The sequence below is a fragment of the Carcharodon carcharias genome, chromosome 34 (genome assembly GCF_017639515.1).
Source record: "Carcharodon carcharias isolate sCarCar2 chromosome 34, sCarCar2.pri, whole genome shotgun sequence".
Classification (NCBI taxonomy): domain Eukaryota; kingdom Metazoa; phylum Chordata; class Chondrichthyes; order Lamniformes; family Lamnidae; genus Carcharodon; species Carcharodon carcharias.
This window is the reverse complement of record NC_054500.1, coordinates 14,414,990-14,535,880: the sequence shown is the minus strand read 5'-3', so window position 1 is coordinate 14,535,880 and position 120,891 is coordinate 14,414,990. Positions and strand designations below refer to the sequence as shown.

Genomic DNA, 120,891 nt, shown 5'->3' with positions numbered 1-120,891 from the left:
CCAGGGCCTAGTCGACATTCCAGGCTCGGCTCGAGAGAAAGGCCATTTAAACAGGTCTAAGGGCCGTGGGATCCAGAGAACCACACAGCACGGTTGAGAATCAGATGGTTCAGGAGGGGGAGGAGATTGGAGGGGAGGCATCATTATCCAGGCTCCCAAAACAGAGCTCCATTAGCAAAAAACACACACAAAAAGAAGAGAGCTCAAAGCCCCAGCTTACCATATTCTCCCTTGGTACCACCCCTATCTCCCCCAAGTCCCACCCCTATCGGCCCCCTGTTGACACTATCTGCCCCATGCCTGCCCCTATTCTTTTTATTCATGGGATGTGGACATCACTGCTTAGGCCAGCATTTACTGCCCATCCTAAATTGCCCCCTTGTTCAGGAAGTATTTAAGAGTCATCACGTTGCTGTGGTCTGGAGTCACATGTAGCCAGACCCAGTAAGGACAGCAGATTCCCTCCCTAAAGGGCCTTAGGAAGTGGATAGGTTTCATGGTGACAAGACTTTAAATTCCAGATTTTTATTGGATTTAAATTTCACCACCTGCCCCATGGTGGGATTTGAGACCCTGTCCCCGGGGTATTAACACCTGGTCTCTAGGATGCTAGCCCAGTGACAATACCATTACAGCACCGCCTCCCAGTGCCTCATGCCACCTCCTGCTTCTGACAGGCACTGACTGCCGCAGTCCGACCCTCCGATCCCCCCCCTCCTCCGATCCAGATCCCACCCACCCGAGCCCACCGCTCCCGATGGCGTGACAGTGAGCGAGGAGGATTGAGCAGCAGCTTGGATTACGCAGGAGCAGGTAGAAACAGGCCTGGACGCTGTACAGGCAGAGATGGGGGGAGGGGTGGTGCCCGAGGCTATTTGCAGCGACGAGCATAGCTGACGCTCATGATGTCAGCGAGACAGCACACGACAGGCTTCCTGCAATCAAACTGGCAACAGGCGGACTCGTCTTTGACAGTCAGCAGAGGGGCTCCTCCTCAGCCCGAGAACACTGCAAACTCAGCAGCAAACATCAGAGGACACTGAGCAATCTGATGTAATTGAATGGAAGCCTCCTTTTTCCATCCTAGTTGCCGCTATTGTCAGCGGGCAGCACTCTGAATCAAAAGCTTTCAGGCCTTCAGCAAAGGCTTAAGCACAACACTCAAGGCTGACACTCCCAGTCAGTACCGAGGAGCGCTGCACTGTCGGAGGCGCCCTTTTAAACTGAGTGCCCGACACTCCAGGCTCTCGTGGCTGACCTCACCATCTTCCGTCCACCATAAACCCATCCAAGCTCTGTCCAAACAGCCACAAGTCCCGTCCCACTGTGCTCACTGACCTACGCTGGCTCCCACCTCAAGCAACGGCTCAATTCTAATGTTTCTCGTCCTTGTTTTCACATCCCCTCCATGATCCTGTCCCCTCCCAATACCCCCCAACCCCGAACCTCTATAACCTTCTCTAGCGCCACCCCACCCGCCCCCCCGACCCCCCCTCCCAAAGTCTCCGGCTCCACAAACTCTGGCCTCTTGCCCATCCCTGATTTCCTTCACTCCACCATTGGTGCCCATGTCTTCAGCTGCCAAGGCTCTAAGATATAGGAGGTGACCTCCTGAAACTAAAGTTGGTGACATTTTGTAGCTGAGGGGGGAAAACAGCATCAGTGGGGTAGGGGGTGGTGTAGTGGTAATGTCACTGGACTGTGGTTTAGAGGCTAATGCTCTGGGACCACAGGTTCAAATCCCACTATGGAAATAAAATTCACTTCATAAAATCTGAGTTGAAAGCTAGACTCAGTCATGATGACTTTGAAACCATCATCATCTGCTGTTTAAAGACCCATCTGTTCACAACATACCCCTTAGGGAGGGAAAATCTGCTGTCCTTACCCAGTCTGGCTACACATGACTCCAGACCCACAGCAAGCTGGTGACTCTTAAAACTGCCACCCTGAAATGGCCAAGCAAGACACTGAGTTCAAGGGCAATAGGAGGTGGGCAACAACACTGGCCTTGCCAGCAATGCCCACATCCCATGGATAAATAAAAAGGTATCAGGCCACCAATGAGATGAGGGTGCAGTGGGGGTTGGGGGGAGGTTACAAACCAGGAGCTTGACCCAGAGTAAATCACCCTCCCACCATTTTGAAAGCAACCATTAAAGTGCGAACCAGAGGGACGTGGTTTAATTTTTTTACTGAGTGGACCGAGCGTCATTCACTCCGAGGGGGTGACAGCCTCCATTTGGAAACAGTGCCTGAACATTTTCTGTAAAATGCTCAAAGTCGAAGTAGGACAGAACTGCAGAGCAAAGGGGACAATATAATTGGGCAAGGCAGAATCGGCAAAATAAGTAACTTGTAGTAAATTGTGTCCGCCTAAGACACAGCTCGTTTTGTTGTCCAGTCACTGGGCTGCCATTGTGAGCACAGCAAGATTCCACAAGTAGCCCTTATTTTGGCAGGGGGGTAGCGGGTGACACTGGGACTAGAACCATTACAGGGCGAGTGCCCTCAAGTATAAAAGCCAACCGATAGCTGCTTACAGTGACATCAAGCAAAGCATCAATTCGTAACTCGATTAGGGGTATAAGTTGCTGACCTAATGCCCCTTCGGTGCCCGGGTCTCAGGGAGAAGCAGGTGTTACTGGTGGCCCCACAGCCTGCCTCTCTAGGGCCGACAGGCCATGATAGAGGGGCAGGCCGTCAGAGTGGACCCCTGCTCATATGGATCTGCAAGCGGCATTGGAATAAGTGACCAGTCAACATGGATCGGGCAAGGCAGTGGAATTGAGATAGAGCGTACGGCCATAGGGAACAGGAGCAGTAGGCCATTCGGCCCCCTCGAACCTGCTCCACCGTTCAAGGAGATCTTCTACCTTAACTCTCCTTCCTGCACCATCTCCATGTCCCTCGATCCCCCTTTTCGCTCCCTATCTGAAAATCTACCAGCCTCTTTCCTGAATCTAACCCAACAGACCCGAGAATCCACAGTCCCCAGGGAACAGTGACCACTGCGATTAAATGTATCAAACACAGAAAATGCCTGGACGAACTCAGCGATCTCTGTGGAGAGAGAAAAACAAAGTTAACGTTTTGAGTCCATCTGACCTGTCTTCAGCTTGGTTTGATTAATTGATGGTGGCGTAGTGGTGACGTCTGGTAATCCAGAAGCTTGGGCTAAATCTCTGGGATACGTGAGTTCAAATCCTGCAACAGCACTGGCTAAATTTAAATTCCAAGTAATTTTTTTTTTAAAATGTGGAATCGAAAGCTAGTCTCAGTCATGGGAACCCTAAGCTATCATCGTTTGTTCTTAAAAAAACCCCATCTGGTTCACTAATACCCCTTTAGGGGAGGGAAATCTGCCACCCTTACCCGGTCTGGCCTACATGTGACTCAGACCCACAGCTATGTGGCTGTCTCTTAACTACCCTCTGAAATGGCCGAGCAAGGCACTCAGTTCAAGGGCAATTAGGGATGGGCAACAATGCTGCCCTTGGCAGGGATGCCCACATCCCTCATGAAACAATAAAAATAAATTGAACTTTAAGCTCATCAGCGGTCATGAAGAAATTTGAAAACTCATATCCCTACAACGTTTGAACAAAGCTTCTGGATTACCAGTGCAGTAACATAACCACTGCCCAGCGGATAAGGAATGATAAGATAAGGAACAAAAGCCTGTTGTAATTAGCAAACAGGCAGCAAGGGCATCTGGGAATTATTATGTCAGTTGCTTGCTGTGGTTAGCACCTGAAATATGAGAAGTTTGGCAAAATGTTTTATTATTATAGAACAATCTAGTTCTTAGTCCACAGTGGTTCAAGCTGCGTGATATATGTGATTGGATCTGCGGCACTCTGTGTGTGTTCATGATGGGTTTTATTCCCAAGGGCCCACACACTCATCCTGAGGCTGGACCAGACTGATACAGATGGTCCGTCCACCTGTTGGTAATATTCAGAAATTGTGTCCTGAAAAAGCCGGCTACTAAAGCGCAATACTCGCCTCCTCAAAGAGTAATTAGAGACAGGCAATAAATGCTGGCCCAGCCAGTGTCGCACACTGCCCCCTGCCCCCGTCACAGTGAAAGAATAACTTTTAAAAATGCTGACACCTTTTTTGCGCAGAACTCGCTACAAGGCAAAATGGTTCGCAGGAATGGTTAGAAACTGCGCCTGGTTCTCCCACTCCCTTCTATCTCCTGCACTCAGCCTATAGAACATCAGTGATAATTAACTCCTCCAGCTTGTTCCACTGCCATTCAATGAGATTATGGGTGACCTCCCATCTATGAACTGTGATCTATACTCCACCTTTGAACCGAGGCCCACCTTTGACCCATAACCCTAATGCCTTTACTTTTTTTTATTTTTTCACAGGTTGTTGGCTTTGCTGGCTGGCCCAGCATTTACTGCCTGTTCCTATTGCCCCTTGAGAAGTGGTGTGAGCTGCCTTCTTAGAGCCGCTCAGTCCATATGGTGTAGGTACACACCCACCGTGCTGTTAGGGAGGGAGTTCAGGTTTTGACCTGCGACAGTGAAGGAACGGCCGATATATTTCCAAGTCCTATGGTGAGTGCTGGGAGGGGAACCTGCAGGTGGTGGTGTTCCCATCTGTCTCTACCCTTGTCCTTCTAGATGGTATGTCGTGGTTTTGGAAGGTGCTGTCTGAGGAGCCTTGGTGAGTTATTGCAGCGCATCTTGTAGATGGTACACACTGTTGCTACTGCGCATCGTGGTGGAGGGAGTGAATGTGGATGGGGTGCCCAATCAAGCGGGCTGCTTTGTCCCTGGATGGTGTTGAGCTTCTTGAGTGTTGTTAGAGCTGTACCATCCAGGCAAGTGGGGAGTATTCCATCACACTCACTCCGACTTGTGCCTTGTAAGATGGGGACAGGCTTTGGGAGTCAGAGGTGAGTTACACGCTGCAGCATTCCCAGCCTCTTTAGTTGACAGAAAGACTTATCAACATCAGCTTTAAAATGAACAAGTACAGCATCAATTGCCTTTATGGGAGACAGTTCCAAACATCCACCATCCTTTGCGTGATTTCCTGAAAGGCATGGCTGTAATTTTAAGACAATGCCACCTAGTACTGGATTTTCCAAGCCAGCGGAAATGGTTCTTCTCCATTTACCCCTATCAATTCACCTCAATAGCTAATAACTTCGATCAACCACCCATAACCACCTTAATTTCAAGGATTACAACCCTAGCTAAGGTGATCTTGAGCCTTTTCTGGCTCCATCAACAGCAGCAGAGAAAAGAAAATCAAGGAGAGCATTTTTTTAGCGACTAAAACTCACAGTCCGAATTCGCCAATGATACAAAGAGTTAAAAAAAAAACAAAAAAGCGAGCAACATTATGAAAAAACTAGGTAAATTGAAAGTTAAACAGATATTTAACAGTTTGAGCTGTGCGTGGTTGTTGTGTTTGTGAACAAATCCGTGGGTGTGGGTGGGGGACAACAAAGGCAACAGATTAACTCACACGTAACGCAGAAACCCAAAGTTAAAATAAACCACCGCAAGCGATTTACTGTTCGCAATTGAAAAGGAGAAAGGGCGGAGCGGAACGAGGCGGTCTTACCCAAAGACGTACAACATGTGCCAAATATTTGTTTCTAAGCAACAAGAATATCCTGCTGAATGACAGCCTGTTTTAAAGTGGCGTCTATCCAGGCTCCCCATCTCTTCCGTGAACTGTGGAAAGTTGGCCCTAACTCAGGCTGTGCTGCATTGATTCTCTCCAGCTCAGGCCTCTCTACTGTACACTGTGTAAAGACAAAAATTGTACAGAGAGCTCTCAGCTTTTATACTGCAGATAAGTGTCATTTGTACAGGGAGTTCAACTGCAATGGGCCTTTTCATTGATCTTTATAGTGGAGATATCAATATGAATTTAGTCTTTCTGTGCCCAAATATCTCCATCACCCTCACACACAGCCTGTCCCACTCTCAGATACCACTCCTCCATCACTAACACACACACACAGCCTGTCCCCACTCTCAGATACCAGCTCCTCCATCACCCTCACACACACACACAGCCTGTCCCACTCTCAGATACCAGCTCCTCCATCACCCTCACACACACACAGCCTGTCCCACTCTCAGATACCAGCTCCTCCAGCACTAACACACACACAGCCTGCCCCACTCTTAGATACCAGCTCCTCCATCACTAACACACACACAGCCTGCCCCACTCTCAGATACCAGCTCCTGCATCACCCTCACACACACACAGCCTTCCCACTCTCAGATACCAGCTCCCCATCACCCTCACACACACACAGCCTGTCCCACTCTCAGATACCAGCTCCCTCCATCACCCTCACACACACACAGCCTGTCCCACTCTCAGATACCAGCTCCTCCATCACCCTCACACACACACAGCCTGTCCCACTCTCAGATACCAGCTCCTCCATCACTAACCCACACACACAGCCTGTCCCACTCTCAGATACCAGCTCTTCCATCACTAACACACACACACAGCCTGTCCCACTCTCAGATGCCAGCTCCTCCATCACTAACACACACACACAGCCTGTCCCACTCTCAGATACCAGCTCCTCCATCACCTCACACACACACAGCCTGTCCCACTCTCAGATACCAGCTCCTCCATCACAACACACACACACAGCCTGTCCCACTCTCAGATACCAGCTCCTCCATCATCAACCCACACACAGCCTGTCCCACTCTCAGATACCAGCTCCTCCATCACCCTCACACACACAGCCTGTCCCACTCTCAGATACCAGCTCCTCCATCACCCTCACACACACACAGCCTGTCCCACTCTCAGATACCAGCTCCTCCATCACCCTCACACACACACAGCCTGTCCCACTCTCAGATACCAGCTCCTCCATCACTAACACACACACAGCCTGCCCCACTCTCAGATACCAGCTCCTCCATCACTAACACACACAGCCTGTCCCACTCTCAGATACCAGCTCCTCCATCACTAACACACACACACAGCCTGTCCCACTCTCAGATACCAGCTCCTCCATCACTAACACACACACACAGCCTGTCCCACTCTCAGATACCAGCTCCTCCATCACCCTCACACACACAGCCTGTCCCACTCTCAGATACCAGCTCCTCCATCACCCTCACACACACACAGCCTGTCCCACTCTCAGATACCAGCTCCTCCATCACTAACACACACACACAGCCTGTCCCACTCTCAGATACCAGCTCCTCCATCACTAACACACACACACAGCCTGTCCCACTCTCAGATACCAGCTCCTCCATCACCCTCACACACACACAGCCTCCCACTCTCAGATACCAGCTCCTCCATCACCCTCACAAACACACAGCCTGTCCCACTCTCAGATACCAGCTCCTCCATCACCCTCACACACACACAGCCTGTCCCACTCTCAGATACCAGCTCCTCCATCACCCCCACACACACACAGCCTGTCCCACTCTCAGATACCATCTCCTCCATCACTAACACACACACACAGCCTGTCCCACTCTCAGATACCAGCTCCTCCATCACTAACACACACACACAGCCTGTCCCACTCTCAGATACCAGCTCCTCCATCACTAACACACACACACAGCCTGTCCCACTCTCAGATACCAGCTCCTCCATCACCCTCAACAACACACACAGCCTGTCCACTCTCAGATACCAGCTCCTCCATCACTAACACACACACACAGCCTGTCCCACTCTCAGATACCAGCTCCTCCATCACCCTCACACACAGCCTGTCCCACTCTCCAGATACCAGCTCCTCCATCACCCTCACACACACACAGCCTGTCCCACTCTCAGATACCAGCTCCTCCATCACCTCACACAACACAGCCTGTCCCACTCTCAGATACCAGCTCCTCCATCACCCTCACACACACACAGCCTGTCCCACTCTCAGATACCAGCTCCTCCATCACTAACACACACACACAGCCTGTCCCACTCTCAGATACCAGCTCCTCCATCACTAACACACACACACAGCCTGTCCCACTCTCAGATACCAGCTCCTCCATCACAAACACACACACACAGCCTGTCCCACTCTCAGATACCAGCTCCTCCATCACCCTCACACACACACAGCTGCCCCACTCTCAGATACCAGCTCCTCCATCACCCTCACACACACACAGCCTGTCCCACTCTCAGATACCAGCTCCTCCATCACTAACACACACACACAGCCTGTCCCACTCTCAGATACCAGCTCCTCCATCACTAACACACACACACAGCCTGTCCCACTCTCAGATACCAGCTCCTCCATCACCCTCACACACAGCCTGTCCCACTCTCAGATACCAGCTCCTCCATCACTCACACACACACACAGCCTGTCCCACTCTCAGATACCAGCTCCTCCATCACTAACACACACACACAGCCTGTCCCACTCTCAGATACCAGCTCCTCCATCACTAACACACACACACAGCCTGTCCCACTCTCAGATACCAGCTCCTCCATCACCACTACACACACACACAGCCTGTCCACTCTCAGATACCAGCTCCTCCATCACCCTCACACACACACAGCCTGTCCCACTCTCAGATACCAGCTCCTCCATCACCTCACACACACACAGCCTGTCCCACTCTCAGATACCAGCTCCTCCATCACTAACACACACACACAGCCTGTCCCACTCTCAGATACCAGCTCCTCCATCACTAACACACACACACAGCCTGTCCCACTCTCAGATACCAGCTCCTCCATCACTAACACACACACACAGCCTGTCCCACTCTCAGATACCAGCTCCTCCATCACTAACACACACACACAGCCTGTCCCACTCTCAGATACCAGCTCCTCCATCACTAACACACACACAGCCTGTCCCACTCTCAGATACCAGCTCCTCCATCACTAACACACACACACAGCCTGTCCCACTCTCAGATACCAGCTCCTCCATCACTAACACACACACACAGCCTGTCCCACTCTCAGATACCAGCTCCTCCTTCACCCTCACACACACACAGCCTGTCCCACTCTCAGATACCAGCTCCTCCATCACTAACACACACAGCCTGTCCCACTCTCAGATACCAGCTCCTCCATCACCCTCAAACACACACAGCCTGTCCCACTCTCAGATACCAGCTCCTCCATCACTAACACACACACACAGCCTGTCCCACTCTCAGATACCAGCTCCTCCATCACCCTCACACACACACACACAGCCCCCACTCTCAGATACCAGCTCCTCCATCACTAACACACACACACCCCTGTCCCACTCTCAGATACCAGCTCCTCCATCACTAACACACACACACAGCCTGTCCCACTCTCAGATACCAGCTCCTCCATCACCCTCACACACACACAGCCTGTCCCACTCTCAGATACCAGCTCCCTCCATCACCCTCACAACACACAGCCTGTCCCACTCTCAGATACCAGCTCCTCCATCACCCTCACAACACACAGCCTGTCCCACTCTCAGATACCAGCTCCTCCATCACTCTCACACACACACACGCCTGTCCCACTCTCAGATACCAGCTCCTCCATCACCCACACACACACAGCCTGTCCCACTCTCAGATACCAGCTCCTCCATCACCCTCACACACACACAGCCTGTCCCACTCTCAGATACCAGCTCCTCCATCACCCTCACACACACACAGCCTGTCCCACTCTCAGATACCAGCTCCTCCATCACTACACACACACACAGCCTGTCCCACTCTCAGATACCAGCTCCTCCATCACCCTCACACACACACAGCCTGTCCCACTCTCAGATACCAGCTCCTCCATCACCCTCACACACACACAGCCTGTCCCACTCTCAGATACCAGCTCCTCCATCACCCTCACACACACAGCCTGTCCCACTCTCAGATACCAGCTCCTCCATCACCCCACACACACAGCCTGTCCCACTCTCAGATACCAGCTCCTCCATCACCCTCACACACACAGCCTGTCCCACTCTCAGATACCAGCTCCTCCATCACTAACACACACACACAGCCTGTCCCACTCTCAGATACCAGCTCCTCCATCACTAACACACACACACAGCCTGTCCCACTCTCAGATACCAGCTCCTCCATCACCCTCACACACACAGCCTGTCCCACTCTCAGATACCAGCTCCTCCATCATCCTCACAACACACAGCCTGTCCCACTCTCAGATACCAGCTCCTCCATCACTAACACACACACACAGCCTGTCCCACTCTCAGATACCAGCTCCTCCATCACTAACACACACACACAGCCTGTCCACTCTCAGATACCAGCTCCTCCATCACCCTCACACACACACAGCCTGTCCTGTCCCACTCTCAGATACCAGCTCCTCCATCACCATCACACACAGCCTGTCCCACTCTCAGATACCAGCTCCTCCATCATCCTCACACACACACAGCCTGTCCCACTCTCAGATACCAGCTCCTCCATCACTAACACACACACACAGCCTGTCCCACTCTCAGATACCAGCTCCTCCATCACTAACACACACACAGCCTGCCCCACTCTCAGATACCAGCTCCTCCATCACTAACACACACACACAGCCTGTCCCACTCTCAGATACCAGCTCCTCCATCACCCTCACACACACACAGCCTGTCCCACTCTCAGATACCAGCTCCTCCATCACTACACAACACACAGCCTGTCCCACTCTCAGATACCAGCTCCTCCATCACCTCACACACACACACAGCCTGTCCCACTCTCAGATACCAGCTCCTCCATCACCCTCACACACACACAGCCTGTCCCACTCTCAGATACCAGCTCCTCCATCACTAACACACACACACAGCCTGTCCCAGTCTCAGATACCAGCTCCTCCATCACTAACACACACACACAGCCTGTCCCAGCCTCAGATACCAGCTCCTCCATCACTAACACACACACACAGCCTGTCCCACTCTCAGATACCAGCTCCTCCATCACTAACACACACACAGCCTGTCCCACTCTCAGATACCAGCTCCTCCATCACTAACACACACACAGCCTGTCCCACTCTCAGATACCAGCTCCTCCATCACTAACACACACACACAGCCTGTCCCACTCTCAGATACCAGCTCCTCCATCACCCTCACACACACACAGCCTGTCCCACTCTCAGATACCAGCTCCTCCATCACTAACACACACACACAGCCTGTCCCACTCTCAGATACCAGCTCCTCCATCACCCTCACACACACACAGCCTGTCCCACTCTCAGATACCAGCTCCTCCATCACCCTCACACACACACAGCCTGTCCCACTCTCAGATACCAGCTCCTCCATCACTAACACACACACAGCCTGTCCCACTCTCAGATACCAGCTCCTCCATCACTAACACACACACAGCCTGTCCCACTCTCAGATACCAGCTCCTCCATCACCCTCACACACACACAGCCTGTCCCACTCTCAGATACCAGCTCCTCCATCACTAACACACACACAGCCTGTCCCACTCTCAGATACCAGCTCCTCCATCACTAACACACACACACAGCCTGTCCCACTCTCAGATACCAGCTCCTCCATCACCCTCACACACACAGCCTGTCCCACTCTCAGATACCAGCTCCTCCATCACCTCACACACACACAGCCTGCCCCACTCTCAGATACCAGCTCCTCCATCACTAACACACACACACAGCCTGTCCCACTCTCAGATACCAGCTCCTCCATCACTAACACACACACACAGCCTGTCCCCTCTCTGATACCAGCTCCTCCATCACCCTCACACACACACACAGCCTGTCCCACTCTCAGATACCAGCTCCTCCATCACCCTCACACACACACACAGCCTGTCCCACTCTCAGATACCAGCTCCTCCATCACCCTCACACACAGCCTGTCCCACTCTCAGATACCAGCTCCTCCATCAACTCACACACACACACAGCCTGTCCCACTCTCAGATACCAGCTCCTCCATCACCCTCACACACACAGCCTGTCCCACTATCAGATACCAGCTCCTCCATCACGCTCACACACACACAGCCAGTCCCACTCTCAGATACCAGCTCCTCCATCACTAACACACAGCCTGTCCCACTCTCAGATACCAGCTCCTCCATCACCCTCACACACACAGCCTGTCCCACTCTCAGATACCAGCTCCTCCATCACTAACACACACACACAGCCTGTCCCACTCTCAGATACCAGCTCCTCCATCACTAACACACACAGCCTGTCCCACTCTCAGATACCAGCTCCTCCATCATCCTCACACACACACAGCCTGTCCCACTCTCAGATACCAGCTCCTCCATCACTAACACACACACACAGCCTGTCCCACTCTCAGATACCAGCTCCTCCATCACTAACACACACACACACAGCCTGCCCCACTCTCAGATACCAGCTCCTCCATCACCCTCACACACACACAGCCTGTCCCACTCTCAGATACCAGCTCCTCCATCACTAACACACACACACAGCCTGTCCCACTCTCAGATACCAGCTCCTCCATCACTAACACACACACACAGCCTGTCCCACTCTCAGATACCAGCTCCTCCATCACTCACACACACACACAGCCTGTCCCACTCTCAGATACCAGCTCCTCCATCACTAACACACACACACAGCCTGTCCCACTCTCAGATACCAGCTCCTCCATCACTAACACACACACACAGCCTGTCCCACTCTCAGATACCAGCTCCTCCATCACTAACACACACACAGCCTGTCCCACTCTCAGATACCAGCTCCTCCATCACTAACACACACACACAGCCTGTCCCACTCTCAGATACCAGCTCCTCCATCACCCTCACACACACACAGCCTGTCCCACTCTCAGATACCAGCTCCTCCATCAATAACACACACACACAGCCTGTCCCACTCTCAGATACCAGCTCCTCCATCACTAACACACACACAAAGCCTGTCCCACTCTCAGATACCAGCTCCTCCATCACCCTCACACACACACAGCCTGTCCCACTTCAGATACCAGCTCCTCCATCACTAACACACACACAGCCTGTCCCACTCTCAGATACCAGCTCCTCCATCACTAACACACACACAGCCTGTCCCACTCTCAGATACCAGCTCCTCCATCACACTCACACACACACAGCCTGTCCCACTCTCAGATACCAGCTCCTCCATCACTAACACACACACAGCCTGTCCCACTCTCAGATACCAGCTCCTCCATCACTAACACACACACACAGCCTGTCCCACTCTCAGATACCAGCTCCTCCATCACCCTCACACACACAGCCTGTCCCACTCTCAGATACCAGCTCCTCCATCATCCTCACAACACACACAGCCTGTCCCACTCTCAGATACCAGCTCCTCCATCACTAACACACACACACAGCCTGTCCCACTCTCAGATACCAGCTCCTCCATCACTAACACACACACACAGCCTGTCCCACTCTCAGATACCAGCTCCTCCATCACCCTCACACACACACAGCCTGTCCCACTCTCAGATACCAGCTCCTCCATCACCCTCACACACACACACAGCCTGTCCCACTCTCAGATACCAGCTCCTCCAACATCCTCACACACACACAGCCTGTCCCACTCTCAGATACCAGCTCCTCCATCATCCTCACACACACACAGCCTGTCCCACTCTCAGATACCAGCTCCTCCATCACTAACACACACACACAGCCTGTCCCACTCTCAGATACCAGCTCCTCCATCACCCTCACACACACACAGCCTGTCCCACTCTCAGATACCAGCTCCTCCATCACTAACACACACACACAGCCTGTCCCACTCTCAGATACCAGCTCCTCCATCACCAACACACACACACGCCTTGTCCCACTCTCAGATACCAGCTCCTCCCTCACTAACACACAGCCTGTCCCACTCTCAGATACCAGCTCCTCCATCACAAACACACAACAGCCTGTCCCACTCTCAGATACCAGCTCCTCCATCACTAACACAACACACACAGCCTGTCCCACTCTCAGACACCAGCTCCTCCATCACTAATACACACACACAGCCTGTCCCACTCGCAGATACCAGCTCCTCCATCACTAAACCACACACACACAGCCTGTCCCACTCTCAGATACCAGCTCCTCCATCATCCACCACACACACAACAGCCTGTCCCACTCTCAGATACCAGCTCCTCCATCACTAACACACCACACACAGCCTGCCCCACTCTCAGATACCAGCTCCTCCATCACCCTCACACACAAACAGGCTGTCCCACTCTCAGATACCAGCTCCCACCTCACCCTAACACACACACACAGCCCTGTCCCCACCTCTCAGATACCAGCTCCTCCATCACTAACTCACACAACAGCCTGTCCCACTCAGATACCAGCTCCTCCATCACTAACACACACACACAGCCTGTCCCCACTCTCAGATACCAGCTCCTCCATCACTAACACACACACACAGCCTGTCCACGCTCAGATACCAGATCCTCCATCACTAACACACCACACAGCCCTGTCCCCACTCTCAGATACCAGCTCCTCCATCAACTAACACCACACACACAGCCTGCACCACTCTCAGATACCAGATCCTCCATCACCCTCACACACACACAGCCTGTCCCACTCTCAGATACCAGCTCCTCCATCACTAACACACACACAGCCTGCCCCACTCTCGTATACCAGCTCCTCCATCACCCTCACACACACAGCCTGCCCCACTCTCAGATACCAGCTGCCTCCATCACCCCACACACACAGCCTGTCCCACTCTCAGATACCAGCTCCTCCATCACCCTCACACACAGCCTTCCCACTCTCAGATACCAGCTCCTCCATCACCTCACACACAGCCTGTCCCACTCTCAGATACCAGGCTCCTCCATCACTAACACACACACAGCCTGTCCCACTCTCAGATACCAGCTCCTCCATCACTCTCCACACACACACAGACCTGTCCCACTCTCAGATACCAGCTCCTCGCATCACTAACACACACACACAGCCTGTCCCACTCTCAGATACCAGCTCCTCCATCACTAACACACACACACAGCCTGTCCCACTCTCAGATACCAGCTCCTCCATCACTAACACACACACACACAGCCTGTCCCACTCTCAGATACCAGCTCCTCCATCACTAACACACACACACACAGCCTGTCCCACTCTCAGATACCAGCTCCTACAACATCCTCACACACAGCCTGTCCCACTCTCAGATACCAGCTCCTCCATCACTAACACACACACACACAGCCTGTCCCACTCTCAGATACCAGCTCCTCCATCACTAACACACACACACAGCCTGTCCCACTCTCAGATACCAGCTCCTCCATCACTAACACACACAGCCTGTCCCACTCTCAGATACCAGCTCCTCCATCACCCTCACACACACACAGCCTGTCCCACTCTCAGATACCAGCTCCTCCATCACTAACACACACACACAGCCTGTCCCACTCTCAGATACCAGCTCCTCCATCACTAACACACACACACAGCCTGTCCCCACTCTCAGATACCAGCTCCTCCATCACCCCTCACAAACACACAGTCTGTCCCCACTCTCAGATACCAGCTCCTCCATCACTAACACACACACACAGCCTGTCCCACTCTCAGATACCAGCTCCTCCATCACTAACACACACACACAGCCTGTCCCACTCTCAGATACCAGCTCCTCCATCACCCACACACAGCCTGTCCCACTCTCAGATACCAGCTCCTCCATCACCCTCACACACAGCCTGTCCCACTCTCAGATACCAACTCCTCCATCACTAACACACACACACAGCCTGTCCCACTCTCAGATACCAGCTCCTCCATCACTACACACACACACAGCCTGTCCCACTCTCAGATACCAGCTCCTCCATCACTAACACACACACACAGCCTGCCCCACTCTCAGATACCAGCTCCTCCATCACCCTCACACACACACAGCCTGTCCCACTCTCAGATACCAGCTCCTCCATCACTCACACACACACACAGCCTGTCCCACTCTCAGATACCAGCTCCTCCATCACCCTCACACACACACAGCCTGTCCCACTCTCAGATACCAGCTCCTCCATCACCTCACACACACACAGCCTGTCCCACTCTCAGATACCAGCTCCTCCATCACTAACACACACACAGCCTGTCCCACTCTCAGATACCAGCTCCTCCATCACCCTCACACACACACAGCCTGTCCCACTCTCAGATACCAGCTCCTCCATCACTAACACACACACACAGCCTGTCCCACTCTCAGATACCAGCTCCTCCATCACCCTCACACACACACAGCCTGTCCCACTCTCAGATACCAGCTCCTCCCTCACTAACACACACACTGTCCCACTCTCAGATACCAGCTCCTCCATCACTAACACACACACCGAGCCTGTCCCACTCTCAGATACCAGCTCCTCCATCACTAACACACACACAGCCTGTCCCACTCTCAGATACCAGCTCCTCCATCACTAACACACACACACAGCCTGTCCCACTCTCAGATACCAGCTCCTCCATCACTAACACACACACAGCCTGTCCCACTCTCAGATACCAGCTCCTCCATCATCCTCACACACACACAGCCTGTCCCACTCTCAGATACCAGCTCCTCCATCACTAACACACACACAGCCTGTCCCACTCTCAGATACCAGCTCCTCCATCACTAACACACACACACAGCCTGTCCCACTCTCAGATACCAGCTCCTCCATCACCCTCACACACACACAGCCTGTCCCACTCTCAGATACCAGCTCCTCCATCACTAACACACACACAGCCTGTCCCACTCTCAGATACCAGCTCCTCCATCACTAACACACACACACAGCCTGTCCCACTCTCAGATACCAGCTCCTCCATCACTAACACACACACAGCCTGTCCCACTCTCAGATACCAGCTCCTCCATCACTAACACACACACAGCCTGTCCCACTCTCAGATACCAGCTCCTCCATCACCCTCACACACACACAGCCTGTCCCACTCTCAGATACCAGCTCCTCCATCACTAACACACACACACAGCCTGTCCCACTCTCAGATACCAGCTCCTCCATCACTCACACACACACACACAGCCTGTCCCACTCTCAGATACCAGCTCCTCCATCACCCTCACACACACACAGCCTGTCCCACTCTCAGATACCAGCTCCTCCATCACTAACACACACACACAGCCTGTCCCACTCTCAGATACCAGCTCCTCCATCACTAACACACACACACAGCCTGTCCCACTCTCAGATACCAGCTCCTCCATCACTAACACACACACACAGCCTGTCCCACTCTCAGATACCAGCTCCTCCATCACCCACACACACAGCCTGTCCCACTCTCAGATACCAGCTCCTCCATCACCCTCACACACACAGCCTGTCCCACTCTCAGATACCAGCTCCTCCATCACTAACACACACACACAGCCTGTCCCACTCTCAGATACCAGCTCCTCCATCACTAACAAACACACACAGCCTGTCCCACTCTCAGATACCAGCTCCTCCATCACTAACACACACACACAGCCTGCCCCACTCTCAGATACCAGCTCCTCCATCACACCACACACACACAGCCTGTCCCACTCTCAGATACCAGCTCCTCTATCACCCTCACACACAGCCTGTCCCACTCTCAGATGCCAGCTCCTCCATCACCCTCACACACACAGCCTGTCCCACTCTCAGATACAAGCTCCTCCATCATCCTCACACACACACAGCCTGTCCACTCTCAGATACCAGCTTCCTCCCATCACTAACACACACACACAGCCTGTCCCACTCTCCAGATACCAGCTCCTCCATCACCCTCACACACACCACAGCCTGCCCCACTCTCAGATACCAGCTCCTCATCACTAACGCAACACACACAGCCTGTCCCAATCTCAGATACCAGCTCCTCCATCCATCAACCTCACACACACACAGCCTGTCCCACTCTCAGATACCAGCTCCTCCATCACCCTCACACACACACACAGCCTGTCCCACTCTCAGATACCAGCTCCTCCATCACTAACACACACACAGCCTGTCCCACTCTCAGATACCAGCTCCTCCATCACTAACACACACACAGCCTGTCCCACTCTCAGATACCAGCTCCTCCATCACTAACACACACACACAGCCTGTCCCACTCTCAGATACCAGCTCCTCCATCACCCTCACACACACACAGCCTGTCCCACTCTCAGATACCAGCTCCTCCATCACTAACACACACAGCCTGTCCCACTCTCAGATACCAGCTCCTCCATCACTAACACACACACAGCCTGTCCCACTCTCAGATACCAGCTCCTCCATCACTAACACACACACACAGCCTGTCCCACTCTCAGATACCAGCTCCTCCATCACTAACACACACACACAGCCTGTCCCACTCTCAGATACCAGCTCCTCCATCACTAACACACACACACAGCCTGTCCCACTCTCAGATACCAGCTCCTCCATCACCTCACACACACACAGCCTGTCCCACTCTCAGATACCAGCTCCTCCATCACTAACACACACACACAGCCTGTCCCACTCTCAGATACCAGCTCCTCCATCACTAACACACACACACAGCCTGTCCCACTCTCAGATACCAGCTCCTCCATCACCCTCACACACACACAGCCTGTCCGACTCTCAGATACCAGCTCCTCCATCACTACACACACACACAGCCTGTCCCACTCTCAGATACCAGCTCCTCCATCACTAACACACACACAGCCTGTCCCACTCTCAGATACCAGCTCCTCCATCACTAACACACACACACAGCCTGTCCCACTCTCAGATACCAGCTCCTCCATCACTAACTCACACACACACAGCCTGTCCCACTCTCAGATACCAGCTCCTCCATCACTAACACACACACACAGCCTGTCCCACTCTCAGATACGAGCTCCTCCATCACTATCTCACACACACACAGACTGTCCCACTCTCAGATACCAGCTCCTCCATCACTAACACACACACACAGCCTGTCCCCACTCTCAGATACCAGCTCCTCCATCACTAACACACACACACAGCCAGTCCCACTCTCAGATACCCAGGCTCCTCCATCACCCTCACACACACACAGCCTGTCCCACTCTCAGATACCAGCTCCTCCATCACTATCACACACACACAGCCTGTCCCACTCTCAGATACATCTCCCTCCATCACCTAACTCACACACACAGCCTTGTCCCACTCTCAGATACCATGCTCCTCCATCACTAACACACACACACAGCTGTCCCACTCTCAGATACCAGCTCCTCCATCACTAACACACACACACAGCCTGTCCCACTCTCAGATACCAGATCCTCCATCACTAACACACACCCACAGCCTGTCCCACTCTCAGATACCAGCTCCTCCATCACTAACACACACACACAGCCTGCACCACTCTCAGTATACCAGCTCCTACCATGACCCTCACACACACACAGCCTGTCCCACTCTCAGATACCAGCTCCTCCATCACTAACACACACACAGCCTGTCCCACTCTCAGATACCAGCTCCTCCATCACCCTCACACACACACAGCCTGTCCCACTCTCAGATACCAGCTCCTCCATCACTAACACACACACACAGCCTGTCCCACTCTCAGATACCAGCTCCTCCATCACTAACACACACACAGCCTGTCCCACTCTCAGATACCAGCTCCTCCATCACTAACACACACACACAGCCTGTCCCACTCTCAGATACCAGCTCCTCCATCACTAACACACACACACAGCCTGTCCCACTCTCAGATACCAGCTCCTCCATCACTAACACACACACACACAGCCTGTCCCACTCTCAGATACCAGCTCCTCCATCACTAACACACACACACAGCCTGTCCCACTCTCAGATACCAGCTCCTCCATCACTAACACACACACACAGCCTGTCCCACTCTCAGATACCAGCTCCTCCATCACCCTCACACACACACAGCCTGTCCCACTCTCAGATACCAGCTCCTCCATCACCCTCACACACACACAGATCCTGTCCCACTCTCAGATACCAGCTCCTCCATCACTAACACACACACACACCCTGTCGAACTCTCAGATACCAGCTCCTCCATCACTACACACACACACCAGCCTGTCCCACTCTCAGATACCAGCCCCTCCATCACCCTCACACACAGCCTGTCCCACTCTCAGATACCAGCTCCTCCATCACCCTCACACACAGCCTGTCCCACTCTCAGATACCAGCTCCTCCATCACTAACACACACACACAGCTGTCCAATCTCAGATACCAGCCTCCTCCATCACTTACACACACACACAGCCTGTCCCACTCTCAGATACCAGCTCCTCCATCACTAACACACACACACAGCCTGCCCTCCACTCTCGGATACCAGCTCCTCCATCACCCTCACACCACACACAGCCTGTCCCACTCTCAGATACCAGCTCCTCCATCACCCTCACACACACACACAGCCTGTCCCACTCTCAGATACCAGCTCCTCCATCACCCTCACACACACAGCCTGTCCCACTCTCAGATACCAAGATCCTCCATCATCCTCACACACACACAGCCTGTCCCACTCTCAGATACCAGCTCCTCCATCACTAACACACACACACAGCCTGTCCCAACTTCAGATACCAGCTCCTCCTGCACCCTCACACACACACAGCCTGTCCCACTCTCAGATACCAGCTCCTCCATCACTAACACACACACACAGCCTGTCCCACTCTCAGATACCAGCTCCTCCATCACTAACATACAGCCTGTCCGACTGTCAGATGCCAGCTCCTCCATGACTAACACAGCCTGTCCCACTCTCAGATACCAGCTCCTCCATCACTAACATACACACAGCCTGTCCCACTTCTCAGATAACCAGCTCCTCCATCACTAACACACACACACAGCCCTGTCCCACTCTCAGATACCAGCTCCTCTCTTCACTCAACTCACACACACACAGCCTGTCCACTCGCAGATAACCAGCTCCTCCAGCACTAACACACACACACAGCCTGTCCCACTCTCAGATACCAGCTCCTCCATCATCCTCCACACACACACAGCCTGTCCACTCTCAGATACCAGCTCCTCATCACTAACACACACACACAGCCTGTCCCACTCTCAGATACCAGCTCCTCCATCACTAACACACACACACAGCCTGCCCCACTCTCAGATACCAGCTCCTCCATCACCCTCACACACACACAGCCTGTCCCCACTCTCAGATACCAGCTCCTCCATCACTAACACACACACACAGCCTGTCCCCACTCTCAGATACCAGCTCCTCCATCACTAACACACACACACACAGCCTGCCCCACTCTCAGATACCAGCTCCTCCATCACTACCACACACCAGCCTGTCACACTCTCAGATACCAGCTCCTCCATCACTACCACACACCACAGCCTGTCCCACTCTCAGATACCAGCTCCTCCATCATCCCTCCACACCACAGCCCTGTCCCACTCTCAGATACCAGATCCTCCATCACTAACAACACACACATCCTGTCCCACTCTCAGATACCAGCTCCTCATCACCCTCACACACACCACAGCCTGTCCCACTCTCAGATACCAGCTCCTCCATCATCCTCACACACACACAGCCTGTCCCACTCTCAGATACCAGCTCCTCCATTCACTACACCACACACACAGCCTGTCCCCACTCTCAGATACCAGCTCCTCCATCACTAACACACACACCACAGCCTGTCCCACTTCCAGATACCAGCTCCTCCATCACCCTCACACACAGCCTGTCCCACTCTCAGATACCAGCTCCTCTATCACCCTCACACACAGCCTGTCCCACTCTCAGATACCAGCTCCTCCATCACTACACACACACACAGCTGTCCCACTCTCACATACCAGCTCCTCCATCACTAACACACACACACAGCCTGTCCCACTCTCAGATACCAGCTCCTCCATCACTAACACACACACACAGCCCTGCCCCACTCTCAGATACCAGATCCTCCATCACTAACACACACACACAGCCTGTCCTACTCTCAGATAACAGCTCCTCCATCACCCTCACACACACACACAGCCTGTCCCACTCTCAGATACCAGCTCCTCCATCACCCTCACACACAGCCTGTCCCACTCTCAGATACAAGCTCCTCCATCATCCCCACACACACACAGCCTGTCCCCACTCTCAGATACCCAGCTCCTCCATCACTAACACACACACACAGCCTGTCCCACTCTCAGATACCAGCTCCTCCATCACTAACACACACAACAGCGTGCCCCACTCTCAGATACCAGCTCCTCCATCCACCCCTCACTACACACACAGCCTGTCCCACTCTCAGATACCAGCTCCTCATCACTAACACACACACACAGCCTGTCCCACTCTCAGATACCAGCTCCTCCATCACCTCACACACACACAGCCTGTCCCACTCTCAGATACCAGCTCCTCCATCACTAACACACACACACAGCCTGTCCCACTCTCAGATACCAGCTCCTCCATCACCCTCACACACACACAGCCTGTCCCACTCTCAGATACCAGCTCCATCCTCAATAACACACACACACAGCCTGTCCCCACTCTCAGATACCAGCTCCTCCATCACCCTCACACACACACACAGCCTGTCCCACTCTCAGATACCAGCTCCTCCATCACCCTCACACACACAGCCTGTCCACTCTCAGATACCAGCTCCTCCATCACTAACACACACACACAGCCTGTCCCACTCTCAGATACCAGCTCCTCCATCACCCTCACACACACACAGCCTGTCCCACTCTCAGATACCAGCTCCTCCATCACTACACACACACACAGCCTGTCCCACTCTCAGATACCAGCTCCTCCATCACCCTCACTTACACACAGCCTGTCCCACTCTCAGATACCAGCTCCTCCCTCACTAACACAAAGTCTTTCCCACTCTCAGATACCAGCTCCTCCCTGAAAAAACACACAGCCTGTCCCACTCTCAGATACCAGCTCCTCCATCACTAACACACACACACAGCCTGTCCCACTCTCAGATACCAGCTCCTCCATCACTAACACACACACACAGCCTGTCCCACTCTCAGATACCAGCTCCTCCATCACTAACACACACACACAGCCTGTCCCACTCTCAGATACCAGCTCCTCCATCACCTCACACACACACAGCCTGTCCCACTCTCAGATACCAGCTCCTCCTCACTAACACACACACACAGCCTGTCCCACTCTCAGATACCAGCTCCTCCATCACTAACACACACCCACAGCCTGTCCCACTCTCAGATACCAGCTCCTCCATCACCCTCACACACACACAGCCTGTCCCACTCTCAGATACCAGCTCTCCATCACTAACACACACACACGCCTGTCCCACTCTCAGATACCCTGCTCCTCATCACTAACACACACACACAGCCTGTCCCACTCTCAGATACCAGCTCCTCCATCACCCTAACACACACCAGCCAGTCCCACTCTCAGATACCAGCTCCTCCATCACTAACACACACACAGCCTGTCCCACTCTCAGATACCAACTCCTCCATCAACCTCACACACACACAGCCTGTCCCACTCTCAGATACCAGATCCTCCATCACTAACACACACACACAGCCTGTCCCACTCTCAGATACAGCTCCTCCATCACCCTCACACACACAGCCTGTCCCACTCTCAGATACCAGCTCCTCCATCACCCTAACACACACACACAGCCTGTCCCACTCTCAGATACCAGCTCCTCCATCACCCTCACACACACACAGCCTGTCCCACTCTCAGATACCAGCTCCTCCATCACCCTCACACACAGCCTGTCCCCACTCTCAGATACCAGCTCCTCTATCACCCTCACACACACAGCCTGTCCCACTCTCAGATACCAGCTCCTCCATCACTAACACACACACACAAGCCTGTCCCACTCTCAATACCAGCTCTCCTTCACTAACACACCACACGCAGCCTGTCCCACTCTCAGATACCAGCTCCCTCATCACGACACACACACCACAGCCTGCCCCACTCTCAGATACCAGCTCCTCCATCACCCTCACACCACACAAGCCTGTCCCACTCTCATATACCAGCTCCTCCATCACCCTCACAACACACACAGCCCTGTCCCACTCTCAGATACCAGCTCCTCCATCACCCTCCACACACAGCCTGTCCCACTCTCAGATACAAGCTCCTCCATCACCTCACACACACACAGCCTGTCCCACTCTCAGATACCAGCTCCTCCATCTCACCACACACACACAGCCTGTCCCCACTCTCAGATACCAGCTCCTCCATCACCCTCACACACACACAGCCTGTCCCCACTCTCAGATACCAGCTCCTCCATCACTAACACACACACACAGCCTGTCTCACTCTCAGATACCAGCTCCTCCCTCACTAACACACAGTCTTTCCCACTCTCAGATACCAGCTCCTCCAGCACTACCACACAGTCTGTTCAAAACTCAGATTCCAGCTCCTCCATCACTAACATAGCCTGTCCCACTCTCAGATACCAGTTCCTCCCTCACTAACACACAGACACAGCCTGTCCTAATCTCAGATACCAGCTCCTCCATCACTCACACACACACACAGCCTGTCCCACTCGCAGATACCAGCTCCTCCATCACTACACACACAACACAGCGCTGTCCCACTCTCAGATACCAGCTCCTCCATCATCCTCACACACACACAGCTGTCCCACTCTCAGATACCAGCTCCTCCATCACTAACACAAACACACAGCCTGTCCCCCTTTCAGATATCAGCTCCCTCCATCACCTAACACACACACACAGCCTGCCCCACTCTCAGATGCCAGCTCCTTCCATCACCCTCACACAACACACAGCCTGTGCCTACTCTCAGATACCAGCTCCTCCATCACTAACACACACACACAGCCTGTCCCCACTCTCAGATACCAGCTCCTCCATCACTAACACACACACACAGCCTGTTCCACCTCTCAGATACCAGATCCTCCATCACTAACACACACACCAGCCTGTCCCCACTCTCAGATACCCAGCTCCTCATCACTAACACACCACACACAGCCTGCACCACTCTCAGATACCAGCTTCTCCATCACCCTCACACACACACAGCCTGTCCCCCCACTCTCAGATACCAGCTCCTCCATCACTAACACACACACAGCCTGCCCCACTCTCAGATACCAGCTCCTCCATCACCCTCCCACACACAGTCTGCCCCACTCTCAGATACCAGCTGCTCCACACTCCCACACACACACAGCCCTGTCCCACTCTCAGATACCAGCCTCCTCATCAAACCCTCACACACAGCCTGTCCCACTCTCAGATACCAGCTCCTCCATCAATCCTCACACACAGCCTGTCCCACTCTCAGATACCAGCTCCTCCATCACTAACACACACACACAGCCTGTCCCCACTCTCAGATACCAGCTCCTCCATCACTCTCACACACCACAGCAGCCCTGTCCCACTCTCAGATACCAGCTCCTCCATCACTCAACACACACACACAGCCTGTCCCACTCTCAGATACCAGCTCCTCCATCACTAACACACACACACAGCCCTGTCCCACTCTCAGATACCAGCTCCTCCATCACTAACACACACACACACAGCCTGTCCCACTCTCAGATACCAGCCTCCTCCATCACTAACACACACACACAGCCTGTCCCCCTCTCAGATACCAGCTCCCTCCATCCCCCTCACACACACACCAGCCTGTCCCACTCTCAGATACCAGCTCCTCCATCACTAACACAAACACACAGCATTTCCCACTCTCAGAAAACAGCTCCTCCATCACTAACACACACACTCAGCCTGTCCCACTCTCAGATACCAGCTCCTCCATCACCCTCACACACACACAGCCTGTCCCACTCTCAGATACCAGCTCCTCCATCACTAACACACACAGCCTGTCCCACTCTCAGATACCAGCTCCTCCATCACTAACACACACACAGCCTGTCCCACTCTCAGATACCAGCTCCTCCATCACTAACACACACACACAGCCTGTCCCACTCTCAGATACCAGCTCCTCCATCACTAACACACACACACAGCCTGTCCCACTCTCAGATACCAGCTCCTCCATCACTAACACACACACACAGCCTGTCCCACTCTCAGATACCAGCTCCTCCATCACCTCACACACACACAGCCTGTCCCACTCTCAGATACCAGCTCCTCCATCACTAACACACACACACAGCCTGTCCCACTCTCAGATACCAGCTCCTCCATCACTAACACACACACACAGCCTGTCCCACTCTCAGATACCAGCTCCTCCATCACTAACACACACACAGCCTGTCCCACTCTCAGATACCAGCTCCTCCATCACTAACACACACACACAGCCTGTCCCACTCTCAGATACCAGCTCCTCCATCACCCTCACACACACACACAGCCTGCCCCACTCTCAGATACCAGCTCCTCCAACACCCTCACACACACACAGCCTGTCCCACTCTCAGATACCAGCTCCTCCATCACTAAAACACACACACAGCCTGTCCCACTCTCAGATACCAGCTCCTCCATCACACTCACACACACACAGCCTGTCCCACTCTCAGATACCAGCTCCTCCATCACCCTCACACACACAGCCTGCCCCTTCTCAGATACCAGCTCCTCCATCACCCTCACACACAGCCTGTCCCACTCTCAGATACCAGCTCCTCCATCACTAACACACACACACAGCCTGCCCCACTCTCAGATACCAGCTCCTCCATCACCCCTCACACACACACACAGCCTGTCCCACTCTCAGATACCAGCTCCTCCATCACTAACACACACACACAGCCTGCCCCACTCTCAGATACCAGCTCCTCCATCACCCTCACACACACACACACAGCCTGTCCCACTGTCAGATACCATCTCCCTCCATCACTAACACACACACACAGCCTGTCCCACTCTCAGATACAGCTCCTTCCATCACTAACACACACGCAGCCTGTCCCACTCTCAGATACCAGCTCCTCCATCACCCTCACACACACACAGCCTGTCCCACTCTCAGATACAGCTCCTCCATCACCCTCACACACACACAGCCCTGTCCCACTCTCAGATTCCAGCTCCTCCATCACCTCACACACACACCAGCCTGTCCCACTCTCAGATACCAGCTCCTCATCACCATCACCCCACACAAGCCTGCCCCACTCTCAGATACCAGCTCCTCCATCACCCTCACACACACACAGCCTGTCCCCACTCTCAGATACCAGCTCCTCCATCACCCTCACCACACAGCCTGCCCCACTCTCAGATACCAGCTCCTCATCACCTAACACACACACAGCCTGCCCCACTCTCAGATACCAGCTCCTCCATCAATAACACACGCACACAGCCCTGTCCCACTCTCAGATTACCAGCTCCTCCATCATCCTCACACACACACAGCCTGTCCCACTCTCAGATACCAGCTCCTCCATCTCCCACCTCACTCACACAGAGCCTGTCACACTCTCAGATACCAGCTCCTCCTTCACCTCACACACAGCCCTGTCCCACTCTCAGATACCAGATCCTCCAACACCCCTCACACACACACACAACCTGCCCCACACTCTCAGATACCAGCTCCTCCATCACCCTCACACACAGCCTGTCCCACTCTCAGATACCAGATCCTCCATCACCCTCACACAACACAGAGCCTGCCCCACTCTCAGATACCAGCTCCTCCATCACTAACACACACACACAGCCTGTCCCACTCTCAGATACCAGCTCCTCCATCACCCTCACACACACACAGCCTGTCCACTCTCAGATACCAGCTCCTCCATCACCCTCACACACACACAGCCTGTCCACCTCTCAGATACCAGCTCCTCCATCATCCCTCACACACACACACAGCCTGTGCCACTCTCAGATACCAGCTCCTCAATCACTAACACTCACACACAGCCTGTCCCACTTTCAGATACCAGCTCCTCCATCACTAACACACACACACAGCCTGTCCCACTCTCAGATACCAGCTCCTCCATCACTAACACACACACAGCCTGTCCCACTCTCAGTTACCAGCTCCTCCATCACTAACACACACACACAGCCTGTCCACTCTCAGATACCAGCTCCTCCATCACCCTCACACACACACAGCCTGTCCCACTCTCAGATACCAGCTCCTCCATCACCCTCACACACACACAGCCTGTCCCACTCCAGATACCAGCTCCTCCATCACCCTCACACACAGCCTGTCCCACTCTCAGATACCCAGATCCTCCAACACCCTCACACACACACACAGCCTGCCCCACTCTCAGATACCAGCTCCTCCATCACCCTCACACACAGCCTGCCCCACTCTCAGATACCAGATCCTCCATCACCCTCACACACACACAGCCTGCCCCACTCTCAGATACCAGCTCCTCCATCACTAACACACACACACAGCCTGTCCCACTCTCAGATACCAGCTCCTCCATCACCCTCACACACACACAGCCTGTCCCACTCTCAGATACCAGCTCCTCCATCACCCTCACACACACACAGCCTGTCCCACTCTCAGATACCAGCTCCTCCATCATCCTCACACACACACACAGCCTGTGCCACTCTCAGATACCAGCTCCTCCATCACTAACACTCACACACAGCCTGTCCCACTTTCAGATACCAGCTCCTCCATCACTAACACACACACACAGCCTGTCCCACTCTCAGATACCAGCTCCTCCCTCACTCACACACACACAGCCTGTCCCACTCTCAGTTACCAGCTCCTCCATTACCCTCACACACACACAGCCTGTCCCACTCTCAGATACCAGCTCCTCCATCACCCTCACACACACACAGCCTGTCCCACTCTCAGATTCCAGCTCCTCCATCACCCTCACACACACACAGCCTGTCCCACTCTCAGATACCAGCTCCTCCATCACCCTCACACACAGCCTGCCCCACTCTCAGATACCAGCTCCTCCATCACCCTCACACACACACAGCCTGTCCCACTCTCAGATACCAGCTCCTCCATCACCCTCACACACAGCCTGCCCCACTCTCAGATACCAGCTCCTCCATCACTAACACACACACAGCCTGCCCCACTCTCAGATACCAGCTCCTCCATCACTAACACACGCACACAGCCTGTCCCACTCTCAGATACCAGCTCCTCCATCATCCTCACACACACACAGCCTGTCCCACTCTCAGATACCAGCTCCTCCATCACCCTCACACACACACAGCCTGTCCCACTCTCAGATACCAGCTCCTCCATCACCCTCACACACAGCCTGTCCCACTCTCAGATACCAGATCCTCCAACACCCTCACACACACACACAGCCTGCCCCACTCTCAGATACCAGCTCCTCCATCACCCTCACACACACACAGCCTGTCCCACTCTCAGATACCAGCTCCTCCATCACTAAAACACACACACAGCCTGTCCCACTCTCAGATACCAGCTCCTCCATCACCCTCACACACACAGCCTGCCCCACTCTCAGATACCAGCTGCTCCATCACCCTCACACACAGCCTGTCCCACTCTCAGATACCAGCTCCTCCATCACTAACACACACACACAGCCTGTCCCACTCTCAGATACTAGCTCCTCCATCACCCTCACACACACACGCAGCCTGTCCCACTCTCAGATACCACCTCCTCCATCACTAACACACACACACAGCCTGCCCCACTGTCAGATACCAGCTCCTCCCTCACAAATACACAGCCTGTCCCAATCTCAGATACCAGCTGCTCCCTCACTAACCCACAGCCTGTCCACTCTCAGATACCATCTCCTACCTCACTATCACGCAGCCTGTCCCACTCAGACACCAGCTCCACCATCACCCTCACACACACACAGCCTGTCCCACTTCTCAGATCCAGCTCCTCCATCACCCTCACACACACACAGCCTGTCCCACTCTCAGATACCAGCTCCTCCATCACCCTACACACACAGCCTGCCCCACTCTCAGATACCAGCTGCCTCCATCACCTCACACACACACAGCCTGTCCCACTCTCAGATACCAGCTCCTCCATCACCCTCACACACACACAGCCTGTCCCACTCTCAGATACCAGCCTCCTCCATCACTAACACACACACACAGCCTGTCCCCACTCTCAGATACCAGCTCCTCCATCACCCTCACTAACACACAGCCTCTCCAAACTTCAGATACCATCTCCTCCATCACCCTAACACACACACAGCCTGTCCCACTCTCAGATACCAGCTCTCCATCACTAACACACACACAGCCTGTCCCACTCTCAGATACCAGCTCCTCCATCACCCTCACACACACACAGCCTGTCCCACTATCAGATTCCAGCTCCTCCATCACCCTCACACACACACAGCCTGTCCCACTCTCAGATACCAGCTCCTCCATCACCCTCACACACAGCCTGCCCCACTCTCAGATACCAGCTCCTCCATCACCCTCACACACACACAGCCTGTCCCACTCTCAGATACCAGCTCCTCCATCAAACTCACACACAGCCTGTCCCACTCTCAGATACCAGCTCCTCCATCACTAGCACACACACACAGCCTGTCCCACTCTCAGATACCAGCTCCTCCATCACTAACACACACACACAGCCTGTCCCACTCTCAGATACCAGCTCCTCCATCACTAACAAACACACACAGCCTGTCCCACTCTCAGATACCAGCTCCTCAGTCATTAACACACACACACAGCCTGCCCCACTCTCAGATACCAGCTCCTCCATCACCCTCACACACACACAGCCTGCCCCAATCACAGATACCAGCTCCTCCATCACCCTCACACACAAACAGCCTGTCCCACTCTCAGATACCAGCTCCTCCATCACCCTCACACAAACACACAGCCTATCCCACTCTCAGATACCAGCTCCTCCATCACCCTCACACACACACAGCCTGTCCCACTCTCAGATACCAGCTCCTCCATCACTAACACACACACACAGCCTGTCCCACTCTCAGATACCAGCTCCTCCATCACCCTCACACACACACAGCCTGTCCCACTCTCAGATACCAGCTCCTCCATCACTAATACACACACACAGTCTGTCCCACTCTCAGATACCAGCTCCTCCATCACTAACACACACACACAGCCTGTCCCACTCTCAGATACCAGCTCCTCCATCACTAACACACACACACAGCCTGTCCCACTCTCAAATACCAGCTCCTCCATCACTAACACACACACACAGCCTGTCCCACTCTCAGATACTAGCTCCTCCATCACTAACACACACACACACAGCCTGTCCCACTCTCAGATACCAGCTCCTCCATCACCCTCACACACACACAGCCTGTCCCACTCTCAGATACCAGCTCCTCCATCACCCTCACACACACACAGCCTGTCCCAATCTCAGATACCAGCTCCTCCATCACCCTCACACACACACAGCCTGTCCCACTCTCAGATACCAGCTCCTCCATCACCCTCACACACACACAGCCTGTCCCACTCTCAGATACCAGCTCCTCCATCACTAACACACACACAGCCTGTCCCACTCTCAGATACCAGCTCCTCCATCACCCTCACACACAGCCTGTCCCACTCTCAGATACCAGCTCCTCCATCACTAACACACACACACAGCCTGCCCCACGCTCAGATACCAGCTCCTCCATCACCCTCACACACACACAGCCTGCCCCACTCTCAGATACCAGCTCCTCCATCACCCTCACACACACACAGCCTGTCCCACTCTAAGATACCAGCTCCTCCATCCCTAACACACACACACAGCCTGTCCCACTCTCAGATACCAGCTCCTCCATCACTAACACACACACACAGCCTGTCCCACTCTCAGATAACAGATCCTCCATCACCCTCACACACACACAGCCTGTCCCACTCTCAGATACCAGCTCCTCCATCACCCTCACACACACACACAGCCTGCCCCACTCTCAGATACCAGCTCCTCCATCACCCTCACACACACACAGCCTGTCCCACTCTCAGATACCAGCTCCTCCATCACTAAAACACACACACAGCCTGTCCCACTCTCAGATACCAGCTCCTCCATCACCCTCACACACACAGCCTGCCCCACTCTCAGATACCAGCTCCTCCATCACCCTCAAACACAGCCTGTCCCACTCTCAGATACCAGCTCCTCCATCACTAACACACACACACAGCCTGCCCCACTCTCAGATACCAGCTCCTCCATCACCCTCACACACACACACAGCCTGTCCCACTCTCAGATACCAGCTCCTCCATCACTAACACACACACACAGCCTGCCCCACTCTCAGATACCAACTCCTCCATCACCCTCACACACACACACAGCCTGTCCCACTGTCAGATACCATCTCCTCCATCACTAACACACACACACAGCCTGTCCCACTCTCAGATACCAGCTCCTCCATCACTAACACACACGCAGCCTGTCCCACTCTCAGATACCAGCTCCTCCATCACCCTCACACACACACAGCCTGTCCCACTCTCAGATACCAGCTCCTCCATCACCCTCACACACACACAGCCTGTCCCACTCTCAGATACCAGCTCCTCCATCACTAACACACACACACAGCCTGTCCCACTCTCAGATTCCAGCTCCTCCATCACCCTCACACACACACAGCCTGTCCCACTCTCAGATACCAGCTCCTCCATCACCCTCACACACACACAGCCTGCCCCAATCACAGATACCAGCTCCTCCATCACCCTCACACACACACAGCCTGTCCCACTCTCAGATACCAGCTCCTCCATCACCCTCACACAAACACACAGCCTATCCCACTCTCAGATACCAGCTCCTCCATCACCCTCACACACACACAGCCTGTCCCACTCTCAGATACCAGCTCCTCCATCACTAACACACACACACAGCCTGTCCCACTCTCAGATACCAGCTCCTCCATCACGCTCACACACACACAGCCTGTCCCACTCTCAGATACCAGCTCCTCCATCACTAACACACACACACAGTCTGTCCCACTCTCAGATACCAGCTCCTCCATCACTAACACACACACACAGCCTGTCCCACTCTCAGATACCAGCTCCTCCATCACTAACATACAGCCTGTCCCACTCTCAGATACCAGCTCCTCCATCACTAACACACACACACAGCCTGTCCCACTCTCAGATACCAGCTCCTCCATCACTAACACACACACACACAGCCTTTCCCACTCTCAGATACCAGCTCCTCCATCACCCTCACACACACACAGCCTGTCCCACTCTCAGATACCAGCTCCTCCATCACCCTCACACACACACAGCCTGTCCCAATCTCAGATACCAGCTCCTCCATCACCCTCACACACACACAGCCTGTCCCACTCTCAGATACCAGCTCCTCCATCACCCTCACACACACACAGCCTGTCCCACTCTCAGATACCAGCTCCTCCATCACTAACACACACACAGCCTGTCCCACTCTCAGATACCAGCTCCTCCATCACCCTCACACACAGCCTGTCCCACTCTCAGATACCAGCTCCTCCATCACTAACACACACACACAGCCTGCCCCACGCTCAGATACCAGCTCCTCCATCACCCTCACACACACACAGCCTGCCCCACTCTCAGATACCAGCTCCTCCATCACCCTCACACACACACAGCCTGTCCCACTCTCAGATACCAGCTCCTCCATCCCTAACACACACACACAGCCTGTCCCACTCTCAGATACCAGCTCCTCCATCACTAACACACACACACAGCCTGTCCCACTCTCAGATAACAGATCCTCCATCACCCTCACACACACACAGCCTGTCCCACTCTCAGATACCAGCTCCTCCATCACCCTCACACACACACACAGCCTGCCCCACTCTCAGATACCAGCTCCTCCATCACCCTCACACACACACAGCCTGTCCCACTCTCAGATACCAGCTCCTCCATCACTAAAACACACACACAGCCTGTCCCACTCTCAGATACCAGCTCCTCCATCACCCTCACACACACAGCCTGCCCCACTCTCAGATACCAGCTCCTCCATCACCCTCAAACACAGCCTGTCCCACTCTCAGATACCAGCTCCTCCATCACTAACACACACACACAGCCTGCCCCACTCTCAGATACCAGCTCCTCCATCACCCTCACACACACACACAGCCTGTCCCACTCTCAGATACCAGCTCCTCCATCACTAACACACACACACAGCCTGCCCCACTCTCAGATACCAGCTCCTCCATCACCCTCACACACACACACAGCCTGTCCCACTGTCAGATACCATCTCCTCCATCACTAACACACACACACAGCCTGTCCCACTCTCAGATACCAGCTCCTCCATCACTAACACACACGCAGCCTGTCCCACTCTCAGATACCAGCTCCTCCATCACCCTCACACACACACAGCCTGTCCCACTCTCAGATACCAGCTCCTCCATCACCCTCACACACACACAGCCTGTCCCACTCTCAGATACCAGCTCCTCCATCACTAACACACACACACAGCCTGTCCCACTCTCAGATTCCAGCTCCTCCATCACCCTCACACACACACAGCCTGTCCCACTCTCAGATACCAGCTCCTCCATCACCCTCACACACAGCCTGCCCCACTCTCAGATACCAGCTCCTCCATCACCCTCACACACACACAGCCTGTCCCACTCTCAGATACCAGCTCCTCCATCACCCTCACACACAGCCTGCCCCACTCTCAGATACCAGCTCCTCCATCACTAACACACACACAGCCTGCCCCACTCTCAGATACCAGCTCCTCCATCACTAACACACGCACACAGCCTGTCCCACTCTCAGATACCAGCTCCTCCATCATCCTCACACACACACAGCCTGTCCCACTCTCAGATACCAGCTCCTCCATCACCCTCACACACACACAGCCTGTCCCACTCTCAGATACCAGCTCCTCCATCACCCTCACACACAGCCTGTCCCACTCTCAGATACCAGATCCTCCAACACCCTCACACACACACACAGCCTGCCCCACTCTCAGATACCAGCTCCTCCATCACCCTCACACACAGCCTGCCCCAATCTCAGATACCAGATCCTCCATCACCCTCACACACACACAGCCTGCCCCACTCTCAGATACCAGCTCCTCCATCACTAACACACACACACAGCCTGTCCCACTCTCAGATACCAGCTCCTCCATCACCCTCAAACACACACAGCCTGTCCCACTCTCAGATACCAGCTCCTCCATCACCCTCACACACACACAGCCTGTCCCACTCTCAGATACCAGCTCCTCCATCATCCTCACACACACACACAGCCTGTGCCACTCTCAGATACCAGCTCCTCCATCACTAACACTCACACACAGCCTGTCCCACTTTCAGATACCAGCTCCTCCATCACTAACACACACACACAGCCTGTCCCACTCTCAGATACCAGCTCCTCCATCACCCTCACACACACACAGCCTGTCCCACTCTCAGATACCAGCTCCTCCATCACTAACACACAGCCTGTCCCACTCTCAAATACCAGCTCCTCCATCACTAACACACACACACAGCCTGTCCCACTCTCAGATACCAGCTCCTCCATCACTAACACACACACACAGCCTGTCCCACTCTCAGATACCAGCTCCTCCATCACCCTCACACACACACAGCCTGTCCCACTCTCAGATACCAGCTCCTCCATCACCCTCACACACACACAGCCTGTCCCAATCTCAGATACCAGCTCCTCCATCACCCTCACACACACACAGCCTGTCCCACTCTCAGATACCAGCTCCTCCATCACCCTCACACACACACAGCCTGTCCCACTCTCAGATACCAGCTCCTCCCTCACTAACACACACACAGCCTGTCCCACTCTCAGATACCAGCTCCTCCATCACCCTCACACACAGCCTGTCCCACTCTCAGATACCAGCTCCTCCATCACTAACACACACACACAGCCTGCCCCACGCTCAGATACCAGCTCCTCCATCACCCTCACACACACACAGCCTGCCCCACTCTCAGATACCAGCTCCTCCATCACCCTCACACACACACAGCCTGTCCCACTCTCAGATACCAGCTCCTCCATCCCTAACACACACACACAGCCTGTCCCACTCTCAGATACCAGCTCCTCCATCACTAACACACACACACAGCCTGTCCCACTCTCAGATAACAGATCCTCCATCACCCTCACACACACACAGCCTGTCCCACTCTCAGATACCAGCTCCTCCATCACCCTCACACACACACACAGCCTGCCCCACTCTCAGATACCAGCTCCTCCATCACCCTCACACACACACAGCCTGTCCCACTCTCAGATACCAGCTCCTCCATCACTAAAACACACACACAGCCTGTCCCACTCTCAGATACCAGCTCCTCCATCACCCTCACACACACAGCCTGCCCCACTCTCAGATACCAGCTCCTCCATCACCCTCAAACACAGCCTGTCCCACTCTCAGATACCAGCTCCTCCATCACTAACACACACACACAGCCTGCCCCACTCTCAGATACCAGCTCCTCCATCACCCTCACACACACACACAGCCTGTCCCACTCTCAGATACCAGCTCCTCCATCACTAACACACACACACAGCCTGCCCCACTCTCAGATACCAGCTCCTCCATCACCCTCACACACACACACAGCCTGTCCCACTGTCAGATACCATCTCCTCCATCACTAACACACACACACAGCCTGTCCCACTCTCAGATACCAGCTCCTCCATCACTAACACACACGCAGCCTGTCCCACTCTCAGATACCAGCTCCTCCATCACCCTCACACACACACAGCCTGTCCCACTCTCAGATACCAGCTCCTCCATCACCCTCACACACACACAGCCTGTCCCACTCTCAGATACCAGCTCCTCCATCACTAACACACACACACAGCCTGTCCCACTCTCAGATTCCAGCTCCTCCATCACCCTCACACACACACAGCCTGTCCCACTCTCAGATACCAGCTCCTCCATCACCCTCACACACAGCCTGCCCCACTCTCAGATACCAGCTCCTCCATCACCCTCACACACACACAGCCTGTCCTACTCTCAGATACCAGCTCCTCCATCACCCTCACACACAGCCTGCCCCACTCTCAGATACCAGCTCCTCCATCACTAACACACACACAGCCTGCCCCACTCTCAGATACCAGCTCCTCCATCACTAACACACGCACACAGCCTGTCCCACTCTCAGATACCAGCTCCTCCATCATCCTCACACACACACAGCCTGTCCCACTCTCAGATACCAGCTCCTCCATCACCCTCACACACACACAGCCTGTCCCACTCTCAGATACCAGCTCCTCCATCACCCTCACACACAGCCTGTCCCACTCTCAGATACCAGATCCTCCAACACCCTCACACACACACACAGCCTGCCCCACTCTCAGATACCAGCTCCTCCATCACCCTCACACACAGCCTGCCCCAATCTCAGATACCAGATCCTCCATCACCCTCACACACACACAGCCTGCCCCACTCTCAGATACCAGCTCCTCCATCACTAACACACACACACAGCCTGTCCCACTCTCAGATACCAGCTCCTCCATCACCCTCACACACACACAGCCTGTCCCACTCTCAGATACCAGCTCCTCCATCACCCTCACACACACACAGCCTGTCCCACTCTCAGATACCAGCTCCTCCATCATCCTCACACACACACACAGCCTGTGCCACTCTCAGATACCAGCTCCTCCATCACTAACACTCACACACAGCCTGTCCCACTTTCAGATACCAGCTCCTCCATCACTAACACACACACACAGCCTGTCCCACTCTCAGATACCAGCTCCTCCATCACTAACACACACACAGCCTGTCCCACTCTCAGATACCAGCTCCTCCATCACCCTCATACACACACAGCCTGTCCCACTCTCAGATACCAGCTCCTCCATTACCCTCACACACACACAGCCTGTCCCACTCTCAGATTCCAGCTCCTCCATCACCCTCACACACACACAGCCTGTCCCACTCTCAGATACCAGCTCCTCCATCACCCTCACACACAGCCTGCCCCACTCTCAGATACCAGCTCCTCCATCACTAACACACACACAGCCTGCCCCACTCTCAGATACCAGCTCCTCCATCACTAACACACGCACACAGCCTGTCCCACTCTCAGATACCAGCTCCTCCATCATCCTCACACACACACAGCTTGTCCCACTCTCAGATACCAGCTCCTCCATCACCCTCACACACACACAGCCTGTCCCACTCTCAGATACCAGCTCCTCCATCACCCTCACACACAGCCTGTCCCACTCTCAGATACCAGATCCTCCATCACCCTCACACACACACAGCCTGTCCCACTCTCAGATACCAGCTCCTCCATCACTAACACACACACACAGCCTGTCCCACTCTCAGATACCAGCTCCTCCATCACCCTCACACACACAGCCTGTCCCACTCTCAGATACCAGCTCCTCCATCACCCTCACACACACAGCCTGTCCCACTCTCAGATACCAGCTCCTCCATCACCCTCACACACACACAGCCTGTCCCACTCTCAGATACCAGCTCCTCCATCACCCTCACACTCACACAGCCTGTCCCACTCTCAGATACCAGCTCCTCCATCACCCTCACACACAAACAGCCTGTCCCACTCTCAGATACCAGCTCCTCCATCACTAACACACACACACAGCCTGTCCCACTCTCAGATACCAGCTCCTCCATCACTAACACACACACACAGCCTGTCCCACTCTCAGATACCAGCTCCTCCATCACTAACACACACACACAGCCTGTCCCACTCTCAGATACCAGCTCCTCCATCACTAACACACATACACAGCCTGTCCCACTCTCAGATACCAGCTCCTCCATCACCCTCACACACACACAGCCTGTCCCACTCTCAGATACCAGCTCCTCCATCACTAACACACACACACAGCCTGTCCCACTCTCAGATACCAACTCCTCCATCACCCTCACACACAGCCTGTCCCACTCTCAGATACCAGCTCCTCCATCACCCTCACACACACACAGCCTGTCCCACTCTCAGATAGCAGCTCCTCCATCACCCTCACACACACACAGCCTGTCCCACTCTCAGATACCAGCTCCTCCATCACCCTCACACACACACAGCCTGTCCCACTCTCAGATACCAGCTCCTCCATCACTAACACACACACAGCCTGCCCCACTCTCAGATACAAGCTCCTCCATCACTAACACACACACACAGCCTGTCCCACTCTCAGATACCAGCTCCTCCATCACTAACACACACACACAGCCTGTCCCACTCTCAGATACCAGCTCCTCCATCACTAACACACACACACAGCCTGTCCCACTCTCAGATACCAGCTCCTCCATCACTAACACACACACACAGCCTGTCCCACTCTCAGATACCAGCTCCTCCATCACCCTCACACACACACAGCCTGTCCCACTCTCAGATACCAGCTCCTCCATCACCCTCACACACACACAGCCTGTCCCACTCTCAGATACCAGCTCCTCCATCACTAACACACACACACAGCCTGTCCCACTCTCAGATACCAGCTCCTCCATCACCCTCACACAGAGCCTGTCCCACTCTCAGATACCAGCTCCTCCATCATCCTCACACACACACACAGCCTGCCCCACTCTCAGATACCAGCTCCTCCATCACTAACACACACACACAGCCTGCCCCACTCTCAGATACCAGCTCCTCCATCACTAACACACACACACAGCCTGTCCCACTCTCAGATACCAGCTCCTCCATCACTAACACACACACACAGCCTGTCCCACTCTCAGATACCAGCTCCTCCATCACCCTCACACACACACAGCCTGTCCCACTCTCAGATACCAGCTCCTCCATCATCCTCACACACACACAGCCTGTCCCACTGTCAGATACCAGCTTCTCCATCACTAACACACACACACAGCCTGTCCCACTCTCAGATACCAGCTCCTCCATCACTAACACACACACACAGCCTGTCCCACTCTCAGATACCAGCTCCTCCATCACTAACACACACACACAGCCTGTCCCACTCTCAGATACCAGCTCCTCCATCACTAACACACACACACAGCCTGTCCCACTCTCAGATACCAGCTCCTCCATCACTAACACACACACAGCCTGTCCCACTCTCAGATACCAGCTCCTCCATCACTAACACACACACACAGCCTGTCCCACTCTCAGATATCAGCTCCTCCATCACCCTCACACACACACAGCCTGTCCCACTCTCAGATACCAGCTCCTCCATCACTAACACACACACACAGCCTGTCCCACTCTCAGATACCAGCTCCTCCATCACCCTCACACACACAGCCTGTCCCACTCTCAGATACCAGCTCCTCCATCACTAACACACACACAGCCTGTCCCACTCTCAGATACCAGCTCCTCCATCACCCTCACACACACACAGCCTGTCCCACTCTCAGATACCAGCTCCTCCATCACCCTCACACACACACAGCCTGTCCCACTCTCAGATACCAGCTCCTCCATCACCCTCACACACACAGCCTGCCCCACTCTCAGATACCAGCTCCTCCATCACCCTCACACACAGCCTGTCCCACACTCAGATACCAGCTCCTCCATCACTAACACACAGACACAGCCTGTCCCACTCTCAAATACCAGCGCATCCATCACCCTCACACACACAGCCTGTCCCACTCTCAGATACCAGCTCCTCCATCATCCTCACACACACAGCCTGCCCCACTCTCAGATACCAGCTCCTCCATCACTAACACACACACACAGCCTGTCCCACTCTCAGATACCAGCTCCTCCATCACTAACACACACACACAGCCTGTCCCACTCTCAGATACCAGCTCCTCCATCACCCTCACACACACACAGCCTGTCCCACTCTCAGATACCAGCTCCTCCATCACCATCACACACAGCCTGTCCCACTCTCAGATACCAGCTCCTCCATCATCCTCACACACACACAGCCTGTCCCACTCTCAGATACCAGCTCCTCCATCACTAACACACACACACAGCCTGTCCCACACTCAGATACCAGCTCCTCCATCACTAACACACACACAGCCTGTCCCACTCTCAGATACGAGCTCCTCCATCACCCTCACACACACAGCCTGTCCCACTCTCAGATACCAGCTCCTCCATCACCCTCACACACACACAGCCTGTCCCACTCTCAGATACCAGCTCCTCCATCACCCTCACACACAAACAGCCTGTCCCACTCTCAGATACCAGCTCCTCCATCACCCTCACACACACACAGCCTGTCCCACTCTCAGATACCAGCTCCTCCATCACTAACACACACACACAGCCTGTCCCACTCTCAGATACCAGCTCCTCCATCACTAACACACACACACAGCCTGTCCCACTCTCAGATACCAGCTCCTCCATCACTAACACACACACACAGCCTGTCCCACTCTCAGATACCAGCTCCTCCATCACCCTCACACACACACAGCCTGTCCCACTCTCAGATACCAGCTCCTCCATCACTAACACACACACACAGCCTGTCCCACTCTCAGATACCAACTCCTCCATCACCCTCACACACAGCCTGTCCCACTCTCAGATACCAGCTCCTCCATCACCCTCACACACACACAGCCTGTCCCACTCTCAGATAGCAGCTCCTCCATCACCCTCACACACACACAGCCTGTCCCACTCTCAGATACCAGCTCCTCCATCACCCTCACACACACACAGCCTGTCCCACTCTCAGATACCAGCTCCACCATCACTAACACACACACAGCCTGCCCCACTCTCAGATACAAGCTCCTCCATCACTAACACACACACACAGCCTGTCCCACTCTCAGATACCAGCTCCTCCATCACTAACACACACACACAGCCTGTCCCACTCTCAGATACCAGCTCCTCCATCACTAACACACACACACAGCCTGTCCCACTCTCAGATACCAGCTCCTCCATCACTAACACACACACACAGCCTGTCCCACTCTCAGATACCAGCTCCTCCATCACCCTCACACACACACAGCCTGTCCCACTCTCAGATACCAGCTCCTCCATCACCCTCACACACACACAGCCTGTCCCACTCTCAGATACCAGCTCCTCCATCACTAACACACACACACAGCCTGTCCCACTCTCAGATACCAGCTCCTCCATCACTAACACACACACACAGCCTGTCCCACTCTCAGATACCAGCTCCTCCATCACTAACACACACACACAGCCTGTCCCACTCTCAGATACCAGCTCCTCCATCACCCTCACACAGAGCCTGTCCCACTCTCAGATACCAGCTCCTCCATCATCCTCACACACACACACAGCCTGCCCCACTCTCAGATACCAGCTCCTCCATCACTAACACACACACACAGCCTGCCCCACTCTCAGATACCAGCTCCTCCATCACTAACACACACACACAGCCTGTCCCACTCTCAGATACCAGCTCCTACATCACTAACACACACACACAGCCTGTCCCACTCTCAGATACCAGCTCCTCCATCACCCTCACACACACACAGCCTGTCCCACTCTCAGATACCAGCTCCTCCATCATCCTCAAACACACACAGCCTGTCCCACTGTCAGATACCAGCTCCTCCATCACTAACACACACACACAGCCTGTCCCACTCTCAGATACCAGCTCCTCCATCACTAACACACACACACAGCCTGTCCCACTCTCAGATACCAGCTCCTCCATCACTAACACACACACACAGCCTGTCCCACTATCAGATACCAGCTCCTCCATCACTAACACACACACACAGCCTGTCCCACTCTCAGATACCAGCTCCTCCATCACTAACACACACACAGCCTGTCCCACTCTCAGATACCAGCTCCTCCATCACTAACACACACACACAGCCTGTCCCACTCTCAGATATCAGCTCCTCTATCACCCTCACACACACACAGCCTGTCCCACTCTCAGATACCAGCTCCTCCATCACTAACACACACACACAGCCTGTCCCACTCTCAGATACCAGCTCCTCCATCACCCTCACACACACAGCCTGTCCCACTCTCAGATACCAGCTCCTCCATCACTAACACACACACACAGCCTGTCCCACTCTCAGATACCAGCTCCTCCATCACCCTCACACACACAGCCTGTCCCACTCTCAGATACCAGCTCCTCCATCACCCTCACACACAGCCTGTCCCACTCTCAGATACCAGCTCCTCCATCACTAACACACACACACAGCCTGTCCCACTCTCAGATACCAGCTCCTCCATCACTAACACACACACAGCCTGTCCCACTCTCAGATACCAGCTCCTCCATCACTAACACACACACACAGCCTGTCCCACTCTCAGATATCAGCTCCTCTATCACCCTCACACACACACAGCCTGTCCCACTCTCAGATACCAGCTCCTCCATCACTAACACACACACACAGCCTGTCCCACTCTCAGATACCAGCTCCTCCATCACCCTCACACACACAGCCTGTCCCACTCTCAGATACCAGCTCCTCCATCACTAACACACACACACAGCCTGTCCCACTCTCAGATACCAGCTCCTCCATCACCCTCACACACACAGCCTGTCCCACTCTCAGATACCAGCTCCTCCATCACCCTCACACACAGCCTGTCCCACACTCAGATACCAGCTCCTCCATCACTAACACACACACACAGCCTGTCCCACTCTCAGATACCAGCTCCTCCATCACCCTCACACACACAGCCTGTCCCACTCTCAGATACCAGCTCCTCCATCATCCTCACACACACAGCCTGCCCCACTCTCAGTTACCAGCTCCTCCATCACTAACACACACACACAGCCTGTCCAACTCTCAGATACCAGCTCCTCCATCACTAACACACACACACAGCCTGTCCCACTCTCAGATACCAGCTCCTCCATCACCCTCACACACACACAGCCTGTCCCACTCTCAGATACCAGCTCCTCCATCACCATCACACACAGCCTGTCCCACTCTCAGATACCAGCTCCTCCATCATCCTCACACACACACAGCATGTCCCACTCTCAGATACCAGCTCCTCCATCACTAACACACACACACAGCCTGTCCCACACTCAGATACCAGCTCCTCCATCACTAACACACACACACAGCCTGTCCCACTCTCAGATACCAGCTCCTCCATCACTAACACACACACACAGCCTGTCCCACTCTCAGATACCAGCTCCTCCATCACCCTCACACACACACAGCCTGTCCCACTCTCAGATACCAGCTCCTCCATCACTAACACACACACACAGCCTGTCCCACTCTCAGATACCAGCTCCTCCATCATCCTCACACACACACACAGCCTGCCCCACTCTCAGATACCAGCTCCTCCATCACCCTCACACACACACAGCCTGTCCCACTGTCAGATACCAGCTCCTCCATCACTAACACACACACACAGCCTGTCCCACTCTCAGATACCAGCTCCTCCATCACTAACACACACACACAGCCTGTCCCACTCTCAGATACCAGCTCCTCCATCACTAACACACACACACAGCCTGTCCCACTCTCAGATACCAGCTCCTCCATCACTAACAGACACACACAGCCTGTCCCACTCTCAGATACCAGCTCCTCCATCACTAACACACACACAGCCTGTCCCACTCTCAGATACCAGCTCCTCCATCACTAACACACACACACAGCCTGTCCCACTCTCAGATACCAGCTCCTCCATCACCCTCACACACACACAGCCTGTCCCACTCTCAGATACCAGCTCCTCCATCACTAACACACACACACAGCCTGTCCCACTCTCAGATACCAGCTCCTCCATCACCCTCACACACACAAAGCCTGTCCCACTCTCAGATACCAGCTCCTCCATCACCCTCACACACACACAGCCTGCCCCACTCTCAGATACCAGCTCCTCCATCACTAACACACACACAGCCAGTCCCACTCTCAGATACCAGCTCCTCCATCACTAACACACACACAGCCTGTCCCACTCTCAGATACCAGCTCCTCCATCACCCTCACACACACACAGCCTGTCCCACTCTCAGATACCAGCTCCTCCATCACTAACACACACACAGCCTGTCCCACTCTCAGATACCAGCTCCTCCATCACTAACACACACACACAGCCTGCCCCACTCTCAGATACCAGCTCCTCCATCACCCTCACACACACAGCCTGTCCCACTCTCAGATACCAGCTCCTCCATCATCCTCACACACACACAGCCTGCCCCACTCTCAGATACCAGCTCCTCCATCACTAACACACACACACAGCCTGTCCCACTCTCAGATACCAGCTCCTCCATCACTAACACACACACACAGCCTGCCCCACTCTCAGATACCAGCTCCTCCATCACCCTCACACACACACAGCCTGTCCCACTCTCAGATACCAGCTCCTCCATCACCCTCACACACACACACAGCCTGTCCCACTCTCAGATACCAGCTCCTCCATCACCCTCACACACAAAGCCTGTCGCACTCTCAGATACCAGCTCCTCCATCATCCTCACACACACACACAGCCTGTCCCACTCTCAGATACCAGCTCCTCCATCACTAACACACACACACAGCCTCTCCCACTCTCAGATACCAGCTCCTCCATCACCCTCACACACACACAGCCTGTCCCACTCTCAGATACCAGCTCCTCCATCACTAACACACACACACAGCCTGTCCCACTCTCAGATACCAGCTCCTCCATCACCCTCACACACACACAGCCTGTCCCACTGTCAGATACCAGCTCCTCCATCACTAACACACACACACACAGCCTGTCCCACTCTCAGATACCAGCTCCTCCATCACTAACACACACACAGCCTGTCCCACTCTCAGATACCAGCTCCTCCATCACTAACACACACACAGCCTGTCCCACTCTCAGATACCAGCTCCTCCATCACCCTCACACACACACAGCCTGTCCCACTCTCAGATACCAGATCCTCCATCACTAACAAACACACACAGCCTGTCCCACTCTCAGATACCAGCTCCTCCATCACCCTCACACACACACAGCCTGTCCCACTCTCAGATACCAGCTCCTCCATCACCCTCACACACACACAGTCTGTCCCACTCTCAGATAAAAGCTCCTCCATCACTAACACACACACACAGCCTGTCCCACTCTCAGATACCAGCTCCTCCATCACTAACACAGACACACAGCCTGTCCCACTCTCAGATACCAGCTCCTCCATCACCCTCACACACAGCCTGTCCCACTCTCAGATACCAGCTCCTCCATCACCCTCACACACAGCCTGTCCCACTCTCAGATACCAGCTCCTCCATCACTAACACACACACACAGCTGGTCCCACTCTAAGATACCAGCTCCTCCATCACTCTCACACACACACAGCCTGTCCCACTCTCAGATACCAGATCCTCCATCACCCTCACACACACACAGCCTGCCCCACTCTCAGATACCAGCTCCTCCATCACCCTCACACACAGCCTGTCCCACTCTCAGATACCAGCTCCTCCATCACTAACACACACACAGCCTGTCCCACTCTCAGATACCAGCTCCTCCATCACTAACACACACACACAGCCTGTCCCACTCTCAGATACCAGCTCCTCCATCAATAACACACACAGCCTGTCCCACTCTCAGATACCAGCTCCTCCATCAATAACACACACAGCCTGTCCCACTCTCATATACCAGCTCCTCCATCACTAACACACACACACAGCCTGTCCCAGTCTCAGATACCAGCTCCTCCATCACTAACACACACACACAGCCTGTCCCAGTCTCAGATACCAGCTCCTCCATCACTAACACACACAGCTTGTCCCACTCTCAGATACCAGCTCCTCCATCACTAACACACACACACAGCCTGTCCCACTCTCAGATACCAGCTCCTCCATCACTAACACACACAGCCTGTCCCACTCTCAGATACCAGCTCCTCCATCACCCTCACACACACACAGCCTGTCCCACTCTCAGATACCAGCTCCTCCATCACCCTCACACACACACAGCCTGCCCCACTCTCAGATACCAGCTCCTCCATCACTAACACACACACACAGCCTGTCCCACTCTCAGATACCAGATCCTCCATCACCCTCACACACACACAGCCTGTCCCACTCTCAGATACCAGCTCCTCCATCACCCTCACACACACACAGCCTGCCCCACTCTCAGATACCAGCTCCTCCATCACTAACACACACACACAGCCTGTCCCACTCTCAGATACCATCTCCTCCATCACTAACACACACACACAGCCTGTCCCACTCTCAGATACCAGCTCCTCCATCACCATCACACACACACAGCCTGCCCCACTCTCAGATACCAGCTCCTCCATCACTAACACACACACACAGCCTGTCCCACTCTCAGATACCAGCTCCTCCATCACTAACACACACACAGCCTGCCCCACTCTCAGATACAAGCTCCTCCATCACCCTCACACACACACACACAGCCTGTCCCACTCTCAGACACCAGCTCCTCCATCACCCTCACACACACACAGCCTGTCCCACTCTCAGATACCAGCTCCTCCATCACCCTCACACACACACAGCCTGCCCCACTCTCAGATACCAGCTCCTCCATCACTAACACACACACAGCCTGTCCCACTCTCAGATACCAACTCCTCCATCACTAATACACACACACAGCCTGTCCCACTCTCAGATACCAACTCCTCCATCAATAACTCACACACACAGCCTGTCCCACTCTCAGATACCAGCTCCTCCATCACCCTCACACACACACAGCCTGTCCCACTCTCAGATACCAGCTCCTCCATCACCCTCACTCACACAAAGCCTGTCCCACTCTCAGATACCAGCTCCTCCATCATCCTCACACACACACACAGCCTGTCCCACTCTCAGATACCAGCTCCTCCCTCACTAACACACACACACAGCCTGTCCCACTCTCAGATACCAGCTCCTCCATCACCCTCACACACACACAGCCTGTCCCACTCTCAGATACCAGCTCCTCCATCACCCTCACACACACACAGCCTGTCCCACTCTCAGATACCAGCTCCTCCCTCACTAACACACACACACAGCCTGTCCCACTCTCAGATACCAGCTCCTCCATCACTAACACACACACAGCCTGTCCCACTCTCAGATAGCAGCTCCTCCATCACTAACACACACACAGCCTGTTCCACTCTCAGATACCAGCTCCTCCATCACCCTCACACACACACAGCCTGTTCCACTCTCAGATACCAGCACATCCATCACTAACACACACACACAGCCTGTCCCACTCTCAGATAGCAGCTCCTCCATCACTAACACACACACAGCCTGTTCCACTCTCAGATACCAGCTCCTCCATCACCCTCACACACACACAGCCTGTTCCACTCTCAGATACCAGCACATCCATCACTAACACACACACACAGCCTCTCCCACTCTCAGATACCAGCTCCTCCATCACTAACACACACACACAGCCTGTCCCACTCTCAGATACCAGCTCCTCCATCACTAACACACACACACAGCCTGTCCCACTCTCAGATACCAGCTCCTCCATCACGAACACACACAAACAGCCTGTCCCACTCTCAGATACCAGCTCCTCCATCTCTAACACACACACACAGCCTGCCCCACTCTCAGATACCAGCTCCTCCATCACCCTCACACACAGCCTGTCCCACTCTCAGATACCAGCTCCTCCATCACCCTCACACACACACAGCCTGTCCCACTCTCAGATACCAGCTCCTCCATCATCCTCACACACACAGCCTGCCCCACTCTCAGATACCAGCTCCTCCATCACCCTCACACACAGCCTGTCCCACTCTCAGATACCAGCTCCTCCATCACTACCACACACACACAGCCTGTCCCACTCTCAGATTCCAGCTCCTCCATCACTAACACACACACACAGCCTGTCCCACTCTCAGATACCAGCTCCTCCATCACCCTCACACAGACACACAGCCTGTCCCACTCTCAGATGCCAGCTCCTCCATCACCCTCACACACACACAGCCTGTCCCACTCTCAGATACCAGCTCCTCCATCACCCTCACACACACACAGCCTGTCCCACTCTCAGATACCAGCTCCTCCATCACCCTCACACACAGCCTGTCCCACTCTCAGATACCAGCTCCTCCATCACTAACACACACACAGCCTGTCCCACTCTCAGATACCTGCTCCTCCATCACTAACACACACACACAGCCTGTCCCACTCTCAGATACCAGCTCCTCCATCACTAACACACACACAGCCTGCCCCACTCTCAGATACCAGCTCCTCCATCACCCTCACACACAGCCTGTCCCACTCTCAGATACCAGCTCCTCCATCACCCTCACACACAGCCTGTCCCACTCTCAGATACCAGCTCCCCCATCACTAACACACACACAGCCTGTCCCACTCTCAGATACCAGCTCCTCCATCACCCTCACACACACACACAGCCTGTCCCACTCTCAGATACCAGATCCTCCATCACTAACACACACACACAGCCTGTCCCACTCTCAGATACCAGCTCCTCCATCACTAACACACACACACAGCCTGTCCCACTCTCAGATACCAGCTCCTCCATCACCCTCACACACACACAGCCTGTCCCACTCTCAGATACCAGCTCCTCCATCATCCTCACACACACACAGCCTGTCCCACTCTCAGATACCAGCTCCTCCATCACCCTCACACACACACAGCCTGTCCCACTCTCAGATACCAGCTCCTCCATCATCCTCACACACAGCCTGTCCCACTCTCAGATACCAGCTCCTCCATCACCCTCACACACAGCCTGTCCCACTCTCAGATACCAGCTCCTCCATCACTAACACACACACACAGCTGGTCCCACTCTAAGATACCAGCTCCTCCATCACTCTCACACACACACAGCCTGTCCCACTCTCAGATACCAGATCCTCCATCACCCTCACACACACACAGCCTGCCCCACTCTCAGATACCAGCTCCTCCATCACACTCACACACAGCCTGTCCCACTCTCAGATACCAGCTCCTCCATCACTAACACACACACAGCCTGTCCCACTCTCAGATACCAGCTCCTCCATCACTAACACACACACACAGCCTGTCCCACTCTCAGATACCAGCTCCTCCATCAATAACACACACAGCCTGTCCCACTCTCAGATACCAGCTCCTCCATCAATAACACACACAGCCTGTCCCACTCTCATATACCAGCTCCTCCATCACCCTCACACACACACAGCCTGTCCCACTCTCAGATACCAGCTCCTCCATCACTAACACACACACACAGCCTATCCCACTCTCAGATACCAGCTCCTCCATCACTAACACACACAGCCTGTCCCACTCTCAGATACCAGCTCCTCCATCACTAACACACACACACAGCCTGTCCCACTCTCAGATACCAGCTCCTCCATCACTAACACACACACACAGCCTGTCCCACTCTCAGATACCAGCTCCTCCATCACCCTCACACACACACAGCCTGTCCCACTCTCAGATACCAGCTCCTCCATCACCCTCACACACACACAGCCTGCCCCACTCTCAGATACCAGCTCCTCCATCACTAACACACACACACAGCCTGTCCCACTCTCAGATACCAGATCCTCCATCACCCTCACACACACACAGCCTGTCCCACTCTCAGATACCAGCTCCTCCATCACCCTCACACACACACAGCCTGCCCCACTCTCAGATACCAGCTCCTCCATCACTAACACACACACACAGCCTGTCCCACTCTCAGATACCATCTCCTCCATCACTAACACACACACACAGCCTGTCCCACTCTCAGATACCAGCTCCTCCATCACCATCACACACACACAGCCTGCCCCACTCTCAGATACCAGCTCCTCCATCACTAACACACACACACAGCCTGTCCCACTCTCAGATACCAGCTCCTCCATCACTAACACACACACAGCCTGCCCCACTCTCAGATACAAGCTCCTCCATCACCCTCACACACACACACACAGCCTGTCCCACTCTCAGACACCAGCTCCTCCATCACCCTCACACACACACAGCCTGTCCCACTCTCAGATACCAGCTCCTCCATCACCCTCACACACACACAGCCTGCCCCACTCTCAGATACCAGCTCCTCCATCACTAACACACACACAGCCTGTCCCACTCTCAGATACCAACTCCTCCATCACTAATACACACACACAGCCTGTCCCACTCTCAGATACCAACTCCTCCATCAATAACTCACACACACAGCCTGTCCCACTCTCAGATACCAGCTCCTCCATCACCCTCACACACACACAGCCTGTCCCACTCTCAGATACCAGCTCCTCCATCACCCTCACTCACACAAAGCCTGTCCCACTCTCAGATACCAGCTCCTCCATCATCCTCACACACACACACAGCCTGTCCCACTCTCAGATACCAGCTCCTCCCTCACTAACACACACACACAGCCTGTCCCACTCTCAGATACCAGCTCCTCCATCACCCTCACACACACACAGCCTGTCCCACTCTCAGATACCAGCTCCTCCATCACTAACACACACACAGCCTGTCCCACTCTCAGATACCAGCTCCTCCATCACCCTCACACACACACAGCCTGTCCCACTCTCAGATACCAGCTCCTCCCTCACTAACACACACACACAGCCTGTCCCACTCTCAGATACCAGCTCCTCCATCACTAACACACACACAGCCTGTCCCACTCTCAGATAGCAGCTCCTCCATCACTAACACACACACAGCCTGTTCCACTCTCAGATACCAGCTCCTCCATCACCCTCACACACACACAGCCTGTTCCACTCTCAGATACCAGCACATCCATCACTAACACACACACACAGCCTCTCCCACTCTCAGATACCAGCTCCTCCATCACTAACACACACACACAGCCTGTCCCACTCTCAGATACCAGCTCCTCCATCACTAACACACACACACAGCCTGTCCCACTCTCAGATACCAGCTCCTCCATCACTAACACACACAAACAGCCTGTCCCACTCTCAGATACCAGCTCCTCCATCACTAACACACACACACAGCCTGCCCCACTCTCAGATACCAGCTCCTCCATCACCCTCACACACAGCCTGTCCCACTCTCAGATACCAGCTCCTCCATCACTAACACACACAAACAGCCTGTCCCACTCTCAGATACCAGCTCCTCCATCACTAACACACACACACAGCCTGCCCCACTCTCAGATACCAGCTCCTCCATCACCCTCACACACAGCCTGTCCCACTCTCAGATACCAGCTCCTCCATCACCCTCACACACACACAGCCTGTCCCACTCTCAGATACCAGCTCCTCCATCATCCTCACACACACAGCCTGCCCCACTCTCAGATACCAGCTCCTCCATCACCCTCACACACAGCCTGTCCCACTCTCAGATACCAGCTCCTCCATCACTACCACACACACACAGCCTGTCCCACTCTCAGATTCCAGCTCCTCCATCACTAACACACACACACAGCCTGTCCCACTCTCAGATACCAGCTCCTCCATCACCCTCACACACACACACAGCCTGTCCCACTCTCAGATGCCAGCTCCTCCATCACCCTCACACACACACAGCCTGTCCCACTCTCAGATACCAGCTCCTCCATCACCCTCACACACACACAGCCTGTCCCACTCTCAGATACCAGCTCCTCCATCACCCTCACACACAGCCTGTCCCACTCTCAGATACCAGCTCCTCCATCACTAACACACACACAGCCTGTCCCACTCTCAGATACCAGCTCCTCCATCACTAACACACACACACAGCCTGTCCCACTCTCAGATACCAGCTCCTCCATCACTAACACACACACAGCCTGCCCCACTCTCAGATACCAGCTCCTCCATCACCCTCACACACAGCCTGTCCCACTCTCAGATACCAGCTCCTCCATCACCCTCACACACAGCCTGTCCCACTCTCAGATACCAGCTCCCCCATCACTAACACACACACAGCCTGTCCCACTCTCAGATACCAGCTCCTCCATCACCCTCACACACACACACAGCCTGTCCCACTCTCAGATACCAGATCCTCCATCACTAACACACACACACAGCCTGTCCCACTCTCAGATACCAGCTCCTCCATCACTAACACACACACACAGCCTGTCCCACTCTCAGATACCAGCTCCTCCATCACCCTCACACACACACAGCCTGTCCCACTCTCAGATACCAGCTCCTCCATCATCCTCACACACACACAGCCTGTCCCACTCTCAGATACCAGCTCCTCCATCACCCTCACACACACACAGCCTGTCCCACTCTCAGATACCAGCTCCTCCATCATCCTCACACACAGCCTGTCCCACTCTCAGATACCAGCTCCTCCATCACCCTCACACACACAGCCTGTCCCACTCTCAGATACCAGCTCCTCCATCACTAACACACACACAGCCTGTCCCACTCTCAGATACCAGCTCCTCCATCACCCTCACACACACACACAGCCTGTCCCACTCTCAGATACCAGCTCCTCCATCACCCTCACACACACACACAGCCTGTCCCACTCTCAGATACCAGCTCCTCCATCACTAACACACACACAGCCTGTCCCACTCTCAGATACCAGCTCCTCCATCATCCTCACACACAGCCTGTCCCACTCTCAGATACCAGCTCCTCCATCACCCTCACACACACACAGCCTGTCCCACTCTCAGATACCAGCTCCTCCATCACTAACACACACACAGCCTGTCCCACTCTCAGATACCAGCTCCTCCATCACTAACACACACACACAGCCTGTCCCACTCTCAGATACCAGCTCCTCCATCACTAACACACACACACAGCCTGTCCCACTCTCAGATACCAGCTCCTCCATCACTAACACACACACACAGCCTGTCCCACTCTCAGATACCAGCTCCTCCATCACCCTCACACACACACAGCCTGTCCCACTCTCAGATACCAGCTCCTCCATCACTAACACACACACAGCCTGTCCCACTCTCAGATACCAGCTCCTCCATCATCCTCACACACACACACAGCCTGTCCCACTCTCAGATACCAGCTCCTCCATCACTAACACACACACACAGCCTGTCCCACTCTCAGATACCAGCTCCTCCATTACTAACACAAATACACACACACACACACACACACACACACACACACACACACACACACACACACACACACAGTCCCATTCTCAGATACCAGCCCCTCCATTAGTTCCAGTTAGTAGCTTGGTTGTCGAGCTGTTAAACCCCAATTGTTAAGCCGTGCAATACTGCACAGGGTCTTCACTGCAGGAGGGAGCACACAGTCCAGGCTCCAGGAATCTGAGGGTCTGCCTGTGTGTGGTTCAGCTGAACGATAAATGTCCCATGAAACTACCTGAAGAGCAAGGAGCTCCCCTGGTGCCCTTTGCAGCAGTCCCCACCCCCACCCCACCCCCTCAACCAGCACCATCATCCCATTTGCTGTACCCGGGATCTTGCTGAGCATCATATGGCACCCGCATTTGCCTACAAAACACAATGGGTTTAAGCTGTTTTGGGCTTTTATTTCCAGGCTTTCATCCAGTTCTTGTCTCTCTTTCGCTGACACAGCTTATCCTGAAGCACACCCTGTCCAGCTCTCCTCCTCCCAAACTCTTGCCAAGTTAGTCCACACAGTCACCAATGTGGGTGGCCCTCACCGTCCAATAGGCCAGTCCAGGAACCAAGGGATGAATTTTTGGGAGTTGGAGGTGGATGGAATCAGCAAATTATGAGACCCGACGGCGGGTCAGTTTCCAAACCTGCCCCCAGGGTTGGCCATTCTGGCTAATACGGGTTTGGGGCACAGCAAGATCCCCAGGTAGACGGGCAGCCAATTGGACTCATTAAGGACCTTGTTAAAGGACCTGGTTAAAGACCTCGGAGGGGTCGACTAGGACTCACCAGTTGGCCCCCAGATTCCTGATGCGATGGTGGTGGTGGGGGGGGTTGGGGAGGGAGGGAGGGGAGGTGGGGTGGGGGGGGAGGGGTGGGTGCAGTGGGTGGTGGTTGGGCACCAATCAGAGGCCGGCAGCTCTTTTGCTCAGCAGCACCACGGGGAGGCGGTGGCTGCTGCCGGAATGACACCCACACAGAGCGTCCGGCAGTGGGTATCCAGCGACAGGCCAAGCGAGCACTCCTGGTGGGGTCAACCGGCCCTCCCTGCCTGCCTGGGGTCTGGTCCAAAGACCACCCAGTAGAAGGAAGTGGTGGCCCTGGCTGTGTGGGGGTTTTTTTTTTGTCACGTTTAATCAAAATTTTGGAAGTGTCGGTGAGGGGTCACCTCCATGTTGACGCACCCTCTCGGTTACTTAGCACTCGGTGCAGCCGGGAGCTCCCCTGAAGCTGGGAGCTGCTTGGCCCTCCAGCTCTCGGAGCCCACCCAACCACCCCAAGTTAGACAGCGAAAGCCTCTCCGTGCTAATTAAAGGGGGCACCCCGGTTAAGATTCCAACCGGGGGCCGTTTCCCCCTTCCCTCTCCCCGCCCCCCCCGCTCCCCTCCCCCACCGCCCACAACCCCCTGGTCAGGGGACAGGTTCGGGACTCGGAAACCGTCCCGACTCCTGTTCCCCACCCGCAGGTCGGAAAAACTCACCCCCAAAGTGGCTGGCTCAAGAATTCACTTTGAGGACCCTTCCATTTGGAAGCAGGAGTGGAGAACGCACACGGGCACACAAATAGGGCCGGATTTTATCCTCCCTCCTCCTCACGCCCCACCCCCCAACGCTGCTCCCCGCCGGTGGCAGGTTTTTGGTGGCATTCAATCGGGCAGAGGATGGCATGCGGGAACCAACCACCTCCCTACTTCCACCTTGATTAAGCCTGGGGTGGGCAGGCCCGAGAGCAGCTGTTCCCACCCCTCTGCCCACTTAAGGGCCTCTTCCCAATGCCGTTGGTGTTAACCCAGTGACAGGTGGGCCTGTCTCCTCTCAGGAGCCTGACATGCGAGTCCCTGGGGGTTGCCTTGCCTGTCCCAGTTGCAGGGTTGTGAGGGTTGGGGGAAACCCTTCTTCAAAGGCCTGATCAAGGGACCCAACAGAAAGGCGGGGGCCACGCTGATAGACAAACCCCACCCCCCCCCCCTCTTGTCCTTGCTGCCAACCATCCGCCCACTCCCCGCACCGCCCTCCCGCCATCGCTCACCTCCGGCCCCGGTCACTCCGCAATCCGGGTCTTGCGCGAGTGTCATTCTGGCGGCAGCCACCACCTCCCTGTGGCGCTGCTGAGCCAAAGGGCCGCCGGCCTCTGATTGGTCAGCTGCTCTTGGCGGATGTGGGATTTCCCACCAACCACCCCCCCCCCACCCCCTCCACCCCAACCCTGCGCCCTGGGGTCCTGACACCATGGATGGCCACTTAGCTGCCCGACTGGCACACGTAATTCTGGTGGGCCTTCCAGTAGGAAGCTGAGGCCCACGCCGATTCCATAAATACCCCCCCTATGGTGTTCACAAGCTCCACATGTCTGCACCTCCCACCCCCGGACACACGTGGTACACACGGGACATACACATGGTGTACATCTGGGCTGGACATGGCATCACACGGCGGATACATAGGGCAGGCACCGATAAACATGGGCCGCGTATGGGAGCACACCAGGGCTTACAGACAATGTTCAACCAGAGCGAGGTGCCCTGGTGTACATTAAGGAAGCTGATACTGAGGCGCACCCACTCTTTGTAACCAACTTGTTTTTAATTTCATTTGCTTTAAACCGTTCATGGGGATGCCGGTGTCACTAGCTGGGCCAGGCCGGTGCCTATAGCCCTAGTTGCCCCTGTTCAGAGGGTATTTTAAGAGTCAACCACGTCGCTGTGGGTCTGGAGTCACATGTAGGCCAGACCGGGTAAGGACGGCAGATTTCCCTCCCTAAAGGGGCATTAGTGACCCAGATGGGTTTTTTTACAGCCGCCGGCAATGGTTTCATGGTCATCATTAGGCTTTTAATTCCAGGTTTTCTTTTACTGAATTCAAATTCCACCACCTGCCATGGTGGGATTCGAACCCGGGTCCGCAGAGCGTTACCCTGGGTCTCTGGACTAATCGGTCCAGTGACAATACCGCTGTGCGTGCGAGCTTAGCGAGAATTCAAATTGCCCTAGTTGCCCCTGTTCAGAGGGTATTTTAAGAGTCAACCACGTCGCTGTGGGTCTGGAGTCACATGTAGGCCAGACCGGGTAAGGACGGCAGATTTCCCTCCCTAAAGGGGCATTAGTGACCCAGATGGGTTTTTTTACAGCCGCCGGCAATGGTTTCATGGTCATCATTAGGCTTTTAATTCCAGGTTTTCTTTTACTGAATTCAAATTCCACCACCTGCCATGGTGGGATTCGAACCCGGGTCCGCAGAGCGTTACCCTGGGTCTCTGGACTAATCGGTCCAGTGACAATACCGCTGTGCATGCGAGCTTAGCGAGAATTCAAATTGCACAGAGCTCAGCAGATAGATTTGATGGTTAAGGTTAGGTGGAGGGAGCAGACAGTAACACAGAAGGAGAAACCACGATGCACTTCAGTCCCATCACCGTTTCCAGCACTCCAGCCTGGCTCCATTTAGTTGGACCAACACCAAGAAACTCAGTTACCCCTTTGGTTGGGCTGGGGGGTGGGGGGGGTGGGGTGTGTGCACGGGAGGCGGGGCAGGGGACACAGTGGTGGGGGAGCGGGGGCTTCCTTTAACCTGCTTACACTTTCGTCTGAGGACAAGTTCGAAATCTGACGAGGCAAATGAGAAACCAACATGCGAGTTAGGAGCGGGATTAGGCCACTCGGCCCCTCCAGCCTGCTCCGCCATTCAATAGGATCACGGCCGATCGGACTGTGGCCTCCACTCCACTTTCCAAGATGACCTTTGACTCCCTGGCTCGTCAGGAACCTGCCTACCTCTGCCTTAAAAATAATCATCAAGTCATAATGAAAAATGATAAAAAAAAACAATTCATCGTACAAATCCAATTGCCCCTGAGAAAGTGGGGATGGGCTGCCTTCTTGAACCGCGCTTTGAGACTGACAAAGTCCACTCCTGAGGGCAGTTAAAAGTCAGCCATGTTGGGGTGTGGGACTGGAGTCACATATGGACTAAGACTTGGCAAGGACGGTAAGTTTCCCAAGGGACGTTAGTGAACTGACAATGGCTGTTTAACCAGACCCAGAGACCGCGTGCCCACTGAACACACAGTGTATCTTGTAAAAAAATGAAATTCGACTGTGGGGGCATCGCACCGTCACCCAAAGTCCACAGGAAAAGTACTTTCCAGTGGAGCCACTTTGGGATGTCTTGGGGTTGTAAAAGGTGCTTTGCAAGCGTAAGTTTGATCGATGGTTCGCCCTTGCTGAATACAGCTGTTCAGCGCAGACCAGAGGTCGAATAGCACATCTCGCTGGTCTGCACATTGTAGTCATTCTTCTTGTTCATGACAACATGCAGCCACAGTGACCAAAGCAAGGCATTAAGACGCACTGTGGTGTGGGGTGTATCCATACAAATCCTTCTGCCGATCCTGGAAACACCTGAGAAACAGCCATGGTTCTCTGGCAGAACACAGACGCATTGACCCGCCTAACCCCCCCACCCCTCACACTGTTGATTCACGTTAATTTCATCTCCCCAGTCTCTCACTACTGATATGCTGCTAAAGCTCGGGTAAATCAGTGGGAATGCCCAAGTGACCCTGTTGGGAATGTCGAGGTAAATGTCCAGAAGTCCCTGTTCAGGATAGTTCTGTGTAGGATCCGAACCAGTTGTCAAAGCCGAAACAAAAACCACAGAGCTTTTCTTTATTGAGAAAGTTTACTGACTTCATCAGTCTCACAGCTCTACTTCCACTCAACCCAGTGTCCCAGGTGTCCCCTATTTATACTTTTAGTCAAACAAAAATCAATAAATTAAATGAAAATCAATAAATGAGAGGGGATGGCAGTCCCTAGTGGGGCATTGTAACAAAAATCAAAATGTCAAAGGATAGTTAACTAACTAAACCGAAATATAATTTGCAGCAGCACCATCGAATGTGGAAATCCTCTAGCATACTGATGGACAAGGTATGCTCCCTCTCCAGGGCCACCTCTCAATAAATGAAACAAAAAACAATAAATGAGGGGCCCTGGTGGGGCACAGCAACAAAAAAGCAAAATTTCGAAAGGAAACTTACAAAATCAAATCAAAACATCATTTCTGGGGTTGTTGATGCACCCCTGCACCCCCACCCCACCCCACTCCCACCCCACCCCACCCCACCCCATCCTATCCCGCAGCACCCACCAGCCGCTGAAGGCCTGTAGAGCACCGGGGGACACCGTGTGCTCCGTCTTCAGGGCCACCCGGCCATGTTCCCTATTTATACATGCTCAAAGACAATTAATACCCATCACCTGTTCCTCTTAACCTCAACAATGTAATTGACATTAACAGGCCTTAACAATATAATCGACAAGGCATTCATATTGCAGGCAGACAGGCAGGAATTTGCCTTTAGCAGGCATGGGACAGAATATAAGAGCTGGAAGGTTATGCTGGAATTGTACGAAACACTAGTTAGGCCACAACTGGTGTATTGTGTGCAGTTCTGGTCAACGCACTATAAGAAGGATGTGATTACACTAGAGAGAGTACAGAGGGGTTTTATGAGCATGTTGCCTAGACTGGAGAATTTTAGATATGAGGAAAGATTGGACAGGGTGGTGGGGATTCTTTCCTTTGGAACAGAGGTCGGTCTAAATGAAGTTTATTAGATTATGAGAGTGATTAGGAAGGCCCTATTAGCGTTGGTTGAGAGGTCCATAACCAGGGGCCATAGATTTAGAGTCAAAGTTAAAGAGGAATTGAGGGCTGTGTGGTCAGGATTTGGAAGTCACCGCTTGAAAGAGTGGTAGAAGCAGAAATGCTCATAACATTTAACAAGCACTTCAATATGCACTTGAAGTGCCGTAACCTACAAGCTGTGGACTTAAGGAGCTGGAGAGTGAGATTAGGCTGGAGGGATACTTGTCAGCCAGCACAGGCATGATGGGTTGAATGGCCTCCTTCCATGCCGTACATTTCTATGACTCGACAACCGTGGTCCTAAGCCAAAGTCTGCCTATTATCGGGCAGGAGATGTGGGATGAATAGGCGGACAGTGCCCTTCTCCATGGCTCCCCAGAAACTCCTGCAGGAACCTGGGTTAAGAAAGGATCGGGCTGGGCTGTGGTGCCTTCTCTGGTTGGCAATCCTGTTGCCATGGATGTGGATAATAGTCCCGTTAAATTTTAAAGACATTGCAGGGACAGAGAGACCTGTCGGGGGGGATTGTTGTGGGGGGGGGGGTGGGGGGTGGGGGGTAAGGACGGAGGACGGAGGGATGTGTGCACAAGTTGCAGGTAGTAGGATATGTCAATGTAAATAGAGGGTCAGAGTGCAAAAACAAGGAAGTTATGTCAATCACAAAAGGCTAGTATACAAGTACAGCAAACCATTAAGAAAGTTATTAGAATGTTATCGTTTATTGTGTGGAGAATTGAATACAAAAGTAGGGAAGTTATGCTTCAGTTGTACAGGGCACTGGTGAGACTACATCTGGAGTACTGTGTACAGTACTGTTCTCCTTATTTAAGGAAGGGTGTAAATGCATTAGAATTAGTTCAGAGAGGGTTCACTGCACCAATAATTGGAATGGGTGGGTTGCCTTATGAGAAAAGGTTGGACGGACTAGGCTTGTATCTGCTGGAGTTTAGAACAGTAAGAGGCGACTTGATTGAAACATATAAGATCCTGAGGGGTCTTGACAGGATGGATGTGGAAAGGATGTTTCCTCTTGTGGAAGAATCTAGAACTAGGAGGTTACTGTTTAAAAATAAGGAGTCGCCCATTTAAAACAGGTGAGGAGAATTTTTTTTTCTCTCAGTGGATAGTGAGTCTGTAGAACTCTCTTCCTCAAAAGGCGGTGGAAGCAGAATCTTTGAGTATTTTTAAGGCAGAGCTAGATGGATTTTTGATAAACAATTGGGTGAAAGGTTACCAGAGGTCGGTGAGAGGTTACAGTCAGATTAGCCATGATCATATTGAATGGGGGAGCAGGCTCGAGGGGCTGAGTGGCCTACTGGTGGTCCTAGTACGTATGTAACCTTTATAAAACACTGGATAGGCCCCTGCTGTAGTATTCTGTTTCATTTTGGATTCTTTGACATTCTCTGCCCCAGAGGCCCTTGGAGGCTCAGTCATTGAGTAGGGTCAAGACAGAGATCGATGGATTTCTACATCTTAAATAGAGATAGTGCAGGAAAATGGTGAAGTAGTGGGCTCAAAGGGCTGAATAGCCTACTCGTGCTCCTATTTCTTATGTCCCTATGCTCCAGTGGGGCCCCACTGGTAAAGGAAGATATCACAGCCTTGTAGAGACACGGGCAACAGAGTTTTGGACAGCCTCAAGCTCACAGAGAGTAGAACATGGGAGAGCAACCGGGGATGCATTGGAAAAGGTCAAGCCTAGGGATAACAAAGGCTCGAATGAGGGTTTCTGCTGTTCCCTCGGCTCAGTCCTAGGATGAGAGGCTTAGCTTATGAGGAAAGGTTGAGCAGGTTGGGCCTATACCCATTGGAGTTTAGAAGAATGAGAGGTGATCTTAAAGTCAAGGAAGAGCCTCATGAACAGTGTTCTTCCATTACAATCAACCCCATCTGAAGCCCGCATCGCCTTGTGGAAAGACCGGCTCGCCAGTCTCGAACATCCCCCAGCGATGGAAATTCTACCGGATGAAAGCCTTTCCCCCAGGAGCTAATTGCAACTGGGCAACCTGGAAGTGCCTTAACAGGCTTAGGACTGGTGTAGGTCGTTCAAAGGTGTCACTAAGCAAATGGGGATATACAACCTGCCCGACAACTTGTGAATGTGGAACTGAGCCACAGACTATGCAACATCTCCTGCAATGTCTATCGCTAGAGGAACCCTGAACTGTTGCAGATCTTGCCGAATTCGACAACAAGGCGCAAAAATGTGTCCAGTTCTGGCTGGGCCATGTATAGAGTGTCCGTGGGCACGATAAGAAGAAGGTGATCTTATTGAAACATGTAAGATCCTGAGGGGACTTGATAGGGTGGATACCAGCAGAATGTTTCCACTTGCAGGAGAGACTAGGACCAGGGAGCACAGCTTAAGGGCTCCCTTTTAAGATAGAGATGAGGAGAATTTTTTTTTTCTCTCTCAAAGGGTCATTAGTCTGTTGAATTCTCTTCCCCAGAAAGTAGTGGAGGCTGAGTCATTGAACTGACTCAAGGCTGAGTTAGACAGATTTTTGAAAGGCAAGGGGGTCAAGGATTATTGGGGGATGACAGACCAGAAAGTGGAGCTGAGGCCACAATCAGATCAGCCATGGTCTTATTGAATGGCAGAGCAGACTCAAAGGGCTGAATGGCCTACTCCTGCTCCTAAGCCCTCTGCTCCTATGAGCTGAGGTGGGACACAGTCAGGCAATGTTATGGAAGCGAAAGTAGGCAGCCATAATGATGACAGAATTATAAGGTTGGAGGTTCAGCTCAGGGTCAAATGCAACACCAAGGTTACAAACAGATTGGCTTAATCACAGACTGTTGCCAGGGGGTCAATAGCTAAGGTATAGATACAGCACAGGAGGAGGACATTCAGCCCATCGTGTCTGTGCCAGCTCTTTTTGGTGGAGCTAACCAATTGCTGTTACGCTGTTCCTCAGGATTGAGGATGATTTCCTCCCAGTCCGGCTCTGATATACGTCCAATGCACGACTTACAGACTCTGCCACATGTGGGGGAAGGTGGTGCTTGAAGGGCTAGGTTGTTTGGAGGTTTGCGGGCTGAGAGGAGATTTGACAGAGGTGTTCAAGATCATGAGGGGTCTGGGCAGAGTAGATAGAGAGAAACAGTTCCCACTCGTGAAAGGATCGAGAACGAGGGGGACAGGGATTTGAGATAGTTTGCAAAGAGAAGCAAAAGGGACACGAGGAAAACCATTTTCACACGGCGAGCAGTTAAGGTCCGGATTGCGCTGCCTGAGAGTGTGGTGGAGGCAGGTTCAATCGAAGCATTCAAAAGGGAATTAGACAGTTATCTGAAGAGGAAGAATGCACAGGGTTACAGGGAGAAAGCAAGGGAATTGAACTAGGTAAATTGCTCATTCAGAGAGCTGGTGCAGACATGATGGGCTGAATGGCCTCCTTCTGCACTGTAACAATTCTGTGATTGTGGGATCTGCCCCAGTATGCGGTTCAGGGTCATATTTTGTTTCATAAGGCGCCTTTTTCTGTTCTTTATTCTTTCATGGGATATGGGCGTTGCTGGCAAGACCAGCATTTGTTGCCCATCCCTCATTGTCCTTGAACTGAGTGCCTCGTTTGGCCATTTCAGAGGGCAGTTAAGAATCAACCACATTGCTGTGGGTCTGGAGTCACATTTAGGCCAGACCAGGGTAAGGACGGCCGATTTCCCTCCTGCCACAAACATTTAATCACAGGAAATGGCTCATCTTCAAGGACTAAGAACATTCTGGAAGAATTTGTGTTTTTTGAAAGGCACAGTCACTTAAAGGGTTAACACAAGGACTCCGGTTGCTGCTATTCCTGGAAAAGACAGCATTTTGCAAGAGAAGGTAATTAAGGTGTGTTAAAGAAGCTGGAAAACTCTTGACACCGGTGGACTGTTTACAAAAAGGTCACATGTGGATTCTGAGTTTAAAAACCACCTATGCCTGGAAAACTGTGTTTAAAAGCTGTTGGGTTGGTTTTGCTTTTGGGAAGGAAACATAAAAGGTCAACTGCTAGGGCAAAGAAAACAGCAGCTCCTGAAGCTCCAGACCCAGTCCGAAGCGAACAGTGAATGGAAGTTGCACCAAAGTAGCTCTACATTCTGAAATAGAGTGACAGCAAGTTTTCCACCAAGTCCGCCTGAAAAGTAGTGCAAGAGTCATCGATTGTTTCACAGATCAGTGCTGAGAGACCAACCATATAACCCGGGCACCATTTCAAGAACACCACGAACACCTTGAGCCATTTTTTGGCCGAATTTCTCTATTTATTTGGGTGTTTGTGTGTGTGTGTGTGTAAGGGTATTTAGAAAATGTAATTAGTATACTTTCATATTTCAAGCGGTATGTTAATAAGCTTTGCCTCCTACTTGACAAGTCTGGTTTTATAATAAACTAATAATTTTGTTGTTTATTGAAGAAACCCTGGCATTGAGTGGTCATTCTGAGATTCATGAGTAAAGCACTTATTTGACCATATAGCTAGCTGGAGAAATCATTTGAATATATGTCAGGACCCATGGAATAGTGGAGCTAGAGACAAATGGTGCACTCTTCCCATCTCAGTCGTAACACTCCCTAAAAAACATTAGTGAACCAGGTGAGTTTTTACAACTAGCAATGTTAGTTGTCATAGACACCATTGCTGGAACATGCTTTATAATTCCAGATTTATTAATTGAATTTAAATTCCACCAGCTACCATAGTGGGATTTGAAGACATGTCTCCAGAGCATTAGCGTGGGCCTCTGGATTACTATCCCAGAGTCATTACCACTGCACGAGGCACTTCATGTACGAGTGTATGGAAGGTGCTGTAAAGTGTTAGGGTTGCCAACTGTGACTAAGTGTGTTCCTGGAGGTTTCATCACATGACTGACCCCATGCTCCAGCCAACATGTCCACCGTCGTCACATACAGCCTTCCCAAGCCAATCGGAAAGCAAAAAAAAAAAAGCTTTTGTAATAATTTTCAACATTTTTATGTCTTCTGAAGAGAAATGTTCAAGGATCGAGGTGTACAAGATTATGAGGGGCATGGACAGGGTGGATAGGGAGCAGCTGTTCCCCTTGGTTGAAGGGTCAGTCACGAGGGGGCATAAGTTCAAGGTGAGGGGCAGGAGGTTTAGGGGGGATGTGAGGAAAAACTTTTTTACCCAGAGGGTGGTGAGGGTCTGGAATGTGCTCTCTGGGAGGCGGGTTGCCTCACATCCTTTGAAAAGTACCTGGATAAGCACTTGGCACCTCATAACATTCAAGGCTATGGGCCAAGTGCTGGTCAATGGGATTAGGGAGGTAGGTCAGGTGTTTCTCACATGTTGGTGCAGACTCGATGGGCTGAAGGGCCTCTTCTGCTCTGTGTGATTCTGTGAAAATGGCAAAAAAAGTTTCTTCTTTTTAATGTCCCCATGATTTCTCTCCAGGGTGACCCACAGCAGCGTACTAGAAATTGATCTCCAATTCCTGGACACTCCAGGCCAATCCTGGAGGGTTGGCAACCTTCCCGAAGCACTTTTTCTCCCTGCCTGTCAATCAAATACCTGACGTCACCTGGGGGCCCCGCCCCTCCTTCTCTCCGCCTGTCAATCGAACACCTGACGTCACCTGGGGGCCCCGCCCCTCCTTCTCCCCGATTGTCAATCCGAGGCCTGACGTCACCTGGAGGCCACGCCCCCCCCCACCGCCACTCCTCCGTCCACCCCCCACAACCATCCCCGCCCCCCCCCCCCCACACCCACCCCCACGGCGCCGCTTTGTACCGGAAGCGTTGCCCCGGGCGACGGAACAACAGCGCGCCAGCGCGCGGTGTCGACGTCACGGCGCTGTGGAACGTTGAGGCGGCGGTCGCCATGGCGACGGAGCGTTTGTATCCAGCCGGCGACGTTGCGCGCACATGCGCGGGTTGGGTGCACCTCCGGCATGCACGGGTCAGAGGCGGCGGAATGTGCAACTGACCCAGAGAAGTGACCAGAACATTCCGGAACATAGCAGAGCCCTGACAGCATGAGAGGCGCCTCACTGTGCAGTGAGGTAATGCACTGGAACGGGAGATTGCCTCACCCTCCCCAGCCCAGCACCGAAATGTAACATCACTTGCAAAAATGTGAAACACGCAGGAAATCTCGAAAGACAAAAGCAGGAAAAGTGCTGGAAAGTCTCAGCAACTCATGTCCCGAGATGCTCATTTCATCCTTTTCAATATTCGGGGGGGGGGGGGGTGTTTCTACCCCCACCCCCTCCCACCCCAGCATTTTCTCTGCATTCCTTTGTCCACCTGTCTCAACGAACGCTGGCCCCATCTTTGAAACCAAGGGGAACATGAAAGTTGGAACAAGAAGCAGAAAATGCTGGACAAACTCAGCAGGACAAATGCTGGACAAACTCAGCAGGACAATACTGGACAAACTCAGCAGGACAATACTGGACAAACTCAGCAGGTGTAACAGCGTCTGTCTCCTGACTGGAAACCTTAACTCTTGTCTCTCTCTCTTTCTCTCTCTTTCCACAGACGCTGTTACACCTGCTGAGTTTGCCCAGCATTTTCTGCTTCTGTTTCAGGTTTCCAGCTTCCGCAGTGTTTTGCTTTTGTCAACATGCAGTCCAGGGGTGTGTTGCTATAAAGCTGTACAAAGGACACCTCTGGAGGGCCCCGTGCTGTTTCGATCTCCTCATTTCAGAAAGGATATAATTGCACCAGAAGCACTTTGGAGACGGTTTAACTTGACTGATCCCGGGGTCTAGCCTGTGAGGAAAGGTTGGACAGGCTGGGCCTATATCCACTGGAGTTTAGAAGAATGCAACCAGAACATTCCGGAACATAGCTTATTCTTATTGAATCACAAAAGATCCTGAGGGGACTTGACAGGGTGCATAGAGGATGCTTGCCCTTGTGGGAGAAACTAGAACCAGGGGACGCTGGTTCAAAATAAGGGGTCTCCCATTTAAGACGGAGATGAGGAGAATTTTTTTTTCCCTCAGAGGGTCATGAATCTTTGGGACTCTCTTCCCCAGAGACCGGTGGAGGCGGGGGTCATTGAATATTTTTAAGGCAGAGGTAGATAGATCCTTGTTTAACAAGGGAGTCAAAGGTTATTGTGGAGGTAGATAGGAAAGTGGAGTTGAGTTCACAGCCAAGGGCTGTTTTCCTTGGAGCAAAGAAGGCTGAGGGGTGACTTGATAGAGTCATTCAAGATCCAGAGGGGTATGGACAGGGTAAATAGTGAGAAACTGTTCCCATTCAAGAGAACATCAAGAAACTAGTGGCCACAGATTGGAAATAATGGGCGAAAGGAGTAAATGTGATGTGAGGAAAAGCTTTTCCACCCAGAGGGTGGTTGGAGTCTGGGTGGTGGAGGCGGGTTCGATCGAGGTATTCAAAAGGGCATTGGATCGCTACCTGAAAAGAGAGAGTGTGCAAAAGGTTACGGGGAGTGCAATGCTCTTTCAGGGAGCCAGTGGGAGGCTGGATGGGCCGAATGGCCTCCTTCTGCACTGTAAAAGCACTGAGGTCAGGCATGAACTTACTGAGTTGGCCGAGTGGCCCACTCCTGATCCCCCCCTACCCCCCACCTTATGTTGGGTGTGATAACTGGTGAGAGGTTACCGAGCCCCCCACCCCCCCCTTCCTTCCTTATCTATCACGGATGACAGCAGGCGTGGAATATTTCCAGCACTTTCAGCTGTTTGGTTTTGTTGCTGTTGTTTATTTCAGGTGTGTCCACCGTGTTTGTTTTTTTTGAAAAAACACTGGCAGGGTCTGACACCCACCCCCCCCCCCCCATCACGTAAACCCTCATGGTCAAGGTGGAACCTCTGATTCCGAGCAGAGGCTTGGCACCTGGTGTCTCTCACCTGAGCTGCAGCAGGGGCGAGAAGGGAGAGAGAGAGAAAGTTACAGTGCGGCGGAAAATGTAACCCACCTTCAGACTTCCTTCGCCCCCAGTGAGTAATTGAAAGCAGCACACGAGTCCTTTCGTCAGGCGTTGCTTCATCAATGGAAGATCTCACAATTCGAGATGTCAAACGTCGACGACAGCCCTGAGATACATAATAATAAATAATAAAAACAATGTAAACTGTCGTCAGGCGCTTTGTCCCACAAAGCATTAAATAAAGAAGAGACACGACTCCTGACTCTATTCACTTTCAACCAGTCACAAAGGAACCTGCTTAAACCAGGCACGCAGGTCGCTGTGGAAGCTTCTATGATCTCAACTGGAGTCACATCAGGAGAGACTTTTTTCTGCTTCCCCACCGCCCCCACCCCCCCCCCCCGCCCCCCAAACCCCGCTCCCTGTTGCAGATTTTCTCTCGCTCTCTCTCTCGGTTGCACGACTGGTGAAAGTTTCTAAATGGAATGAAGGGCTTCGGCTGGGAGGTGGAGTGCTTACAGCTGAATGCAGGCCAGACAGGGTTACTGATCCCAGCAAAATGCTGCGGATGCTGGAAATCTGAGACCAAATTAAAAAAATACCCCGCAGAAAATGCTAGACACGCTCAGCGGGGTCTGGCAGCATTCTAGCGGAGGGAGAGACAGAGTTGACGTTTCGAAGTCCATATGACCCTTCATCTTCATTGCAGATAGTGTGAATCCCCCACTGGCGCTAATCCCAGTCAGCCAGCGACCTGGACCAGAGGCTGCATTGTGTTCCCAACGACAACTGCACTCCTTACCCCAAGACTGCATTCTGCAAGTGGAGGCAGTGGCCCCATTGTTATCATGGTCCCTGCTCCTGCCTTTCCTTTCAAGATGTCCCACAGCCTCAGCCGATATTGGCAGGGCTGTGCTCTAACATGCTCCTTTCACAGGGTGTGGGTGTCACTGGCAAGGCCAGCATTTGTTGCCTCATCCCTAATTGCCCATTGAACTGAGTGGCTCACTCAGGCCACTGCAGAGGGCATTTAAGGGTCAACCACATTGCTGTGGATCTGGAGTCACATGTAGAATAGACAGACCAGGTGAGGGTGGCAGATTTCACTCCCTCCCTACCCTACCCTACCAAGGGGCAATAGTGAAGCAGATGGGCTTCAAGGACATTATCCTTATTAGTGAGATGAGCTTTATAATTCCAGGTTTATTAATTGAATTTCAATTCCACCAGCTGCCATGATGGGATTTGAACCCATGTGTCTCCCCACCACCCGGGTTTCTAGGTTACTCATCTAACGTCAATGCCACTAGGGCCACCAACTCCTCCAGCTATGTCGACTGGGGTGCTGAAGGCCCCCATTAGGAGTCAAGCACCATTAGAGGGTTTGAGGATGTGACCTGGTTGATACACCGTGGGCGGGACCTCTCCTTTGCTTGGGATATTTTGGATGGAACGAAGACCCCATCTACCTTTGTGGGGGAGGGGGAGATCTAAAAACAATCCCATGGCACTACGCTTGCAAGGGAGATTTACCAGAATGCTTCCAGGGATTTTGGGGGGGAGGGGCACGGGGGTTAGTTACAAGGTGAGGTTAGAGAAGGTAGGCTTGTTCTACTTGGAGCAAAGCGGAGATTTGATCGAGGTTATGACAGTTTTAGATAAAGTCGACAAAGAAAAGCTGTTCCCAGTAGCTGATTGTACACGGGCTTAGGCGACCGGCACCGGTTTAAGATTTTGAGCAGGCGTCATGGGCTGGTGGGGGAGGTTGGAAATGTGAGGAAGAACTGTTTAACGTAGCGAGTGGTAACGACCTGGAACTCGCTGCCCACAAGGGCGGTGGAAGCGGAGACGATGAATGATTTCAAAAGGAAATTGGACAGGTACTCGAGGGAAGTAAACTCGCAGGGCTATGGGGATAGAGCGGGGGACGGGGAATGGGACTGACTGGATTAGTGTACAGAGGGCCAGCATGGACCCAAATGGGCTGAATGGCCTCCTTCAGTGCCGTAATGACTCAGTGCCAATAACAGCTGTTCTCCTGGTCAGAGTCACTAAAAATATAGCTTCAGCTGTCATTTATCTCATTGTGGGACATGGGATCTTACTGTGTGCAAATTGGCTGTTATCCCAAGTTCCAACCAGAGCCTGTGCTGTGCCCCTGCTACAATTAGCCTCAGCGTCTCTGAGGAGGGGCAAATTGGCCAGGGCTGCTGTTCCTGCTCGCTGTCCCATTATCTGGTGCTGGAGATTGTGTTTGCTGTGGACAAGAGTGGGCCAGTTGTAATGCCTCCCATGCCAAATAGCATGTTGACATTTGTTGTCTGGGCTCAATATTTATCCCTCAACCGGGCATCACTAAAGCAGGTTATCCGGTCATTATCACAATGCTGCTTGTGGGATCTTACTCTGTACAAATTGGCTGCTGAGTTCCCGACATTACAATAGTGACTGCACTTCAAAGCCACCCCACTGGCTAGAAATATCCTAAGGTTGGGCAAGGCCCTTCGTAAATTCAATTTTTTCCTCCCGTTCGAGAAACTGCAAATCCTGTCGACTTCTCAGACAGGATTTATTGAAAGGAATGTCCTGAGTGGATTCACCTTCTGCAGTGACATTCAACCACACAGACCACAGATCTCAGATTCAAACTGCAGCCGATGTGACTATGCCCAGGTCGACTCGACTCAACAACAACAGCTTCTAACAAAAACACCTGGAAAAACTCAGCAGGTCTGACAGCTTATGCGGAGAGGAACACAGTTGAAGTTTCGAGTCCGTATGACCCTTCATCAGAACTAAGGAAATAGAGAAATGAGGTGAAATATAAGCTGGTAGAGGGGGGTGGGACAGGTATAGCTGAATAGGGGGCCAGTGATAGGTGGAGGCAAAGAAGAGATTGCCAAAGATGTCATAGACAAAAGGACAAAGGGGTGTTGACGGTAGTGATATTATTCAAGGAATGTGCTAATGGGGACATTAAGGGTAGCAAGCTAGTGGCAGATGGCCCTAGTGGGGGTGGGGTGGGGGAATAGGTTCAAAATGGGCTAAAAGGTGGAGATAAAACAATAGATCAAAATAAATTTAAAAATAGGTTGGAAAAGAATTTTTTTTAAAATTATAAATTAGCTCTGATGAAGAGTCATATGGACTCGTAACATCAACTGTATTCCTCTCCGCAGATGCTGTCAGACCTGCTGGGTTTTTCCAGGTATTTCTGGTTTTGTTTCAGATTTCCAGCATCCACAATATTTTGCTTTTAACAACAGCTTCTATTTGTACAGTGCCCTTAATGTAATGAAACAGCCCAAGGTGCTTCACAGGGACATTATCAAACTGAATCTGACACCTAAATGCATAAGGGGCAGGATTTTCTGGTCCTCAGGCGGGCTTGAGCAGGAATGAATCAAACCACTGCCCGGGACCACCATTTCACACTGGCAGGCCAATTAACAGCCAGACGGCAAAACATGCACTGCAGCAGTTTAGCACTGCCTGTGTGGGCCTGAGCACAGAAGTTTTTTTTTAAATTCATTCATGGCAACACAGGCATCGCTGGCTAGGCCAGCATTTGTTGCCCATCCCTAATTGACCTTGTTCAGAGGGCATTTCAGAGTCAGCCACATTGAAGTGTGGTCTGGAGTCACATGTAGGCCAGACCAGGTAAGGATGGCAGATTTCCCTCCCTTAACTGGCATTAGTGACCCAGATGGGTTTTTTTTTAATGACAATCATCAGTCATCATCAGGCTTTTAATTCCAGATTTTTTTTTATATATTGAATTCAAATTCCACTATCTGCCATAGTGAGATTTGAACCTAGGTCCCCAGAACATTACTCTGGGTCTCTTGATTACTAATTCAATGACAGTACCACCTCCCCCACCCCTAGCTAGGCATACCCACAGTAAAATCTCCCTGAGGCACAGAGTCACGTCAGAGAGCTGAAGATTTTTAAACATAAAAAAATAAAGAATTTTAAAATGATAATAACATGTCCCCTCTGCCACATGAGCAGGGGCATGTTACAGATTAGTTTGAATTTATTTTTTAAAATCACTGATTGAAACCTCATCCCGCCCGTGGATGAGGTTTCGCAAAAAATCCACAGGCCGCTTGGCCTTTTCTCCCACCCGCCAACCGTGAGGCTGGAACAGGCAGCGACAAATTTCATTTAATTAGATCTTTAATGACCTTAATAGGCCTGTTAATTGTTGGCGGGCACGCTGCCAACTCCCGTGTGTGCCCACCGAGCGAAATGTCATGTCAGTGCTCGATGACATCGGGATGCTTGCCCATCATCATCGCACGTCATTTTACACTTGTTCAGGTGAGGCATGTGCCCGGCCTATGAATGCAATATTCTGCCCTTGGAGGTATTAGGAGTGTCTGAAAGCAGGACAGAGAGGTAGGGAGGTTTAGAGAGAGGATTCCAGGGCTTAGGGTCTAGGCAGCTAAAAGGCACAGCCTCCAGTAGCGGAGTGATTAAAATCAGGGAGCCTCAAGATGCCAGGATTGGAGGAGTGCAGGTATCCCAGAGGATTGCAGAGCAGGAGGAGATTACAGAAATTGGGGAAGGGCTGACAGGATGGAAGGATTTGAAAACAAAGTTGAGAATTTTAAAATCAAGGCATTGGTTAACTGGAAGCCAATGTAGTTCAGCAAGGACAAGGTGGTGGGCGAATGGGTTTGGTGCAAATTAGGACAGGGACAGCAGAGTTTTGGATGGCCTCAGGTATATGGAGAGCAGAACATGGGGGTGTATTAGGGGGTGTATTACACAGGGGGTGTGTGTTAGACAGGGGGTGTGTTAAACAGTGGGGTGTTTTAGAGAGGGAGGTGTTTTAGAGAGGGAGGTGTTTTAGATATGGGTGTGTGTTAGACAGTGGGGTGTATTAGACAGGAGGGGGTGTTAGACAGAGGATGTATTAGATGGTGGGGGGGTTGTGTGTTAGACAGGGGGTGTTTTAGACAGGGGGTGTATTAGACAGTGGGGAGAGTTAGACAGTGGGGTGTATTAGACAGGGGGTGTTTTAGACAGTGTGGTGTGATGGACAGTGGGGTGTATTAGACAGTGGGATGTATTAGACAGGGGTGTGTGTTAGACAGTGGGGTGTTTTAGATGGGGGGTGTATTAGACAGTGGGGTGTGATAGACAGTGGGGAGGGTTAGACAGTGGGGTGTACTAGAAAGGGGGTGTGTGCTAAAATGTGGGTGTTTTAGACAGGGGGATTTTAGACAGGGGGTGTTAAACAGGGGGATGTATTGCACAGTGGGATGTATGAGACAGTAGGGTGTGTTAGACAGGGGGTATATTCGACAGGGGAGTGTGTTAAACAGTGGGCTGTATCAGAGAGTGGGGTGTATTAGACAGGAAGGTGTGCTGGACAGTAGGTGTATTAGGCAATGAGTTGTGTTAGATGGTGGGGGGTGTTAGACAATGGGGTGCATTAGACAGGGAGGTGTGTTAGACAATGGGGTGTATTAGACAGGGCGGTGTTTTAGACAATGGGGTGCATTAGACAATGGGTGTATTAGACAGGGAGATGTGTTAGACAATGGGGTGTATTAGACAGTGGGTGTATTAGACAGGGAGGTGTGTTAGACAATGGGGTGTATTAGACAGGGCGGTGTGTTAGACAATGGGGTGCATTAGACAGGGGGTGTATTAGACAGGGCGGTGTGTTAGACAATGGGGTGCATTGGACATGGGGTGTATTAGACAGGGAGATGTGTTAGACAATGGGGTGTATTAGACAGTTGGTGTATTAGACAGGGAGGTGTGTTAGACAATGGGGTGTATTAGACAGGGCGGTGTGTTAGACAATGGGGTGCATTAGACAGGGGGTGTATTAGACAGGGCGGTGTGTTAGACAATGGGGTGCATTGGACATGGGGTGTATTAGACAGGGAGGTGTGTTAGACAATGGGGTGTGTTGGATTGGGGGGGGCAATGGACAGTCGGAATGAAGCAATTCCCAGGAGACAGTATCTGATGCTCACTAGACCTCAGGTGCAATAGAAATATACCTGGTATATTTCCATGTTTAATAAAATTTGTTGGGTCAGTTGGAACCAGTGTGAGAAGGCAGAACACTCAATGAATCCATCCTACAACACTATCAAACTGGTGTCAAACAGTGTCAGTGTACTTCAAACATATTAATGTTCCTCCACCCGAATCATATAAATAATATAAATAAGATAAATATATCATGATGGGACATTAAGGAGCTGATTAGTGCATTAAGTTAGACACTGCCCTTCCATTTTTGGGATATAGGGATATATGATGGGTTGGAAATTCCTGTCCTGTTTTAGGGCCCTATGTGAAATGAAGTTGGACAATTTCAATCCAATTCCTAAAGAGCATAAAAGTATAATTAATTTAGCAATGATTGATAATGTAATACAGGGAGATCACAGATAAATCTGAATAGGATGTGAAAGTATGTCACAGTGCAGAGGGGACTTTGGTCTGCACTTAACCCATACTGTGCTTGCCCTGGGAGTATTTGATGGGGACAGTGTAGAGGGAGCTTTACTCTGTATCTAACCCCGTGCTGTACCTGTCCTGGGAGTGTTTGATGGGACTGTGTAGAGGGAGATTTACTCTGTATCTAACCCCGTGCTGTACCTGTCCTGGGAGTGTTTGATGGGACTGTGTAGAGGGAGCTTTACTCTGTATCTAACCCCGTGCTATACCTGTCCTGGGAGTGTTTGATGGGGACAGTGTAGAGGGAGATTTACTCTGTATCTAACCCCGTGCTGTACCTGTCCTGGGAGTGTTTGATGGGGACAGTGTAGAGGGAGCTTTACTCTATATCTAACCCTGTGCTGCACCCGTCCTGGGAGTGTTTGATGATACAGAGTAGAGGGAGCTTTACTCTGTGCTTTAGACTGGTATGGTTGTCTGAAATGCACATGGGAACAGGGAGAGGCTATTTATCCTCTCAAGCTTGTTCTGCCAGTAAATGAGATCATGATTGCTCTGTATGCTGATCTGTGCCCCAAATCACTTAATAGCATTGGCAAACAGTAATCTACCAATCTCACATTTAAAACTAATAATTAATGCAGTGTCAATTGCAGTTTTTGGAATTAGATCTAAACTTCCAGCACCCTTTGTGTGTAGAAGTGTTTCCTAACTTCACTCTTTAAAGGCCTGGCTCTGATTTTTTAGGCCATATCCCTTATTCCTTGACTCTCCAATCAACAGAAATAGTTCCTCTCTATCTACCCTGTCCGTTCCCCTTAAAATCTTGTAAGCTTTGATTAAATTACCTCTTAATCTTCTAAATTCCAATAAATATAACACTAATTTGTGTCTTCTATCCTCATATTTTAACCCTGGGAACCCAGGTATCATCCACATAAATCTACACTCCACTCCCTCAAAGGCCTATATATTCTTTTTAAGAACTAATGCCCAGAACTGAACACAATACTCCAGGTATGGTGTAACCAAGACTTTGTATAGCTGCAGCAAGACTTTGACTGGCTCTGTATTCTAGTCCCCTAGCTCTAAAGGGTGTGGTGGTCTTGTGGTGCGATGGTTAGTGTCCTTGCTTCTAGGCCAAAGACTCCAGGTTTGAGTCCCACTTAGGACTTGATGGCCAAGGAAGTTGTGTTCATAATCATGGCCAGACAGGTTGATTATGAGCCTTTTGAATCCTTCTAATATGTCTGATGGCAGCTGGTAAAACCAGGAGAGTTGGAAAGCTACTGCAGTACTTTGCCAAGCATAATTGTGACAAGTCCCTGGTTGCAAACAGCCTTATAGGGCATGGTACCTGAAGGAGATATAAAGAGCAGCACATTTGTTAACCTTTTTGATTATTGTTTGTGACTGTTCATGATATTTTGATGATCTACATACATGGGCTCCTAAGTCTCTTTGGACCTCCACCTTTTCTAATTTTTCACCAATTAGCAAGAATCCTTTTCCGACTTTCTTTAGGCCCAAAGTGGCTAACCTCACACTTGCCTACAGTGAATATTTGCCATAGTTTGTCTCACTCACTTAACCCATTGATATCTTTTTGCAACTTTATGCTTCTATCTACACTGCTCACATGGCCGCCCTATCTTTGTGTTATTGGTAAACTTGGGATATGTAGCTTTCCATCCTTCATAGCTGAGTCATTAATAAATACAGTGAATAGTTGGGGGCCTGAATTGAAGTCTCTACTAATCACATCCTTTCAAAGTACCTGCTTTTATAAATCTGCCTGCATGATGTGAGGATTTCCACCAGCATCTGGAATCTTGATAAGTGCCAAAGCAAAACAGACATGGGATCTTCTTGTTTTATTCATTGTATGTGGGCATCACTGGCTAGGCCAGCATTTATTGCCCATTCTTAATTGCCCTTGTTCAGAGGGCATTTAAGAGCCAACCACATTGCTGTGGGTCTGGAGTCATATGTAGGCCAGGCCAAGTAAGGCTGGCAGATTTCCCTCCCTAAAGGGCATTAGTGAACCAGATGAGTTTTTGCAAAAATTGACTCATGATCATCATTAGACTTTTAATTCCAGATTTCTATTGGATTCCAATTCTACCATGGCAGGATTTGAACCCAGGTCCCCAGAGTATTAGCCTGGGTCTCTGGAATACTAGTGCAGCAATAATACCACTGCACCATCTCCTCCTCTTGTGAAGGCCCTTCTGTTCAGTGGACATGACCATATTGAATGGTAGAACAGACTTGATAGGCAGCATGGTCTACTCCGGCTGTTATTTCTCATCTTTTCATGACGGAAAGTCATGTGATAACTGACAGCTGGAGAGTTCCAGTCTGCATTATTATTTCTAGAGTACCGGCTTGTTGAATCAAATTTTCAAACTGAATAAAAATGGATTTATTTGGAAATTTGCATCTGCCTATTTATTTATATTATCATACTCAGTTAGTAAAGAACCTCACTGGGTCATATGGGAAGGGGGAGGGGGTGTGGTGCAGTAGGGAGAGCCCAGGTTCCCATCCCATGTTTCCAATATGTTGGTCGGAGCCAAGCTGGTGTGAGATTGGGCCACAGAGAGCAGCAATGGGCCTAAGTTACACCCAAGCCTCTGCCTGCAGATCTGAGTCAGGGTGGCAGTAGATTCCGAGAATGGTTACAGCACAGAATGAGGCCATTCAGCCCGCTGCATCCAAGCAGTCTCTCTGTAAGAGCATCTTGGTTAGTCCCGCACCCTGCCTTTTCCCCCATGGACCAGCAGATATGGGGGCACTGCCTGATGATGCAGCTGAGGTAGATCAGCCAGGATCTTAACGAATGGAGGGGCAGGCTCGAGGGGCCTAATGGTCTACTCTCCCCGCACTCCCACCCCCCTCACAACCATTTGTTATTATGTTATTGTGTTGTTTGTGTAACCATGTTGTGTGCAATTGGCTGCAGTCCAGGAGATGGTGGTGCAGTGGTCATTTCACTGGGTATGTATGAGTTCAACATCCCACCACGGCAGCTGGGTGGGGTTTAAATTCAATGAATAAATCTAGAATTAAAAGCTAGCCATCAGTGATGGCGATCATGATTCTTGTAATGCCCTGCCTACATGTGACTCCAGGCTCTGTTGGTAACTCCTCAGTTCAAGGGCAATTAGGGCTGGCCTCGCCAGTGACGCCCACATCCTATGAAAGAGTTTTAAGAAGTCATAACAGTGGTGGCATCCCTAACAGCACCGTGGGTGTACCTACACCACAGGGACTGCAGCGGTTCAAGAAGGCAGCTCACCCACCACATTCTCAAGGGGCAATTAGGGATGGGCAATAAATGCTGGCCTGGTCAGCGAAGCCCAAACCCCCTGAATGACTAAAGAAAAAAATTTGGAAGTGGCTTTGGTGATGTCGTGAAAGGCGCTATATAAATGCACGTCTAAAATGCGCTGCGTATGCATTTCAGGGTCAATGTCTGGTGTCAATAAACTTTGAAGTTTCTGTAAGGGCAGGCTGCAAGTGCTCGGATACCTTCTGCCTTTGTAGTGGCCGCGAGGGGTTTAATTTTTAAACATTGAAGGGCAGGACTGAATGTCAAACAGGGCTCAGCTGGAAATCAGCGGCTCGGCCGTTTACAGGAAAGCCACGTGTGGTATTCCCTTCTCAATCAAAGAGCCGCTTTCCCACCAGCTCAGGGCACTCCACGGCTGTACACTCTCGGAATGTAAACACAAGTGTCTGAGGGAAGGCGAGGGGGAGACGAGGAACTAAGTAAACTCTCTCTCTCACACACACACACACACTCACACACCTCGGGCAAAAAAAAATAATAAAAATAACACTGTTTTCGCTGTTTAGCAGCACAAACTACAGACCCCAGACAGTAGACAACCACATATTGCAATTTCCTGAATTTAGCAGTCTTAAAGCTACTGTTTATTCTTAGCCCAGAGTTGGGGAGAGGAGGGCCTGACCATCGACTCTGCTGTTAAGTCTGCGATCCAGCCACTTCCACTTGCAAATGGGAAACTTTTCTTTCGCCCTCCGGACTGTTGGACCAGGGGCCGGGTGCACGGGTGGGATAACTTAGACCCAGGGCAGCGTTTATATGTCCAAACAGTTGGAGCTGGAATATGTCAAGGTTACCTAATGAGGGAGAATTCACTTTTTTTTTTCCCCTTGAATGGCCTGGAGTTGCCCCCACAGGGAGGCAATTAGCGGTCAGTGCAAGGGGGGGGGGGGGGGGGGGGGGGGGGGGGGGGGTGGGGGGGGAGGCCAACTGTATGTGCACAGCAAGCTCCCACAAACAGCATCTCTGCAAGGACCACATACGTGGTTAAGGGATCAATCTTGAGTTCAATGTACAATTGCACCCCCACCCTCCCCATTTCAGCTGTAGGGTTTCACCAGCATTTCCAACATTTAAAAAGTAGGTTTACAAGCATAAATTTTAAAAATAAAAAGCTCCCGTGGACTGGGGATTCTATTTAAAACTCTTTTCTCTGATAAAGCCGCTGTCTAGAGAGGGATTCCCTCTGACGTCATTGCTTGGTTACCAGTAAACAGCAAACTACACAGTTCCATATTTGGGCATGTACGTCAGGGATCCCGAGAGGGCGGAGCTCTCTCGCAGAAAGGGGTTTTATCGCATTTTCTCCGCAATAAAGGGCGGTGGGGAGGCTGCGGGCGGGCCATTGGCAACACGGACACTGTCCACCCCGCTCCTGCCGGTTTCGGTGTCGCTGGCTCTTGGGTTTCCAGGCGGAATCCGCTCGTTTGTAGCGTCGGGATGGTGGCTATTCTAATGAGCCTGACGTCAGAGGGACACGCTGATATAAAAAAGCAAATCTGAGGAGCTGGTTCATTCATAAAGTCAAAGCGGCTGAGCGAGGAGAGGGACACAGGGGCGCTCTTACTACTCCCACATCACCATCATCACCCATCAGGAGCAAGAGCAGCAGCAGCAGCAGCAGCAGCACCACCACCACCTATTTTTTTTTTCTTTTTCTGGGTACCAAAGCTGTTCACTTACAACCCAGAAGCTGGATTCAAAGGGCGACAAATCCTGGGTCATCACCGACTGGGAGGACATGTACCAGGGATTCTCAGGCGACTTTGACTCGGCTTCTCGTTGCAGCTCTTCCCCCTCGGAGCCTCAGTACCTGTCATCCGTGGATTCCTTCAGCCAGAGTGTGGGAAGCCCCACCACCACAGCCCAGGTCAGTCAAATAAGCTGAACTTTTTGATACACATTTATATATGTGTGTGTATATATGTATATATGTATAAATGTGTGTGTGACATGAACTGTCTGTGTGTGTGTCTCTGTGTGTGTGTGTCTGTGTCTGTGCGTGTCTGTGTGTATTTTGTGTTGGCATGTGCTGGGATGGCAAATGGAGTTAAAAGGACGGGAGCCCAAACTTTCCCTCTCCCTATCGCTGGCACCTCACCGATTATTGATCCCAGCGACAATGTCACAACATCTTTGTAGCTGAATTGCAGTGGGGTTCCCCTCCTCCACACCCGCGGCCCCCCCCACCCCCGCCTTTTCTTTTAAAAGGCTGCAGGTAAATAGTCGGTGCAAAAGGGGATTGTGTCCCTGGCTCTGCATTCCGAGCCCGGCATCGATCAGAATCGGTTCATCGATCGGTGGCAATCCATTTCCAGCCGATTTGGAAACCTCGCGTTCCTGCCCTCGCTTACGTGCGTAAGGTTGACGTATTGGAATGCTCCAGGTGACGTTACGTACGCACAACGACGCCGCCCCCCCTCTCCCTCTACTCCCCCCCCCCCCCCCAGCAAACCACCACCAACGCGCTGACGTTGGCCACGTTCTATTTTGGAACGTCGCTAGGCAACGGCGCTGTCATTAGAATCTGGCGCACAGGGCCCCCAGGCTCCGCCCACAGGAACTCAGCCCGCTCATTTTCTTTTCTTGTGAATGAATGAATGAATGAATGAAGGCACACACGGAGGCTGTAGCTTTTTCCGAGGGGACCCATCCATACCCCATCACCCGGGACTCTGCTAACCCTGCCGGGATCTGCAGCCCCACAACTTTGCACCCTTAAAGTAAAAGCAAAATCCTGCGGATGTTGGAGAGCTGCAATTAAAACATAAACCCAAAAGTGTTGGAAAAACTCAGGTCTGGCAGCATCTGTCGAGAGAGAGAGAGAGACCCAGTATTTGACTCTTCAAGAAGTAGGAGTTTTTCCAGCACTTTTTTGTTTGTTTATTTTACATAACTTTAAATTCCTAGCTGAAGCCAGCAGTTTATTTTACATAACTTTAAATTCCTAGCTGAAGCCAGCAGTTTCCATCACGGAGAGATGGTGCTGGTCTGATTGTGTGCTTCTGAAGGTCACCCCCCGCCCCCCGCTCTTAAACATGGAATCTTAGGACAGAAAGGAGGCCATTTGGCCCATCGTCTCTGTGCTAGGATCTCTGTGCAACTCGGCTGGTCCCGCTCCCCCATAGTCCCCTTTTCCCTGAAGCAGGTCTGCAGGGAGGGAAAATTCCTGCCCGAGGATTCTGCTTTGTGTCCATTTAAACTGAAGTTTGGGGGGAAAAAAAAGCAATTGAAGAAATATTTGGTAACTGTACAATTTTGTTGTATAACTCAGGGAAGCAGAGGAGTGCTTCCTCGCAATCCTTTCCCCTCAATGACCAAATTAAAGCAGCAGGAGCAATCTCCAGGTGTTCCAGCCACCGTCCTGCCCTCTGCCAACACTGTTCTCTCCACCTCCACCCCACCCACCCCCCCCCCCCCCCCCCACCACCACCAAAATAAGAGCTGGAAGTGATCATCCACCTAATTATTGCCTTGTGGATCTGCCTGTGGTTAAATTGTGCAGCTAAATGTCACTGAGCTTCAAAGCGAATCGATTTAAGTGACTTATATTTGGGACTTGTACAGTGACCTATGAATGCAGCCTCTTTGGATCAGTGTGGCGTGGGTTTAGGCTCTTGACTGTCAGTGTCACTGACTGAGAGAATCCTGCCAGTTGAACTGTTTTTAAGGAAACTTTTTTTTGGTTTCCTCTGGTCACAGCAAGGGTGTCTGCTAGCTACAGATAATAGACGTGTTGATTTAGATTTAGAAGTCTCTCTCACCAAGTTCAGATGCCCTCCTAATGGTCGACTTCACCCTCCATGGAGCATCATGTGGGTCACTCATGGCTTGGTTCATGAAGGCAGGTGGGAGGAATGGAAGACGGGGTGGGGGGGAGAGATTGGGTCCGGAGAGAACAAGAGCAATTATCAAATGGTCCATAGCAGATTGGAGACTGGTATTTCCACCGTGCCTTGCACTGCCCAAAATGCTGATTGAGTGGCCATAGTGGGAGGGGATGTCAGACACCTGTCCCAGAAAAAACTCACATTCACTGCCCCTGGGGTGGGGGGAGGAGGAGAATTGTGAACATTATGAAAGGGGTTTCTCACCTTCCCCACCACCCCCCATAAATCCCACACCGTCCAATCAGTGTGCCCCCCCCCCCACCCCCCCCCCCCCCCCCCCCCCCCCAACCACCACCTTGTAGGGAGGGAGAAGGTGGTGAGACCTCCTGAAGTTGGGGATTTCCACCCCCCAGCCTATCACATCCCACATTTCCCCCACAAATCTTGGGGTCTTGATCCCCTTCATTCAACAGATCTTAATTGGGGGTGTGGGAGGGGGTGGATATGATGGCAGCCTCTTGGCTCTACCAATGGGACAGATGACCTTTTAGCTCCTTAATACTGAACATCTTCTGGTGTTTGTGTTTATAGTCATTTGTCTTGTGCTCCCAGTCCCCTCCGGCACCCTGTGTTCAAGGACTTGGCTTTACAATGTGGTAGATTTTTTTGTTTACCCTCCTGCCTCCTGTCCTCCCATTGCCCATCCCCCCTCCTGATCTAAATGTCCTACATTCCCATCAATTCCAGGAGTGTACCACGGGCATTGGGGAGATGCCAGGATCCTTTGTGCCAACACTGACTGCCATCACCACCAGCCAGGATCTCCAGTGGATGGTTCAACCGACTGTGATTTCCTCAGCGGCTCAATCCCAGGCTCCGCTTCCGGCCCTGCCCCAGCCCAGCATGGATCCATACAACCTCCCCGGGACCAGCTATTCCACCCCGGGCATGTGCTCCTATAGCAGGCCCGAGCCGTCAAAACCCAGCCGGTCCAGCCGCCCTCGGAGGGCACGAGATGAAACGGTGAGTGTGTGAGAGAGCTGGGCTGTGTTTGCACACAAGAGCCGAACTGGCGGAGCAACTCCGGTCACGTAGAAACAGAAAATTTCATCAGGTCAAAGTCACTGGCATTAAAGATCTTTTTATTTTTAAAATTTTCATGGAATGGATTTCACTTGAGCAAGGTTCTCTCTATATCTGTTCAGTCAAAAAAGGTTAGATACAGAGTAAAGCTCCCTCTACACTGTCCCCATCAAACATTCCCAGGACAGGTACAGCATGGGGTTAGACACAGAGTAAAGCTCCCTCTACACTGTCCCCATCAAACACTCCCAGGACAGGTACAGCACGGGGTTAGATACAGAGTAAAGCTCCCTCTACACTGTCCCCATCAAACACTCCCAGGACAGGTACAGCACGGGGTTAGATACAGAGTAAATCTCCCGCTACACTGTCTCCATCAAACACTCCCAGGGCAGGTACAGCACGGGGTTAGATACAGAGTAAATCTCCCGCTACACTGTCTCCATCAAACACTCCCAGGGCAGGTACAGCACGGGGTTAGATACAGAGTAAATCTCCCGCTACACTGTCTCCATCAAACACTCCCAGGGCAGGTACAGTACGGGGTTAGATACAGAGTAAAGCTCATTCCACACTGACTCTGTCTGTCTCTTGCAGCTCACCGCTGAGGAGGAGGAGAAACGCCGCGTTCGCCGGGAAAGAAACAAATTGGCAGCGGCCAAGTGCCGGAACCGTCGCCGGGAGCTGACTGACCGCCTGCAGAGTGTAAGCAAACACCGGGGAGGGGCCTTTCAACAACCCCCATCCCTGCTTCTGGGGGAGGCGAGAGCCTCCAATTCCCCCCTCCCCCCTGGGAACGGAGTGATCCCGGGAGGGGCAGTGTCTGTGGGAGCTGGGGCAGAGGGTATCTGGAGAAGTCACTGCTCCTCTGGGGGGTGAATTTAAGTTTGGAGTGGGGGGCGGGGAGTCTCTGGGATAGTTATTGGGGGGGAGGGGTAGATTTGAGGAGTAAGAGCAATTTGGGGGACCAGGAAGGCATTGTGACTTGTGCCACCCTGGAGTGTGGGCGCTTAGCTCACCCGGCCCCACAGGGGTCTCTGTTCCCAGGGGTCGGCTGGAGGAGGAGGCGGCGGCGGCCTGGGGTTAATGGCGGGGGGTGGGAGGTTCATTCCGGTTTACTCTCCCCCCTCTCCAATCCCTCCTTCCTTCCCCCTCTCCTCCCCTTCATCCCATCCTATCTCTCCTCCTCTATCCATCCACTCACTCTCCCTTTCCTGTTTTCCCCTCTGTCTGTTTCTTTCCCCTTCCCTCTCGTCCGTCTGTCTGTCTGTCTCTCCCTCCCTCCTCTCCTGTTCCTGTCTGTCTGTCTCACGCTCTCCCTCCTTTCCCCCTCTGTTTCCCCCCTCCTCCCCTGTTCCCCCCCCCCACCCCCCATGTCTGGCTCTCTCTCCCCTTCCCTCTCCCCTTCCCTCCTTCCCTCTCTCTCTCCCTCCCTCCCTCTCCTTCCCTCTCTCCCTCTCCTTCCCTCTCTATCTCTCTCCCTCCCTCCTTCCCTCTCTCTCTCCCTCCCTCTCTATCTCCCTCCCTCCCTCTCTATCTCCCTCCCTCCCTCCCTCTTTCCCTCTCTATCTCCCTCCCTCCCTCTCTATCTCCTCCCTCCCTCTCTATCTCCCTCCCTCTCTATCTCCCTCCCTCCCTCTCTATCTCCCTCCCTCCCTCCCTCTTTCCCTCTCTATCTCCCTCCCTCCCTCTTTCCCTCTCTCTCTCCCTCCCTCTCTATCTCTCTCCCTCCCTCTCTATCTCCCTCCCTCCCTCCCTCTCTATCTCCCTCCCTCCCTCCCTCTCTATCTCCCTCCCTCCCTCTCTATCTCCCTCCCTCCCTCTCTATCTCCCTCCCTCCCTCCCTCTTTCCCTCTCTATCTCCCTCCCTCCCTCTTTCCCTCTCTCTCTCCCTCCCTCCCTCCTTCCCTCTCTCTCTCTCCCTCCCTCCTTCCCCCTCTCCCTTCTCTCCCGATCCGCTGTATTTAACAAGCGCCCTCCCTGTTGCCTCCACCCACACCCCACCCCCTCTGCAGGAGACGGACCAGCTAGAGGAGGAGAAAGCCGAGCTGCAGTCGCAGATCGCCGAATTGCACAAGGAGAAGGAGAGACTAGAGTTCGTGCTGGTGGCGCACAAGCCGGCCTGCAAGATCCCGTTCCAGGACCCCCTGAGCCCGCAGCCGAGTGCTGCAGCAGTCGAGGTGAGCAGCTCTCTGGCAATGCCTAGTGTGCTGGATGGGAAGGAAAAGCCTTTCACCGGGAGCTACCCGTCCGGCTGTGAGCTGCCGGCGGAGGTACCGTTCGCTGGTAGCTCTCTCTATCCGCACTGTGAGCCTCTCCACACCACCTTTTTCAATAACACTAGCTCCAACGCCTCATACACATCTTCATTTGTGTTCACCTACCCAGAGGGAAGTAGCTGCGGCCTCATCCACCAGCGGAACAGCAGCAGTGACCAGCCCTCGGACTCTCTAAGCTCGCCATCGCTGCTCGCTCTGTAAAACAAAACAAAAACCAACCAACCAAAACACACACACACACACACACACACAGACACAGAACAAAAACCTGCTTTAAACCTCCAACCCTCCAGGAGACAAGAACAACAGCCCCGCAAGCACCTTGCTTAAATCGACTTTTAATACCGACTGGACTGGAACCAGAAGAGCCAAGAGGGAGGGAGTGTGTGTGTGTGTGTGTGTGTGTATGTATGGGGTGGGGTGGGGTGGGGTGGAGGGGGGTTGTTGGGGTTGGAAAGTTGTATGTGGGGAGTGTTGGTGGTTGGGGAGGTTGGAGGAGAAGGAGGACCGTCTGCCTATCAGATCAGAAGGAAAGAGAAAGGAAATTGAGGAGGAGGAGGAAGGGGGAAAGAAAAAAGTGAAATGTGATGCCCCACGCTGCCGATCAGCCGTCTTCTCCATGCTGGCCAGCCCAAGAGGGAGCAGCAGCAGCAGCAGTAGCCCCGGCGTTGAGAGACCAGTCGGACCCGCTTTTGTGTCATTTTTTTTAAAAAAAAAACAACTCGTACTATTATCCACACCAAGGCTTCTGAATGTACAATCTGGGAAGCTCCACATGAAAACTCGGGGTTAGGGGTGGGGGTTTTGGATGGATAGACTCCTGGAGAGGGGAGGGGAGGGTAGGGGGCAAGGACAGAGGCTCTACCCCATTAACTTGTGTTGATCAATTTAAAACAAAGATTGACCTTTAAAAGACAGATCGAATTTCCCCCCAGAATATTGAACCTTTGGGAGAATTTGTCTTTCTCTATATATACTGTGAATCCAGGCATTTTGTCAAAGAAGTGAAGATTAGATTTTTTTTGGAGGGGTGGGTGTTTGGGGTGTTGGAGAGGTGCTTGGTATTTGGGGTGGGGAAGTTTCCATCCCACTTAAAATGAACATGATGTGAAACTTTTTATTATTTTTTTAAAGACAGCAATTGTAACTTCGAACTCAGCTGACGGGAAACTGACGGGATTTTACACTGGACGGGATGTAGAACCAGCTTTGCACCCCCATCCTGTGGGATTCTCCCCAAGGCTGCTTCAAGTTAAAATTGCTCTCTGACCATACATTGGGCACAAACTTGAGGCTACAGGTCCAGTTTCTTTTTTCTTAAAGCGAAGCCATTATAGAAATAGTTTAATCTTGCATATTTTTTTTTTGGCTGCTGCAGAGACTGGAAAGGTGCATGTGGGCGAGACCATTTCAAAATTCCTGACTTATTCTTGCGGCGAATGATCTCTCATTTTCCCCAGAGAGGCAAACACCATTTATTGCCCCCTTTCTCTGCACTGTATTCCCTCCTCCCCAACCAGTGCATAGTTACAACTTGCAGCCCTGTCTGAACATTGAGTCTGTATGATGCCCCTCCTAGCTGAACAGCCGACTACAGCAAAAATTGGCCCTTGGGCGAGACGTAGAAGGGTGCTGGTGGAATTGATTCCCCGGACGACTGGAGAAGGTATGGATAGAGAATATTTGCGGGCGTTGGCGGGTGGGGGTTGTGAGTGGGGAGGAACTGGGTCAACTCAGTACCATCTTGGGCCAGTCTAGTAAGGACAAGGAAGCTCCTTTATAACCGGGGCAGAGTCTGATCTTCAGCGCCCTGTAACAATGGCAGTTGGGTATAGAGATTTCTGCCATTGCCAACTTCCCCCACGCCCCTTAACACACTCCGAAAGCCCCCGCTGGATCAGAATTTGAAAGCACCAGCCCATTCATATAGAGGTGGGTGTGAATGCTAAATTTGTCAAATGCATCTGCAGTATCTAACCAGCTCTTTAACCAAGTGTTTTTAGCTTGACTTTGAACCACTGAGGTGGGAGGTGAGGCAGCAACTGCATCTGTCTTCATTCCAATATGGCATGACCTGAAATGCATCGGAATGCAAGGCGAGTGGTTTGATCCCACCTCCCATTTAAGCATTGTGCTAAACCCCGAGCACTTTTTTTAAAATTGCTTTTTTTTTAAGTTATTGTATTTTAATCAATATTTAATATATACAAACGCAGATCAATTTCCATATTTTATCAATGTAGTGAATTGCAATGATATACTTAACGTTCTCGTTGTGCTTTTACAAATGGCTGGCAGCACTGACTCATGTTGGTGACTTGTCGGGTGGGGTCCCCCACCCCCCCGTTGGCACGGTAACTCGAGGGTGCTGCTGACTGCCCAGGATCCTACCCACATTCCGTGCCAGGGATGGCACACAAAGGGGTTGTGGCACTGCACCCCAGGGACAGTCCCATTCCTTCATGGGACAAGAGGCAGGGAGGAAGCCTGACCTGTCCAGCACCTCACCCCCACCCCATCCCACCCCACCCTACCCCCCACCAATGTGCTTCCTGCAGGGCTTGGCACTGAAGGATGAAGGACGTTGCATTACATGCTGGCTCACAGCCTCCCTAAAGCAGCATTTTTTTTTATATATACATATTTTTTTTTTATATTTTAATATTTATTATTAACTTCTGGCCGTGGGTTAAAACCGAGCAGCACTTTCTTTTCCAAAAGGAAGAAACTTGCAAAATAAAATCAGATTGAATTCAAAACTTTACTGTGCAAAATATCTGGAGCCATATATAAAAAAAATCCTGCCTTGTGAAAAAAAGATTCTCTTGAAGGGGTAGGGGTGAGGGGAAGCCACAGCTAGTCCTGTTCTGTGCCAGACAGTCGTATATATGAAGCTACTGACCTTATTCCTTTTTTCTCCCCCCAAACCCCTCCCACCACCCCCCCCCCCCTCACCCCACCCCCACCACACACACACACACACACACACACACACACACAACTGTTTAGTCTTGGTGTGAAAACAATTTGCTATAAACTGCCACAGCTTATCAAGTGTTAGTCTATGAATAGTGTCTAGTTTTAAGCTCTAGTTACTGAGGGGGGGCGGGGGGTGGGGTGGGGTGGGTGGGGGTGGGGGGGGGGGAGAGGGGGGGAGAAAAAGGAAAGAAAAAAAAAGCTTTTTAAAAACAAAAATATTACAAAAAAATATGTCCAAAAACTGCATGGAGACCAGCTACCATTTCAAACAAACAGAGATCTGATATTTACTGTGATGCAGGATAATCTCAGACTGTGTTACTGCAGATGATTGTATACTGTATGTCTTGTACTGTGACTATATTCATAGTAGGTTATCAGAAATTCTATGATAATTATTTGAAAAATATTGAAATTTATTTCTGGATTTGTGACTGTAAAGATGTGTGTACATTTTGTGGCATTAAAATGGCCTTTAAACCATATTTGAGAGTAAGAATTAGATTTTGACGGAGATGGAAAGGGGACACAATATTTCCATCACCCAGTTTGGGGATGGAATGGGTAACTTTTGCCACTGACCCTGGTGGTATCCAGACTGAACCGAGTTCAACCTGGTCAAACCAGACATTTTATGTTCTTTGTTTGTGGCTTGCTTACAGTGTGAGACCACCCACCCCTGCACAGCAAGGCTGACAGTGCTTACAGTGTAATTGCTTACAGTGTGAGACCACCCACCCCTGCACAGCAAGGCTGACAGTGCTTACAGTGTAATTGCTTACAGTGTGAGACCACCCACCCCTGCACAGCAAGGCTGACAGTGCTTACAGTGTAATTGCTTACAGTGTGACACCACCCACCCCTGCACAGCAAGGCTGATCCAACATGCTTTCCAGAGCGTTGGGATATGGGTTTTGCTCTTTGCTGTGGGATGTGGGAATTGTCAGGCACCTGGCCTGCTACTCGGTCCAGGTATCCCTGGCAGACATCCTTTTTGAAGGAACTCGACTGCCTTCTTCAGGAGGGAAGGAAAGTGGAGTTGGGGGGTCAAATGGGGAGGAAAGTGATTAAACCCCTCTTTATGGAGCCTCCCGATAGGGAATGGAGACCAGGCTCAGCAGCTGGATACTTGTTCAGTGTCTCTGCAATGTCTCCCTTGTTCCAATTGTTGCTCTCAAACCTTTTCATAGCTCTGGGGGATTGGACCAGTGCAATTGGATCCTTCTCCCCAGTTTGTGAAGCCATCGGTGGGATCAAGCAGAACCTGCTGGATAACTGGGCATGGAATAAAGAGACCAAATCAGTCTGAAACATTCATTGTAACTCCCTCCCTCCCCCATCCCATGCATTCCAGAGCCTCTGGTGGAGGGGGGAGGCAGGAGCCAATATTTTAAGTGAAACTAGTATTGAGAGCCACTTTACAATCCTGAACAATTAGTCATTCTAATCATGTCACAAGGACTTTGATCTCCTTGTCTGTCTGCTATCTCCTTCTCATGGTCAGTCTCTGTCTCGTCTTTCTCTCTTTCTCTATCTCTCTGCTCTGTCTTTTATTCCTTTCTCTCTCCACCTCTTTCTCTTTGCCTCTTGTGTGTCTCTCTCCAGCTCTGATTGTCTCTGTCTATACTGCCTGTTTCTCTGCTTGTGTTTAAGCATTTGTTATCATGACTTTACCATGCCCTAGATCCACCAGTGTTTTTTACACTTTGTGAAAATGAGGTTTATTTTGATATTTATGAATATTTTGCTCCTGTTACAAGGTGAAATCCGAGTTTGTTGGATCAATAACCTGCATGAAATGAGATTTGCAATGTTTTACTATGTGTTAATAAAGGAACTATTGATGCTAATTCCAACGGTGTTTGTTTTTCTCATTTTCTTGAAAGCTGTTTATTAATAATGTAAGCACCAAACATCATCACATGTCTTCATGTGGAAGCATTTCAGGGGCAGTGTTTGTGGGGGTGGGGGGGTCAGGAATTTGAATTCAAACCCTGCCCAGACACTGAAGGAAGAGGCACAGATTGTTGGGATGACCGAGCATGAGTTTGGGGCAATTGAATCGGTTCCTACAGCAACTCTAACCTCAGAGGCTTCCGAATGTGGCAGGGGAACATCAGTAGAGAGCTTTACTCTATATCTAAACCCATGTGGTACCTGTCCTGGGAGTGTTTGATGGGGACAGTATAGAGGGAGATTTACTCTGTATCTAACCCCATGCTGTACCTGTCCTGGGAGTGTTTGGTGGGGACAGTGTAGAGGGAGCTTTACTCTGTATCTAACCCCGTGCTGTACCTGTCCTGGGAGTGTTTGATGGGGACAGTGTAGAGGGAGCTTTACTCTATATCTAACCGTGTGCTGTACCTGTCCTGGGAGTGTTTGATGGGGACGGTGTAGAGGGAGATTTACTCTGTATCTAACCCCGTGCTGTACCTGTCCTGGGAGTGTTTGATGGGGACAGTGTAGAGGGAGCTTTACTCTGTATCTAACCCCGTGCTGTACCTGTCCTGGGAGTGTTTGATGGGGACGGTGTAGAGGGAGATTTACTCTGTATCTAACCCCGTGCTGTACCTGTCCTGGGAGTGTTTGATGGGGACAGTGCAGAGAGAGCTTTACTCTATATCTAACCGTGTGCTGTACCTGTCCTGGGAGTGTTTGATGGGGACGGTGTAGAGGGAGATTTACTCTGTATCTAACCCCGTGCTGTACCTGTCCTGGGAGTGTTTGATGGGGTCAGTGTAGAGAGAGCTTTACTCTGTATCTAACTCCGTGCTGTACCTGTCCTGGGAGTGTTTGATGGGGACAGTGTAGAGGGAGCTTTACTCTGTATCTAACCCTGTGCTGTACCTGTCCTGGGAGTGTTTGATGGGGTCAGTGTAGAGGGAGCTTTACTCTGTATCTAACCCCGTGCTGTACATGTCCTGGGAGTGTTTGATGGGGACAGTGTAGAGGGAGCTTTACTCTGTATCTAACCCCGTGCTGTACCTGTCCTGGGAGTGTTTGATGGGGACAGTGTAGAGGGAGCTTTACTCTGTATCTAACCCCGTGCTGTACCTGTCCTGGGAGTGTTTGATGGGGACAGTGTAGAGGGAGATTTACTCTGTATCTAACCCCGTGCTGCACCTGTCCTGGGAGTGTTTGATGGGGACAATGTAGAAGGAAGCTTTACTCTGTATCTAACCCCGTGCTGTACCTGCCCTGGGAGTGTTTGATGGGGACAGTGTAGAGGGAGCTTTACTCTGTATCTAACCCCGTGCTGTACCTGTCCTGGGAGTGTTTGGGACAATGTGTTGCGCAGCTATCCTGGGATAGGGATTTCCTTCTAACAGAAGTCTGGGAAGACATTGCATTTTAAATAGGGGAACCAGACTGGCTGGTGGAGGAGGGGAGAAGATCAAGATGGACAGAAGCAGACCATTAATTCGGAGGCAGGGATTGGGACCTGGAGTTTCTGTTGTTCATGGGAGCATGAACATCACTGGCTAAGCCAGAACCACATGGAGGCCAGACCAGCAAATTCCCTCCCCTAAAGGGGGCATTAGAGAACCAGATGGGTTTTTAATGATAATCAAGAATGGTTTCAATTAACATGGTCATCATCAGGCTTTAATTCGGGATATTTTTATTAATTTCCAATTCCAATATCTGCTACAGTGGGATATGAACCCAGGTCCTCAGAACATTATCCTGGGTTACCAGTCCAGTGACAATACCACTATGCCACCACTTCCCTCTGTGTTGGGACTCTTGGGGTGTGTGTGTGTGTGTGTGTGGGGAGGGGGGATTATGTATTCTCTTGTCCCAGTCTGTTCCTTTTCTGTCCCTTCCCCCTACTCATCTCTCTTCCTCACACTGTCCCCTCCCTTCGCTTCCCCTCCCTTTCTCAAGTCTTTCCCTTTTCCTCCTGCCATTGCCCACTGCCCCCCTCCCACCCCCACCCAATTCTCCTTATTCCTTTTCCCCATTTTGCCCTCCTTCTGTTCTTTCCCCCTCCTGCACCAACATAATGGATCTGATTTGTTTTGTGATTGGATGTGAGTTCGGGGTGGGGGGGTGGGGGGTGGCAGCGGGGGTGGTGGGGGGTGGGTGCGGGGGTTGTTGGGGGTCCTGTAAAGGTGGCTGGGTGGGGTGATCGATAATAGATCATTGGAACAGGAGGAGGCCACTGAGCCTATTCTGCCATTCAACAAAGTCCTGGCTGACCGACAACCAAACTCCATGTACCCCACCTTTTCCCATTATCCCTTAATTCTTTTGACTAACAAAAAATCTATTAACAATGAAAACAGGGCACTGGAAAGCTTCAGCAGGTCTGGCAGCATCTGTGGAAACAGAAACAGAGATAACGGAGTCCAATATGACACTTCTTTGGAATCCTATTAAAATCTCAGTTTTAAAACTAACAATTGATCTAGCGTCAGTTACCATTGCGGAAGAGAGTTTCTGAATTTCTGTTTTGCTTTTTAGGGCAAATATTCTAATTTCACTCCTGAATGACCTGGCTTTGATTTTTAGACGATGTCCCGTGGTCCCAGACATCCCCAAACAGCCGAAATAGGTTTTTTTTCTCTCTCTATTTACCTATCTGCTCTCACAAATACCCTTGAAAACGTTGAGGGAGGTTATGCTGGAACTGTGTAAATCATTAGTTAGGTCACAACTTGAGTGCTGTGTGCAGTTCTGGTCACCGCATTACAGAAAGGATGTTATTGCCTTAGACAGGGTACAGAGGAGATTTACGAGGGTGTTGCCGGGACTGGAAAATTGCAGCGATGAGGAGAGATTGGAGAGGCTGGGGTTGTTCTCCTTGGAACAGAGGAGGCTGAGGGGAGATTCAATTGAGGTGTACAAAATTGTGAGGGGCCTGGTTAGAGTGGATGGGAAGGGCCTGTTTACTTTAGCAGGGAGGTCAGTGACTGGGGGGGGGGGAACATAGATTTAAAGTGATTGGTAGAAAGTTTAGGGAGGGAGATGAGGAAAATCTTTCCACCCAGAGGGTTGTCACTGCCTGAAAGGGGAGTGGAGGCAGGAACCTTCAACTCGCTGAAAAAGTATCTGGATGTGCACCTGAAGTGCTGTAACCTGCAGGGTTACAAACCGAATGCTGGAAAGTGGGGTGAGGCTGGGCGGCGGCGGGGGGGGGGGGGGGGGGCTTGTTTTCTGGCCAGCATGTATACAAGGGGCCGAGTGGCCTCTTTCTGTGCTGTAAACTTTCTGTGATTTTATAACTCAACACTTAACCTTCTAAATTCCAGGGAATACAACCCTAGTTTGTGTAATATCTTCCTGTCCATTTAACCCTCGGTGTCCAGGTATCATTCTGGCAAGTCTTTGCTGACCTCCCTCAAAATATATCTTTTCTGAGATGCGGTGCCCAGATCTACTCTGTTCTCTAGGTGTCACCTAACCAGACTGAAATATGACTTCTACGGGGGGTGAGGGCAGAGATTTTGGAGACGAGGAGTCGTGTGATGACCCCTCTAGGAATGCGTCCAACCAGAGTTGGCAACCCGACCATCAACCAGACCCGGAGAATGGATAAAGGCCGTGAGCTTGGCTCTGTATTTGACAGCATCCCATTGGCTCTGATTAAATTGGGCTTCCTCTGCCATCTAGTGGCAGCAAATGGGGGCACACCTGACTTCCCCAGGACGCCCCAGGACGGCTGTCAGTTTGCAGCAGAATCTCACAGCTAAGGAAGGGGCTGACAGGCTCATCGATCGCTTTGCACAGAGCTGCTCATTTGTGATTGTTTCCCTGATCGTTTCCCTTATCGTCTCTCTCTCTCTCTCTCTCTGTCTCTTTCTGTGTGTGTCTCCTTTCTCCCTGACTCTCTCTCTGTTCCCCTCTCCCCTGCCCTGTCTGCCTCTTACTCCTCAGAACTTTTATCTCATTGCTCCACTCTCATTGGGGTAGGGGTTTTTACTCTCAATGGGGTATAGCTTCCCCTCTCCTTGGGGTAGGGATTTCAGGGGGCATGACCCCAATGGCCATTCCTTCGTGCTCAGACAGTGAGTAGAAACAGGATATTCGGCTATGGTGGGCATCACAGCCGATCCCATTCCCACCCTTATCCAACACCTACATGCATACTGGTTCATATTTCCTCCCACTGGCCTAGGAAACTGAGCCCAGTTGTATCCTGGACTGCAATAGGCTGAGATCTGGACACTTGGATCTCTCCGGACTTGGTGGCCCAGATATCCAAAAGCACCGCTCCTGTTTTTCCATTCACTCCTGGGGTGTGGGCATCGCTGGCTGGGCCAGCATTTGTGGCCCGACCCTAATTGCCCTTGAGAAGGTGGTGGTGAGCTGCCTCCTTAAGATGCTGCGCTCCATGAGGTGTAGGTACACCCACCGTGCTGTTGGGGAGCGCATCCGATTTCATTCCTTTTAGACGTTTGATACGACTAAGTGGCTGGCCAGGGGCATTTAAGTGTCGACCACATTGCTGTGGGTCTGGAGTCACACAGCAGATCTCCTTCCCTAAGGGGCTTTAGTGAAGCAGATGGGTTTTTACAACATGGGAGTCACAGTCATCATTATACTTTTCATTCCTGATCTTTATTGAATTCAAATTTCGCAATCTGCCAGGGTGGGATTACGAATTCTGGTTCCCTGGGTTACTTGGTCCAGTGACGATACCATTGAGCCACTGCCTTCCCTGCTAACTGAATGCCTCAGCATCCAAGATGGAGGACATGGCGCACATGCTCATTGCGGGCAGGAAGAGGGCCACCTGCCATGTTGGTAAAGGCGGAAAAAGAGGCACCAAGAGCCTGGGCCTGAAACTGGGGTTAGGCCTTTCACATAGGCAGACAGAGGGCCTGACATCTGTTTGAGGGGCTCTCAGAATAACTAAACCTGGGACAACTACATTGGAAAACGTAGCCTAAGCAACGGTGCTTAAAGGAAGAAAGTTCTGCATTTAAGTAGCACCTTTCACAATCTCAAGTTGTCCCAAGGCCTTTTACAGCCGATGAAGTACTTTTTGAAGTGGAGTCGCTTCTGTAATGTAGGAAGTGCAGGAGCCAGTTTACGCACAGCAAGCTCCCACAAACAAATGTGATGCAGGGCACCGGGAGAGCTCCTCTGCTCGTCTTCAAAATAGTTCCACAGGATCTTTACATCCACCTAAGGGGGCAGCTTGGATTTTGTGTTCATGACCCTAGAATGGGATTCAAGCCCAAAACTTACGGATTCGGAGATAATCGAGTCACAGCTGAAACTCCAGTTAAATGCAGTGGCTCGAATTTGAAATCCTCTTTGCTGATGACCCAACAAGTCCCTGCAGCTCAACAGTCTGATATGAGCGAGGCCTATAGGGCTCAAAATTGGATGTCCCGATATCACTTATTCTAAACTACATCCAAAGTCTAAACTAACCCACTTACACACACTTACTTGTCCACTCACTTCCACCTTTTTTATACGCGTTCTCGCTCTCAGTCAGAGGCTGGGAATGCTGCAGTGAGTAACTCACCTCCTGACTCCCCCAAAGCCTGTCCACCATCTACAAGGCACAAGTCAGGAATGTGATGGAATACTCTCCACTTGCCTGGGTGAGTGCAGCTCCAACAACACTCAAGAAGCTCGACACCATCCAGGACAAAGTAGCCCACTTGATTGGCACCCCATCCACAAATATTCACTCCCTCCACCACTGACACACAGTGTGTACCATCTATAAGATGCGCTGCAGCAGCTTACCAAACCTCCTTAGACAGCACCTTCCAAACCCATGACCTCTACCATCTAGAAGGACAAGGGCAGCAGACACATGGGAACACCACCACCTGCAAGTTCCCCTCCAAGTCACTCACCTCCTGACTTGGAAATATATCAGCCGTTCCTTCACTGCCGCTGGGTCAAAATACTGGAACTCCCCTCCCTAACAGCACGGTGGGTGTACCTATGCCACATGGACTGCAGCAGCTCAAGAAGGCAGCTCACCACCACCTTCTCAAGGGCAATTAGGGACGGGCAATAAATGCTGGCCAGCGACACCCATCCCATGAATGAACAGTAAAAAAATACTTTGGGGGAAATGTTGGCGTAGTGGTAATGTCATTAGACTAATGATCCAGAGGCTCAGACTAACACTGTGGGGACATGGGTTCTAAATCCCTCAACAGCAGCTGGTAGAATTTAAACTCAATTAACTAAATCTGGAGTATAAAGTTAGTCTCAGAGATGGTGGCCATGAAATTATCACCGATTGTTGTAAAAACCCATATGGATCACTAACGCCCCTTTAGGGAGGGAAATCTACCGCCCTTACTCGGTCTGGCCTACATGTGACTCCAGACCCACAGCAATGTGCTTGACTCTTAACTGCCCCCTGAAATGGCCGAGCGAGCTACTCAGTTCAAGGGCAGTTAGGGATGGGCAACAAATGCTGGCCTTGCCAGCAGCTCCAGCACATCCCATGAAAGAGTTTGTTTAAAAAAACGCACTCCTATTAAACACACACACACTCATTCTAAACTACCTTCCCATACACACAACACTAAGATAAAATACTGCAGAAATCTGAACATACAAACAAGCTAAAGGTGGCAACACTCAGCATAACTGGCAGTAACTGCAGAGAGAGAAACAGAGTTAAGGTTTTGCAGAGGGCCGGCACAGATACGACGGGCAGAATGGCCTCCTTCTGTGCCATCGCCGTTCTATGATTCTATGTTTCAGGTCGTCAGAGCTGGAAAAACTTTGGGTCGCACCAGGCTTTGAGCGAGTTTCAGAGGCAGGAAGTGTGCTGTGGGACGTGGTGGGGGCGGGTAGGTCGTCGGGGGTCGGGGGTGGGTTAGGGGGGGAGGGTGGCACGAAGGTGGGTGGGAGGCAGAGTGATTAAGTGAGAAAAGGGGGTGTTGATGGAAAGGAAAAGTGGGTGGTTACGGCACAAGTCAAGAAACGAAAGGAGAATGCAGAGTAGGCGTAAATGGGAAAGACAGAATCATCACCCATGGCCACCATCCAAAACACGTTAAAAAAAACACTAGAAAAATGTGAAAAAAAAATACCAGGGGCAGAAGTCATGGTCTGAAATCGTTGAACTCAGAAGGGCTGTAAAACGCCAAATCAGAAGGTGAGGTGCCGTCTGTTGGGATTACTTTGATCTTCGCTAGAACATTGTATGAGGCCAAGGACAGAGGGTCAGAGTGGCGCGAAATTAAGATGACAGGCGCTCTTCCACTCCCTCTCCGCGGGTGTGTTACAGCTCGCTCAGGGAGTCCGAGTTGCTGTGGCAACATGCACTTTTACAGGCATGTTGTAGTTAGTCAGGAGCCATGGACAGTGATGGTAGAGGCTGCAACGTTCTTTCCATCGCGTGGTTGGCCAGGAATCTCTCCGGCTCTTACCGCCTGCCACTGATGTGCGTTGGAAGGATTTGCAGGTTGATACTCAACCTGCTTGGCCGCATTACAAATGCACCTCCCTTGGCCATCAAGTTCTGGAATGGGATTTGAACCTGGAACTTCTAACTCAGAGGGAGGGATCCCCCCAAGACCTGCCCCCACTTCTGCACTTGCTTAAAATATATTAACTTTTCCAGCTCCTACAAAAGGTCAGCGATCCAATGTTGTAATATGTCTTTAAGGGATTGCAGCATGGCATCACTAGAAAGGAAGTGTGTCGAGCAATCCAGTTTAGTTTCACCTTTGCTTTTAAGCAGAGCACACACACACACACACACATAGAGCTCTGCTGCTGATGTGTCTTCAAACTTTATATCTTTGTATAACTGTGCCACATCCTAATAAATGTACCCATGACATGTCTACCCACCCTTGCTGGTGCCTTTATATCATTATAAAAACACAACATCCAAAAGGTTAACTCCGTTTCTCTCTCCACAGGTACTGCCTGCCCTGCTGAGTATTCCCAGCACTTTTTGTGTTCATTTCTCCCGCACACTTACCCATTCATTCATTCTCAATCACTTGTATTCTCATGCACACACACACACACACACACACACACACACACACACACTTACACTCTATTTCTCTTCCATTCTCACGCTTGCTCATTTCACACATAGTTTCTTCCCTTTCGTTCCGCAGAAAGTGGTGGAGCTCCTCACTGGTCTAATGCTGAACCTAAAACTAGTACTATTAATTGCTAGGGGTCGGGGTGGGGGTAGAGTTCAGTGGTCCTATCATTTGTTTAGCTCTCTGTCTCTGAAGATCTCCCGTGCTTTAGCTCTGTGTAAACAATTCTGTCTGCCTCCAGCCTCTGATCTGTCCACTGAGCTTTGTGGATGAGATCTGACATTAAGATATCTTCCGTTTACAAATGCACCGCTAAGAGATAACAAATGAGGCTTAGAGTAGAGCAAAGCAAAACAGGAATACAGTGGACGCAGTTCAGGTGCTATACTGGAAGGAGGAGTGGTGGCAGAGAGAGAGAGAGAGAGACAGGCCAGTCTTAGACACAGTACAACTGGAATAAGCCACAGAAGGAGGCCATTCGGCCCATCCTGTCTGTGATGGCTCTCCAAAGGGGCAACTTACCTAGTGCCATTCCCCCCCTCCTCGCCTTCTCCCCGTAACCCTGCACACTCCTCCTTTTCAGAAAGTAACCCAATTCCCTTCCGAATGCCTCGATTGAACCTGCCTCGAACACACTCTCGGGCAGCGCATTCCGGATCCTAACCACTCGCTGCGTGAGAACATTTTTCTCCATTGCTTCTTTTGCCAGTGATCCGAAATCTGTGCCCTCTCATTCTTGATCCTTCCACCCATGGGAACAGTTTCTCCCTATCCACTCTGTCTAGAACACCCCCCTCCCCTCATGATTTCGAATACCTCTATCGAATCTCCCCTCAACCTCCTCTTCTGCAGGGAGAACAGTCCCAACATTTCCAATCTAACCTCTGAAGTTCCTCACCCCTGGAACCATTCTCAATAGCCAGGCTGGAGAAGAGGACCAGGCTAGGAGTAAAAAACAAAAAACTGCGGATGCTGGAAATCCAAAACAAAAACAGAATTACCTGGAAAAACTCAGCAGGTCTGGCAGCATCGGCGGAGAAGAGCAAAGTTGACGTTTCGAGTCCTCATGACTCAGAAAGTCACTCAAAATGTCAGCCTTAGGCTTAATATAGTGGCGTAAAAATTGGATATAACTTTGTGCAGGGAAAATGGGATCAATTGAAACATGGGAATTTTTTTCAAATCTCTCTCACTGCTGCACTGGGAGCAGCAACTTAAATTTTGGGCTCTAGTCTCTAACTTAAATTCACCACCTCCTGGCCGAGAAGTGGAAGTGCTTCCCAATGGGTCACATCTGACAGCTACAAAGAGGCGCTGTTATCAATCACAGATAAGAAAGACTTACATTTCTATAGCGCCCTTCACAACCTCAGGACACCCCCGAAGCACATCACAACCAATGAAGTCACAGAGTTATTATGGTGCAGGAGGAGGACCATGTGACCCATTGTGTCTCCCCCATCTCTCACCGAGTACCATTCTTCCCCAGCTGCTCCCCCTTAACCTTGCACATTCTTCCTACTCAGATAACAGTCTAATTCCCTTTGGGACGCTTCAGTTGAACCTGCCTCCACTGCACTCTCAGGCAGCGCCTTCCAGGCCTTGACCACTCGCTGCGTGAATAAGTTGTTCCTTGTGTCGCTTTTGCCTCTTTTGCTGATTCCGTTGATTCTGTGCCCACTCGTCCTCAATCCTTTCAGGACTCACAGACGTTTACAATGCAGGAGGAGGCCATTCAGCCCATCGTATCTGCCCCAGTCAACAAACACTAATCCCATTTTCCAGCGTTTGGCTGGAGGCTATGACAATGCAAGTGAATAGCTAAATACTTCTTAAATGTTACGAGAGTTTCTGACTCAACCACTCTTTCAGGCAACGAGTTCCAGACTCCCATTACCCTCTGGGTGAAAAATTTTATCCACAACTCCCCTCTTAGCCTTCTACCTCTTGCCTTAAATCTATGCCCCCTGGTTATTGACCCCTCTACTAATGGAAAAAGTGTCTTCCTACCCGTCCTACCTATGCCCCTCATAGCGGAGAGCAGTTTCTCCCCATCTGCTCTGTCCAGGCCCCTCGTGATTTTGGATATCCCTATCAAATCTCCTCTCAAGGGAAACAGCCCCATCTATTCTCCAATCTATCGTCATAATAAGTTCCTCATTCCTGGAATCATTCTCACAGATCGATCTCTTTTGCGCCCTTCCTTACTTTTGGAAGTGCACTCACTGTTGTGGTGTAGGTGATAGAGTTTATTCACTCACAGCAAGCTCCCACAAACAGCAGTGTGACATTGACCTGATCATCTGCTTTCAGGGATGTTGGTGGAGGGACTCAAAAGACTTGCATTTACGTAGCACCTTTCATGACCACCAGATGTCACAAAGCCAACCAAGTGCCTTTGAAGTGTCATCACCATGGTAGTGTAGGGAAGTTGCACCTAATTTCCACACAGCAAGATCCCACCTGCAGCCACGTCTCACCGCCCCCTTCTCAAGGGGCAAATAGGGAGGGGCAATAAATGCTGGGCCCAGCCAGCGATGCCCACACCCCGTGGAACAATATACAGAAAAAAAAAACTGCACAGAGCAGGGCATATGTACAATCCTACACTAAGAGCAAAAGTGTGTGTGTGTGTGTGTGTGTGTGGGGGGTGGGGGGTGGATACTGCCTTTGCGAGTCTCAGACTGACTCTGCGATGGCCCAGGTGTTGGGCCAGGCTCTGTCTGTGTGTTTCTGTGGACCCACATCGTGGAATAACAAACAAAGGAATCAAGTGCCCCTCCGGGGAAGCTGCCTTGCACAAAATAACAGGAAAACCAGCCCACGCGGTGTCAGTGACAATAATAAAGGCACAGAGACGAGGAATCAAAATACACACGGGGGCGGGTGGGGGGGAGGGAGGGGGCAGGCTCGCTGTTGTGAGCGGGTGCAACAGCGCTGTGCCCACCGCACGACAGCTTGCATTTAGATAGCGCCTTTAACCCAGTGGAACGTCCTTGAGGCGCTACACAGGAGGGTTAAGTTTCGACGCCCGAGCTCCAGATGGATCCATAGGGACAGATGACCAAACGTTAAAGCGGTGGGTGTTAAGGAGCACCCTTGGGGGTTGGGGGTGGGGGGGGGGTGGGGGGGAGAGCTTTAGGGCAGGAATTCCCGAGCTCAGAGCCCAGGCAGCTGTGGGCAGGGGGCAGGAATGAAAACAGGGGGGTGCTGGAGGGGCGAGAATGGGAGGAATGCGGAGATGGCTGTAGGTTTGCAGAGATAGGGAGGGGGGGATAAGGTTGCGGTGATAACCATCCTCTCTGCTCTGTGGAATGTGCATGTCTGCTGAGGTATGAGAAGAATTTAAAAACAAAGTTCCCTGAGTTTAGGTGTGAGGCGTCTCCGTCTCAGTCTCCGTCTCAGTCTCAGTCTCAGTCTCTGCTGATAATGGGCCAAGGAGCTGGGGAGGGGCGGGTTTCAGACTGATCTGATTGGGCTGATCCCCTGGAGTGTTTCATCCATCAACAACAGAGTGGGGGTGGGAGTGGGGGAAGGGGGGGGGGAGGGGGGAATGGAGGGGGAGTGGGGGGAATGGAGGGGGAATGGAGGGGGAGGGGGGAATGGAGGAGGCAAGGGGGAGGAGAGCAGGGGAAATGGAGGGGGAGGAGAGGGGGAAATGGAGGGGGGAATTGGTGGGGTGAGGGATATGGAGGGGGGAAATGGAAGGGGAGGGTAGGGGGGGCAATGGTGGGGGGAAGTGGAGGGAGGCGAGAGGGTGGAAGGGAGGGGTAAGAGATTTCAATTGGGTGGAGGGGTGAATGGGGGGAGGGGGTGATATTGTTGGAGAAGTTGGAGCTGTGGAGGGTATTATTGGGGGAAGAGGGTTGAGGAATTTGGAGGGTGCACTCCCTGAGGGACAGGATCAGACTTTGGGCGGAGTGAGGAGTCCAGCTCCTTAAGGTGGACCCGGAGCTATCAAACCCCGAATGAGGAATTCGTTGAAATCTGCAGGACCTGAACCGCGGCCATTCAGCCCATCCCTTGTCGGCCTGGCCCCTCTGCACCCGGCGCTGTTGCAGAGAGTCGCCGCCCAGCGGAGCCTCCCTGAGTTCCCATTGTGGGGACAACTGGCAACCTGGGGGGTGTTTCTCTTTCCTGCTCCAGTTTTATCTGGGGATTTCTGAGCTCCACCTTAACACAGGGGTCGGGGGCGAGCCCGGGGATCCCGTGACTCGGGGGCGCGTCTGGAAACTTGGCTTCAATCTGCAAAATTGTCCAAGTTTAAAGGGGAGATTCATTCTGTCTGTACAGAGCTCTCTGTCTCTCTCTCTCGGTCCACTGCTGGGGATTCAGTGAGTCTGCATTACTGATTCTGGTTTCCCACAGTCTCGCACTGGGGCTGGTTACAGACCCTGTTTCCAGGTTAGTTCCAGGAACTCTTGTGTTTCTCTCACTCTGACTCTGCCCCTAACTTTGTGTGTGTGTGTGTGTGCGTGAGTGAGTGTTTCGCTTTGTGTTGGATTAGAAAGTTAAGTGTCAGTGTGACTGCCCTGTTTGTGGAACTAAATCACGGGTCTTCATGCCCTGTTTTATCTCTGGCTCCATCTCTCTCTTTTTATCTGTGCCTTTTCTCTCTCGCTCTCTCTCTCTCTGCTGTGTCTCTGGCTGTATCTATGCCTGTCTCTCTTTCCCTGAATCTGTGCCTGTGTCTCTTCCACCCATCTACCTTCTTTGTCTGTCTCTCTTCCTCCCACCCACCTTCTTTGTCTGTCTCTCTTTCTCCTTCAACTCTCTATCTCTGAATCTGTGTCTATCTTTTTGTATCTGTGCTTCTGTCTGTCTCTTTCTTCCCCCTTTTTCTGAATCTGTGCCAGTCTCTCTCTCCCTCTCTTCCCAACCCCTTTGTCTGTCTGTCCCTCTCTCTTATCTCTCTCTCTCTCTGAATCTGTGCCTCTCTATCTTTCTGTATCTATGCTCCTCACTCTCGCTTCTCTCTCCCCCTTTCTCTGAATCTGTGCCAGTGTCTCTGTCTGTCTCTCTCTTTCAGTATCTATGCTTCTGTGTGTCTCCCCTTTCTCCAGGTCTCATTTGTTTCTGTGTGTGTGTGTGTGTGTTTGTCTGCCTCTCTGTCTGAATTTAATGTCTGATTTTCCCAGGACTTTGCTCTGGGTGATTTCCCTCGCACCCTGACTGGACATCGCGCTCCACCCACCCCCACCCCCCCCCCCCCACCTGGACATCATCCATTCCCTGCTAATGTGCAGCCCTGGGGGTCTGTGGCGATGTGTTGGATTGGCGCTTTGCCCTGTCCAGCTGCTGTTCCTCTTGCCCATCTGTCAGGTATGTGGGGTGGGGTGGGGTGGGTGGGGGGGATGTGGGGCGGGGGGGTGGGTGGGGGGGATGTGGGGCGGGGGGGTGGGTGGGGGGATGTGGGGCGGGGGGGTGGGTGGGGGGATGTGGGGCGGGGGGGTGGGTGGGGTGATGTGGGGCGGGGGGGTGGGTGGGGTGGGTGGGGGGAGATTTACAATCAGGCTAAGCAAGTCTTAAACTGAATTTGGAGGGGGTGGGGGGGGGGGGGGGGGGGGGGGCAGAAGCACAGAGAATCTGGAAGAGAACAGGCAAGTCAACCATGTATTTCTCCATGAGTTGCACCACTGTTATTAAAGGGCCTTGTCTCGTGAGGTTCCTTCCCAAAGTTTTCTGTGTTTTGTTTAAATATGACTCTGGTTAACATGGACTCAAACTCTTATACAAACACTATTCCAGTCTCTGAGTCACTCCTGAGTCATTTGCCTAATGGTGGAGTCACTGGTTTGTCAGAGTCACTCATCCACAATTGCTCTAATGCAGTTTTTAGGACAGTGAACACAATGAACAACTTAAAAACTGGCCATTTGGCCCAACTGATTTATACTGGTCACCTGAGTCTCCTCGCATCCCTTTTCATCTCATCCTATTAACATAACCTTCTATTCATTTCTGCCTTATTTAGCTTCCCTTTTAATTCACATTTTGCATTGTGGGTGTCACTGGCAAGGCCAGCATTTGTTGCCCATCCCTAATTGCCCTTCAGAAGGTGGTGGGTGAGCTGCCTTCTTCAACTGCTGCAGTCCATGTGGTGTAGGTACACCCACAGCGCTGTTAGGGAGGGAGTTCCAGGATTTTGACCCAGCGACAGTGAAGGAACGGCCGATATATTTCCAAGACGGGATGGTGAGTGGCTTGGAGGGGACTTTCCAAGTGGTGGTGTTCCCATGTGTCTGCTGCCCTTGTCCTTCTAGATGGTAGAGGTCACGGGTTTGGAAGGTGCTGTCAAAGGAGCTTGGTGAATTCCTGAAGTGTATCTTGCAGATGGTACACACTGCTGCTACTGTGCGTTGGTGATGGAGGGAGTGAATGTTTGTGGACGTGGGGCCAATCAAGCAGGCTGCTTTGTCCCGAATGGTGTTGAGCTTCTTGAGTGTTGTTGGAGCTGCACTCACCCAGGCAAGTGGAGAGTATTCCATCACACTCCTGACCTGTGCCTTGTAGATGGTGGACAGGCTTTGAGGAGTCAGGAGGTGAGTTACTCATTGCAGGATTCCCAGCCTCTGACCTGCTCTTGCAGTTACAGTATTTATATGGCTAGTCCAGTTCAGTTTCTGCTCAATGGTAACGCCCAGGATGTTGATAGTGGGGGATTCAGCGATGGTAATGACATTGAATGCCAAGCGGAGATGGTTAGTCTCAGATTGTCCCAACCTAAGCAGAATGTTGCCTGGGTCTTGCTGCATATGGGATTGGGGTGAAGATCAGCCATGCTTGTATTAAATGATGGAGCAAGCTCGAGAGGCTGTAAGGCCTACTCCTGCTCCTAGTTCACACGTTCTTTGTGACAACTAGTTCCACATACTAACCATTCTATGGATAAAGAAGTTTCTCTTGAATTCCGTATTGGATTTGTTAGTGACGATCTTAAAAATATGCCCTCTCCACTACCCCTTTTCCCCCACCTCACTTTCGTGTCTCCTGCAATTGAGAACATCTTCACTCCATCTACCCTACCAATGCACTTCATAGTTTTCTAATCCTCTATGTGGTCATCCCTCAGCCCTCTCTTCCTCGTAGAAAAAAGAGCCTCGGCCTTTCTCGATGGGTATACCCTCCCAGTCCTTGCGATATATATATTTTTTTAGCTTGTTGCACATTCTCTATTTTGTTACAGGACCTGGGCATCACTGGCAAGGCCAGCAATTTATTGTTCATTTGCTAACTGCCCTTGAGAAGGGATGGGCAACATAAACGCTGGCCTTGCCAGTGCCATCCACATCCTGTGAAAGAAGGATCGCAAAGGGTGTTGGCAACAGGATTTTGGATGAGCTGAGGTTTACAGAGGGTGGAAGGATGGTCTGGATCGGAATAGCGGAGGATGGGCAGCTGCTCCAGTGAAGAACAGCAACTTTACAAACTGAGCCTGAGTGCAGGAATTGAATGCAGCTGCTGGGATGTGAAGAGTTTGAAGCAAAGCTCACTGAAATATTTTGGGACCACGTAGGCTCTTGATTAATTTGAAAATAAGAGCGACATGCAGGCACTGTCTTCACGGCCGGGCAGTATAACTTGAGGCCAGGCCTTGGAACAACAACCTGCATTTATGTGGGGCTATGGTCCAGTGCCTTGAGCCACTTCACAGCAACGCTGGCAGACAAAAATTGGCACGAAGCAGCATGAGCAGAGAGATAAGTAGATTTTTAAAGTGGGGCAATGAAAGGCAGGAGTGCGCAAGAGGCCAGAACTGGAGAAATGTTGAGATCTGAGGGTTGTAAGAGGTTAAATAGCTAAGGAGGGGGAGAGGCCATGGTCTTGTCACTCTTAGTGAGTGGGAGTTTGATGCTGATGTTGGTCCTGATTTCCCTTTGCAATGGGTTTAAGTGCAGTGTGATACAGCGATGAACGCTGCACAGCGTCTGCACCAGTAAGGCTGTGGGCTGCAGCAGACTGGAGCGGTGATTCAGTAGCAGCCAAGCTCCCTGAAACTTGGCTGATTAATGCTGTGAGTAACATTCCCAAGTGGATCAGGAAAGGCTCTGGTACCACCTCTTGCTCTGTGGCTGATCCCAGCTGGGACTCGGCATTAGACAGGCAAAGGGATAGGGAAATCGTCCAGGGTTCCCCGTAGTATCCAAAAAACTCCCCGCCTAGAAAACAACAGCTGCACAAAGTACATTGAGGACAGAACCAGGCTGTGTGGAGATGCCCTGGGTGGTCAAGTATCCTACTGCTCTCAGCTCCGTGGGCAGCACTCTCTACCCTTGAGTCAGGTTATGGGTTCAAGTCCCACTCCAAGACCTGAGCACAAGAGTGGAAAAGCTGACACTCCAATACACTGCTCAGCGATTGCTGCACCATCGGAGCTGCTGCCTTTTGGATAAGGCCCTGTCTGCCCTCTCAGTTTTTTCAAAATTCCTTCATGGGATGTGGGCATCGCTGGCTAAGCCAGCCTTAATTGCCCATCCCTAATTGCCCTTGAGAAGGTGGTGGTGCCATTTTAGAGGGCATTTAAGAGTCAACCCCATTGCTGTGGGTCTGGACTCACATGTAGGCCCAACTGGATAAGGATGGCAGATTTCCTTCCCTAAAGGGACATTAGTGACCCAGATGGGGTTTTACAACAATCGACAATGGATTCATAGTCATCATTAGACTTTAATTCCAGAATTGTATTGAATTCAAATTCCACCATCTGCTGTGGTGGGATTCGAAGGTGGATGTTAAAAATCCCATGGCACTATTTCAAAAAAAAAGGCCATGGTGATCCTCCCTGTTTTCTTGGCTGATGTTCATCCCTCAATCAACAGCACAAAAGCTGATGATTTGATCATTATCATGTTGCTGTTTGTGGGATTGTGGGAGCTTGCACAAGTTGGCTACTGCATTTCCTACATTGCAACAGTGACTGTACTCCTTTCAACATCCTGGGGGTTACCATTGACCAGGAACTGAACTGGACTAGCCATATAAATACTGTGGCTACAAGAGCAGGTCAGAGGCTGGGAATCCTGCAGTGACTATCTCACCTCCTGACTCCCCAAAGCCTGTCCACCATCTACAAGGCACAAGTCAGGAGTGTGATGGGATACTCCCCACTTGCCTGGATGAGTGCAGCTCCCACAATACTCAAGGAGCTCGACACCATCCAGGCCAAAGCAGCCCCGCTTGATTGGCACCCCATCCACAAACATAGGCTCCCTCCACCACCGATACACAGTGGCAGCAGTGTGTACCATCTACAATCACCAAGGCTCCTTAAACAGTACCTTCCAAGCCTGTGACTGCTGCCATCTAGAAGGACAAGGGCAGTAGATGCATGGGAACACAAACTGGAAGTTCCCCTTTTTTAAACCAGGAGCACCATCCTGACTTGGAAATATATCGCTGTTCCTTCACAGTCGCTGGGTCAAAATCCCAGAACTCCCTCCCTAATAGCACCGTGGATATACCAATGCCACAGGGACTGCAGCGGCTAGAGAAGGCAGCTCACCACCACCACCACCTCAAGGATAAATGGGGATGGGCAATAAATGCTGGTCTATCCAGTGATAGTAACACCTCATGATTGAATTTTTTTAAAAACTGGCTATAAAATACTTTGGGGCACCCTGAGGTTGGCAAAGGTGCTATGGTGATGTGAGCTTTTTTTTTGTCCTCTACGCTCACATAGAGAATGGTGAGTGTCCAGGCCGCAGCTAATGCCCATGGGGATGTGTCTAACGGGCTGGCCATCGCCTTTGGGGGAAGAAAAACAAACAAAATACAGTCAGCAAAAGCAGATGCCTAAATCCTCAACAGTCCCTTGCATTTTCTGCTGACTGAAAGGATTTGTCTGTTCCCATTATATTTTGCAACCAGTACAAATCACAAAGTTTGCCAACAAATCCCCATGTGATATGTGTGCACAGCTGTGCCCCCACTGGTTGCAAGTATACGCTGTATAAACACACACTCGGTGCACAGATGCTGAAGCTGTGTGGTGTCTATCCCGAGACAGGAGCCCCGCATCCTGTGTAGTTATTTGAAAATGTTAACACACTCTAGTAATTATGGTTTTATTTAGTGTGTAATGTACCTTTTTAAGAATAATACTTGTTAGGCAAGATCACATGATCTGTAGTAACCAGTAGGAGAGCAGTGTGGGCTACCTCAGCAGCCAGTGTAGAGACAGAGTTGGAGTTAACAGCACACATGCAGTTGCTACTGAGTATATTGTAAATTAATTTAATGTTTTCACCCAAGAAGAGTCTGTAGATCAACTTTATCATTGTTAGCACAACTCAGCTGCCCTACAACACTCTGACAAACAGCCGTGTGTCAAAGGAGTGGTTTAAGCCTCATTGAGAGGAGCCATGAAGATTGTTCAGCGCTGTGTACATGATGCTAAAAGCAGGGTGGGGTTAGGACAGCCTAGAAACCCAACCTCACTCATCCCCCACCCCCACTTTTTTTTTTTGGTTGAGAGTTCAAGTCCCACTTTAGAGACTTGGACGGGTACAAAACGCAGCACGTTACCGAGGGGGTGCCACACTGGCAGCGGTGTTGTCTTTCGGATGGGAAGTTCAACTGAGGCTGCTTCAGCTCCGCCCCCCCCCCCCCCCACCACCCTCCAGAATGTGGATATCAAAGATTCCATGGTACTATTGGAAGAAGAGCAGCTGAGCTCTTCCCATTGTCCTGGCCAATAATTATCCCTCAACCAACATCACTAAAAACAGATTGCCTGCTCATTGTCATTACTGCTGTTGTGTGGGAGCTTCCTGTGTGCAAGTTGGCTGCCGCGTTGCCTACATTGGAATAGTGACTGCACTTCAAAAGTGCTTTGTTGACCTGTTAAGTCCTTTGGGCAGACTCATGTCATGCCTGGTGCTCTCTAAATTCAGGTCCTCTCTATTCGGAGCAGTAAACGCTGCTGTTATCCAAGGCAAACATTAATTCTGGAATTTGTTGCTCTTGTTATAAGTGCAGTTAGAGAAATTGATGCTGGGGAGCACTGCATATGCTCCTTTTGGTATGGGTTGACAGCCAAGGTTAGGAGTTCAACCCTTGATATTAGGGCTCAAGCCCACAACCTTCCAGCCTGGAGATGGAGTTCCTGTGTCAAACATTGACGCCTTGCCTCAGACTCAAACCAGGTCTGGTTGAAGATGTGAAACGAAGCTCTCTGAATCATCCAGCTCCTCTCTTTTTCACCCCGACTAATCCCTTGTGTGTGTTTTGGATCCATACACACTCAGTTGCCCTTGTGTTGCTGCTGAGCCTGTCTCTGTTTCCACTTGACTAATGAAAACTCGCCCATGCCTGTGGAAGTTTAGTGTTAACTCTTTTTTTTGTTTAGAACTGTGCAGCCCTACTTATTAAACTCTCATTCCCATATGTGATTGTGGCAATGAAAGGGTTCAGTCTTCGTTCAACACCCCCGGCCCCCCTCCCTTTTCCTGCTTTCCATCGCAAGGTTATCTTCTATTCCTTGACCTCCTCTTCAGTCAAGGCCTTCAAAAGACAACTGGATCATATCTGAAGAGAGGAGAAATTTACTGGGCAATGGGGAAAAGGAGGGGGCGCGGGGCTAGGTGAGTTGCTGTTGCCAACAGTTGGCATGGAAACCAATAGGCCAAATGGACACTTCCTGTGCTGTAACCATTCTATTATTCTCTTTTTTTTGCCTGCCCCATGAATTACCTCATTCCCATCCATGCCACCCCACTCCCTGGTGACAAACTCACCCAGGGCAACTCTGCGGGCTGCGGATGGGAAGTAGCAAGGGATGATTTGCCCCCTCGGGTGTTGTTGCTGTACCCTGTTGAAATCCAGACCCCTCTGTACGTATTATATGAACCACAGGGCTTCCCAGAGCACTTTACAGTCAATGAGGTATGTGTTCAAAGCCCAGGCACTTGTTGTAATGTAGGAAATGCAGCAGCCAATTTGCGCACAGCAAGCTTTCACAAATAGCAATGCAATAACAGCCAGGTAGCCTAGTTTTAGCTGTTGGATGGTGGGGTAAATATTGGCCAGGACGCTGGTGAGAACTCCTCCCACAAAACTGTCTTGGGAATCTTTGCATTCACCCGAGATGTAAGACGGGCCATCAGATTAACATCTAATCCAAAAGATGGCACCTCCGAGAGTGCGGCACTCTCTTGGTACTACACCCGGAGATGTCAGCCTGGATTTTGTGTTCGAGTTTCAGGAGAGGACTTGAACCCACAGCCTTCGGATCCGGACTTTGGAAAAATTGGGCACAGCTGATCACTGAAATTTTCCTGGAACTCTCCAACTAATTGGGTCGCTGGATGAGAAAGGATCAAGCTGAAATTTTAGCACCTTCCCCCAGTTAATACACAGCCAAGCGCCAGCTTTTAACGTGATCACTGTAACGCCCGGAAAATTTTAGATTTCCCAACTATCCTGCCATGACCGGAATTCCGTCCCAGGTCTAAACCTCTCCTAGTCTGCAGGGAATTGCAAGGTCATTATGAACGTGGGTTCTAGCCCAGAAGCTGATGGTCTATCTGCTTTTTCTGGGTGGCTATTTAAAATTTAAAATGAGATGCTGACTGTCAAAATAGCACCAACAGGAATTCATAGTGAAAGCAGCAACCAGCTTAAAAATAGCCGGCAGTGGAACTTTAAACTCCTTGTCTTGCTCCAACTGTCCAAAACGACTGACCCTGGCCTGATGGGGAAGTCTCTGTCATTCTTCCTGTATGAAGAAATTTAATAGAAAATTTAGTGCCTTTTCCCTGATCTCTCCCTGTCTCCCTGTCTCCCGTCTTAAAGGACCCTCAGTGGTATTTCTTTGTTGCTACCAATAGGTCCTAACCCCCTGTTAAACATTCAAAATTTTGATTTGAAAGATACAAGATCCTCAGGTGTCTTGACAGGGTCAATGTGGAGAGGATATTTCCTCTTGTGAGAGAACCTAGAACTAGGGGAATCACTGTTTTTTAAAAATAAGGGGTCGCCCATTTAAGACAGAGATTAGAGTTTTTTTTTTTTCCTCTCAGGGTAGTGAGTCTTTGGGGCTCCCTTCCTCAAAAGGCATTGGAAGCTGAGCCTTTGAATGTTCCCAAGACAGAGCTAGATAGATTCTTGATGATAAGCAAGGAGGTGAAAGGATATCTGGGAGGTTACAGTCAGATCAGCCATGATCTTATTGAATGGCGGAGCAGACTTGAAGGGCTGGGTGGCCTACTCCTGCTCCCAACCCATATGTTCGTATGTATAATCCTGCTCTCCTAATATTGAGTCACTTAAAAATTCAGATTCTGGGAGCTCAGAACAACTACATAAGGTTGGAGTATTATTTCAAAGATGCTTAGTCTCTGTGTCTATTTTGCCTTTCTCTGTCCCACCCCACCCCTTTTTCTTTTTTTGCCCTCTCTCCTTCCCATTTTCCTCTCTCTCTCTCTCTCTCTCTCTTCCCCCCTTGCCACCCCCACTGCACCCCCAACCCAACATTCCCCAGGTAAATTATAAGCTCTGCATTCATTTATCTGATGGCTTGGATTCCACAGACTTGGGAGAGTAAAGTTCTGCTCAGTCTTTGTTTTCTTGCCAAGGACATTTTGTCCTGTTCTTGACGAACTGTCACGTGGTAAGTTTCCAAATCCCGGCTGCAGTAACCATGGAAACGGTTAAAAACGGGAATCTTTCCACTGATCCAGTGGTTCAGTGGGAAGATTGGAAGGAGTGAACTTTAACCCTGTGCTTGGCATGTAGATCAGTGCGTCTCAAGGCTCCATGTAGGCCCCGTCTCTACTAGGCCTTAGAGAGGGAGATGTGTGGCTCTAAGGCTCTTCGCTATCAGGGAAACCAGCCCTGAGTTGCTGCTACATAGACACTCTCTCTAAAGACTTGGAAATAGCCCTGTGTCATTGTAGGATTGTCAACAGTCCAAAATGGTCATGGAGTCTCCAGGAAATTTTTTCATTCTTCATTCATGAGATGTGGGTGCATTTATTGCCCCAATTGGGGATCAATTGCCCTTGAGAATTGAAGCTTAATCTCCAATTAAGACTCTGCTCTGAGTAAACCTGGGAGTAAAATCACTGAGGCCATTTCAATTTTTACCTTAACACTTTTTTGTTCGTTTGGGTGGAAGTTGGCTATATGATAGACAGTCAGATCATCAACACAAAAACAGAATTACCTGGAAAAACTCAGCAGGTCTGGCAGCATCGGCGGAGAAGAAAAGAGTTTACGTTTCGAGTCCTCATGATCCTTCGACAGAACTGGAGTTCTGTCGAAGGGTCATGAGGACTCGAAACGTCAACTCTTTTCTTCTCCGCCGATGCTGCCAGACCTGCTGAGTTTTTCCAGGTAATTCTGTTTTTGTTTTGGATTTCCAGCATCCGCAGTTTTTTTGTTTTTGTTTTTAGTCAGATCATCAAATCTGGCAATGAAGAGTCAGGGAGGGCAGAGCCCTCAGGATTGACCAATAGGAATGTAGGGGTGGGGCTGCTGGAGGCAGGAAGTAATGATGTAATCTCCAGGAATACATCTAGACAGGGTTGGCGACCCTAAACCCTGGCCATCTGCAAACCTCACTTGTTTCACCTCAGTCATTCCTGGGGGATGCGAGTTTTACATGGTGGGGCTTAGGGAAAGAGGAAAGTCAAAGGGTTCTCCCTTTCTTTCAGTAAGGAAAAGAAGCTGGGCAAAAAATTATGGCAGCATGCATTCCAATACAGCAACAAACAACAAAAAAAAATCAAAACAGAAAATGCCAGTAAAACTCCCCAGGTCTGCCAGCATCTGTGGAGGGAGAAAGAGTTAATGTTTCAAGAGTGTATGATTCTTCTTCAGAGCCAAAGAGAAGCAGAAAAGGGAAGGATTTTCTACAGTTTAAGAAGGGGTGGAGCAAGGTAGTAGGTCCGAGATAGGTGGGGGCTCAGGAGAGATTGCCAAAGCTGCTATGGACTTGTGTATTGGAGTGTGTGATGGAAAGGGGCGGACACTTTATTTTAAACAAACCACTAATTTCTCTCCCTCTCTCTCTCTCTCTCTCTGCCTCTCTCTCTCTCTCTCTCTTTCAGCTCTCTAAAGAAGCTCCAGGAGGTAAGCTGTAGATAATAAACACTACTTGTTACACAGGAGGCCAAGTTTTAATTGCAGGGCTAAGATGTGGATCAAATGAATGTGACTCTTCTCCAGAGCCAGCACAGGACGATGGGCTGAATGGCCACTCCTTTGCTGTTGTGATTCTAGAACGGTGTGAGCAGCATTGTAGAGCTGCATCCCCACTTTTTTTTTCCCCCAAACACCCTTCGGTCCAATGATTTTAAGCACTGCTAAGCCAACTAGGCTAAGAGCAACCCTTTCCCCTCCTATAACAGAGTAAAGGGGGAGGTGGTGGCACAGCGGTATTGTCACTGGGCTGGTATTCCAGAGACCCAGGTTCGAATCCCATCATAGTGAAATCTGAATTTCAATTAAAATCTAGAATTAAAAGTCTAATGATGGCTATGAAACCATTGCCAACTGTTGTAAAAACCCATCTGGTTCACTAATGTCCTTTAGGGAAGGAAATCTGCCATCCTTACCCGGTCTGGCCTACATGTGACTCCAGACCCCACATCAATGAATATCGGCAATTGGGGATGGGCATTAAATACTGGCCTAGCCAGCGATGCCCACATCCCAAGAATGAATATATTTAAAAAAAACAGCAGATTGGGGAGTGAAGGAGAAGTGAGTTGGAGAATACATAATCTAATAAAGAATTAGCTTTGCTTTTATTCGTTCTTGGGACATGGGCATTTATTGCCCATCCCTAATTGCCCCTTGAGAAGGTGGTGGTGAGCTGCCCTCTTGAGCCGCTGCAGTCCATGCGGTGTAGGTACACCCACCGTGCTGTTAGGGAGGGAGTTCCAGGATTTTCACCCAGCGACAGTGAAAGAACGGCCGATATATTTCCAAGTCAGGGTGGTGAGTGACTTGGAGGGGAACTTCCAGGTGGTGGTGTTCCCATCTATCTGCTGCCCTTGTCCTTCTAGATGGCAGAGGTCTGTTTCTTCTTGTGGGAGAATCTAGAACTAGGGGTCACAGTTGAAAAACAAGGGGTTGCCCATTTAAGACAGATGAGAATATTTTTCTGAGGGGTGGTTAGTCTTTGGAACTCTCTTCCTCAAAAGGCAGTGGAAGCAGAGTCTTTGAATATTTTTTAAGGCAGAGATAGATTCTTGATAAGCAAGGGAGTGAAGGGTTATCGGGGGGTAGGCGGGAATGTGGGCTTGAGGTTCCAATCAGATCAGCCATGATCTTATTGAATGATGGGGCGGGCTCGCGGGGCCGAGTGTCCTACTCCTCCTCGTTTGTATCCTTGTTTGTTCCTCTTTGGCTTTTTTTCTTGTGCCTTTTGTTTGGGATCATCCGCATGGGGTTAAATTGCTGAGTGAATGATGTCAGTGAGGAGCTGTGTCCACCAGGTGCAGCCCCAACTGTAGAGATTGGGTGGCCGAAAGCGCTTCCTGAAACCCAATGAGGGGGGAACACAGTGTTGGCTCCAAACTCGATGGACTGTACTCGTTTCACCTTTTTTAAAAAAGGTGAACAAGTGTGGATCTCTTGTCACTGATGAAGCTGGGAAGCATTCCTCCTTCGCTCTTCCATCACTAGTTGGTTGCTCAGCTGCTTGGGGGATCTTGCTGTGTAAGAACTGGCTGCCGCGCCTTCTTGCATAGCGAGCGGCTCTATCTAATTTTGCTGTGGGCTGTCCCAAGAACATGATAACGGGCAGTTATAAATATAAATCTATCTCCGTAAGATGTCCCTGCATTTGGCAGTGGTATAAATCAGACTAGGATTGATACTTGGCCAAGGATGAAGACATTGGGACAGATGACCAACAGCTCACTCAAAGGGGTCGATTTTTAAGGAGGGTCTTGGAGGAGGGAGGGATTTAGGGAAGGAATTTCAGAACCTTTGGGCCCTGGATGCTTTAATGCACGCAGAATTAATTAGTCCAGAATTGGACGAAAGTTAGCAGGATAGAGGAGATTACAAAGATGGGGGGGCGGTGGGTTGGGGTGCGACGCGGATTTGAACAGGAGCAGGATCGCCTTAAAGCAGACGCGCTAGGGAAGCCACTAAACCTTGGTGAGCACGGGGTGATGGGTGAATAGGTCTTGGCACGAGTTAGGATAGGGACAGTAGAGCTTAACATGAGCTTGCGCTAGTGGGTGGAAATGGAAAATTGGATAAGACAGCATCAGAGCACTGGAGGCCATGAGACTTTTGTAGAAAGTTTTAGCCAGATTATCCTTTTTTTTTCCCAAAAGCGCTTCGTTAATTGAACCACTTGCTGTGGAGTAGCCAGGAATTCAGCCAGCCAGAGTCCCATTCTATATCTCAAAACAAAAATATCTGGAAAAACTCAGCATCTGCGGAGAGGGACACAGTTAATGTTTCGAGTCCGTATGACTTTTCATCAGAACTAAGTAAAAATAGAAGAGAGGTGAAATATAAGCTGGTTTAAGGGGGGTGGGACAAGTAGAGCTGGATAGAGGGCCAGTGATAGGTGGAGATTGCCTAAAGATGTCACAGACAAAAGGGCAAAGAGGTGTTGACCTCTATTGGGCAGGAATCACCTTGCATCAAATGATGCATTTCGCTGGGATAATGAGCAAGCTCTGATGTTGTAACGTGCTCCAGGGGTCTCCCAAAACTCAAGTGTCCCAAAGCCGATGGCTCCTGTGCTCCTGGCTTTTCGTCTTGTTCTCAGTGATGCCGTTTGAGGAGGTTTGGAATCGCAGCCACTGCCGGGCCATTGAGGTGCTGGTGGATGTTACCCGTGAGTACCCAAGCGAGGCCGAGTACATCTTCAAGCCCTCCTGCGTTCCTCTCTTGCGATGCGCCGGCTGCTGTGGGGATGAGAAGCTGCGGTGTACAGTACGGGAAATGTACAACGTGACGATACAGGTAAGGCGAACTTGTGACGTGACTGGACGGGAAAACGCGTTGATTGTCCCTGTGGGTCAAGCGACTGCAGGCCCGGCGAACTGGGGGGAGGGGGAAGTCTCTTGCTCCGACTGGGTTCCATCCTCACTCTGTGCTCCCGGTGTACATCAGCATTCTGTGCAGCAGCTAAGGGAGTATCAGATTCTGCCCCTTCACTTCAAGTGGTTTCGATTTAAACTTTTCTTTATTTGACCTCGAAGAAGTGTCCGTTGGGCCACACCCACCGAGAGCCGAAAGACGCAAGAATTTAAAGGGACCTCGCAGCTGAAAGAAACCAGTCCCAGCTCTATGGCAGCCATTGCTGCCTTGGGGTTTGCAGCCACACAACCTCGTCTCGCGACCCCACTGGGAGTCGCAACCAACAGTTTGGGAAGCCCTGCTCTATCCCCTTCTCCCTCACGTCCTTGTCTAGTAAGCCCTTTAGTGCACCTGCAGAATTACCTGGAAAAACTCAGCAGGTCTGGCAGCATCGGCGGAGAAGAAAAGAGTTGACGTTTCGAGTCCTCATGACCCTTCGACAGAAGTTCTGTCGAAGGGTCATGAGGACTCGAAATGTCAACTCTTCTTCTCCGCCGATGCTGCCAGACCTGCTGAGTTTTTCCAGGTAATTCTGTTTTTGTTTTGGATTTCCAGCATCCGCAGTTTTTTGTTTTTACCTCTATTGCATCAATCCAATTGCTTCAACCGTCCCCTGTGGTAGCAAGTTCCACATTCTTACCATTCTCTGGATAAAGGAGTTTCTTCTGACCCAATGACTCAGTGGGTTCATGCACCACATGGTATGGTACTGAGGCCAAGAGGAGGGATGGTCCTGGGTTTGATCCCCAGTCTGTGCTCAAGTCAGCTGATCCTGGCCACAACTGTACTTGCTCTCTCTCTCTCACAACATCGCACTCCAGGGATTGGAGAAGCTGGGATTGTTCTCTCCTTGGAGTGGAGAAAGCTAGGAGACTTTAATGGTATGTTAAGACTTTAACCTGTGGCGAATGAGGGAACACAGGCCATTCAGCCCTTTGAGCCAACTCCGTCATGTAATAAAACCATGGGAGATCTGATTGTGGCCTTAGCTCTGCTTTCCTGTCCGTCCCCCATAACCCTTGACTCCCTTGTCTATCAAAAACCTAACTTCGTCTTGAATATATTCAATGACCCAGAATCCACTGCTCTCTGTTGAAGACAATTCCACAGGCTAATGATTCTCAGGGAAAAAAAAAGTTCTCCTCATCTCTGTCTTAAAAGGGAGACCACTTATTCTTCAACAATGTCCCCTAGAGTAGAGGGGTGTGTTTGTGTCAGTTCACTGCCCATCCTCGGGTATTTACCCAAGGGACTTACTCGGTTGGCTGAGGAGTTCTACCACCCTCAGTCACAGCTGAGAATTTGCAAGGATTCCCCGGTTATTTTTATCGATATTTTTGAATCGATATTTTCCAGGTCATTAAATTAAAACCTTTGGAGCACGTGTCTAGCCAAGAGGAGAAGATCTTCACTGAGCATAGCAGCTGTGAATGCCGGTGAGCACTTGGTTGGCATTGGCTTGTACCAGATTAAATCTTGACTCTCGGCGGTAATGGGCTTCCCTAGGATGGGGGTGGTGCTGGCTCTTCACTGGGGTATGTGTTTCATAGGCACTGAGGTTATAGGTTACTTAGGAGGTGCGGCACTGAAACAGGTCATTCAGCCCAAACAGTCCATGTCAGTGTTCGTGCTCCACTCCAGCTTCCTCCCATCGTCCCTCATCTAAATCGATCATCATAACCCTTCGTTCCCTTCTCCCTCATGTGCTTGTTTATCTTTAAAAGTATTTGTACTATTTGCTTCAACCACTCCCTGTGGTAGCGAGTTCCACATTCTCACCACTATCTGGGTAAAGAAGCCTCTTCAGAATTCCCGATTGGATTTCTTGGGGGCTACTAACAGCCTCTGGTTACCCTCTTCCCCACAACAGGAAACATTCTCTGTGTCCTCTCCACCAAAACCTTTCGGAATTTTAAAGATCTCTGTGGTTCCGTGAGCACTGGCTCATTCTGGGATTTGGGCTCCCATGCTGGGGTATGGGCTCACCCTTGTACCCTCCCCCCTCCCCAAACTTGTCTCTGGCAATAGTCACTGGAATGTGACTACCTGATTTCTATCTCCCTTTGTGCAGGAGCAGTGGCCAATTGTAATCCCAATCTGTTCAGTGGCTGAGTGCTAACCCAACGTTTCACCGAGCTAGAGATGGGCCCCAGATCATTCGGGAACCTGTGGTCGACCTTGTCCATTTGGTTTAATGCCAATGCGATCTGCCTCCGGATAGATTCTGGATCACGAAGGCCTTGGAAAGAGCGCAGAAGAGATTTACACTCAACAGTGCCAGTTGTGTGGGACTTCAGCTAATGTGGAGAGGCTGGGGTTGTTCTCCTTCGAGCAGAGCAGGTTAAGAGGAGATTTGATAGAGGTGTTCAAAATCATGAAGGGTTTTGATGGAGTCCATAAGGAGGCGCTGTTTCCAGTGGCAGGAGGGGTGGGGATCAGTAATCAGAGCACACTGATTTAAAATAATTGTCAAAAGAAACAGAGGGAAGATGGAGAAATTATTTATGGGGTGAGTAATGAGCTTGAAATCACTGTCTGTCTGAAAGGGATTTGAAGCAGATTCACTGGTAACTTTTGAGAAACAATTGGGCAAATATTTGAATTTGCAGGGTTATGGGGCAGAGGAGTGGAGTAGGACTAATTGGATAACTCAAAGAGCCAGTACTGGTATGATGGGCCAAGTGGTCTCTTTCTCCACTGTATCAATCTAACATCACTCTGAATCTGCCTTTTTCTCTCTCTCTCTTCAGACTGCGGCGGAAGCGATTGAAAGGCGACAGGTACAAGAATGATTCCTGCTTCTGGAGCAACAAACTCCAGGAGTCCAGAGCAGAAACTCTACTGCAAAACTCTCTTTCTTTAAAACGTGAACCTCCCCCATCTCTTTTTTTTGCTGAAGAGATGTATTTGTTCTTTCAGGAGAAACGTCAAGAGGAAAGGTCAGAGGAGGCGCGTAAAGATGGGAGACATGTCTGAGCTTAACCAGTGAGTCTGAAACCATTGTGTATGTACTGGGAGAGAAGGACTTTGCCTGGTTGTCACAGTCCATGGGGAAGAGGACTATTATACATGAGGTGTTGTCTATAGCTGCAAGCAGTAAATGGGTAATTTTTATTTTTGTGCAGAGTCTGTAAACTGATCCCACCATTGATCCTCGACTGAATTAAGACCATTTTTATTTTTAACATTTATGTTTTTTTGCCTTCCGTGAGCACTACCATCTAGAAGGACAAGGGCAGCAGCTAGATGGGAACACCACCACCTTCAAGTCCCCCTCCAACCCACTCACCACCCTGACTTGGAAATATATCGGCCGTTCCTTCACTGCCGCTGAGTCAAAATCCTGGAACTCCCTCCCTAACAGCACGGTGGGTGTACCTACGCCACATGGGCTGCAGCGGTTCAAGAAGGCAGCTCACCCACCACCTTCTCAAGGGGCAACTAGGGATGGGCAATAAATGCTGGGCCCAGCCAGCGACGCCCGCATCCCGTGAACGAATAAATAAAAAAGAAAACATTTGGAATTTGAATTCCTTACATCTGGGGCTATAGTTCGGTGTCCACACCTCCTACCCTTGGTACTGGCTGTTCCTAACACCTGCAGCTTAATGTGGGTGGTATCCCCAGAACTGCACCCCAATGTTCCTACCGTGGTGACCAGATTTCCATAACGTAAAGGATATGGAGCAAAGGTAGAAAAATAGAGGTTGAAGTGTAGATTAGCCGTGATCTAATGCTCGAGGGGCTGAATGGCATCTTATTCCTAATGTTCCAGGGTACGTTTCTCCGTAACTGAAACCGTATGGGGCGGGTGGGTGGGTGGGTAGTGGTGCAGAGATGCTCTGAAATAGCAGAGCAGGGTGACCCCTGTTTTCCCTCTTCTGCTCTCACCTCCCTCTCTCTTTCAGATGCCCCACAGCAAGATGGAGGCATTTCCAAGCGTCCTAAGGCATGGGTTCCGAGAGCTGCTGATCACTGACTGACTGAACGGAGGGGAGACGCTGAATGGAGGGTCTGAGGGGCATTAACGAGCGATGTTGAAAGCTGCTTCCCGTCACTGTAACCGGGGTTGGGGCGGGGGGTGGGGGGGGGGGGGGGGGGGGGGGGGGCGGTTGCGGGAGTGGGTTGGGGCGGGGGGGGGAGCCTTGTATCCCCCCCCCCCCCCCCCACCATTTGGCTGCCTGAGTGAACTGGGATTTGCTTACTGAGGCGCAGGTCGCTTCTGTTAACCTGAAAATGGTGGCTGGCAGCTCCTCCCAAGAAGCATTCCCTCTGGCAGCTGTAAAAGAATGACTGACTCTTCATTGATTGCTACATTCAACAGACTACCCGCCCAGCACCCTCTATTTTAAACCTCCAATCAAGAACAGTGTGAGCTGCACTTGCTGAGAGACTGCATGTGTGTCTATATTTTTAAACTCCAATCAACCTAATTCTCTGGAATTTTGATTTTTTTTTTAATATGTGTATGTATAATAGGAAGGAACTTGCATTTATATAGCGCCTTTTACAGCCTCAGGACATCCCAAGTTGCTTCACAGCCAATGGTTGTCACAGTAATGCAGGAAATGCACAGCAAGCTCCCACAAACAGCAGTGTGATAAATGATCGTTGGTGAAAAAGTGCCATTTGAACAACCAAAGAATAAAATTCGGTGGTGGGGCCTGTACAGCCTCCTCTCTCCGCCCCCCCCTTAGTTGCTGACTCATGCTGGGGTATAGTCGCAGTGTGCTGACCTGTGCTGACCTGCAGCTATCCAGCCCTTTCTCTCAAAAGAATTCCTATCTTGCCAAAACCATCTGACTCGCAGTAGACCCGGAGCGTGATTACCATTGGGAGT

The 120,891-nt window shown here is 51.3% G+C and overlaps 2 protein-coding genes across 5 annotated transcripts; both read left to right on the top strand.

Moving 5' to 3' along the window:
* The first annotated feature begins 79,172 nt into the window (after positions 1-79,172).
* fosb (FBJ murine osteosarcoma viral oncogene homolog B) lies at positions 79,173-87,962 on the top strand. 2 transcript variants are annotated; one of them, XM_041179364.1, is made up of 5 exons: positions 79,173-79,701; positions 82,409-82,684; positions 83,342-83,449; positions 84,760-84,924; positions 85,133-87,962. In XM_041179364.1, the coding sequence occupies exons 1-5, from the start codon at positions 79,573-79,575 to the stop codon at positions 85,196-85,198; spliced, it is 744 nt and encodes a 247-aa protein (XP_041035298.1). In that variant the 5' UTR covers positions 79,173-79,572; the 3' UTR covers positions 85,199-87,962. The 2 variants fall into 2 exon arrangements, with proteins under 2 accessions (XP_041035298.1, XP_041035297.1); XM_041179363.1 differs by having other exon boundaries at positions 84,760-87,962.
* Positions 87,963-102,147: 14,185 nt separating this feature from the next.
* On the top strand, positions 102,148-120,113 carry LOC121272674 (vascular endothelial growth factor A-like). 3 transcript variants are annotated; one of them, XM_041179392.1, is made up of 8 exons: positions 102,148-102,401; positions 103,136-103,319; positions 113,051-113,072; positions 115,738-115,934; positions 117,408-117,487; positions 118,802-118,831; positions 118,971-119,036; positions 119,960-120,113. In XM_041179392.1, the coding sequence occupies exons 2-8, from the start codon at positions 103,236-103,238 to the stop codon at positions 119,997-119,999; spliced, it is 519 nt and encodes a 172-aa protein (XP_041035326.1). In that variant the 5' UTR covers positions 102,148-102,401; positions 103,136-103,235; the 3' UTR covers positions 120,000-120,113. The 3 variants fall into 3 exon arrangements, with proteins under 3 accessions (XP_041035326.1, XP_041035327.1, XP_041035325.1); XM_041179393.1 differs by lacking the exon at positions 113,051-113,072; XM_041179391.1 differs by lacking the exons at positions 102,148-102,401; positions 103,136-103,319 and having other exon boundaries at positions 112,876-113,072.
* The last annotated feature ends 778 nt before the right edge of the window (positions 120,114-120,891 follow it).

Excerpts from the sequence above, each read along its gene's own strand:
- fosb (XM_041179363.1), top strand. The coding sequence starts at position 79,573 with ATGTACCAGGGATTCTCAGGCGACTTTGACTCGGCTTCTCGTTGCAGC. Across the intron at positions 79,702-82,408 it reads GCCCCACCACCACAGCCCAG|GAGTGTACCACGGGCATTGG; the intron begins GTCAGTCAAATA and ends CATCAATTCCAG. Across the intron at positions 82,685-83,341 it reads GGAGGGCACGAGATGAAACG|CTCACCGCTGAGGAGGAGGA; the intron begins GTGAGTGTGTGA and ends TGTCTCTTGCAG.
- LOC121272674 (XM_041179391.1), top strand. The coding sequence starts at position 112,955 with ATGGAAAGGGGCGGACACTTTATTTTAAACAAACCACTAATTTCTCTC. Across the intron at positions 115,935-117,407 it reads TGTACAACGTGACGATACAG|GTCATTAAATTAAAACCTTT; the intron begins GTAAGGCGAACT and ends GATATTTTCCAG. Across the intron at positions 118,832-118,970 it reads AAGCGATTGAAAGGCGACAG|GAGAAACGTCAAGAGGAAAG; the intron begins GTACAAGAATGA and ends TTGTTCTTTCAG.